The 134,886-nt window shown below is 34.4% G+C and overlaps 1 protein-coding gene and 1 non-coding gene across 4 annotated transcripts; both read right to left on the reverse strand.

Annotated features, from left to right (window-relative positions):
- Positions 1 to 4,164: 4,164 nt before the first annotated feature.
- Positions 4,165 to 102,536, reverse strand: LOC149065512 (cytoplasmic dynein 2 intermediate chain 1-like). Of its 3 annotated transcripts, none has more exons than XM_089253637.1 (25): positions 102,444 to 102,536; positions 97,009 to 97,666; positions 76,561 to 76,589; positions 76,288 to 76,356; positions 70,342 to 70,521; positions 67,852 to 68,033; positions 64,323 to 64,446; positions 60,240 to 60,348; positions 58,379 to 58,485; positions 56,763 to 56,880; positions 48,838 to 48,911; positions 42,105 to 42,184; positions 41,907 to 41,982; positions 41,335 to 41,443; positions 38,322 to 38,379; positions 29,906 to 29,946; positions 29,417 to 29,597; positions 29,153 to 29,240; positions 27,552 to 27,618; positions 26,850 to 26,908; positions 14,210 to 14,255; positions 13,469 to 13,643; positions 11,601 to 11,673; positions 7,477 to 7,642; positions 4,165 to 4,840 (listed from the first exon to the last, which is right to left on the reverse strand). In XM_089253637.1, exons 1-24 carry the CDS (start codon positions 102,456 to 102,458, stop codon positions 7,532 to 7,534), a joined length of 2,829 nt encoding a protein of 942 aa, XP_089109763.1. In that variant the 5' UTR covers positions 102,459 to 102,536; the 3' UTR covers positions 4,165 to 4,840; positions 7,477 to 7,531. The 3 variants fall into 3 exon arrangements, with proteins under 3 accessions (XP_089109763.1, XP_089109765.1, XP_089109764.1); XM_089253639.1 differs by having other exon boundaries at positions 4,169 to 4,840; positions 13,608 to 13,643; XM_089253638.1 differs by lacking the exon at positions 11,601 to 11,673 and having other exon boundaries at positions 4,169 to 4,840.
- On the reverse strand, positions 72,491 to 72,562 carry TRNAG-ACC (transfer RNA glycine (anticodon ACC)). The gene has a single exon. It is a non-coding gene; the product is annotated as a tRNA-Gly (tRNA).
- Positions 102,537 to 134,886: the final 32,350 nt, after the last annotated feature.

Here is a 134,886-nt window from a genome sequence, read left to right on the forward strand (position 1 = left end):
TGATTACGTCATACCCTATCTGGACGATTTGTTGATAGTCAAAAGATGAGGAGCCCCACAAACAGGATATAAAAAATGTCCTGAAAAGGTTAGATGAATTTGAATTGGTTATTAAAATAGAAAAATGTCAGTTCGAAAAGAAGGAGATAGAATTCCTTGGATTTCTAGTAACTGCTAAAGGACTTTCCCGAACTCATAGGAAAATTCAAGCTTTAAAAGAATTTCCATTACCTAAAATAGTTAGCGAACTTCGTCGATTTCTTGCGATGGTTAATTATTACCATAGATTTATCAAGAACGCTGCGGAAATTCAGGCAACATTATACGACTTAGTCGCAGGCAAAAAGAAAAAAGATAAATCCGAAATTCCATGGTCAGAGGAGGAAACCAAAAAAAAAAAAAAGATAAATCCGAAATTCCATTGTCAGAGTAAACCAAATCGGTTTTTGAGAATGCAAAAAACGTATTGGCTGAGAACACACTTCTTGCACACCCGGTTCCTGGTGCTCAATTGAGTTTGGTTACCGACGCTTCGAGTATTTCACTCGGCGCGGTGTTACAACAAAGCGTCGAGGGTTCTATACAACCCCTAGGATTTTTTTCACGAAAAATGACGTCAGCAGAGCGTAACTATGTTTATGATCGAGAACTGTTGGCTATATATTCAGCCATAAGACACTTCAAACACATGCTTGAAGGCCAACAGTTCATTATATTTTGTGATCATAAGCCTATCTCGTTCGCGTTTGTCCAGAAATCAGATAAGTGTTCCCCGCGACAAATTCGCCATTTGGAATACATAGGACAGTTTACTACCGATATCCGGTATATAGCAGGTGAACATAACGTTGTTGCTGACGCATTTTCCAGAGTATCAGAAATTAATGTCCCTACTAACATTTCCTACGATGAGATGGCTCTCGCACAGAAATCTGACGGTGAATTTCAGTCTTTGCTCGAATCGGATTCGGGTTTGAGATTGAAACCCATGACTGGTTTCGCAACGACGCCGTTGTACGTCGATGATTCAACGGAAAACCTGAGACCGTATGTTCCAGAACCTTTCCGTAGACAAGTCTTTGACAGTCTACATAATTTGTGTCATCCTGGCGTCAAAGCTACTACAGAACTCATTAGACGTCGATTCGTTTGGAAATCTTTGAGAAAAGATTGTAGAGAGTGGACTAAAAGCTGCCTTAGCTGCCAACGTTCTAAAGTGCAACGGCATGTGAGAACTCCGTTGGGAAACTTCCTATCTCCAAATGCTCGATTTTCACACGTACATCTGGATGTTGTTGGACCACTTCCGCCTTCGCGAGAACATACGTACGTTCTGACTTGTGTTGGCAGGTTCACAAGGTGGCCGGAGGCTTGGCCTATGAAAGACCAGCGAGCTGAAACCATAGCCTCTTCTTTCTACGCCGGATGGGTATCCAGATTTGGAGTGCCGGAAATTATCACTACGGACAGAGGAACAAATTTTGAGAGCAATCTCATGCAAAACCTCTCAAAGTTCCTTGGATCACAGCGTTCTAGAACTACAGCATATCATCCATGTGCCAATGGTCTAGTTGAGCGCATGCATCGTCAACTCAAGGCCGCTATTATGTGCCACACCAAAGTCAATTGGTATGACGCCCTTCCGACAGTATTGCTTGGAATCCGGTCGTCGTCACTAAAAGAAGACATAGGCGCCTCGTCAGCCGAAATGGTGTATGGTGCAACTCTGGTATTGCCTGGCCAGTTCTTTAGAGATTCATCTAGTTCAACTGTTCCTGCGTCGGATTTCGTCAGTGATTTGAGGGGGAAGATGCGGAGGTTACGACCAGTGTCTACTTCACAACATTGTGTTCCAAAAGTGTTTGTGCATCCCCAAATCAACGTGTGCACGCACGTTTTCGTAAGAAAAGACTCCGTGCGTAAGCCTCTGGAGCAGCCATATCAGGGACCCTTTCCTGTTCTTCACAAGTGATAAGTTTTTCAAGTTGAATTTCAATGGTCGACATGTCAACGTGTCGGTTGACCGGCTCAAGCCGGCATACTTCGTATCTGAAGAACAGCCACTGCCGTCCTCGGTGCATCTTCGGGAGCCTCCGTCAGAGGTCTATACCAGATTTGGTCGACGCGTGCGTTTTCCACGGCGATTACAAGTCGATTGACATCGTTCGGGGAACTGGCGGGGAGTTCTGTGGCGTACCGATCTGAAGAAAGATTGCGATGCGTGAGACTGTTTGTTAGAAAAGGATTATGACGTCATGCAGACTGACTTCATTTTTTTGGATTCGGTTCTTTTGCCAATATGCTAATTTTTACAGTGTGGTTGCAAAGTATATAAGAGAACTAATCCTGTATTTTTCACTCACTTGATTTTTGTTTTTGTACTAGCGCTGGTCGTGTTATTCAACAAATAATTTTTAACGTTTTTAACAATTTACAACTATTTAATTAATTTTTTTATTAATGAAATTTATGTTCTTAGTTTGAATAAAAAAAAAACCTTCTAAATATTAAAAATTATGGAGTCATAGAGTGCTGCATTTTCGCCTCAGCGTCATGGGCATGGTCCCCACATCCTAGGCTGGGATCTTTTGCGGGCCCCTTTATGTTGAATTTATAGCGTGAAAAAGCAAAAAATTCTGAAAATTGTCCCGGGCCCCAGGGCTGGAGCCTTGTCAGTCCACCCCTTGTGGGGGCCATGATCATGGGCCCCCGGGCCAAGTGATTTTTCTGAGTCCCCACCTGGTTAATTCTAGAAAATTTCAACCAGATCTCATTTTTGTGGGGCCCCTCTTCTCTTGAGGCCCACGGGCCGTGCCCGGGTGAGCCCATGCGTTAAGACGACACTGTCACTTACTTCAAGTCTGGGGCTGTGGCTGCTCTTTCTAAATAGTGTATGATCCCAGGGGCTCTATGAGGTTGTTCTCAGCAGGGGCTTAAGTGCGGGAGATGAGGATTTAGTCCTCAGCAGTTTAATTGGGGTTTGGGCTGTGGGTGTTCTCAGCAGTGGCTAGCCATTAAAAAAAAGTCTCCTATCAAATGCGAGCCTGTGATGATAAATTGGTGATACTATATAGAATTGTTTGACACTGGTATCAGTGACATGGCATAGTGAGATTCATCCTTATGTGCCGATATCTGAATGTTAATTCAGGATCTGATTGCAATTCAATCTGTTGTTATTCAAGATATGATCACACTTACGGAATGGTGCATTTGTATTTATTATATGTGTGAAATCAAATTCTTTATTTGTGCTGTGTATTTCTTTCATTTCATTCACAATTTTGTCCACTGATGTATTCTATGCCTTTAACCTAGCAACTGTGTCATGACACAGCCCTAGATAATTCCTGTAATTTTCGTTGTTCCGATATTTATATTACGTTATACATTTATCCCGTTTTTTCAGCAATATTTATTTGAATTTGTGATATCTTATGTAGGAATACAGTGTTTTAATAATACAAATTATATTATGGTAATTATGGCAAAAATTATAAATATTCATCTCTCATATGTCAGGTTTAACATTTTTGTCCACAATTTTTTGGAATTTTAATCACGATTGGGGAACGTACCTACTTGTTTTTGATGACAATGGCACAATGTTCTTATTTTAGATTACTATTTAAGATCCCAGTTAACTGAATTATTCTCAATAATATATATGGTCAGCATATTATTTATTTTTTTCGTGAGAGAAATACATTTTCGTTTAGTGAGATTTGTAGCAACCCTTTATTTCCACACCATTCAGCAATTTTAGTAGTAATTAGCATGCTTGGGATACTATAAATATTATCTAAGTTGGGCTATAATATCTCTTCAAGATGAAAAGTTTAGTGAGATAAAAGAGGAAAGGTCTATATAGAAATATTGTGTCGTTATCTGTGAGCCCACCTTGACTGTTTTTTAGCAGAATAGGAAGATTGCAGTAGTGACTTTTGTAAATGGACTATGATGCCACCACATCCTGAACTACAAAAACAAACGATGAAATTTTTATTTTTCATTGTCCTAGACTCATTAAATCTTATTTTTAACCAATTCAGATTAGTTTTCTTCATTTTGAGGCCCATATTCTCCAACTCTATTTTATATTACCACACAAAAATGATTTTTTTAATGCTTTTTTAGTGAATTTTATGAATTTAAAAAAGAATTATGTGAACGCAAATATTATCTTTATTTCCACATAAAAATAGAATGTATATCTTTCACACAGAAGATAACTACTATATAAAAATATATCACAGCACACTCACAGTAATTTTTCTCAGTTCTGCATTGTTAAACCAAAAAATAAAAACAATCAGAAAACAAGTATAACTTGGTAGAACATTAGTTTTTAACCCTTAAACTGCCTCCATCATAGATATTGAGTGTAAGGGCTTGCTTATTATCTTTATGATGATTAACAATACAGGGATAAAACAGGAAAAAAAAATTCTCCTGCATATACAGAAAGGCATAATTCAGATTATTTCTGCAGCTAAAGGGTTAAAACTAAGTGAATAATTAATAGAACGCTGACTCTAATACAGGAACTTCTATACACAGTGAAACTTCCATAGAACAATATTATTCTTTAGTCCGGGCTATTTCACAGGATAATGTACATTAAACTTTTATTACATCTATAATGATAAGTAATAATTTTTTTGGACTCTTGAAAATTATAATAGTGTATAGAAATTTCACTATATACCAAACATAAAACACATATGCTCTACTGCTTATTCTGTACAATTATAGCTTATCTTACAGCCCAGAGTTTAACTGACACGGTGAAATAATAAAATGTTCTCAGTCATCCCTGTCTGCAACATAAAACAAATTTCTGAAATGAAAGGAAAAATTTACATTCAAGTCACTTTTTTGTTTAATCAAAATTCACAAATAGTAATTATTTTTTGTAAATAGTTCCTGAAAGTCATTTTGAAATTCATATATTTCCTTCTTTCGTTATTTGTTTGTTTATACAATATTCTTGGCCATAGCTTATATCAGAGAATGTGTTTATCTTGGTGATAATACAAATATAAATATTGATACACACATTGCTTAAAAATTCACCAATTGTAGGAGAGTTGACAATAGTGATTGGGAGATTATTCCAATCAACTATGGTTTTATAGGAAAGACTAAATTTAAAACAGTTGGTAGAATAAATATGGGGGGTTTAATTTTTGAGGATGATTAAGTCTGTTAGAAAAATAAGGTTTATTTGTTAACTGGAAACACTTTAAAAATCAATAGCAAACCAACCAATTGACATAAAAATGTGCAGTTTGTTTGCACTGAAATTGCATAATTAATGTTTATGACAATTTCCATTGCATGAAACTACCATATATACTCTTTCACCCATTTAGATGTAGCCTGAGCTAAACAGGACGCTCATATTGAAATATGATAGTTTTATGTAACACAAATTGTCATGAACATTAATTATGCACTGTTTGTGTTTCATTTTATGTGTTAAGTCAAGTTTTTTGTTTTACAGTGACACCTGTGAGTGAAATTCGAACTTTTTATTAAATTTATCAAAATAAACTGTAGGCCATGTGATTTTTAGTGCACACCACCACCAATTTTTCCATTTGTAATTGATTTTTAAAATTTGTCCAGGACTTCTTGTTTACCCTGTTCAACAGAAAAGAATGTTCAGGTTTAGAATGACTGGAAAATATTTGATATTTAAGAAATATTGGCATTTGATCTTACTCAAAAAAAAATTAAGTATTTAAGTAAGTATATGTAAAAAAATTTAAGCAAAGGGGAATCTTAACGCAATAATATATAAAATCAGAAATATCTCTAGTGTGAAGTGAAAAAAATTATGTGGTGGGATAATATGAATTGTAATTCTTACGAGTAATGCCATCAAGCAGCTTTCTATCACAGGTTCTGTGCTGCAGCCTGAATCTCAAAATATTGATTTTGCTTTCCAATTTTTCTTCAATTTTTGAATTCAAATATCTGGAACTTTTTTTTTTGTCTCAGGAGAGACAAGGCAACAACTTTCTGATTAGAAGTTAAAGGACTGGGGATCGTAAAAAAAATTTACATTTTCTATTTTGTTACAAAAAATTCTCGGTCACTGGTCCCCTATATATTCATTAAAATAATCTCATATTTTCATTGTTGATCAGAATCAGCTCAAAGCTACATATCTATTTAATGTATTAGCTACTCAAAGCATCTAAGTTTCTCGGGACACAACCATGATGTGAAAAAATGAAACAAATCAAGCTTATCAATGTTGTTGTTATGTTTCCCTCCATCTATTATGTGTATAAAATGATTGACAAAAACGATGAATGAATGTGTAACAAAAATGATGAATAATGCAGTAAATGAAGAAACACATGTTCTGCAGACATTCAATTACATAAATGTATTTTAATTTTATTTTCTTTCAGGCAACTATTGTATTTCGTATGAAATCTGTCATTTTGCAAGTATTTGTTACTAATAAAAATTCAGACTTACTAAAAAATTTATTTGCTAAAAGTTTGTTTGAATGATAAAAAAAATTATGTTTCAATGATAAAAGTTCCATGGAAAAAAGTTTTATAGTTGATTACTTATAATGCTAAAAAGTAATCCATCTCTGATGACTACTCAATGTCTTTGGCTTACAAATCCTGGCCTTTTCTGAGACTGATTTGCCAGTTATCACTGCTGTTTTTAACTTCTTCTAGGCATGACATTGGCGGCTCATCACAAAAAATTCTGGGAGGGGGGGGGGCAATATTATTTTGCATTTCATTATGGTACAGTTCCCAATATTTCCAGTTTGATAAAATTGGAAAAATTGGGCTTTATAATTTGCATTTAGTTTATATTTCAATACAAAAATTTAAATATAAATCACATTTGTTCATGATTGAATTTCTTTCCAACAGTGAAACATGTTTATTTTCTCTGCACAGGCAATTTTTGATAGACATTTAGGAATTATTTATATTTGTAATAATATGTTGATAATTGATGTAATATCTAATGAGCATAATGACTGATTTAAGTTATCTTGATATACTTTTTCTTTTTTACATATACTGAAGCACGTACAGTAATTCCCACACAACTTGGATATTCTCAATTTACGTCGACCTGTATTTACATCATCATCTCTTCCTATAAATTTTTTTTTCTAATTAGAAACACACTTTGAGCAAGTCTCGAAGGATTTTGACATCACGTTTTTAAAATTAAAATGTTTCCACTCAAGAATAACATAGAAAATTTGAATACATACAAAGAATATTTTACTCCCTGCTCCTCAAGAGGGAGAGACATAACCAGTGAAAAAATTTAACTTGACTTATGTCTTAGAGCACATTGCTGACAAGTAAACCTAGGTATCACTATATTTGAATCTAGACAACCACTTCACACATAAAATCAAGCATGCAATCATGAGACAAAAATTTAGCAACATAAAAATAGTTTCACTTGCTCTTCACTTACTTCATAAAATTTTGTTGCTCTACAGATGAATTAATTTTACAGAATTTCATCATGATCATAATGACTTCAGCATTTCTAATTCTTCATAGTACTCCTGTTCAGATATTTTATCAAAAGTTGAGTTCATTACATGTATTTCAATTTCCCCATTAGTTTTAGCAAAAGCCTGAATAAAATTAACAAAAGCATGACATTCAGAATTATTTAGTACTACACTACCTAGTTAAATAAAGCAAAATATAGAATGTAGTATATATAATTGAAATATAAATTTTTGAAATCCTATTTGTGAATCAAAATTAAATAAATAACATATACAATGATATATGTTATTTTATTTAATAAAATAACATATATCATTGATATATATTGATATAACATATATCATTGATATATATTGATATAACATATATCATTGATATATATTGATATAACATATATCATTGATATATAATGATATAACATATATCATTAATTAACATATAATAAAATAATCAGCTAACAAAGCTAATTCCTCCTGGAATCACATTCGTTAGCTGAAACATGATTTACCATAGGATTCTATGGAAAATTATTTAGTTTGTTCCAGATACTGCTCAAAATTTAAAAATAAATTGTTTTTTAAACACCAAGGAGCAGTATAAAAAAAGGCTAAAAGAATCAGCTTTAAAATTGGATAGATGAGAATTAACAGGAAGATAGGGTATTGAAAAGATCTTTTTATTTCACACTATGTATATAACCTAATCGAGTTTGTGGGTGTCCCCATCCATTTGCGATTTGGTCAGCTCATTTCTGTCCGATACACGTAGTTGGAAAAGATATGGGTTCCTCGGACACCTAGACTATTCAGTTTGATGCTAAGAGTTTTGCACCAAAAGAATGCAGCTCTGAATGCATTTTCTATTAGCTGAATCTTTCATTTTACATGAAACAGTTCAAAAACTTTCAGAAAGAGACGTGAAGGTACATCTAGAAAATGATTACAAGGTGGACATGAGGTAATTAGGCTTGAGTGACAGTAATTCTGATGATGATTGGCATGAAAATTCAGCTCACGATGCAGCTGTTTAATGTTAGCATGTGCATCCACATCAATAAAAATCTTAGTCAGCCGAATCTGTATTCATTAGGAGAGGAAGAAAAATCATGAAAAAAGTCTGTTAGCTGAAAAATTCTTAAACTACTGCATTTATTGGCCGAGGTATCAGCCGCTGTGGTAGCCGAGTGGTCATAGTGACGAACTCGCATCGCGGGGACCCGGGTTCGAGCCCCGCCATCGCCACAGTGGTGGTCGGCTGAAGTTGGTTTTCTGTGGTTCCCAACTTCAAGGAGCAAATGCGAGCCGATCTCCCCGTTGAAAAGTCTCGCCACAGAGAGCAACAGGCCTACAAAAAGTAAAAATATTCATTCACTACATGTCACTCACTTCACTTCTGAGATATAGATGGCAGCACTGAAAAATCATACACAACATTAGATACACACTCAGGCTGTTAGATACACACACTTACAATTCCGGCACAACTCACTAGGTAGTAAATTGCCTATGGCAATAGACCTGAGTTGTGCTCGGTTTGAAAAGAAAAAAAAAAGCCGAGGTATCACTCAATGTACTGAAAAATATGGATTAAAGATGAGACTCAAAAAGAAATACAAAGAGAAAAGACATTATTTGAAGAAAAATTCAATAATCAGCTGTCATGAACACTTAAACTAGGAGGAGTGCTGCAGGTGGGTCTGGTTCTGGCTGCATGATTGAGTCCAGGCTGCAATTTAATAATACAACAGTTTAACGATTATCAAAGAGCGTAGTGGAAAGGAATTTCATGGTTACCATCTGAGAAATTTTTTAAATTTTTTAGTCATAATTATTTGAATTTGAATGTTCAAAATTTGGGACTTTATAAAACTCACAGTTAATGTCAAATGAGCTATAGGCCTTATTTCACTATATATTTCCTTTATTTTAAATTCTTTCATTTTCATTAAGTTTATAGCACTTCCTTCCTAAATAATATAGTAAATAGTAATTCCTTTCTTTGTGTATTCTTCGTTCTCGTGAGTTTTACTTGCATGATTTTTATTTTTGGATCATATTCTGCTGTGTTACTCTCTAGTTTGATTTTGTCACCAGATTTTTTGCACATTATTGGATTTGCGAGATAAGTGGTTTTTTTAATTGCTCTCAATTTTTTTTTTAATGAAATATTCTTAATAGCATCTTTACTGAGAATGCCAAAAACAAGAAAAATCTTTCCCTAGTTCATGGGCACCTGAACTAACATTCCCCCCACTATTGATACATTCTCACATGCATTGTTCTTGAGGGGTTTGCTGGACACCTGTACATCAGTGGATACATGCTCTTCATTCTAGCTCATGCATTATAGCTAAATAAAAAGGAATTACTCCAAATTACTCAAATCCTTGTTTTTAAGCAACCATCTTGCCATTAACTGATCTACATCTCTGGAATTCAGAAAAATCATGATGAAAACGAGAGCTCACTCGGTACTTCACACTAACTGGCAATGTCAATCTATACCACTCCTTTAATTAATTCTCAACTTAAATCAGTAATTAATAAACTTAGAAGATAAGCTAAAAAATATAGTGTGTTCAGTTTATATAATCATGTGAAAAATAATCCTTGTGCATAGCAAAGTTCACTACAGCAGTGTCAGACGGTGGTGGTCAGACTCCCTATGCATATTCTCCAAGGGCATACGCAGGATCAGTCTTTGTAGGGGGCACAAAAGGCTTAGGGGGTAAGTCGCAATCAATCTCTTAAAAAGAAATTTTGAGTTCTTAGCATTCAACTAGTATTGAAATTAACAGAAATTGGTTATAATAACAAGAAAGGTCTCAATATTTTAATTTCTTCTAAATATTTTTTTCATCGCCTAGGGCATAGTTTCCCAAACTTTTTTGTCCCATCGCCCCCTTCAGAAATGTTTTTCTCCCACTGCCTCCAACGCAATCTAACCCATAGGATCCTATGTTAAACCTGTAGCTTCTACCGCCACCGGATCATTCCATCGCCCCCCAAGGGGGTATTAACACCAATGTTGGGAATCACTGGTCTAGGGGGAATAGGTGCTCATGACTCCCTACCTTGCATATGTCTCTGATTCTAATATGGGTTAAGAGGCAGAGCTCACGAAATTTTGCGGACGGGGGGGGGGGGGGTCAGAATTTTGCTGACTTTCTGTTGGGGGGAAGGGGGTAAAAAATGAAAAAAACTGCTGAGGTAATACTTGAATGGCCCCTAAAAGCTCACCATTAAATCTGAATATTCTGATGAAATTGGTGTCACATTAAAGAATTTTTTTTCTGCTCTTTAATATGAGCTAAGTTTGCACGTAGGTCTTGCAGAAACTTTAAAAAAACTTTGAAAAAACTCAAAGTTGGAAACTTTACAACTTTGAGTTTTTTTAGTCATGACACATTTTTCTTCCATAATCAAATATCCCCCCCCCCCACAACTCAAAAATAGTTCAAGATAAGACAGGGTTGGTAGGGTGTTTCATGTTCCACTTGGGCTCGTCTATCACGCCCTCTTGCTTGCAGAATAGGTCACGTTTACTGACTGCTTCGCTCAGGTCTGTGAGTTTGATCCCAAGTATTGGCGGAGAAAAAGTTTTCCCCATCAAACTTGAGGCAACCACTGATAGATGAAGCCTTCTCAATATACATACACCATAAGTCCCCTCCCTCTCCTCACTTCACAAAGAATTTCACTTTTATCCAAAAAACATGCAATGAATATGGGAATTTTTATAAAAAACATTTATATCTTTGTGAATATGCATGCTGTTCTCACAAAAATGCATCAAGTATTGCACAGGGACTAGTAAAATATTTTGTGAATATTACAAGTCTATAGAATTGTTCAAAAACATTTTTTTCTTAATTTTTTGATGGTCCCCCCAAATACACTTGACAAAATTTTCGCTGGAAATTGTGAGTACTAACAGCGGGTTTTTACGCGACCATAATTTCAGAATGATTTGTCTAATGTTTTTTTAGCAATTCAAGAAAATGTCTAAACTTCAAAATTGACACAGACTTTTGGTTAGATAGTGTAACTAATACTATTAACAATAGAATTACATGAATACCATGTGAGAAGGAACATAATATCTTGATTTGCTCTTTTGTGTTTGTATACTGTAAACATCAAACCATACCACCCTGTAAGCATAAGATATAGTTTAAAAATAATTAAAAATATAATTTAACTGTTTTATAATCAAAATTCTTAACTTATAAAAATAGCTATAAAAATTATAAAGCATATGAATCTTAAAAAATGTTATTCTTTGTATATTCTTTGATTCTTTCATCTTAATCTTTGAATTAAAGAATATTAATTCAATATGCAAATTTAGGGATTTAAATAATTGAAATGTCTTCACAAAGAACAAAATATTCATACTTGACTCAACCACAATTTTGTTATATAATACATACTCTATCAGCTCTTCCAAATGGTAAGGATTTTCAAGGTAAAGAAAACTATAGTGATTTCTGGTAAATAAGCGACACAGAAAAAAGAAGCAGAGTAAAACAAAATTTTCATACAGACACAACAGATATTTACAGGCTGCAACCTCATGTAAACTGCATATAATTTTTATTCAAGAATTTAAAAAAACACTAACACTTAAATAAAATGAAATGTTGCTAACATCAGGAGAATTCTGATTTTGACTTTCTATGCTCACATGTACACTATCAGTTTAAAACTTGGCATATAACTTTTTCCATTGATACACAGATTGAAAGCCTGACAATATAGAGATTTAGATGTTTACAGTATGGAGATAAAAAAAAATAAAAAGTGATACAACATACAACACAAATTGCTGGAGGATATGAGCTTTCATTTATGATCACATGGGGTTTGAAGGTCTTCAACCATTAACAAACAATCCTATTCTTACACATTTCATTTTGTTATTTTTGAAAGAAGTTACTGACAATTTGCATTTGTAAGAGCTTCAACATTCATATATTTTTTCACACTGGCTCATACCAAGTATGCTCGTCTCATTTTCTTTCTTACTCTTGTATAATGATAATTATTATTAATCTTTGAATTAAATGCCATGTCTTAAAAATATGTCAATTTAATCTTGAAGTCAGATGTGTCACCCCCAATAGCATATACCATTCATCAAAGTAATCCCCAAGGCTTCTTTTGCCCCCATGTCCATCTATGTGTGAGTGTATATATGCTCCCTATGAGCTTTGGCCAACATTTGTCAAATAAAACTCAATGTAACTAATACTAAGCTCCAAGTAGTAAGTAATACTACTCTCCAAGCAGGAAAATTGACATCCTTCCTCTTAAAACAGCAATACCCCAAAGTTATGCAATACGTGGGACAGTCAATAACCACTTGAGTCAGGATACAATTTTCTCTTAAAGGGTTCAAAAAGTCTGTATATTTTTTTAAATCTGTACAAATGTTTGAATGCTGAACAACACCTTGGTCCATCAAAATAAATAAGCTGCTTTTGTTTGGAGGCAGAACAAAAATTGTAGGGGAACAATAAAAAGACTTACACCTGGCCAAATTTTCCTAAATATTTTTTTACTACTAACATTCTAAATAAATTAAATACTCTGCTCCTTATGTTAACCTTCTATATTAGTAGTCACTTCTGTGTGTGTGAACCACTAATCTATTCCAGCATCTCTTTAGAAAAACATCTATGAATTTCAGAAACATTGCCTTAGGGGTAAATATTAAAATAGTTGTTAAAACGCCCTGACTAATAACTCATTCATGCTCAAAAAATGAACAATGAAAAATTTTTGGGGAAAGTCAGCAAAAAAAGAATATGCATTCTTCAACTTAAAAGTCGAACCCTGCAGATTTGAATTAGCCACCACAGTAAAAAAAATTAACTTTTAATGCAAAAATTAATATTATTAATGTTTTTCTGTAACAGTAACAAAGACACCAAAATTATTATATACTTTGGTTCTGAAAAACTGTAGCTATATTGAGATTTCAATGTATCTTTGTTCAAATCCCAGATATGAAAACTGGAATAACCCAAAACATAAAACACTGACGGATGAGTACAAGACCATTTCAGGCATATCACTGGTTCACCTTTTGCAGCTTCAAATATTGTCTTCAGAGGAGAAGCTGAATAAAAACAGAAATTTTGATAATAAATTATAAGATTAATAAATGGTAATTTATCATCAAATTTTTAGTTTATTGCAATGATGAATCTGATTTTTTTAACATCTTTACTGATGGATTTTTTGGCAACAAATTTGGATGATGTACAGTTTATGTCCAAGAAATGAATCTTTAACACTAGTATCTTTGTTAACATGCAGGAAAGAGGAGAAAAGAGATGAGTGGTGTTTATTGTTCATTTGCAAAGTTTAAAAAAAATTGAAAAATAAAAAACCATATTACAACACTAATAATTTTCTTTTATTAGAATAAATTTTATCTTTCATGGAAATTAGTTTTAAACACCACTTCTGGTTTGTTTTTTCTAAATCTATCTTTTCACATAGCTGTCCAATCATTCAGAAAGATGAAGCTGTCAAACTTACACTGACAAAGTTATCTCTCTTTGATAAATACAAAAATAACTTTTGCTCTTAGCACTTGACTTTTCACAAATATGTAATATGATTGAATCAGTTGACTTTGTTAATTTGATTAGATGATAATTAATGTGAAAAAAAACATACATCTTTGAAACTCAAACAGCATAACATTGCCATTTCGTCCACCAACCTACAAAAGTTAAAAGATAAGAAATATGTATCTTTGGATATACAAATGTGTGATAAATATGTTCAAAAAGTAAAACCCTTCTCAACCAAAATAAGTTACCATGATATAAATATTGTTACACAGTTGACATATGTTATACACAGTCTTTGAAATCATTTTGAGTTCTATACATTTGCAGAAATTTTTTCCATTATCTAAAATCCTAGTTTTCTTATCCTCCTATGCCATAACAACATTAAAGATGAAGGTAGACTTGATGCTGTATCAATGTAAATCTTTTAACACAATGACTCTTTTAATGTCTTTTAAACCATTTTTGGCTTCTAATACTACCATTGCAACTTAACTCTAATGCAATCATTGCAATGTTAACTTTTTAATTACTATCTTGATTTCAACTGTGTTATTGTTTTAAAAAAACATAATAATTGTGATATACTTCGCATACCATCTATTTAGGATTTACTTAATGGATTAAAATTTATTCACACTGATTGTGACAATTTTTCTCCAATTCTTTTCACACATTTTGAGCTAGCTATACGTACACACAAAATACAGCAGTATCCCAAAGTTATGCCATAGGTGGGACCTACTTACCAGATCATGGCCCGCCATTCTGTTTCAAGGAAGAGATATAAGAGGGGGAACCAGTGATAGAACTGCTTAAGTTGGGGTCCAATGTCTTATGCAAATACTTATAAATATTATGTGGTTGAGGCAAAAATTTGGGGGAAAACCTGTCATTTGTAAAAATTACAATCACAGTTGCAGTTACTGTTGAGATACGATGGGGTGAGTGGACCGGATATATCGATTATAAGTGAAAGACACTCTTCATACAAGGAAATGCACATCCTTCAACATCACAGTTTTATTTACAGGAGCCATCCTATCAAACATGTTGTCAGGCAGTCAACTACGAAAATACTCATGCTTTTGGAATAACCAGCCATTATAAAACCTTCACTTTAAAATCGTAACACTCCTCTTTGCCAAAACATGATGAAAAAAAAAAAAAAAAATATATATATATATATAATATTGATGCGTTTCATACAAAACAAAAAAGTTTGATAACCGTTAAAAGGACAATGATATTATAGGAGTTGGACACCTATATGCTTCCTCAAGTTAAATAGCACTTTCTTTGAAATATTTTTAGTTAAAATATCATCAACATTGCCCTTTGAAACTGCATGCTCAAAAAATATGAATATCTTTTCATTCTATATTCATGTACCTTGTATCAATATGCTTATACTGTACTCTGTTGTTGTTTGGTTTTTGCAATACACGTGGCTGCTTGGTTATCAACACTAACTGATCTACATTGATTAGCTTGTAATGTTTCATGCTCGGGTACAAAGGAGTTGATGCTCCTTTAACATGGGTTGCTTCAAAAGTGTCTGAAATTTCTTTGGTGTAGGCCATTTGATCAAGTTTTATTGAACCATCTTCTTGTCTCTGAACCCTCATGGGCAAAATCGCATTTACTTCACCAAGATCCTTAGCTTCAAATCTTTCCTTGACCATAGTTTAAAAGGGGTTATGGTATTGGAGGTTCCTACAATAAGCATGTCATCAACGTAGATGCCAGTGTACAATGATTTGTCTTGATGATAGTAAATACAATGTCCAATTTTACAGCAAAGGCTTATCCTTAAAGATTTTACTTTTACAACTGGAGAGAAAAGGTCTCTGTAAAGTCTCTGCCTAAAACTTATGAGTATTTGTTTGTGACCAGACGAGCCTTGAACTTTGTCACTTCTCTTTCTGCATTCAACTTCCTTTTAAACACCCACTTGCATCCTATAGGTTCGATATTAGCTGATTTAGGGACCAGTTCCCATGTTTGGTTGTGGTATAAACTGTTCAGCTCTTCCTTCATAGCTGCTTTCCACATTTCTGCATCAGATGATTTCATCACTTCTTCGACGGTGGTGGGATTTTTAATCCAAATATCAGCATTAGACTGCTCTACATTGACAGCTTTGTATGATACTGGATTCCCATAAAAACTTGCAGGTCTTCTTAGTCTCTTGCTTCATCTAACATCAGAAGGTTGATTTGCAGTGATTGTAGATTGCTTTGAATTTCCAACCATTTGCTCTGTATGCTTCAAGTCGTGTAACACATCCCTTAGAGAGGTTTCAGGTGTCACTTGTACTTCTTGGTCATTTAGATTGTCAATTAAAAAGAAGTGAATTAATAGTCAATCTCTTTGGCTCCTCCAGAATGGAAAAGCAGTCTCATCAAACCTCACATTCCTACTGACAAAAAATGTCTTTGTCTGCATTCCACAACTTGTATCCCTTGACCCCTTCAGAAGTATCCAATGAAAATGCATTCTCTTGTGAGCACTTTCCGAACTTCCCTTCACTTGAATTTTATCAATTTGAGCACACATTTGCTTTGCAACCAAAAATTTTAAGAGGACTAGTTTTGACAGACCTTTTGGTCCAAAGGTCTTCGGGTATACTTCCCCGGATAGCTTAAGATAGACATTTATTCTGCAAATAACAGGCGGTAGTGACGACATCTGTCCACAAGTTGTTTGGGATTTTTGAGTGTAGAAGAAGGCATCTAGTCATGTCAAACAAGATTTGATTCATTTTCTCAGCTACCCCATTTTGCTCTGGAGTTCTATGGAGCGTGAGCCAGGGCCGCCACTAGGGGAGAGCAGGCGGGTCTGGTGCCCGGGTGCTGAACAAGAAGGGGGCGCCAAATTCACCCATTAACTGCTTCTTCTACATTACAAGGGGCGGGTCACTCTTGGAGCATAATAGTCCACACTACTTCCAAAAGGTGTTTTTTTATTTAATAAATAAAGCATTTATTCCATTCTCTTCCTGATTGTCTCAAACCATACAAACTTTTTTTTAAATGGTAAATGAGATGTTCTTTTCCATGCTCTTGGAATCCTTCAGGTTGTGACATGTAAACATCTTCTTTCAGATTGCCATTTAGATAAGCTGCTGTTGTCCATCTGGCAAATTTCCGCCAAAATGCCGGCTTGCCCCAGGTGACAAAATATCTAGTTGCGGACCTGCAGTGAGCTGCCTTGATAATCCATTGTGGACTTGACTGTGAAAAACTCTCGCTTCCTTAAATTTAAATCTACGGCCCTCTTGCCAACAGTGGGCTGCAATGGTTGATTTTTCATATCCCTGATTCTTAACACAGTGAGCATGTTCATTTAATCAAGTTTTTATGTCTCCTTATTTCCTGGTATTTGCTCATTCGTTGGTGATGTTTTGAGTATTATTAGGCAAAGTACGTCAAATGCAGTGGCAAGAATGAAGTGAAGCACCTGTGTGTACATCATTTGCAACAATCTTATTGGCTGCTTGCTAACTGGAGCTATCCGATTGGTATATTCGAATTTTCTTTAAATTCCTGCTCGTAATAAATTTAAGCCATGGTATTGCAATCAGTAGTGTTGATTATATTATCATTTACCAATTTATTTTTGAAGACCCTTTCTTTTCTTTCAAGTCGAGCACACAACTCAGGTCTATCGCCATGAGCAATTTACTACCTAGTGAGTTGTGCCGGAAGTGTAAGTATGTGTACCTAACAGTCTGAGTGCGTATCTAGAGTTGTGCATGATTTTTCAGTGCTGCCATCTATATCTCAGAAGGGAAGTGAGTGAAGTGTAATGCCTGAATATTTGTACTGTTTGTAGGTCTGTTGCTCTCTGCGACGAGACTTTTTAATGGGAAAATCGGCTCGCATTTCTGCCTTGAAGTTGGGAACCACAGAAAACCAACTTCAGCCGACCAACACTGTGGCAATGATGGGGCTTGAACCTGGGTCCCCACAATGCGAGTCTGTCACAATGACCACTTTACCACCACAGCACCATTTTCGAATGTATGTACCTTCGTAGAAATCTGAATTCGCTGTGGACTTTACTTTGTGAAAAACTCTTGCTTCCTGAAATTTAAATCTATGGCTCTCTTGCCAGCAGTGAGCGGTGATGGCAAATTTTTCGCATTCTTGCTTTTATCACAGTGTGTGAGCATGTTCATTTAATCTATTTTTTATGGGTCTCCTTGTTTTAGTATTTCCTGGTATTTGCCTCATTCGTTGGTGATGCTTCGATGATTATCAGGCAAAGTAATATACTCTTCCATATATGTATACAGGGTGGGCAAAAAGTCTGTAGAAACTTTAGAAATTAATAAAAACTGGAAAAGTAACTGAAATAAAAAACGGTTGCAGGGTTAGCATCGCTAGGTCACTGGTATTTTTTTAAGGCAACTGGCTACGTGCGGGACATTTTTTTTGAAAACACAGTGATTTTCACAAAACAAGTGGGGTTTGAATAAAAGTACTGTATGAAAAAAATAAATGTTTCTTATAAAATAAAGAAATCCAGTGAAATATCTCTAAAACTTTTTGAGATATTCTAAATCAGTGGTTCTCAACCGGGGGCCATACGGCCCCCTTGTGGTACTGGGATACTTCAAGGGGGCCACGGAAGAAAATGGAGAAAGGGGCCATGACAGATGGTTTGGAGAGCTGAGAAGAAAAATTAAGGTGTGGAGAAATAAAGATTTTATATTAGTGACTAACACTTGCAGTGAGAGAGAGAATCCAACAAAACCACCCATAAAACTAGGGCCTTCTTTAGGGCATGGACCCACCCAGGCATCACCCCCTACATTTTGCAACAAGTTCCTTAGGATGGGGTTTTTTTCAAGTCCCCGGCTAAATTTTTCAGACCTCCCCCTTGTCTATATGAAATTTATTGTATGAAAAAAAAAAAAAAAAAGATGTAAACCATATTAGGCCCCGGGCTGTAGCTCTGTCAGTTCCACTCTTATGAGGGGTCATGTCCTTGTTTTGTGAAAATCACTGTGTTTTCAAAAAAAGTGTCCCCCACATAGTCAGTTGCCTTAAAAAAATACCAGTGACCTAGCGATGCTAACCCTGCAACCGTTTTTTATTTCAGTTACTTTTCCAGTTTTTATTAATTTCTAAAGTTTCTACAGACTTTTTGCCCACCCTGTATACATATAATGGAAGAGTATATTACTTTGCCTGATAATCATCGAAGCATCACCAACGAATGAGGCAAATACCAGGAAATACTAAAACAAGGAGACCCATAAAAAATAGATTAAATGAACATGCTCACACACTGTGATAAAAGCAAGAACTTTGGTGGAAATATGCAAATGAGATGGTTATAAAAACTTGCGCTCCTAATCCACCACCACTTCACCTATGTAAACTGTGCATGTGGACCCGCTGCACTCTGGCGTTGCTGGATTTGTGACTCTCCTGCAATGTGTTATCTCCTATGGTGGTGGTCATGTGAAACACATACTGCTGTAATAAACAATTTGGAGGCATTCTGTTCATTATTTGCGCATCTTTTCTTTGACCTGTGTACGTCCGCACCACCTATCGGCTGTTTTTGAGTTTTTTTTCCTGTCTTAAGAAACTTTCCGTGACCTAGCGATGCTAACCCTGCAAACTTTTTTATTTCGGTTAATTTCCGGTTTTTATGAATTTTTAAAGTTTCTACAGACTTTTGCCCACCCTGTGTGTATATATATATGTCATATGAATTAAATTCTCATTTCATCAGCTGTATGAAGCTGATATGAAATTAGGTATCTGAGACATACAGGGTGTTCTAAAATTGGCACGACAAACTCAGAGGGTTGTTAGTAGACACCCAAGAGGAACGAAAATTGCAATGAAACATGGTGTCGCAAACCACATTGAGAGGATGAAAATTGCGAGAAACACATGCAGGTTTTGATATCACACTGGAAGGAACAAAGTACAATAAAAACTACAAAAATATTTATTTGAATAATTGCAAGTTCCCCCCCAAAGATGCTATACCACAGAATAAACAATGGGGGGGGGGCATCTATTTCATCACATGTGGTGATTGCCCTTTTGGTTATATAGGGTAGACAAGAAGACCCATAAAAGCACAATCAAATGACACCCTCACTGTGTTAAGAATAAGGAATGTGAAAAATCGACCATCGCCGCTCACTGTTGGCAAGATTTAAATTTCAGGAAGTGAGTTTTTCACAAATTCAAGTTCACAGTTGATTTAGATTTCTACGAAGGCTCATATATTCGGGCCTTCAAAAATATACTAGTAAATGATAATAAATCTACACCACCGATTGCAACGTCAATGGCTTAAATTCATTTCGAGCAGGAATTCTAAGAAAATTCGAATAGACAAATCGGGTGGCACCATTCTGCAAACGTCTAGTCAGGATGCTGCATTAGTATCACAGCAGGCTCACAGTTTCATTCTGACCACGACGTTTGAAGTAAACAGACATACTTTTCCGCTGAGCAACTGAGCGTTAAGATTTGGTATTCAACCCAAGTGGGAAACTCGGTCAGCATGATTAGTGGTCAAATATTTTTCCTCTGAAGACGACACCCATTGGTGTCGAAATGCATTAGAACTTTTTGTTTTTTGTGTATTTGCCTTATTCGTTGGTGTGTGTCTTCTTAATATTCTTGGGCAAAGTTGATCAACTATTCCAATATACCTTGACCCTCCTTCAGATGTAGGTATAATAGGTCCTGTGACATCACTATGAATGAGCTGAAATGGCCTTCATGCACATTTGGTTCCTCTTTTAGGGAATTTTTCTCATCTTTCAAAGGACACAAGTATAGCAAATACTTCCATCTTCCATTGCTTCTGTACAACTATTGACAGTGTCATCTTCCCTCATCACTGCATTCAAATGAAAATAACCCAAGTGTTTGTAGATAAGTTCCTCATGCTTTGAGATATGCACTTATGAATACTCGCTTCATCAACCTTATAAAGTTTCCCACTTCTATATGCAGCAAGGATTACTCTGTTCTTTTTATTAGGGTCCTTAACGGTGACCTTGCCTCTTTGAAATGAAATAGTTATTCCCATCTCCTCGATTTTTCCCATTGGAAGGAGGTTACCCCGTCAAGTTCTGATATATACAGAACATCGACTAGATACAATATTTCTCGACCACAGGATTTAACAGGTTCCAAAATAACAACCACCTTTTCCACCCACTTCCATTTTCTTGGAGAATTATTAGTTTCTACTTCAGACTTTATAGTTGTCAAGCTGAGAAAGATATTTTTGTGAACACATGTTCTCCATTGCACCTGATTGGTATCTGTCTAGATACCAAATGCAACTAGGCTTCTCGTTACCAGCGTTGACAATCAGTGCTCAATTCACATTCTATGAAACCACCTCGGCCTGATGGGACGTGTTCTTCGAAGGGCAGTTTCTGGCTATATGTCTCTAAGCACCACAGAAAAACATCAAATTCTTCTCTCATTGTTTCTGAAGTATCTCCCTGATTGTACACAAGTTTTTTCTACATCATCAGTGTTAAGAGCTCTCTCGTCTACAGCTACGCAATTCGTTTGTGTATATTCATACAGTAACTTCTTCTCTTCCGCAATCTCGGACGTGATTTTACAATATTTGTGGACAGTTCGTTCTCATCACTGTTAGGGGAAAAGGTTTCTTCATGCCTTATGCAAATGACGGATTATGCTCACATCTCTTGACAACTGGTCAACTTCCATGAGGGGAAAGAATTTCCCAGTCTATAAAAGGATCCTATATCCCTGTGAAGGCAGGGATATAGGATCAAATTCAGATTTCAAGATCAGATGACGAATTGCAAATTTGAGTTTCAAAACCGGCGGGTGGATCGCAAATTCAAACTCCAGCTGCATCTAACATTACCCCTTATAGTGATGTTAATTGGATACATAAAGCTGTCCCTTGACCTGACAGATCATGTGTGACATTTATTACGGAATATCCAGAACGAATATAAGATTACGGTCACATCAGGATATCAAGAAATATTGTGAAAGAAACAAGATTAATTATGATAAGAATATTTTTGTTTCAGTGGTAAAAACAAATTTTCAGGGAAAGTAAGTTCACAAAATTCGAAGCTAATCACATTGATGTAAAAATTCCACAAAACTTTCACTTTTTAGCCATAAAATCTCCTGATTCATCTGAATGGCAGAAGGCAATGGATGCTGAAATAGATGTTATGAAGTGTGGACTTTGGTTCCTCAATCAGAGAATGCCAAAATCTTGGAAAATAGATGGGTTTACACAGTGAAAAGAAATGAAAAAGGGAACATTGAAAGCTATAAAGCTAGACTTGTAGCTAAAGGCTACAATTCAGGGTTGGTAAAAAAACCAAAAAAATGGATTTTTTGGTTTAACCCTGTTTTTTGTTTTAAATAGTATATTAACATTAAAAACAATAAAATTTCTGAAAAATCATTCAAACTTCTAATATATATTTAATTAAAATAAACTGTTTATTAATATAATTAACACACTATTCCCATATTAATTAATCAATAAATATTTCTTACATTTTAACAAAAACCAACTTTTGCAATTTAATCATTTTTTGCTTAATCAATGGATTACTTTGTGTGTGTTTGAAAATTCTTTTAATGTTATTATTAATCATATAATATAAAGATGTTTTTCCCAGTTACTTTCAGTATGCTTAATTAGGAAGCTATTTTACAAAAACTATAGTAAAAATTAGGTGAATATAACATATTTAATGAAGCATAAACAATGCAGATTAATTAGCAATGATTTACGATATACAGGGTGATTATAACCAAGGTTCTGTTTTCAAAACACTGTAAAAAAAAGAACGATTGTCAAAATGACTTAAAAATGGATATGAATATTCCTAAAAAAATGCAATTTTATTCGGTAAAGGGGAAAAAATACTCAAAAATATAAAATTAATGACATCATCCAGTTCATTAGGTTCGAGATAAGACAGGGTTGGTAGGGTGTTTCACGTTCACTTGGGCTTGTTTATTACCCCCTTTTGTTTGGCAGAACACGCTACGTTCATCTTGTATATATGGCATTGATTTGAACAGATTTCATACACAGATTCTATTAAAAAATAGATTGCAGCCATGGGGCAAAGAATAAAAAGAATCAATATCTTCCTACAAAGAAACTTTGAACAAAACTTTTGCGAAGAAAAAAAACATTGTGAATATCAGATGAATCTGTAAAAAATTTTATGAATCCATTAAAATTGAAATAACTTATTGTTCTATGTTTTAATATAAAATTGAGGATGATTTCCAATGCTGGTAAATTTTTATGCTTCAAGAATTTTTGTCAATTTTTAGTCGTAACTATCTAATATATATATTAGGGTGGCCCTTATTATAATGGTGAAAAATTTACTCAACATTTTTTAAACGCCCACCCCTCAATTTTTTTCCTTTTACCATAATGTGAAAGTATACCAAATATTTCTTCAATATATCAAGATTAACCCGTGCCTCATCGAGCTTGATTGAATGAAGATGTAGGAGAAAAAATTTGCTAAAAATTAAGCATTTGAAAGTGTTTATTTATTACTCATATTAAGAAATTGTATGATTTTTTGCTGTAAAATTATGGAATGGCATCTTTAAAAGGGCATATGAAACAACAAATTCACTTTTTAATAATATATTTAAATAAATTTTCGTTTAAGAGTAGACTTTTTGCAGTAAGAGTACTGCTTTCTGTGGCCTTCGGCACACTGGAGAAGAAATTGTATCTGCTCTTCATCCACAGTTAAGAGCCCATTAAAATCTTGTATCAATTTCACCCTTCTTTCGGCTGTGTCATTAACAACACTGAGATTCCGGAATGTTTCTTGTGACTTTAAATAAGAACCGTCCCTATCCCAAAGATCTGTTTGGCCCTCTGTTCCCGGCTCTCTTTGACTCAGTAAAAATTTTCTGTCTTCTTCAATTTCTATAATTTCCAAAGCATTAGCGTGAGTAATGCCAAATAAGTTATTCTAATTGATATAAACTTACTTTCATGTTCTTTCTGCATGTCTGACGTACGGCGGGCATTTTTTTTGAAGATTGCGCTAATATAAGAGTACATATTCATAATTTTTTCTAGACAATGAGGTATCGTTCTTATAGGAATCCTTGCCTTCTCCCAAAAAATGAGGCATTCGCGCACTACTACATTAGCACTTTCCCTTAGGGACAGTTTAATCTCCCGTAAACTATAAAATAGCACCGATAGTATTTGCTTGCTTAATGGAAGTTTGCTTCCAGTAATTTGGTGACACTCACTGCCAATTAAAAAAATATATCTATCACCACTTCTCAAATTAGAAGCCATAATTACACTCGTAGTTGGCTCGTACAGCAACTAGAGCAGACTGAGGGCGAGAGGCCGGCTGAAGGTGGAGCACCACATGAACGAACAATTCACTGCCTGCACCCACCGAAGTGCTTGAAGAATAAACTGCCTCAATATGCATTGGAATCCAGATGAAATAAATGAGAAAGAATAAGCATAAACTCGAAAAAAATATCGTAAGTAAAAGATAATGTCATGTAATTTAGCCTTGAGAAGGGCCTCTTGACAAATTAATTTTAAAAAAAAGGTAAAACTTTTTGAAGATGAAATGAAACGGGAAAAAGCAACCACGTGGGAAGGGTAAAATAAAGTAATGGATGCCACAAGAGAGGAAAAAAAAAGGCAGTTGCATAAGTGCAGTAAATACAAATACAACGCCACAACAGGCAAAATGCCCAATGAGGTGGCTGAGAAAAAGATGCCCATAAAAATATGGATGCCATATATTTCAAAAATACAGCAACCCAATTAAAAATGCAATTAACAAAAATTATAAACAATATATACACATGATAAAATATTATACAATGCCCATAAAGAATACTTATGGTTGTCTAAATCTTTAGTATGTCTTCAGTTAGTAATTAGTTAGCAGTAAATCTTTAGTTAGAGCTCGGAAGTTCAGGCAAAATGCCATAAATGCCTATTCTTGCCTATTTTCAAACTTCTTTGGTGAAAATGCAGTTTTTGAAATTTCCGTGCCATAAATGCCTATTTTAACATACTTTAAAGTTTATTAGTGAATTTTAGAGGCCATAATCTATAAAACTTGGATATTTTGAGCATTGAGTACTTCAAAAGTATTGCACTGTTTAAAATTTTCTAACTCTCAGTATTAGTTATCATCAGGAAGCTCCCTCCCCTTTAAAGCCCCATTTAGATGCAAATAAGTGGTCTGTGATTGTAGTGTTGCCATACATTAGCTGTGCTCTGACCGGATGGCGTTAGACGTGAATGATTTTGCTTTAGATCAACAAAGTCTGTGTTACGAAAGCAGAGGAAAATTAGAAATTTTTGTTTCTTCACATGCTTCCTATGTCTAGCTCAGGTATTGAACTGTGTTGTATATGTATAGCTGACTGATGACTGCCCCAAGAGGTTACCAATTGATGTCATGGCTTACACAAAGCAGAGTAAGAGCATATAGGGCTCTGTGGCCCATGTTGTTTTAATTTTACCATAAATGTACTGCAAATCCCCATGGCTATTTATTAAACATACATATTTTGTATTCGATTGAATTGACCAACACTAGATACACACTCAGACTATTGGGTACACACACTTACACTTCCGGTGTGACTCACTAGGTAGTAAATTGCCCATGGCAATATAGCTCGGTTTGAAGAAGAAGATTGAATTGACCAGAATCTCTCTCTCGCTTTAGCGGTGTGTGACAGATGCGGCAACACAGGGCCCTATGCTTGAAGGAGTCCCGCATATGTGATAATATAAAAATTACTTTTTTTTTCACAAAAATAGAACAAAATACGTCGTAGCCATGTTTCAACTATAGAAATGACAAAGATTATTCATAGTAATACAACAAATGAACGAGGATTATTCGTAACTCTTATATAGCAGCCCCACAGATAATTTTCTCTACCGGCTCTGCGTCTGGTAATGGTGGCCGTGGAATTGGCCTAATCCTGAGGGTCTACTATCATTTTATTTTGGGCTTGAAATCAATTTCACTTGGATAATATAACACAGTTTTTATAAACCATAATTAAAGCAATAGACGGACTAAGTGCAACCAATTTTTCAGCTATATATAGTTTTTGGACCCCCTAATACTTTTGTTTTTAGTTATTTTTTCTTCCTTCAACAAATTATAAATGTCTTTTTATAGTGCCTATTTTAAGCATTTTTAGTGCCTTTTGACTGCCTATTTCGACCATTTTTAGTGCCTAAACTTTCGGGCTCTAGTTGTAGAAGTTTTAGTGAGTTATAGTAGTTTTCATCCCTCCAGCTTTGGTGCAAGCTTACGACCTGCTTCGCCATTGAAGTGACAATGCTTTACCTTCAAGTGCTTTGGCACTCACTGGCTTCCCACTTCTACCGCGATGAGACACGGTTTCCCAACCTATGATTTGAAGAAATGAGGTCTCTAATTGTTTCTTGGAATAAAAGGAAAAAAATGGGGGGGGGGGCAAACTGAAATTAAAACTTAAAAAAATAAGGGCCACCCTAATATATATATATATTCATTCGTTTGCAAAATTATTTCTTAAATTATCCTAATCTAACCTACACAATTATTATTGATCTCACCTATAGCATAACTTTGGGGTACAGTTGTTGTCAATTTTTCAAGATCATTTTCAAAAATCACATGCAGAAATTTAGTATATAAATTGAAACACATTTACCAAAAAATACCCATTTTTATGTGGAGAACAGGAAATACATTGCAGTTCAGTAGGAAATTCTGAAATTGAAAGTTTTGCCAATAAATAAGACACAGGTTTTGTGTTGAAAATTCAAATTTTTTCTAAGGAAAACATGTGCATGCATCATGACAACTTACAAAAGCAGATAACACAATATGATAATGATAAATATGTTACCACTCCCTCTCTCTTTTTTTTTACACTTCTAACCAGTGCTGTCTTAACGCATGGGCCCGGGGGTCTCAAGAAAAGAGAGGCCTTACAAAAACGAGAACTGGTTCAAATTTTTGAGAATTCGCCAAGTAGGGTGTCTCAGAAAAATCACTTGACCTGGGGGCCCATGATGTTCTTAAGACGGCCCTGCTTCTAACCATAGAAAATGCAACACCATGAAGAAGACATTTGTCATGCATACATTCAGATGAGCCTTGAAACTTGCACCATGAGGCATAGCTCATGAAAGAGTATGTGAATGATTTGCAGCACAGCATATATGTAAACCATTTTTGCAAGATAAATGGGATCATTGTTTTGATCATTTCATTTTTTTATTCTTTGGACAATAAATATTGTCATTCACTGTGTTGCATTTCAATGGCTAGTGGAATATTTGAATGAACAACATTCAACATAACATAGTTTTGCAATTCAACTAGATATTTTTGCAAATTTGAAACATACCAGACTTGCAATCATAAAATCTGGGAGTATTTTTATGGCCACTTTGATTCAAATGTAGTATTTTGTCCTTGAAAGAAAAAAAAATCTAAATTAAAGTTATTTTTAATTCTTTAATATGCAGGAGTGACATGCAGGAGTTCCGTAACATGAGTGTAAATGAAAGAAATACACACATTTTTGCTCTCTCTTCCTTCTTTCAATACTCTTATTTGGTAACCCTGTATTTTGAAAATTGTTTCTTTTTCTTTTCTTTTATCTCAGCATTATCTTTTTTTCTTTTTTCCCTCACTATGGTTTGACGAGTAAAGAAAATATAGTATTACATGCATAGGGAAAGGGTGACTGTGGGAGGAGGTAGAAGGAATGGAAAATATGCTCTCTTATCTTCTTTTCCCTCTATTTCCTATATGTTAACAATAATTCCAATTTCTGAGATTTATCTCTGCTAGTTCAACTGCCTAAATTTGTTGCTAAAAGCCTTATGTAAAGGGGTTAAATACAAATCATAACAGTATTTAATTAAAAATGTATTTCGTGACTGTGGCTTCACAACCAATAGTTTTTTTTGGAAATCACTATTTGACCACTTAATGATTTATCTTGAGTAATTCTCAGGTAATGTGTTTCTGGCCCTCTTGATTTGCCTTTGTGTCCCACAATGTAGTAATCATTTTATATTTCTATACAAATACTTAAATTTTAGCAAACTGAAAGCTCATTCACACATATTTTTTATGGGTTTTTCTATGAATTTCTGAATTAAAAAAAATATATCTTCTTGTCAGAAAACTATTTTTTGAAAATAATTTAACTGTTAAGTGGTTCACCCACTGAAGAAAAAAGTCATTAAAATTTTTACAATGTGTAATATTCATTGCTATAGAGTTCATTCAGTAAATTTCACCAGAGTATGAATTTATAGAAATCCTGTAATAATAACTAATTGTAATAATAACTGATTGAAAAAAATCATTTGAAATATTGTCTTAGGCTTTCATGGCTGGTGTCAGATGACTGTTTGCAGCTTACTTGACCATCAGACTATGGGCTAAGAAATTCACTCCTTAATGATCCCCCAACTGTGAGATGTAGTAATGCAGAGATGTAGTAAAGTTTTTACAGCAAGTGAGAAAAGAATTACATGTCTGTGATTGTGCCAAGTTGTCTGAGGTTTGAATTGATTCAGTAGCATTGTATTTGCTGCTATGACTAAATCTCTTGGGCTCTGATTGGCTGCCAGTAAAGTTGGACGATGATTGGCTGATCGGATTATTTCCACTCACTGTGGTCACATATTATGTTTCTGCTCAAATGGTGTAATGGTATCCAAGTAGAATTCAAAAATCTTTTGGTCAAATGTTTATTTTCAATAGAGTTACAAATATTTTTTTTATCAATAACTGAAACCCTTTTGAGTCATTGTCAGTGACAGTTACAAAAAAAAAATTGCCAAGAAGAAAAATATATGTTATTTTTAAAATATTAAAAATAATATCCATCAATTTTAATAAAAATTTATATAAAATGTTGCTAAATACTAAAAGCAATTGAGGTTTTTTAACAGATTTTCCCAGAAAGTTAAATGCATATCTTCAACTTACAAAATCAGTTGCTATCAAAACATGGTCAACGTCTGAAGTTAGAATGCTTAAATCGAATACCCTCATGTTCTTTCTCAAATTTTCTGACCTATAAAAAGAAAAAATTATGAAACTGAACGTTTTGTACAACAAAGAAAGTGTGCACATCAGAAAATGTTAACAATGAAACAAAAAATATATAAATACAATTGTATTTCAAAAATTAAAAAAAAACAATTTTAAATTTATATTGGTGAAATATTGAAAGGAATACCAAAAACTCACAAATAATTTATACTTCCAAGCAATACAGCTGAGCGCAAAATGAGCTTCATTCTGCCACCAGGAGCTAAGCCCATATCAGGCTCTACATCATTTGTGTTGACAACAGGAAGTTCTACTGCTGTCCAGACATTTATAACACCCATTTCTTCTAAGCTTATTACATTGAAACATTCTCTGAAATCTAAAAATCACAGTCATAGTTGTTTTAAATCATTTTGAAGATTTGATTTCAATAGAATCCATACAAACAAATAACAAAGTACTGAAATATACAAAAATACCTAACAGTAATTATGCACTTGGACTTTTTCATTCAAAACAATAGATTAATTTTTGTATATCTGGTTATTTTCAAATCAAAATGAATTTATTTTATATTTGTGGCTCATTAGACATATCATTTAAAGCACTTAAAAAAATTTGTCAAGCACCAACTAGCATATTTTTATAGTTACGTTTCTTCAAAATGCAGTTGAAAAAATCTCTCACCCATTTTCCATATCCTGTTGTTTGATCTTTTGCTTAGATGCCTTTATAGAGTAGGAAAACAGAAAATTTTTCACATAAACATGTTACATACAACATACACATAAGCAAAGCACAGAAACAATATGAAACACAACACTTTCTTTGACTAACGTCTGTCATGTTTTTTAGAATAGTAACTTGTGCCTGTCTCTTGAATTTTCTCTCATTCGTCAGCAATCTAGATGTTGTACCCCATCTGTCTTTAGCAATTGTTTTGATGGTATCAAGTTTATGTGCTCTAATGTGCTCCAATGATCTAATGTACCCCAATCTTCAAATATGCATCAATTTAAAGGTTCAGTATCATATACAGGTGATTCTGAATTCATGGGACAAAATTTAAGGAATGATAGAACATGACTAAACAAGCATTTTTTATCATGGAATGTGCAGTCAAATATTAAAGATTGAAGTGCAAAACTCTGAAATAAAACATATTGGTGACACATTAATAACACTAATTTTTGGTGAATCCCTAAAGGTTTCGATGAGAATCGTATATACAATACCCAGGAGATGGGCCAACAATAAGAAATTGAGATAGAAGATATTATGAGAGATGGGTGACATGTGATGGGCTTGCTGTATTCAATCTATTGGAGTAGAAATGTAATGTTTGAGTAATTTCAAGGTTCCCTGCCAAAATGGACCTATTTTATTATGTTGGAACCAAATCTACCATCGGATATATTGTATTTTTGTTTTTATTGGCACAAGGACCATCAAGCTTATGCTGCATCAAACAATGACAACAGTGCAATGAATTGTGGTGGATTTTGCATTACTTATAGTCGTTTATGGTTAAGTTTGCGGTGAAGGGAAAGGTAGAGAATGTATTCTCACACTGCAGACTATAGTTTCTACATATCAGAGGTTGATTTTTTATTTCTCAAATTAAAAAATTAAAAAGCAATGACACAGTCTTCTACTTACTTTCACATAACTTGTTAGTCAAGTCACTTATTTTTAAATGACTAGCATTACAGTTACAGATGAACATTTCTAGTACACTTTTTGGAATTACAAATGCACATATAACATGCAAGGTATTACTGAAAAGTCCAAGTTTAAGAAAATAACTTCTAGAAAATCAGTAAAAAAGAGCTACATAAAATCTTTTTTTTAATCACAATGCTACAAATATTATAACTTTAGTTTTTTCTGAATTCACCCTTGATCACCTTGAATTATCCTTCAATAAAGAAAGTAAGAAAGTCAAGTGAAATATTCCGACAAAAGTCATGAGATCACATCACTACTTATCACTAGATATGCTAATCAGAAAATTCTTGAACTTGAATAATCATTACTCTTGCCAATTTTGCTATATGCTGCACTATAGCAAAGGTGTGTCCAATTTTAGAACACCCTATATACAGGGTGTTCTAAAATTGGACTGACAAACTCAGAGGGTTGTTAGTAGACATCAAGAGGAACAAAAATTGTAATGGAACATGGTGCCGCAAACCACGCTGAGAGGGTAAAAATCATGAAAAACGCATGCAGGTTTTGACGTCATGCTGGCACGACAAAAAGTACAATAATAACTACAAAAAGATTTATTTGATTAATTATTACAAGAGTTGTTGGAAGTGGGGGCCGCTGATGTCATTGCACAGTCTACAACGACATAAAAACAATTCCCGGACACTGTCAAAGATACCAGATAGGTTTTTTATACAGATGATACTCATTGAAACAGACAACTAATGGCTACATGAGTATCATCAGTATAAAAGCATACCTGGTATCTTCGAGCATGTCCAGGGATGGATTTTACGTCATTGTAGACTGTGCAATTATTCAAATAAATATTTTTGTAGTTTTTATTGTACTTTGTTCTTTCCAGTGTGACATCAAAACCTGCATGTGTTTCTCGCGATTTTCACCCTCTCAATGTGGTTTGCGACACCATGTTTCATTGTAATTTTCGTTCCTCTTGGATGTCTACTAACAACCCTCTGAGTTTGTCGGGCCAATTTTAGAACACCCTGTATGTCTCAGATACGTAATTTCATATCAGCTTCATACAGCTGATGAAATGAGAATTTCATTCATATGACATATATATATACACACAGGGTGGGCAAAAGTCTGTAGAAACTTTAAAAATTCATAAAAACCGGAAATTAACCGAAATAAAAAAGTTTGCAGGGTTAGCATCGCTAGGTCACGGAAAGTTTCTTAAGACAGGAAAAAAAACTCAAAAACAGCCGATAGGTGGCGCGGACGTACACAGGTCAAAGAAAAGATGCACAAATAACGAACAGAATGCCTCCAAATTGTTTATTACAGCAGTATGTGTTTCACATGACCACCACCATAGGGAATAACACATTGCAGGAGAGTCACAAATCCAGCAACGCCAGAGTGCAGCGGGTCCACATACACAGCTTACAACGGTGAAGTGGTTGTTTATTAGGAGCGCAAGTTTTTATAACCATCTCATTTGCATATTTCCACCAAAGTCGCTCGTACCAGCGCCACCTATCATGGTATGCCACATTCAAGGATTTCTTAAACTTTTTTTTTGTAATTTTTTACTTCATTGCCGTGGAATGACCCTTCGTTCAAATGACGATTTTTTTGAAAATTGTCGAAAATGGTTTTATAAATTCATTTGGAAGAATGTTTTACACAGAATCTTGCACATTCAATAAGTAGCAACAAAGTTATGGTTGATTCAAATCATCTGGAAAAATGGTTTCAAAGGCAACATAAAATTTTCAAACGCGTTTTTTGAGGGGGGGGTATTCATTTTTTCTTTACTTTATTTCACGCGAAACATAATTTCTCAAACACTATGCAAGATATTCTCATAAAAATATTCAACAGTGTTCCAGATAACGTTAGTTGTGCAATGAACTACGATCTTGGCCATATGTTTAGAATTCAATATTTTAAAGCTGTTCGAATGAAAAAAATTGAATTTTTTTGTGAAAATTCACGCATCGTTTCATGAAAACTGCCATATCTCAGAGAATATCTTACGTATCTTAAAACTTTTAGTTCATTGCACAGACAACAGTCACAGAAACATACATGATCAAAATTATTCAAGTAACTTGTGTAGCTTTTAGTGTACAATGTTTGGCGTAAGTACTGAAAATGAGCTAATTTTGAGGACATAATTTAGAACAATGGTTCTTAACCTTTTTTGCCCGTGGGGCCCCCTTGAACCATATTTTTTTCTCATGCCTCCCCTGTCTTACCGAGAGTTCTCAACTCTCTTCTAGAAGCAAGACACTTTATACGTATTGAAATGATTTTTTTCAGTGAATTTATACTGAACGAAAATTTTGCAAAGAAAATTGGCCTCCAGACCACTAGCCTGGAATTTATTGATCTCTCTGCTAGTCCGAGTTCTATGAGGACCGTCTCAATATCATGGGGCCTCCACCTTAGGCAAAGTGATGCTATGGTAGTCCCATACTTTATATTATATATTTCCTACTTATTTTAATTAATATTGTACTATACAAAATATCATAAGGTGGGGTCACTTATGGGCATAGGGTCCCTGGACATGACCCCTCATAAGAGTGGAACTGACAGAGCTACAGCCCGGGGCCTAATATGGTTTACATCTTTTTTTTTTTGTTTTTCATACAATAAATTTCATATAGACAAGGGGGGTCTGAAAAATTTAGCCGGGGACTTGAGAAAAACCCCATCCTAAGGAACTTGTTGCAAAATGTAGGGGGTGATGCCTGGGTGGGTCCATGCCCTAAAGAAGGCCCTAGTTTTATGGGTGGTTTTGTTGGATTCTCTCTCTCACTGCAAGTGTTAGTCACTAATATAAAATCTTTATTTCTCCACACCTTAATTTTTCTTCTCAGCTCTCCAAACCATCTGTCATGGCCCCTTTCTCCATTTTCTTCCGTGGCCCCCTTGAAGTATCCAAGTACCACAAGGGGGCCGTATGGCCCCCAGTTGAGAACCACTGATTTAGAATATCTCAAAAAGTTTTAGAGATATTTCACTGGATTTCTTTATTTTATAAGAAACATTTATTTTTTTCATACAGTACTTTTATTCAAACCCCACTTGTTTTGTGAAAATCACTGTGTTTTCAAAAAAAGTGTCCCGCACGTAGCCAGTTGCCTTAAAAAAATACCAGTGACCTAGCGATGCTAACCCTGCAACTGTTTTTTATTTCAGTTACTTTTCCAGTTTTTATTAATTTCTAAAGTTTCTACAGACTTTTTGCCCACCCTGTATACATATATGGAAGAGTATATTACTTTGCCTGATAATCATCGAAGCATCACCAACGAATGAGGCAAATACCAGGAAATACTAAAACAAGGAGACCCATAAAAAATAGATTAAATGAACATGCTCACACACTGTGATAAAAGCAAGAATGCGAAAAATTTGCCATCGCCGCTCACTGCTGGCAAGAGAGCCATAGATTTAAATTTCAGGAAGCAAGAGTTTTTCACAAAGTAAAGTCCACAGCGAATTCAGATTTCTACGAAGGTACATACATTCGGACCTTCAAAAATGGTGCTGTGGTGGTAAAGTGGTCATTGTGACAGACTCGCATTGTGGGGACCCAGGTTCAAGCCCCATCATTGCCACAGTGTTGGTCGGCTGAAGTTGGTTTTCTGTGGTTCCCAACTTCAAGGCAGAAATGCGAGCCGATTTTCCCATTAAAAAGTCTCGTCGCAGAGAGCAACAGACCTACAAACAGTACAAATATTCAGTCATTACACTTCACTCACTTCCCTTCTGAGATATAGATGGCAGCACTGAAAAATCATGCACAACTCCAGATACGCACTCAGACTGTTAGGTACACATACTTACACTTCCGGCACAACTCACTAGGTAGTAAATTGCTCATGGCGATAGACCTGAGTTGTGTGCTCGACTTGAAAGAAAAGAAAGGGTCTTCAAAAATAAATTGGTAAATGATAATATAATCAACACTACTGATTGCAATACCATGGCTTAAATTTATTACGAGCAGGAATTTAAAGAAAATTCGAATATACCAATCGGATAGCTCCAGTTAGCAAGCAGCCAATAAGATTGTTGCAAATGATGTACACACAGGTGCTTCACTTCATTCTTGCCACAACGTTTGACTTGGACAAACGTATAGTTTTTCGCTCCACTGAGTAACCGAGACTGAAGATTTGGTAATGAATCCAAGTGGGATACTAGGTCAGTGTGATATTCTTATCTTCTGAAGACCACACCCACTGCGGGTCGAAATGCATAAGGAATTTTTTAGTATTTCCTGGTATTTACTTTATTCGTTGGTGATATTTTAAGTAATATATACAGGGTGTTCTGTTAATAGACAGACAAACTCAGAGGGTTGTTAGTAGGCATCAAGAGGAACAAAAATTGCAATGGAACATGGTGACTCATACCATGTTGAGAGGGTGAAAATCGCTAAAAACGCATGCAGGCTCTGAGTCCAGAGGAGACAAAAGATGGAAGTCAGTTGATCGCTGTATGTGTTCCTGAGTTTGCTCACCATATCTGATGTAAGCAGCATCACAAAATGCATGCACTGGGGTAGGATCACGCATGGAGGACAACAGACGAGAGGACATTCATCCCTGATGAAAAGCCGCCTCCATCGCAAAGAGCAAGATACTGCAGGGCACGGTCTACAGAGGAGGAGTCCTCGGACTTTGAAAACGAACAGAATACATAATGAAGACACCGTGCCTCACGGGGGCAACTGTCGCGTGGACGGATTTTGCCACGTGTAAATAGATGATTGTGTATTGTATATATTGTATATTTTTTCTGTCATTAAAATCCAGGGGTTTTTGCGGTTGAGTCTTGGGCGTTTGTGTGGGGGTGCTCCGGGCTGTTGCTCGGGCTTGTGGGCCCCTCCTGGTGGCTGGGTGGCTGCCTGGAGGGGGGCTGCTTATTGTGAGGAACCCTGAGGGCCGGGCCTTGTGCTTGCAGCTGTAGTCTTGGATAGAGGGTTGGGGGTGCCCCGTCCCGGCGCCCCTGATTATCGCCCAGCGCGACCCAACCTGCTTGGGTAAAAGGCTTATATCCCGGGAGGGACAGAGCTTGGGTCGTGTCTGGTTTGTCGGGGTAGGATCACACGCTGCAGACAACGTAAATTAGCACTATTGCAGTAGTAAGCACGTGTAGAAGTTAGCTGTCTATTTCAATGAGTATCATGATGGCTGACTACACAAACCAGGAATACGCTGATATTGCCGGATCTCAATCCGTGTGACTTTTTCCTATGGGGTCACCTTAAATCACTCGTTTATGCCATGCCTGTGGACGCACTAGAGGATCACAGTGCAGATTGTCGGCACTGTGGCAGACATCAAAAGCATACCTGGTATCTCTGAGCATGTCCGGGAATCGCTTTTACGTCGTTGTAGACTGTGCAATGACGTCAGTGGCCGCCACTTCCAACAACTCTTGTAATAATTAATCAAATAAATCTTTTTGTAGTTATTGAACTTTTTATCGTTCCAGCGTGACGTGAAAACCTGCATGCATTTTTTGCGATTTTTACCCTTTCAACATGGTTTGCGACACCATGTTCGATCGCAATTTTTGTTCCTCTTGATGTATAACAACCCTCTGAGTTTGTCAGTCCATTAATAGAACACCCTGTATATATATATAATATAAGTAAATAAATAAGTATATATAATAAAAAGTAATTATTTCTTCATTAAATAAAGTATTTTTCTGTTGCTTTAGAATACAAATATGATGGAATAACACATAAATATAAATATCGCACTAAACACTAAATGCAGATTGCTCTTTTGTACTTGAATATTTTGATCTTAATTATCACACACACATTTATGAGTTTGTTTAATAATTTTTTTCAATCATTTTCATGACTAATCTAATTACTCCCAATGTCACCAATGTCTTTGTAGATCTGCAGCTAATGCTGATCACTCATATGGATGACATGTTTTACTCTGAGTCTTTAAGAAGTATTGGCAAAAAATTTAATATTATCAGGGAGGTGAAAAAGAAAAAGGAGCTGAGAGTTGTGGTAATATTAGGCTGACCATATTTCCTCGAGAAAAATACAAGAAATTCTGTTTGTAAATACGGAAAATACAGGACATCACCAATTATTGCCAAACAGCGCCCAATTATGGCGTAAATATTTCAAACACACTCCAAATAATTTTTCGGATCTCCTCCGTTTTAAGTGTTTGAAAGGATAATCAAAATAAGTTTGTGGTGATTCAAGTATTCCAAATATTTTTATTCTCAAAAATCGGTTCAGCTTTCTTTCTTTTTTTGTGCCATCTAGTTTAATGAAATCAATGATTAAGCACCTCCTTATTAAAGGAATATATACTTTTTTGGCATTTTTGGACACTTCGCACACATTTTTGGACGCTTGAAAAATTTCTGGAACACAATCTCAATCTTAAAAAAACTACTAGGGCAACCAAGGGCTCTTTCCCTACAACAGTGTTTCTCAAAGTGTGTGTCATGTCTAATGGAGGCATTGTCATCCTTTGTCAGGACATCATGGCAATCTGAAGATATTCATTTGTGTGCCTATTTATGCTTTGAATATTTTTTTATAAGTGAAAACATCCACTTAACTATCATGGGGAGCCACAGATGAACCATGAACTAGGCAGTTGAGCCACGGGTGACAAAAGTTTAATAACCACTGCCCTATGATATTTAGATAAAGGTGGAGATAATAGGTGGCCTCCCTTGTGCCAGCAGAACTAAAACTCAGTTTCTGGAACTCGAACTGGTGTGTTAGGTTAGTAAGATACTCAAAATGTTATACAAAACATAATATTCAAAGAAAATACCAATATGTATCACGAAAAATAATGCCCACTCATCAAGCACATACTTAATGACAGAACCACCCTAATTATGGGTTAAATATCATTACATCTTCAGTGGCAGTTTAATTCTTGACAAACAGCCAAGAATATCGTGACTCTACAGCTAACTCTTCAGCTGTAAATGAAACATATGAAATAAAAGTTTTGTTTTCACCATGGCATTTTGTGGTGAAGATTGTGAAAGCATACAACAGTTTTCAAAGTGTAAGCTGTAGCTCCTAAAAATGACACTAAGCTATCTCAAGAGTGATATGAAGCAAAGAATATATGCCATCTCAATGATTAGAAAAATTGATCAGGTATTTATCCCCATCTGTACAATTGTTAGCGCTATGAAAGCATCACATGTATATGATCACTAAGACAAAGGAGACACAGGTATGAAAAGTGTGAGAACTACTGGCAGAGACATAATTTCATCTTATCATTGTGTTATTGACACCCAAATGGAACTTCTCTTCATTTCTGGCATGATAATTATTAAAAAACACATTGAAATTCAATTTAGAGTAACAAAAAAAAGTTGTTATCTTAGGTACCCTTTTAAATGATGAACAGCAATAACACAGCTTTTATGACATTCTTCTGCACTGGAAGCTGTAAAACAGAAAAAAAAAATGTTTTAATACTTCTGAAAATGCAAAAAAAGACAAAAACATTATAAGGAAAGAATGTAGGTCTTATCAAATTTATGAGCTAACCATGAGTCAAATATTGATCTAACCTTTATAGTTCATACACATGCATAATGTGTAAGAAACAAACACAGTAATATTCCCATAAAAACATTGTAATCACCCCCAGAAAAGAACATTTTTTAAGCAGGGCCATGACAATACTGGAGTAAAAGCCCAGAGTAAGATAATCAGATGCATAAGGATTAGCTTTATTTCAAAACTACTGTAATTTCTGGCCTATAATCTGCACATACAAGTTTTGCTACTTTGAGAAGAAAAATTGTTCTGTATTATAACCTGTTGCAGCATATAATCGCCATATGCAAATACTATTCAACAATTTAAAAATCTTAAGAAATGGAAGGGGTTGTTGGTCATATTTATTTACAAAAAAGCTGATTCTTCAACTCATATTTATATGTCATCCATCATCTTTGAAAAAATTACATTTTCTAATATTTATTTTCATTATAACCTCTCGGGGGGGGGGAACTGCAGATATCAATAATTGGCACTAATTAATCCAGATTTTTTTTTTAATGTATAATCTGGAGATTACATGTAGGAAGTAATGATAATTTCATTTTGTTTCTCAAGTTTAAATTGTAATTTATGCTGAGGAAAGCCCTAATAAAAGTCAAGGATATCAGATAAAACTTTGACAAACTAGTGATTGAAGCATCTAAATTAAATGTGAAGTGGGAACTTACAGGTGAGTTCAGGAAAAAATAAGGAAATTAAAAACACTGGAAATTTGAGTCACAGATTCATAGTAATTCTTAAATTTGCATTGAACTTTTTTTACTATAATTAGTTGCATATTATTCCTTGCTTTCTCTGTAACACAAAATGCTGTTTATATTATGTTTTTTCACTCCACTGTAATTGGGCCTGTTATGTGAGAATATCAATAAATATTTTTCTTTCAGAATCTAATGAGTTGGCTGATTTGAGCTTTGTTTGTTATCTGAATTTTAAGATCCTTGTTTTTTGAAAAAGCAGAGTTTCAAGCTTTATCTTTGCTTTCGCTTCTACAAATCTTAATTTATTTAAAAATGTCAAATACTACATATTCATCTGTATAGATAAGATGAGTTAAATGGAAACTTAAGTATATTGCAAAGTATTTTTGCAGTCCTTGACCATGTGTGTGTAAGATTAGAATCAGCAGAGTGAAAAATTAAAGAATCACATGGCAAAATATGATGTTGTAACACAAAGGTGACAGCATATTTCTTCAAGTTTTGAACATGCAAAAAAAAAGTGTGAAATATCCTGAAGTGGGAAACATTCTTAACTCATTTGCATCCTCCATGACATGGAACATTACTTGTCCAATATCGTTATGGATTTCTATACACTGTGCAGGTGGTTCATTCTGCTCTTGGTGATAAGGAGTACTCAAAATTTCCTAGATTGAATAACAACTTCCGGATACAGATGGGTTAGCTGGGTAAGGAAAGAAAAAAGATGGTCGCTTATTTTTACTTCATACCTAATGATAATTCAACACCTACAGGATACTTTTGATTGCATCACGTGATGTTCATGATGATTTTCCAGGCATGCCCAAAAAGGACCAGACTCAAACACTCAAAAAGCTGATGTCCTTCAAGTTTTACCACATGCCAGTTAATGTGGGGAATTATGTTCTGTATTCAACCTAACAAGACATAGGAACAAGCACCACAAAAACAAAACAAAAAACCTATAGAGAATGTTAGAAATTTTCTTCTAATTCCAAAAAAGACAGCATAAAACATAGGAAAAGTAAAGGAATAAAGTGTGGAAAATAGGCGGGTGTCTCTTACATTGCTCAGAGCTACCACAAAGTTTGCCAAAACTGGCATGTCAGAGTTTCCTAATTGCATTTTGGCAAGAATTTTGTAGTAACTGTGAGTGATGTAGTAACTGTGAGTGATGTAGTAACTGTGAGTGATATAGTAACCTTGCTGTGATAACCCTGTTATTTTCTGTTCCTTATAACTCAACATTTTCTGTAGTTTTATGCAGTCTCTTTTGGACATGAGGAAAAATTTTCAACATTCTCTATTGTTATTTAGAATACTTGTTCCGATTTTGCAATAAGACTTGGGTTTTGCCATCGTTTGGTTCAGCACTTGCAAATACAAATACAAGGCCACAACAGGCAAAATGCCCAATGAGGTGATTGAGAAAAAGATGCCCATAAAAATATGGATGTCATATATTTCAAAAATATAGCTACCCAATTAAAAATGCAAATAACAAAAATTATAAACAATATATACATAAGATAAAATATTATACAATGCCCATAAAGAATACTTATGGTTGTCTTATTTTAAGAATGGATAGCTTCTCGATTTACCCCAACAAGTTTCTTTGTTTTTTGCGAATTGTCGAAATTTGTATATTCTTCTTTCCATACATATTCTAATTCACAACATGTATTGTATTCTAAAACAATGAAGGTATTTAAGATATAAATATATATTATTTTAATTACATTCTAATTTATTAGAATAGATTGAAAAGATAGAAGAAAGATGGCAGTATATCAGTATCTATGGCACTTTTTTCCACATGGCCAGATAAAAAATATAATTATTTCAAGGATGGGAAGAGGAGCAGTTTACATTTCTATGTCATACACGATTACGTGTCGATAGGGAGGTATACGTCAATCTGCCCAGAGGCTTCTGCAGCTTTCTTTATGGTCCTGTTGTTAAGAAAAATGTTGTATGAAATTGTGAGTGTTTAATCAAAATTACGCAATTTTTTAAACTTTAAAAGAAAATGTGTTTGTATTATTGTTTTAAATTAAGCTCCAAAGAAAAGACCTGATAAAAAAGCAACACATGACTGGTAAATAATAGCTGAATTAGATGCTCACCTGTATTAAAAGTTGCGTACCTTAAAGGGACTTCATGATTCCTGAATACATATATTTGATGCAATGCTACTGCTTCCGCCAAGTCCCACAACATTAGAGAGCCATCAACCTAGAATAAAAATCACTATTCCTCAAGATGAAAAAAGAAATTACATTTGAGTTTATTCAGAACATGAAACATAAATGCAAATTAACAGGCAAAAATTCTAGCAAGGTGGAACTGTCAGTTTCTGATAGTCCTGGCTGAAGAATAAGAAAATTAATGATGTACCTAATCTTTGACATAACCTAAACACTCAATGAATTATAAATGAAACTCACAAGAAGTGAGTGAGTAAGATTTTTATTTTCATAATTTAGAACAGTTGCATGTTGAGGGGTGCTCCTCCCATGACCCCTTGCACCCATGTCTATGGTGTGTGAAACATAACAAAAGGTTAATTTCCCTCATGAAAGAAATCCAAGGTTGAATTACGAGTTGAAAATTTTATCAAAAGTGAAGCAAAGTTAAAAATAATTTTTTCTCCTAAACTTGGAAAAAAATTCAAATAGATTTAAAAATATAAAATCACCATTCCAGCTATTATTGTATCAGAACCATCTGGACCAAAGCAAGCACAAGATGCTTGACTATTTGATGTTAGTATACTGTAAAGAAAATATAATTTGATCAGGTTTTACAGTGAATAAAGTTCATAATCATGTCTCAAATTAAAATAATAATCATTAACAGAAAAAAGGTAACTTATTCGAGGCAAACTCTAACTTACTGTTCAGGTTTATGAGGTTTAAAAACATTCCACACAGATATTATTCCTCTACCATCATCCATTATAGCTGTATTTTGTCCCTAATTGAAAAAAAAAATTGTAAAGAGCATGACACACCACATCCTTTGTAATTGTGGGGAAAAATTCTTTCAAATTTTCTATTTTGTTCACTACATTAGTTTAAAAATAAACCAATTAGAAATAAAATTTACTATGTAGCACTTCAAAATTTGGCTCTTCCAAGCTTAATCAAAAGAATAACGTTGCCCAAATGTGGTCAGCCCACATTTTTCCGTTGGGACAGAACATGTTTTTCCACCTTGATAATGGCACCCATGAGTGCCGAAACATATGTCGGTGTGTTATAAAATGTCATTTGTCCTCATCACGTTGTTAATATTTCCTTGCAAGCTCACTCATCACTAAAGTATAGTAGAACCTCTTTATACCAAAACACATTTGAACTGTCAGTTTCTGATAGTCCTGGTTGAAGAATAAGAAAATTAATGTTAACATCACCCTAATATGCCATCACTGATTTTATGTTTTATCCTAATATAACAGTGACTTTTGTTTCGAAAGTAATTCTTTTCAAATCATTAAACCACAGAACAATGAATCCTGTTTGACCAAAATATTTTTATATTTTGACTCTTGTAGAAAGAAAGCCAGTCTCATCATCCATTTTAAAGCTGGATAAAAATTGGTTTATATTTTGTCTCCTCTGCCAAGAGGATACAAACACATCAATGACACACATCCCAGTGTCACCATATGACATAAGTGTAATATATTCAATGCCTAATACCCTTAATAGATGGCAACATCCTCCTGCCTTGTATCAAGCTATCACAACAATAATAATAAAGAACAGCAGTCATGTTCTGGGCACCATGCTAACTGGCTGTAGTATTCTATGACTCTGCAATCGATGTCCATTGTGGTACTTAGTGGACCAAACAGTAAATAATCAAGTAACACATACGTATCATGGTGTCAGAAAAATACTCATACATTTTGGAATTTACGCTTAAAAGAGGTCTTAAAAATATAGCGAACAGCCTGCCAATCATCCAGCCATTCGATGCCGGTGCAAATCCGTTGGAAGTATGGAGGTATTGGAAGGATTTCTTGGACTACCTAGAAGTGCCAAGATACAGCTTGTAGCCAGAAACTATGAAAACTGCTCTGTGTGTGGAGAGGAATTGAAAAAGCAGTTGTGATCCTTCGGTATCGTGCCCGTAGCGGCAAGCATACCGATCTCGCTCGAACAAATACGTGGTGAGTTCAACAAATATTTCTCAGACTATCAGAATAAGATACACGCATCTTTCAAGTTCCAACTATTATTCACAACTACGAAGCACGGTCATTGAGTGCCATTATGGTGAGTCAATAGAATGAATGCTTCATGATAAGATCGATGGATTGAGTGATAAAGCGCTACAAGAAAAACTCGTCCGGGTAGTATGAGTAGATCGACAAAAACACTGCAGGACATCATTAGCGAGTGCAAAACGTGCAAACATAGTAAGGCACAGGAAACGGAGATGGGTGAAAGCAAAATAACGGTAGACATCATAAAGAGAAATAAACACCAAAACACCATACAGCAGGGTCACAGCCAACAATGAAAACGCCAAGCAGAGAGACGGTAAATAGTGTGGAAAAAACACAGTCTGAAAGAGTGTCTGGCCTTCAGAAGGAAGTGCCGCGAATATGGTGGAAAAAATCACTCGGCCAAGGCATGTAAAAAAAACTTTCTATAAAAAACAAATACTCACCAAGTTAACACAGTAAATTGCGCCAGTGATAACAGTGGCTCAGATACTGTTTATTTGGGTGAATTAAAATCAATTGATGCCTTGGATAATGAAAAACCCAACTGTGTGGCTTCCGAAGATCCTAGTTAATGGGAACGAAGTCAGATTCAAGCTGGATAAAGGAGCAAAAGTGGGCATTATACCTAAAGAGTGAGCTGCTAAAATGGGAGATAAACCCAACTGTAAAGAAAAGTAAACAACCAGTATATTCACTTCATCAGTGATAATGAAGTTCCAATATTGGTTGAGTGTTCAATAACTTGTGAGGTCAAGAATCAGAAGAAAAGTTTAAAATTTCTTGTAACAACCTTGAATTTCTGTCTTATAGTAGGCCTAGTTGCTTGTCATTTGATGAATTAGGACTAATTGAAAGATTGAATGACTTTATGGAAATAAACAGAAATTTGTATAAGAATGATACACCAGACGAAGTTATGAGGGAATTCTCAGATGTTTTTACTGGCGTGGGATGACTCAAACGCACTGTAAAAATTAAATTGAAAGAAAATTATACACCAAATGTGGCAGCACCACAAAAAGTACAATTGGATCTTCATGGCAAAGTGAAAGAGGAACTTAAACGCATGAGTGATAATGGAATAATTGCAAAAGTAGAGGAACCAACTGAGTGGGTCAGCAATATAATTGTAGTAAATACACCAAAAAAACTGCATCTGTAAAAACCAGTGGTTCTCAACAGGGCTCCGTGTGCACTTCCCAGAGGCTCCACGGTGACTCAAGCAAAATTAAATAAATAACTAAATTTGATAGATAAATTAAAAAAAGAGGCCTACAGAGTTCAAAATTATATACAAAAAGGGCTCCGTGAGTCAAACAGGGCTCCGATATAAAAACTATGTACTTAGGCTCCGTGAGTCAAAAAAGGTTGAGAACCGCTGGTATAGACCAAAGGCCATTAAATGATGCCATACAAAGGCCTCATATTATCAAATACCAGCAGCCGATAATCTGATAACGAAGCTGCAAGGATGTAAAGTATTCATAATCTTAGATGCAAAAAAAGGATTCTGGCAGCTACTACTTGATGAAGAATCATAATTTTTAACAACTTTCACTGCACCTTGGAAAAGATATTGATTTTTTTAGTTTTATCATTCGGACTAAACAATGCCCCTGAAGAGTTCCAGAGGGCCAATGATTGAAATTTTTGAGGATGATCCAGAAATAAATCCATACCTTGATGACATAGCCCTTGGATCTTCATCCATACAAAAACATTGCCAGTTACTCCGCTGAACTCTGACATGAGCTAGAGAAGCTAATCTTAAGTTCAATATTGAAAAGACACAATTAGTCTTAACATCAGTTAATTATTTGGGACATGTAATGTTTAATACTGGAATACCTCCAGATCTCAAAAAAGTTAAAGCCATTAACGAGTTTGCTGTTCCCAAATGTCGTGAGGATCTACAAAGATTTCTTGGAATGATAGCTTATCTAGACAAGTTCACTCCTCATTTGTCCAGCTTAACTCACTCGCTACTTCAGCTATTAAAACAAGATACTGAGTGGCTGTGGGATGAAAATACCCAATGTGATTTTGATAAGTTAAAGCAAATGATGAAGCATGTCTGCAATATTTTGACGTGAAAAAGTCACAGTGACTGTATCTGTGGATTCCAGTCAGCATGAATTAGGAGCAGTTCTCCTACAAGATAACAAAACAGCTGCATATGGATCTGCTACCCTTACAGCAGCTCAAACATGCTATGCACAAATCGAGAAAGAACTGTTAGTTGTGATCTATGGACTTGAACATTTCAATTACTACACCTATAGAAAACCAGTAGTTGTTCAAGCTGATTACAAGCTCCTGCTTGGTTTGAGTAAAAAGCAATATGATACAATCTCTTCCAGACTTCAGTGCATACCGTTGAGATTGAAAAAATATGATGTCAAACTTATGTTCATACCTGGTAAAGATGTAAAGATTGCAGATGCCTTGTCAAGAGCTCAATCGCCAAATGATAAATTTGAAGAAGATTATGAACAAGAAGCAGCTGTCTCGATTAATCTCCTTGCATATGCTACACCCATGCAATAAATGGCATGAATATGCTTCAATGACAGCGAGTGATGCAGAGCTGCAAGATGTGATTCATCATGTTCAAAGGGGGGGGGGGCAGAGAAGAGTAGAACCAGAGCAGCAGCTCAGCCTTACTGGCACTGTTGAGATGAGCTACATTGTTCTAAAGAACGAATAATCTGCAGAGATCAGAGACTTGTGCCACAAGATACAAAACCAGAAGTTTTGGAAAAACTACATGTCTCTCATCAAGGTATTGTTGCTTGCAAATCGAAAGCTAGAGAATATTTCTACTGGCTGAAAATAAATGATATGGAAAACTGCATCAATAGATGTAAAATCTGTCAGCAAAATCAGAGGGCAAATCCTAAAAAAGTCCCATTCAAACAAAATCTGCCTGGAAGACCATGGGAAAAAGTGGCATGTGACTTTTTCTACTTGAGAGGTCAACAGTACCTTTTGATGATTGATTATTTTTCAGACTACATACAAGTTAAAAACACGAGGAGTACTAATGCAAAGGCAGTAATAGAGGTGATGAAAAGCATCTTTGCAAGGCATGGAATACCAGAAGAATTGGTGAGTGACGGAGGGCCACCATTTAATTCAGAAAATCTTCGAAGATTTTTCAAAGAGTGGAACATGATACAGTCATCAGATATTGCAAGGGGTCTCTTGGCCCCTTAGCTGATTTTGTTTCTCATCTTACAGAAGAAATGAAGTGAATAAAGTGAAAGTGAATAATATTGTTAAAAAAATATATAATAAAATATAAACAAATTAATTAATAAATTAAAAGAATTACAGGAATTCATAGCAAAGTCTAGGAATTCATGGATTCCAAGTTTGATTAATGAAATTTGCTATCCATGACTGTTAAGAGAAAGAATTGAAGAAAAAGTTTTTGGATGGTGAACTGAAAACCTGCAAGGAGAAATTAATAGAAAGAACTCTTTTTGAATAGTTCAAAAATAAGGGACAAAAATTTCAGTAACCAGACTTTTGGTAAAACAAAAACCATTATATTTTTTGCATGTTTATTAGGCAAAAGTGATTTTGAAGCAAAACGCTGAGTATCCACAATCATATTATGAAGAAGAAAACAAATATATTTTAATTTATTTATTTAGTTACATAAGATTTTAATTAACATTTTGACCTCTTTTAATTAGTTTAATCTCTATTTATTTTAACCTCTTGCGCTGGAAATTAATTGGCAGAAGCCTGTGACTAACTCGTCCAAAGCGAGCTTTTACTTGTAATAATTTCTATTAAAGTGGTAAGCAGATTGTGCATAAAAAATGCATATAGTGGCACTATTTAGATAAATATAAATAAGATTTACAATGTTTTTTAAAGCATTTTATTAATAATTCTGCACAGTATGATAAACTTCAAAACAATGAGGAATATGCAATGCAACGATCCATTTTTGGATCTAAATAAATTATAATACACTGAAGAGCCAAAAAAACTGGTTCACCTGCCTAATATCGTTTAGGGCCCCTCGCGAGCACGCAGAAGTGCCGCAACACGACGTGACATGGACTCGACTAATGTCTGAAGTAGTGCTGGAGGTAATTGACACCATGAATCCTGCAGGGCTGTCCATATATCCGTAGGAGTAAGAGGGGGTGGAAATCTCTTCTGAACAGCACGTTCACTGGGTTGCAAGGCAACCCAGATATGTTCAATAATGTTCATGTCTGGGGATTTAGGTGGCCAGCGGAAGTGTCTAAAGTCAGAAGAGTGTTCCTGGAGCCACTTTGTAGCAATTCTGGACGTGTGGGGTGTCGCATTGTCCTTCTGAAATTGTCCAAGTCCGTCGGAATGCACAGAGTCGTATCTAGACGTATCAGGGGTCCCGTATCACGCCAACTGCACACGCCCCATACCATCACAGAGCCTCCACCAGCTTGAACAGTCCCCTATTGACATCTAGGGTCCATGGATTCATGAGGTTGTCTCCATACCCGTACACGTCCATCAGCTCGAAGAAATTGGAGCTGAGACTCGTCAGACCAGGCAACGTGTTTCCAGTCCTCAACAGTCCAATGTCGGTGTTGTCGGGCCCAGGCGAGGCGTAAAGCTTTGTGTCGTGCAGTCATCAAGGGTACACGAGTGGGCCTTCGGCTCCGAAAGCCCATATCGATGATGTTTCGTTGAATGGTTCCATATCTCTTTATTTGCATACGCATGCCTGTACCAGTTTTTTTGGCTCTTCAGTTTAGATAAAAAATAACGCTTATAATAAAAATAAATGTACTATTACTGACGTGGTTGTTATTCATTGTACCGCAATAAAACAAATAAAATTTGACAATAATTGCAGTTCTCTGCAATAGCGCTACTGATTGCATGCTTGAATATTGTGTTGCTGTAATACCAACATATTATAAACAGTAAATTCAGTAGACATGCATAGCATGTCATTGCCACTTTAGAAGCAGATAACAAGCAATGTGCATAGCACATCTTTCCAGCGCAAGAGGTTAAGAATGCTCAGGAAAAATGTGTATTGAAAATTTAAATTATGTATCATTTTGCTCAATGCATAATTTCTTAAGCTGATACGGACATAACAAAGTTCCTGTGCTGTCTTAATGCATGGCATGTGGGCCTCACAAAAATGAGATATAGTTGAAATTTTCAAGGAGCATAAACATGTAAATTTGCCTGGTATAGGGTCTCAGAAAAATCACTTGGCCCAGAACACATGGTGGGCTTAAGACGGCCCTGCAAAGTTCATGTATAAGGAATAGTTTCCCTGTTTTTCCTGACTTCATTATAAGAGGGTCCAACTGTACTAAATAAAATTGAAAATCAGAAAATGTAGTACTGAATAAAAACAAAATAAAATTACCTGTGAATATCTGCCGTGAATGGAGAGCATCAATTCCATTTCACTGCAGTAAGAAATATATAACACCGGCAAACCTATAAATATTCACAAAATCACATACCCTTCATTGCAAATATGTTATTATAAATAAAATAACAATCATTCAATAATACATTATTGAAAAAGCAAAATATTATGCACAAAACACAGTTTTGACACACCCAAAAAAAAATTTGTGCAGTTTGGGATGCAGCAACATGATCTGAAAGTGAAATAATAAGAAGCCAAAAGTTTGTTACATTTATCTAGATCCAAGCATACTGCATTCCACTTAGTAGCTGTAAGAAAACGAGTGACAAAAAAGATCTGTAAAAGGAACGTCGAAGTGATGAGTCGATTTGATGATATATATCATTATTTATTTTTAAAATGTCATATATTTTTGATATTTTCAGTCTTTGATATTTTCATGGGTAAATGAGTTTTTCAATCATAAATTAGTTCATATGTAAATAAATAAACAGATTTTTTCAAACATAAAAATATTCAGTTGAAAATGGGTTGGTACTTGCAGTCAAGAATGGTTTGATATTTTCAGCCATGAATAGTTTTATATTTTCAATCATGGATGGTTTGATCTTTTCAATCATGGATGGTTTGATATTTTCAGCCATGAATGGTTTGATATTTCCATTTGTATGGGTATTATTATTTATGGTATGTTGTATTACAGTTCTTGAAGATCCCGTGCACTCCAGGAAATGCAATAAACATTCACTGAAGCATATTATCACTAAGGATAGATTCATAGCTGTGTAATGAAACCACAAGCCATACATTCTGACCCAGGTATTGCTTTAGACTAGAGCCTTTCAATGTCCAGCTATCTAAGAAAAATCATGATAAAAAAGCTACTCTGTTCCTTATATGATAAAAAAGGTGCTACTTGAAGTGTGATAGAGCAACACTAATGTGTACTTTCAATACTTTTGTTCACCAATTCTCAAGCATATATCGCCAGTGTGAAACTCTCATTTGACTGGTGACATTGAAATAATTGAAGCAACTCAAAATCATTTCATGCCATGTGATTTTGAAAATCATTTCAAAATCATGTCTGCCAAAAGTCTCCAGGATCTTTCATATGATCCTGGAGAACTGAATGAATGTAACTCTTGGGGCAACATTCATAGAATGACGTAGACTGATCAATGACTTGAGACTGCTGTATAAAATTATATAAATATATATATATATATATATACACATATATGATCTAACCTACACATAAACTCTTTCATAAAATGTAAAATTCATAAACTCATGCCAGAAGTCACCAGTTGCGTATACGCATTCCTTCTTGCAAATGGAATGCGTATACGCAACTGGTGACTTCTGGCATGAGTTTGTGAATTTTACAACCATACCACTCACAGCATTTATTTTTATGTTGGGCTGGCAGAGTTTGGAATAGCCTTCCATCCAACCTGGTTGGTATACTGACATACATGTTATTTTGACATTTTGAGTTTCTTGCATTTTGCCCATTCCAGTATTCTGCCCCCTCCCATGTATGTACGGTATGTTATTATTTGCTTTCTTTCTTTTGCTTTTATTGTGGTTTTGTTTCTTCCCCGCAAGGTAAGCACACCAGTCTCTTTTCAACATAAATAAGTCAGGGTTGTTAGATTTAGTGCTTGGGTGGATATCCCTTTCCTCTCCCACCAGGCTGGGTTTTTTAGCCTAAAAACCCCAGATTTTTTTGGTAAAATAGGTTTTTTTTAATAAAAATTAAATTTGAGGTTCAGTTAATCAAAAAATAATAATAAATAAAAATAGCAGTATATCATATTGCTTAAGTGAAAGATTTCAAATAAATTTTTGAAGGCAAAAATGAAATAACAAAACATTTGCTTATACAGTAAGTATAAAGTTTGAGTTTACACAATTGCAACTATATTTTTAAATGTCAAAATTTAGATATGAGGTTAGATCACTAATTTTTAGGTAGCCTAAATTTAAATACATTATTGAAAAATATTAGCAGCTAATTAGGTTATTGCAGATGTCATTCAATTAATAAGATTCTTTTAGGTTAAGAGGCTATCGTGAGTTTGAGGTATTAGTATCTCTTGATAATGCCAACCGCTTGCATTGGAGAAACATAAGTTGATACTCAAACTCAGAATGTCCCTTTGGTCTAAGAGAATCTTATTAATTATAACGAGCCTTAGTTTTGATACATAATGTGATTGATTTAAAAGATCAAATCCACTGGAATTGTCAATAATATATGATACAGATAGAAGTAATTTGTACATAGTAATTAAATTTTATTGATCAAAACACTTCTGGATAACATATTTCATGTTATGAATGAGTATTGTATTTTTTTTATATGTAAAAATAATTTCGTAGCTAAATTTTAGAAAATTTTCTTTATGTTCATCCTCATTAAAGTGATATTTTTAGGTTTTGGCTGAATAGAGATTAGCGTTAACTGGCATATATATAGAGGGGGAAACACATGGAGTGTATTCCTACTAAATGGAAAAAAAAATGACAAAATTAAATTAAAACCATTTTTTTAAATCTAAACAAAGATGATGTTCACCTTTTCCAAAGTATTTTTTTTTTAGTGTTTGTAATGAAGTTTTTTGAAATTTAAAACAAAATAAAACGTTATAACCATTTTGTAGCAGGGCTAGACAAATCTCCAAAAATTTACATGCCCGGTCTGGTATGTGACTGAAAATAATACATGCCTGAATCAATATCTTACATGCCCAAAAAGTATTGCTAAATGTTTTTACTAGATTTACTTATTGTAAAACTCATTTCTCATTGTTAAAAAGAATGCACAAAAAATGTTATTCACATATAATACTTTTTAAAAAAATATCATAATGAATACACAAATTTTTAATACAAATTATCATCTGAATCTGCCTTTTCACTACTGTGACTGTTGATATGATGAAAACTAGTGTGAAGTTTCCCAATCTTATTTGTATTATCATTCCTTGTTAGAAATTTTTTCCTATTCCCCCCTCCAAGAGATCCCATTACATTCAGGGTCGAATTTATCAATTTTAGGACTATTATGCTGATTGACTAATTGATGCTGATTTTCATAAAATAATTACAGTCACTAATTGAAAATTTAATCCTTTCAGCGGCAATCCTGAGATATCTTATCAAACTTGATCTACTTTATTTCAGTCACCATGAAATATCTCATCAAACTTGATCAACTTTATTTCAGCCACCCCTAAATATCTTGGCTTCTAAAAGCACATTGAAGTTGTTTTTACAGTAAAACATGTTTTCCATTTCCCCCTCCAATCAATCAACTGCCGTTGGGCAGAGTCAGCTCTTGTTCAAGGTTAGATAAGAAAAGGAGTGAGAAAACGAGACTGTATTTTTCCCCTTTCTTTCAGCGCAAATTTCCAAAAAAAGTATTTCTCTTCCTAGAAAGCCACACGTCATGGCAGGTGTTTTATATCATAGTGAGAGAAATAAAAGTGATGGGCAAAGAAAATTTTCTTGTTTGAGGGGGGGGGGGGAGCAGTTATCAGCTTGTAATCTGAAAAAAAATATATCTTCTTGAAAATAGGTAGCAATTTGTGAAGGTTTTGCAATTTCAAATGTGGCTGTTATAATGCGGATCAGGAAAAAATTTAAAAACGGTTAAAAGGGTTAAGATCAGTTGAGAATAATTTTCCATGCTGCCTGGAAAGAAGTCTGTATCTTAATTACTGTTCCTTCGCTCATGGAATCATAGCCAATTTACATTCCAGGACCAGATTCAGGAAGGCGTGATGATTGCAGCAGCAGCATCAGGTGCAAAATATTAAGGACAGTAAAAATAAAATAAAATACTGTAGATCCCAATAAATTGACAACACAATCATTCATAACTGCCAAAAGAAGTCTTAGGGGGAAATTAAATGATAATAACTAGTACAGCTCCTAAATAACAATCATTTAAAAACACCCAAATACATGCCCACATTTTACATTTCATTTATTTTACTTTCAGTGCCCCTATTAAGTTTCCTGGACATGCTGTATATATGCCATAAAAACCATTATTTGCCTTCTTACGCACCCATACAGTTATTGTGGTGAGTCACAAAATGCTTGATCCTGGCATTGTAATTTCAGAAACACAAAAATTAGTCTTCTGAAGACTATTTTAAATGTCCCAAGGAAGTGCTGCTGGAGAAACAACCATGTCATCGTCTATAATCAAAATATAAGGTGTTTTAATTTTTTGGTTTGTTTTATGTGCCTGTTTCGGGTATGTGGTTGAAAAAAATATATGCCGGTAAGAATTTTTATATATGCCCAGGCATGTCAGTCAATAGATTCGGTCCAGCCCAGTTGTGTAGTATATTCAAGATTCTCTATTATGAGAGGGGCTATTTTAGTTAGCATTCCAAGAGCAGATGAAATTTCATTTCTGTTTCATACTTTTTGATTTTTAAACTAAGTAAAATCACAATAAAAACCATTTTAATTAAAATTAGATGTCTAAAGCAAAACTAAAATAAATTCTAATTGTTTTTTTAATCAACAGTAGTTAAATAGAAGAAGAATTGCTTTTGTTTTTTAACAAGGAAATCTTTCAACCTGTCTTTTGTTTTTCATGCACATTATGATAATAAAATGTAATAATTTTGCTTATTTATTAAATGAGTTTATACTAGAGGAAACTATTATATTAATCAAATTAATTAGTATTAAATGTGTGTGTTCTGCTTTTTCATTTCATACACTTGAAGCTCAAATAGAATAACTTACTGGTGGGTATGCATGTAAATGAAAATATATCATTGATCATTTTTGTTGCACCACAATCATTTTCTGCACACGAGGGCTAATTAGACCGGGACCTACAATTTATTGCCAATTCCAAACAGCGGGCTTGTTTTTTATACTCATCGAGAGGTTCGTGCGCTAACCCCTTGATGGGGGACTCCCTGCAGTAGCAATGTTTTCTGTGGTCATGTTGCCGTTGTTGTTGTACCCCTGTGTCAGGAAAGTTTTCTAACGAGGACAAACCGGGTATCAAACTTGCGACACCTCTAAACATCATTTAGTACTTTAGGTGAGTATCTTATAGACCTGGGCTACCACGCCCTAAATGAAAATACTTCACATCAAACAGTATATTCAATTTTATTGATCAAATATTATTTTAATGCAAGCTAGACTGTTCATATTCAGACATAATAAAGAATGTAATAAACATATGCACGCTTATGTCAGATAACTTTCAACTAAAGAATGAAGAAATTTAATTTTCCCCATTTTATCCCAAAAAACACACCCAGGCTAGGTTTTTTACAACCCTGAAATAAATTATCATAAAAATTGAAAATGGCTTCCAGAAGTTTCAGCAAGCCTAAAAAATGAAACAATAACATTTCTTAGACAATAATATTGCTATGTTTCATGCTCAGAATTGAAACTGAACTAAACAATACACATGAAAAAAAGAGTAAGATTAAATTATTTTTTTTTTAATTTAATGTAAAATGAACATGAATATTTAAACACATCACAATATTTATCATAATAATGCTTCATAAATTATATATATTCCACACACACACTCATGTATTTATGAAAAAAGAGCAGTTAAAAACTAATCTAGTATTTTTTGTCTTTGTTGTGTGAGGAGTAAAATGTTATAGAAGTTTTGTAACTGGTAGTGGGCCTGGAAATTAAAGTTATAATAAAACTTCAATAAAGGATTATGATTAATTTTTAAACATAGGTACATACTATAAATCAATTAAAAAAATCTTTTGAATGAGGAACTTCTGGTAAATTAAAAGAAACTGGCGAAGAAATAAAAGTAATTTTTTTTTAAAAACTTTCATTGTTTCAAACTTTCAACTGAAAGAAGTCCATTTCAAACACAACATCACATCTACATTGATCACAGCGACTACTACAGTATGCATGGTCCGATGATGAAAACCTGAATGGAGTGTGGAAATGTTTGTCAACGGGAGAGGGAGCAAACCTTCTTACCTCCTACATAGTTTGCAGGCTGATAAAAATAACTTATAGGGGAAAAAGTTTGGTATACAACTTAAGCTTCAAAATGCACAACAAACCAAAGAAAAAGAAACTTGGAATAGAAAAAAAAATAATAAATCTTTTTCCATGCTATGTTATGTCTGTTACATACTTTACAAAATTGACAACAATACAGGAATGATAACATTATCTATTATTCTAATATAAACAGCATATACTGTACCTACACTCAAAATCACTGCAGCGGTTTTAGCAAAACCTTTGACTTTTGTTAAATCATGGTTCGTCTGACCAGAATTTTTTTCTGCGCCTTCAGCAAACCATAGTTGACCATACCACTCATTAATCAATATCAGTATGTGATTAGGCTTCCAGACTTTTATCACTCTTTTGACGTTATTGTCATACATGTTTTAGATGGTTTCTCTGGTTCTGATTATTTTTGAAAGGGTACCACACAGTATACCAAACTTTGGTGTCACTTCACTTTTCTTCATAAGAGAATAATTTACTCTGAAAATGTTTGAAAAATCTCTACGTTTTTTATTGAAAGTACCTCAAGTTGTGCTTCACAGCCATTTATTTAGTATTTCTTGACCTGAAAATGAACTGCATTTACTCATGACCACAAGTGGCACATGATTCTGATTTATTTTTTGCGTTCACGTGAGCTCAAAGTTTTTCAGCTTTTCCTGTGTCCCACCCTCATAGCTCTATTCAATATTGATCCCCCTTTCGCTTAGTATCTCCTAGATTTTATCAGCATCACATATGTATGAGCAATGTTCCCACTGAGCTGTGTGGATGTACATCTATGCAAGGTTAAAAACACTTCCAGACACCCAAAGTTTTTTTCAAGCGTAGAAAAAATTCACTAAATTGTGTGTGGTAGCATGTTGTTTTGCCATTTTGTGCACATGTCACAATTCTTCTCAGAGAAGCAACAGGTCTGCACAAGTTAAAAAAATTTACAGGGCACATTGCCCATGAATGACAATATCTACCTTATGTAATTTAAATTATATTCCTTCCAATAAAAATAGCAATCTTTTATTTCTTGCTGGAAACGAGAGAATCAGCTTTTAGTGTCACCTGTAAATTTGTTTTAAAAGCAATGACAGATTTCCTAAACTAATCAATTCAAAATGCTTGTTTGGATTATCATAAATGCTATTAAGATCTTTTAGATTAAATAAATAAATGAGTGAAAATTCAGAAGCCAATTGACAGCAGGAATTTCAGTGATCATTGATAATTTTTTGTTGCATTCATTTTCTGCACACGACGGCAGAGGTCTACAGTTTATTACTAATACCAAACCACAACATTATATTATATATTGTTTTATATAGTTGTCTTGCAAAGAGATGTGTGCTAACCACTTGTTAGGGGATATTTCTACAGTAGCAATGTATTTATTCTGTTTTTGTTGTACCTCTGTGTAAGGAAAGACATTGACAAGGACAAATAGGGAATCAAATTTGTGATGCCAAAACGGTGGTGTAGACTTGACAGCAAAACATATTTTCATTCAAAAATTGAAAAATATTTATACTTGCATAAAAAAAATTAGAATGATGTGAAAAATTTTTTTGTGAAACTTCATTTTCAATATTTTGTGAAAAAGGTAATCTTACAAATTCAAAAGAACATGAAAAAGTTAAATTTATTTTCCAGGATAAATTTATATAGATAATTTCGTCTCATACAATTTTTTTTAGATCACAAATGTGATAAATTTTTTTCACGTCCTATCTGATGCATATTGAAAAGTGCATAAAAGCATATAAAAAAATCGAATTAAGTAACTGTATGTTAATTATTTGCACCAGAGTCTAAAACTTTTGTTTTATTACACGTAAGAGAATCTTGAAATTTCCCCCACATCTTACCATCACAAATAGGCACTGGTAGAAACTTGAAGCTTCCAGCACTGAAATTATTATCTTTCACTTCAGAGTAATTCATTTTTGCATGAGGAACGTGTTCATTCAGCAAAGAGAATATCACCTAAATATGTAAAAAGTTTATACTTAACAATATCAAAACAAAAGAGCAGATAATAATTAAAAATAAAATCATTTTGCATGAAAAAGGAACTGCATATCAAAATTAAAAGAAATTAATTGCATTTTAGAAGATTAAAAAAAAAATTAAAGTGTCAGAGGCCAAAAGTTTTGACATTAGACAACCTGGTTTGATACATCTTTATTTGCATACATAAATTGTTGAGCCCTAAGTATTCAAAAGAAAATTTTTATAACATAATATAAAGAAGAAAACTGGTATTTTCTGAATTTTATGCTGAGGTAAACTCGGAAAGAAAAGTCATCTGGTCTCCGCCATAACTTGAACCCAGCCCTCTTGCATTCCGGGAAAGCATGCTACCATTTACACCATTGGATATCCGACCCTGACTTCCTTATTTCATGCACTGTGGCGTGAGGCACTTAAGTAGAGGTATTAGTAGCATCTCTCTTAACTTCAGCAAATGGCCATCAGGTAGGACGGTAGAGTGAGAGAGCGATACAGTTTTTTCTCAGCCCAATATATCAGCATGCTTGCCCAGAATGCAAGAGTTTCTGGGTTGAAGTCCCGGCAGAGACCAGATGACTTTTCTTTCCGAGTTCACCTCAGCATAAAATCCAGAAAATATCTGTTTCCTTGATATATTGGGCAGAGAAAAAGCTGTCAATAATATAAAGACTTAACATTAATTTCTCAATCTCTGGCCCATGGGAAAATTGTTGTACCCTCTCCTCCTCCTAGTCATGATCAAAACTATGTCAACAGAAGTTGGAAAAATTCAATTAAGATTGGTTCCACAGAAGATTATGATACCAGTTTTTATTTTGAAATCTTATTACACTATTTATGAAAAAAAAAATTATGAACCATTTCCTTTTATTATGGCCCATAATTCATTATGAAACCCTTCACAGGGCCCCACAAGAAGTTATCAAATCCCTTTGGTGGCCTGTGCTCTTCTGCTTTATACCAATAAAACCTTATTTTGAATAAAGTCTATGAATAAATAGTAAGTTTGTCTCTTTTATGTAAATGATTAAATGATCATAACGTGTCCAAAATATGTTATAAATTTCAAAGTAAACGCCCTTCAAAATTTTAGTTGTTTTTTTTATATTTTTAGATCTGATGCTTAACTCTTTAAATTTCTTTAGGACAGTTATTCAGGTAAATAGTGAAAAATAACTATTTTGCTGTCAGATGGCAATAAAATATTTAACTGAGTTTGCTCTGTTATAATAATGACTTCCACTCATGAATTTGCATGAAATCAATGATCTTCATAAAATTTCTACATTATCATATCTAACATGCCTTTGAACATATATCAGTTTAAAAAAATTGATTCATATCAGTGCCTCAGTCTTTTGTCTTATAAGGGGTGAAAATATTAAAATAAGCTAATCTAAGCAAAAAACCAGTAGTAAATAGAACTTGATTTGAAAAAAAAAACAATAAAAAAAGCTATACAAACACTTACTGGGGAAACATTTTGAAGATATTTCTGTAATTTTGCTGCATATGATTTTAGATATGACTGTCCATCCAAATTATGTTTTATGTGTGTGCTTACAAAGCACCCTTCCCCTGAATTAATACAAAAAGTCAAATGTTAAAAATTTGTAAATTGTATAACTTGCTTTCAAAGTATTTACAAAAATTACAGGCAATCAATCTACATATACTAATGCCAAACAAGATTCCAGATGGACATTTTCCATGGAACTGGTTTTTACCATTTGCCACAAATTCACTGCAAAGCAAAATGGTCCTAATTTTTCATTCATCAGGTGGGGCCAAATCAAAAGACAACAGGGCAACAGAAAAAATATGCAGAACATTATGCAAAAAGCCTAATAAGGTGGCAATATGAATATTATTATATGTGTTATCAGTATGACGTTATGTAGCACAAATGAGTTGGCAGTCCAGTTTACTCTTTCAGCTTCATATTAACTATCTTCTTCTTCTTAAAAAAATTGATGCTGATTGGAGTTTCTAGAAAACTGAGCCACCATCAGTATTCAGATATATTATAAGATATTGCACCATCTACATCGTGCCATAAAAAAGCAAACATCTTGGAATGTTATACATGGATGTTTAGTTTTTACACAATAATGTCCACACACATGTCCCGGCATACAACTGATCTTCTTGTCAAATATTGCTGGGAAGCACCAGAACACCCACCACCACAAGATATCACTTTAAGACACACTTGTTTTTCCCCTCTCTCAAAAACCAAAGAGAGAAAGAAAAAGCAGAAAGTATGGAAATTATTCTTAGACCATGAAGAAAAGGATAATGTGAGGGGGAAACAATAGGATCTGCAAATTCAAGCTGAAAGCAGTTGCTTGTAATTGATACACGTATTTTATTATCAGAGCTCACTTCATCTTTTCATTTGATCAACCTTTTAAAGTGTAATAACCATAAAATTTTCACTGTTTGAATATTCATCTCATTTTTGAGAGAATCAGTAATTAATAAGGTGCAATTTCAAGGCCATAGAGGTTAATTAGAAAAGGTTGACAATTGCTTTCAAATGGTCAGTTAATGTCTAACTCCCAAACTAGAGGGAGAATGCAGGCACATCTGGTGTCCTGAGTGCCGGACCAGAGAGGCGAGGAAGTACTAAATTCATTCATTAACAACTCGTTCAACATAACAGAGGAGAAGCAAAATGTGTGCTTGCCTCAGCTGACTGAATATCCAATTTTGGATGGGGTAATGGCCTACATCAGAGGCACAACCAATGCTTGCATGTGTAAGTTTACCACAACTCTATCATCTCATCTTATAACATAAGAAAGTCTAAACATACCAAAAAAAAAACAACCTGTCAAGTTTTTAGCTTCCAAATCCAGAAGCCAGATGGCAGCACTGCTTGACCATATAACAAGCATTCTGAAGACACAAACTTCACGTAAGGGTTCACAACACATACACACACATATCCCAACATGTTCCAATTCATTATACATTCCATAGAAGGATATGGACAAGGTACATGTGTGATTTAGTAGTAGTAGTCTTTTGAAGTTTTCTTTACTTTTGATTTCTCATTGTTAATGACTGTAACTGAGAGTTATAGAACTGAGGCAGTCCTAGTTTTTAAATACTAATAAAATATGTGTTTAAGGACCACAATCTTTAAAGTTTACAGGAAAGCATTACAAAATGTTCTGGCTAAAAAAATGTGCTGGCTGTGAGGCAAATTCAGATCTGTTAAATGAAAGCTTGTTGTACTAGCTATGTAGCTATCAGGCAGTAAGCAGATCTGTACTCAATATTGAGTTTAACATGATTTTTATTTTATTAGTTGTTTCTAAATTTACCTCCGACCCCCAAATTGTCAGAAGAAGGATGTTGAGTCCATTTTTCTAAGATTTCCACTCTGTCTGTTTGAACCTCTTCTTCTTCTGTGTTTTTAGTTTCGACATACACCTATAACACAGGATGAATGACCATAAGAATTACGATTTTCTATTAATATTTCAATAAATTCTTAAATTATCAGAACTATCTAGCCAATATGGGTTTCAAAAAAGTAAAAATACAGAAATGGCCATTTTAGAACTAAGTAATTATTTGAACACTGGGTTCAATGGTAATAAATATTCAATAACCGTTTTTCTGGATTTAAAAAGAGCTTTTAACTATGTGGATCTAATGATACTAACAGAGAAACTGTCATTAGCTGGTATACGAGGTAATACATTGAACTGATTTAAAACATATTACTTTAATAGAAAACAAACAGTAAAAATAGGTAAAGAAATCAGTACATTTCTAGAAGTAAAAAAAGGAGTACCCCAGGGATTGGTTTGTGGGCCGATTTTGTTTCTTGTTAACATAAATGATATATTCAAACTAAATATAAATGGTAAATTTATTTCTTTTGCAGACGACACAATACTGTATGTTGAAGATACCAAAATTACAAATTTACTAAAAAACTTGAAAAGAACCTATTCAAAATCAACACCTGGCTTAAAAAAAATAAACAAACTAAATATACAAAAAAAAAATACATATGCTTAAATTAAAAACAAGAACTATAAATAATTTAACTAACATAAAAATCAAACTCCACAATCATTGCCCATGCCAATATATTTCACAATGTAACTGCCATGAAATTGAAAGAGTTCATGAGTACAACTACCTAGGAATAATAATACAAGATGACCCAAAATGGAACTCACAATGTGGAAAAATAATAAAGAAATTAAGAACATATGCCGCCATTTTATATAGATTAAAAAACACAATCAACAATAACTTTCTAAAAGATTTATTTTATGCTTGGATATACTCAATAGTAATATATGGAATCACTGCTTGGGGAGGTGCTTATCAAATAAATATACAAAAACTAGATAATATATATAATAAAATAAGATCCCAGAATAACAAACACCACAGCAAACAATTATGCACCAGTATGTCACAAACTAACTATAAGACAAAACTATATTTATAGACAAATAAAATTTTCATCCTTAAACAATAAATGGCTAGAAACAAATAAAATGTTATTCTGAAAGAGTTATAGATATACCGCCAAAAAATAATAAACCTACACCATGCAATTAATCATACAAACAATAACATACGATCCAATCACAATATATTTATATTCTCAATAAACACTAGTCTAGAAACCATACTACAACAATAATAGATCATAAAACAACAAAAAATAAATCATTCTAAAAAAAATTCAAAAATTTAACCATTCCTGTTAAATCAACTGAAAAATACATGTGATTATATGATTATATGACCATATGTGAATTCGATGTATGACAACTGAGAAATTTTTTATGTTTGTATTTACATATATACATTGTATATTTTCTTTGTTCAGCTAAAATATATATATATATATATATATATATATATATATATATATATATATATATATATATATATATATATATATATAATATGACTTATAAAATATTTAACCAATTAGTACATTAACAAGGCTGTTGCATAATCCAATTAACTCTTTAATCTAATTTATACTGACCCACAGGAAGGACTTTTTAGTCTCTTGGGGTCACAGAGTGTCTGTGTCATTGCAATGTCATTTTTTTGTTTTTTTGTGTCTTTCTTGGTTGTTTTGATTGTATATTTTATGAATTGTGCTCAGTCCAATAAAAAAATAAATAAATAAGAGATTGGTTTGAGAGAAGTCAAATGATGCTTAATAAATTAACAGTCTCTTATCTTTTTACTTCTTCTAAGTTAGGTGTCAAGAGGGATAAATGAAATGTAATTTCAAATAGCCCTTTTTGCATATTTTTTTTCAAATACTGCCACAATAAAAAAAAATTCACTGAACTTAGTCATAAAAAAATACCCTTGTTTCGAACCTATCTTTTATTTAATTTCATTATTTATCCAAGTATCAGTGAAACAACTACATCACAACAGTACCATACCCTATAAACTTTTTTTCATGACTGACAGTACTAAAAGAAACTAAAAAACTGCTAAAAAATCACCTATCTCAAAAAGGATAAATATTGTGAAAATGGAATTTTCTAGGTTTAAAATGGGTGAAAACATAAAGAAAAAATTTGAAGAGTATTTTATTTTTTACTGAACTTTCTTAGTGCAGATGCACTAAATATTACATAATTAGCATCGTACACTTTCTTCCTTTCTTTCAAATCTAGAACAACTCTGGTCCATTGCCATGGACAATTTACCTCAAAATGAGTAATGCCAGAAATGTGCATATGTACCCAAAAGGTCACAAAGTGTATGTTTATTTTATTTATTTCTATTATTTGTGTGGTCTATATTGTATTGCTTTTGTATTATGTCAATCACTGTATTTGTATGAGTGTTATGTCTTTGAAATAAAAAAAATTGTCTGCCTGTAGCTAGAGTTGTGTGAATTTTTAGTTTGTCTGCCATCTATCCATCCCATCTATTTTTTATTCTATGAGTGAAGTGTGATGATTGAATATTTGTACCATAGGTCTGTTGCTCTCTGATTAAACTCTAAAATTACAATGCTCCCGGGACCAGCAAAAGTATCATTATACAGAATTTATCATTATAAAGTCACCACTTGATTTTAAGCACTTCCAATTTACAATCCAACTTGTTTTTATGAACTAGTTCCCTGGTTCGAAACAATATGTCATTTCTTCGCATGTCTTTCCCATTTGCAAACAAATTTTTCCAGTCTGTTTGAGTTTGTAAAAATGAGACTCTACTGTAGATTTAATACAGTTGAACTTGGTTGATTTGAAGTTCAGCATCACTGAAACAATTGCTCTAATGATCTAAAATTCAAATTTCTCAATTCATTAATACTAATTCAATAAATTGACTTACAAATTACAATTTTATGATCAAAATTTACTCAGAATTCATAAGTGATATTAGCTGCTATTATTTTTATTATTTCACTGTTCCGGAATCAAAAACACTGCAGAATGTCATAACTATACTTAAAGCCTGATTTATATACAAAAACAGTTCATGATTATCTGTTATGCAACTGATTCCCAATTTTTGGTATTCATTCGAGAAATATCAAAGATGTCTACTTTCATATACATATTGTAATATATTCTTTTTGATATTTTTTTTTCCATAACTTGGCAATGATAAAATTGACTTGGTGGAGTCGACTGATCTAATGTATATATGTATATATGAATTGACATCATCATCATTATCATCTTGCCCCTCTGCAATAATGACAATGCCCTCCCAGATTTCCAAGTCTATCTCCGCCTAGGATTACACCTTGATCTAGAGGTCAAACAACTGAATGCGTATACAGTTGTACACAATCTGAATGCACTCTGGCTGGAAAATGTTAAAATGGCATTCAATTATTATCAATAAACACTGAAAATTTTCAAATTAGCAGTGGGAATTTTTTACACAGACGAGTCCTTTTTGAAATATCTCCCGAGCCATCAAACCTCTTTTGTTGGAATCATATAGCAAAGATATTTTGTTTTTCAAATCGTTATGTTTGGTATTTTGATCATGGTTTTCATGCACACAAAAGCTTTATTTCTCAAAAAACTCCATCTCAAAATTCTTTCCCTCCCATCTGTTTTCAGATAGAGATGGTCTACTGTATATAGTTTGTTTGTGACAATATAACTCTATTGAAATAAGTTGCTAAGTCAAAGACTGCCTGAATTTTGAACTCAATACGACAGTGAAATTTCACAAACTCAATACGACAAGAAAACTTATACAGTCCACGCTTGATTTTACAAACCTCTAATTCAAGAACAAACAGGTTTCTTATGAATTAGTCCTCAGGTACCAAACAGTATTAAATTTTTTTTAAACGTCTTTCCCATTTATAAACTAATTGTTCAAGGTCCTACAAATTCATAAAAACGAGTGTAAATGGCATGATGACAATTTACCTGTTTTGAGTCAAGTTTTCCAAACGACTTAATAAACACCTCATACTTCATTGGTGGCATTTCAAATATCTCATATTTCATTTCATCTAGCTTAACTAGGTCCAACAGTTCTCTTCCTCGTTTCCTGTTCAAAACAATGTTTAGATATAATGATAAATATCATTTTCTGAAAACTGATAAATTTTCAGTCATAAATTTTCAGTTACTGACAATACATTAGTCAATTTCAGTTACTATTTTTTGTTCTGAAATCATTATTATTTTGTAAATCTGCTTTAACAGGCACAAATAATTAGAAAACAAAAATATATATGAGAATCTTGTGTGGTAGAAGAAAAACTTCTAGGTTGTTAAATCTGATTTGACGATTTGACATGACCCGATTCATGTCACCCTATATCTAACTTTTACAAGATTTCGAAGCATATGGGTCTATCAGATAAATGTAACTACTAAACTACAGTAGTTGGTTTGCACTAGCTGAAATTGGACGCACATAAAAACTTTTGATTCAAATTTATATAGCGAATATGGGTTGAATGGGTGTCTGATGTGCTTGGAAATCTCATGAAGTAGGGAAATGATGGAAGTATAACCATCAAACTGATGTTATTGATCAGGACTAAGGGGATTTAAATTTTTAAGTAAATTCTGGGGATTGCTCTGAACCATGTTGCAAAATATCATGGGTGTTTGAGCACCCATTGCACTGTCTTTGGGCCATGAATCAAACAGGATGGAGGGGGCATAATTTCTCTTAAATATTGAATTTTCAATAAATTTCAAATTATCACTTTCAATCAGTCAAATTATTATTATTTTATTATTTTCCAGTTTTTCATTAATTTTGAAAAAGTCTGAAAGTATGTTTTTAGTGAGATGTTGTGTTTAGATATTCAGCATTTTCCTGTGAATGAAACAAACATGCTATCTGATGACATGTGATTTTATCATATTGCCACTAGCTATAGCCCCTGAAAACTCCAAGCTGACTTATCCGCCATGTTTGTGCAACGTATGACGTCAATATTATCGCTACAGTCAATGGCTGTTCTCCCTGCTGTCTTTTTATAACAACCCCATGTCACTTTGAACCTAAAACTGGTTTTGCCACTTTAAGATGGAGGACGATGAGTCTGCTCGATATATTCAAGGCACGTTACTACAGGTCAATCTCTCGCACCCTTCCCCCATTAAACACAGAGAACGTTGGCACCCTTATGGCAGAAACATATTCGTCAAGAAAATTGCCACTTGGGTAAATGTCAAGCAAGATATTGAGGGATTTTAAATAATGTACTGCACTATGACAATAATAAACTGTATAATATTTTTTTCGCATATGTCAAAATTTATGCATTGTTATTTCAAACATTCTAAATATTGCATGAAGGTGCTGAACATGCATTTAAAGAGTGTGGGAATCTCAAAAATTTATTCGTCAGCTTTTGAATTCTGTCCATTTTGTTGTTAAAACATAATTTTGATATCACTGATCAGATCAAATATGAGGCCCTGGGTCGAATACAGGATGTTCGAAATTATTGAAAGTTTTTAATATTTTTGAAATTATGTTTCACATAAATTATAATTTTCATTTATTCTTAAGCTTTTTCTCTCACTAATTTTCAATTATATTATATGCAATAAATAATTATATTAAATTTACTTATTCATTGACTTCAGAATATACAGTAATTCAAGTCTCATGAAAGAATTAATAAATCAGATAATATTACTTTCAATCAGTCAAAATTTTCATTAGTTATAAATTTATTTCTTAAATTAATTTTAAATTTTCATAAATTTTTGTTTCATCATCTTTTTTTTGTAGATGCAGTATTCCACATATAGTGTTTGCGATAATGAATAGAACCTTAACAGCAACCGAAATGGCTTTTCGCTTCCAACTGTACACAACTCGAGCAACATACAAATGTTCTTCCTTTTCATCACCACCAACCTAATGTAATTTTGTCTGTAGAACTACTACTTTACTACACACTAACTCCAGCCATATTGCTATACTGCAATTTACAGTCATTAATGAGTTTGGTTGGAAATGAAGGTGCCATCTATCAGTGGTTGCCTCAAGCTTGTTAGGGAAAATATTTTGTTCTGTATTCTTCTCTCAGTTCGAACCTGGGACCCGACGGCAACCTACGCGGTGATAGACGAGCGTCTTACAACCATGGCACTTGGGCATGCTGGTAAGAACTGGTCTGTAGAACTATTTTTGAGGGGATAGGAAAGCTTACTTCTTTCTACTCTTAGCTTAAAGCTTACTCTTAAAGGAAAGCTCATTTCTGTTTCACTTTAGCTTACATCAATTCTTTTCACTTTAGCTTACATCAATTCTTTTCACTTTAGCTTACATCAATTCTTTTCACTTTAGCTTACATCAATTCTTTTCACTTCAGCTTACATCAATTCTTTTCACTTCAGCTTACATCAATTCTTTTCACTTCAGCTTACATCAATTCTTTTCACTTTAGCTCATGTCATTTCTGTTAAACTTTTTATGGAGGATTTGAAAATTTACTCCCCAGCTAAAGAAGTTTCACTTCAGAAATCGATGTCAAATTGTAAAAAGTAAATGTTACACAATGAAGAAATGGTGTGTAAAAATTTTGCAAGCTTAAAAGAATCACTTTGGCTAACAGAAACATAACCAACTGCTCAAGTTGAGGCATTGTTAAGTTGTTGAAACACTCACATTTAACAAAGATTTTACCTTCATTCTATGTGATAAATATACAGGCACAACTAGCGTGTAGCAGGCATCAGTTAAACCAGAAGGGGCACATTGAATTTATCTTCTAATAGTTTTAGAACTATAGTTTTTGTTCTATAGTTTAGAAAAAAATTACACAGGGGAGTCAAAATGTGTGTGCTCACCTAGGCTTACCAAGAATTCAGCTGAGGTAATATAAATGTACCTTGAACATCTGTAATGCTGTACAATCTTGGTTACAAATAATTACTGCAAGGAAACAAACCCCTTTGCAACTTCTTTGCACATGATTGCCTATTAGTTGCAGCACTACGATTACATCTCAAAGTCATGTTGCAGCAACCAATAGGTTGTTCAAACACACTAATAAATTTATAATAGGCGATAAAATGGAAGGAATTCCTTAAAAAGGTGAGAGGTGACTTATTTTTTTATTGCCAAATTCAGCAAAATCTGAGAATTTTTCTGCAACTGCATTATTTACAAGAATTTTTTATATACTTATTTGCATGCTGTTTTAAATGACTCATATTTCATTTAATGGATGACTGCCTTACTGTAGCACACTTATTTGTTCATCACATCCTGAAGAAGCGATGGTATAAGCAGAGCAACAGCCCAAAAACATGAGTTATGGAAAAAAAAACAACAGGCACAAAAATACCTTATTTTTTTAGTGCTACTGTACATCTGGGAGAGTTAACTATATGATAAAAGCATGAAAATGGGAAAATTTGGAGGAAAAATCCTGCAATTTGAATGAAAATAGTTTATGATCATGATACTTATACTCACAACACTCTACTTTGATGTTTCTTTTTTTCCTGCTGCTCAATGGCTGCAGCAAAATTTATGAAAGAATTGGAAACACGTAAAGAGCTAGAACTCTCTGGTGGCATGCTGGAGTCTTCAAGGATAAGAAAAGTTGAAGATCGTGAACTCATTTTCAAAAATTCAGTTCGTGCATTCTTTTGAGCCTAGATATGTCACATTCGATACATGTATTTATACACTGTATTTAACAATGGGTACTACATAGTACTGAAATCACAAAAGAAAATTAAACGATTAAAAAAAATTAAATAATATTTTCCCCCCACTCTCCCCATCATATTTTAAGAGATGCAGACAGTCTTTCATAGTTTATGAATACCACTCCCGTAGTCTAAACAAATGGGTCTAAATCAATCAGGGGTCCTACACATATGCATACAATATATTTTTCAATTTGGTCGTTTATTATATTAATAGAACAAGAGCTAGAAGAAATTGCTTGAGCCTGGTCCCTTAACGTGTTAAGATGAACTTGCCTACAATGAGAGAAAGCAAACTGTCTGCTTTTTAGTTGTGATCATGTGACCCTTGACAGACAAGGTGAATACATAAAGCCTCATGAGGACTAGTGCTTATCTTGGTAAGCTTATTATGGCTTATTGGCTTAGTTGGCTTATCTTTTTTAAGACACTCATAATCCAAAGTTTTACTGTAATTCCAAAGTCTTGAAAATATTTTTTAAACCTTAACAGAATGATGTTGTGCATGAAAAATATCATATAAAGAAAGTGAACTACAGTGGCACTTCAGTTAAGGAGCGATGATTTGCATTATGAGCAAAAATTGTGCTTAGTTTAATTATTTTCATGTTATCACAATTGTGAAGATTGTTTTTCACTTTCTTTTACACATGCACACTGTGGAATTGTGGGCAATATTCTCCTCTACAGTCTCTGGTCAGCGCACCTCACTCGAAAAATGTGAGCATGATTATTTATGATATAAAATTAGGTGTAGCTTTGTAACCATGCGCGTATGTACTCTTATGCGTTTTTTATTCTGATTGAAGAAAACTGTGGCATTATTCAACATGACTTACAGGGACTAGCTCATGAACAAGAGCTAACATTTGTCGAAGAGATTGTGTCCTTGGAGACATGGTCCCTACAAGGGTGGGGTTAACAGGGCCCGGGATGATTCTCATCATTTTTTTGTTTTTTCACACTATAAATTCATCATTAAGGGGCCTGTGAAAGTCTGGTCTCAGGGCCAGCAAAAGATCACAATCTAGGGGCCATTTTCCAGGATGTGGGGCTATGTTTGGGGAAGACCATGGGAATCGAGGTGCATGAGGTTGACATTCAAGAATTAGTGGAAGAACATGGCCAGTAGTTGACCGTAGATGAATCACCTTTACACACAACAGCAAGAGTCTATGGACTGTATCTCGTCTCAGGAAGAGAGAAGTGAGAAGTTCCTCTCACTTCAAATGAGATTAGAGATGTAGTGAATGTGGGAATCTGAAAATTTTGTAGAAAAAAATGAGTCAAATAAAGCTGTAGCAAACCGAGCAATGAAATCTTTCCAACGACAATGCAATTTCTCATTTCCGAGAAATCCTAAAAAGGAGGCAAAAGCAAGTGTCACTGGATAGGTTCCTTTTCAAAGTCACACAAAAAGAATAAGTTTACAAACAACAGAGAGTTTTTAAATTGTCAAAAACGATAGTCCTCTTCTTTATCGTTGTTTAGAGTAAGTTAATTTGTAAACAGTATCGTATTGTATTTTTATTTATGGGGAGTTATTATATTTTACATATCATATTGTATAATTTGTTATATTATTATTGTGTTGTAACATTGATTGAATGTCATTTTTATGTGAATGAATAATTATGGAACAAATTTTAACGAAGTTTCCATCATTTCCTATGGGGAATTTTGATTGGATATATGAGTGATGCAGATAACGAGCACATTCAAGATGAATTAAGCTTGATAACTAAAATTACACTGTAATTAGAAATTTTAGTTATCCATGACTGTACATGAAACCTGTCTAAGATGGACACTGTATGAGACTGAAAACCTGTCTGGATCAAAAGATGGTTTATTCAATAATTGGTGCTTTAATCTGCACCTTTATAAAATGGAAATCTGTCTAAAACAGAATAATATTTCAGTCACTTGATGTTGCATTTCATACAGGTTTCACTGCATTTTTAACAGAAAAGTTATTGGAAAGTTATTATTGGACGTTAAATATGAAAATATTATATGAAGAAAGTGAACTAATTAGAAATTTTAGCTTTGTTTTAGTTATCCTTTACTTTAGAAAAGTTATTAGAAAATGTTCTTTTTGTATTCAAAGGTTTCAAAAAAAGTCTTTTCCACACATGCTAAAATATAAGCAATAAAATTCTCTTAAGTCTATTTTTGAAATCAAAATGTGTATTAATTTTTGTTGAAGTAATAAAATTCCTCAAAACTCTGCCATCAAATTAGAACTTACAATTTTTGAAGGTTTTAAAGACTGTTGTTTTACAATTGTTGGCTGAACTATACCAGGAAATGAGCTTAATGCCATTTCATTATCTCCTGCTTCACTTCCACTTGATTTTTCTATAGAATCTTCATTTTCACTGTTAACAACAGATCCAGAATCATTTTCCTCAAAATCGGATTCATATTCCTGCAAATAGAGAATTTGAAAGCAATCAACTTTTTTTAAAAGTTGGTGACAGAACAAACCCAACAAAACTTCAAAATTAGAGCAATATATTTTTGAATATTTTTCCTATTTTCTGAATTAAAAATTGGAATACAGTCTAATGCACAAAGTGTGTATGACAGAGAATATATTAGCATATATACTACTGGTCAAAACAATTAAGGAATAAAGTAGTTGTTGTAGTAGTAGTAGTTCTTAATCTTCATGTAAATTTTGATTTTAAGGATATTTTAATTACTGAAATATTTACTATAGATGTTCAGAGATGCCGCCATACTCTAATTTACCTGGGTCCCGGGACCCAGGTAATTCGAAAAATCTTGGTCTTTTTTGAGTGAAAGTGGTTTCCTATCAAAAAAAAATTTATCTTGAAAAAAATTATGCCCCCTCCCCCATAATTCACTGGTATCTCTATGAATTTTCTTCCAGCATGTCCCAGGTCTTTGATCACCTGCTTATATTTCTGCGTTAAGACTAAGCTGTGGGTCATGCTCTGGTAGGAGAACGCGTATCTGTGTGAATCAAGTATAATTCATTTCTAAAAACATGTTCTATCCAAAGGTTCATTTACTTTCATTGTCTACTAGTAGGAAAAACTTGTAAAGAAGCTCATTAGCACTTATAATTTAACATATGGAATTCCGCACATGTGATAAATCTAAAAAAATATATACAGTTGATCCTGCTTATAACGTTTCTCCCATTTAGAATGTTTTTCCATTTAGTACAACTTATTTTCGTGGTCCTAACAATAAGTAATTCTCATTAAGATTTCCCGTTTAAAGTGTTTTCCTATTTACAATGTTTTTAAAAAAAACGTTATAAGTAGGAACCACATTAATCATTTGATCATTTTTGTCACACTATTGTCATTTTCTGCACATGAGGGCTAATTAGACCGGGACCTACAATTTATTGGCGGTTCTGAATGGCAGGCTTGTTTTTATACTCATCGAGAGGTTGGTGCGCTAACCCCTCGATGGGGGACTCCCTGCGGTAGCATTTTTTGCTGCGGTCATGTTGCCGTTTCTGTTGTAGCCCTGTGTCAGGAAAGTTTTCTGACAAGGACGAACTGAGTATCTAACTCGCGACACCTCTAAACATCCTTTGGTACTTTAGGCGAGTATCTTATCGACATGGGCTACAGCCACACATTTTAATCACCAGTTGGAGGCACACATTCATATATTTACTAATAAATCAATCTATAAATTCCCTTCTGAACATGGGCGGAGATCAGGGCTGTCTTAAGAGCATCATGGGCCCCCGGGCCAAATGGTTTTTCTGAGGCCCTACCTTGGATATTATAGAAAATTTCAACCGTATCTCATTTTTTGTGAGGCCCCTCTTCTCCTGAGGCTCCCAGGCCGTGCCCGGGTGGGCCCATGCGTTAAGACGGCACTGGCGGAGATACGGGGGGGGGACAAAGGTGGAGTCAACTGATCTAATGTATATATGTATATAAGAATTGACATAATCATCATCGTGCCCCCCCCCCCTAGACTTCCAAGTCTATCTCCGCCTATGCTTCCGAATGACTTTACATTTCGTTAAAAAAATATTGGCAATTTTAATATCTTCTGATCAAATTTAAAGCAAATTTGATTGTCTCTCTCTCCTCTCTCAAACACTTATCTTCTGATTCGATATTCATACTTTGGTTTTCCTGGTAAAATGATTTTATTTTCCCTTTCTGATGGTTCACCACTCTGATCTGTCGCCATTTAACTGCCATATATTTTCACATCTGAATATAGGAGCTATGTTGGATTTGTGTTGGTAAAATTTAACAGTTTGCTTATGTGTGTGCCCAGCATTTGACGTATTTTGTGTTCAGTAGGTGGTGCCATCGAAAAAGTATACATTACAAGATTCATTGAAAGACTGGTTATTTGTGGAGATGAAGATTACAAGGAAGAAAATTCATTACTGCCCCCACGGGGACTCGAACCCCGGTCTCCCGCTTGGTGGACGAGTGCTCTACCATCTAAGCTATGGAAGCAGATAGAATATTTCAACCCTGGAGCATATATATACGGCAAGCAAGAGACCGGGGTTTGAGTCCCAGTGGGGGCAGTGATGAATTTTCTTCCTTGTAATCTCCACAAATAACCAGTCTTTCAATGAATCTTGTAATGTATACTTTTTCCCGGGTACTCTCAGTAATTTTTGTTTTTTTTTTATTTTGGGTCCTATTGTTTTAGTGTTAACAATAGATAGTTAGCTAATACTAATAAGTGTAAATTGTACTTTGTATCTTAATACTTTTTTAGGGGTGTGTTGCATTCTTTACATACATATATATTTTTTCTTCATGATATGGTGTTGAGCAGGGGCGTAGCCAGAAATTTCGTTCGGGGGGGGGGGGACCAAAGTGACAGAACAATGGATTTGGCCATCTTTTCCCCTTTTTTCGGTCATTTTCTCACATTTCGGGGGGGGGGCAGACCCCCAAGTCCCCCCCCCCTCGCTACGCCCTTGGTGTTGAGCATTTTATTTTATTTCATTTTTTTGTACAATCGTTTACGTATATTTTCCATTGTAATGTTAATTTACGCTATTTTAACTTACTGTAAACATTTCTCATTTTCTTATTTTTTAAGTGTTATTATCTAGTTTTTAGCAATAGTGTTAGTGTGCCTTGACCTTGATTATTGGCCAAAGGGGGGTTTTGAGGTTATAACCTGCCTTGAGCCAAGTTTATAGTGTTATTTTTTGCACAAAAAAATTTAAACCTTCCAGAAGGGAAAAAATCTGAACACCCCTCGAGAAAATTCTGCATATGCCTATGACCTTGATTAGTGTTGTGTAGGGCTTGCAATGGGAGGTTTCCCTGATCTAGGAGGATAGTAGCTGATAGTTTCAACTGTAATGGGTGTTTGGATAGGGCAGGGTTGGAACTCAAGCTCGAAGCATTATGAGAGAGAGTTAGAATTTTAGAGGCACTGGTTATTACAGAGCCACCAGTTGATGAAGAAGCAATCTCCACAAACAAAGACAGTTTATAGGGTGAATGGGTGGTCGTGGATGAAGTAGATATATGGGGGATAGTGATAGGGGTTTAATCATCGGCGATTCTATGGTAAGGGAACTACGGAACAGAGTTAGTATGGATTTTCAGAATTTCGAGCGCTGTTGTCTTCCTGGGGGAAGATCAGCAATGTTTGAGATGTTTGTCATAGAAGGTTGAACTTGCAGGCTATGGGTGGGAATGAATCAGGTAGGAGCGGATATAGTGAGTCTCTGTCAGAATGTGTACCAGGACTTACTATTATCCACTAGGGAAGGGAGGTTCAGTTGTGACAGTGATTCCAGTACTGCCAAGGGGTAGTAGGGGTATAGGAGTAGGATCCACCAATTCAATTTAGGCCTGAAGGACATTTGCTCCTCACTTAGGGTCACGTTCTTGGAGCTTCCCGCATTTACCGATAGGTGACTTCGTTGGGATGGGATTCATCTGTATAGGAGGGAGGTCTGGGTGGTTTACGATAGCCTTAGGTCAGGTTTTTACTCCCAGACCACGTAGACGGGAATGTGGGTTAGTTATTGTTAATAACAACTACATTGATGTGGAATTACCCACCTCTGACTTAGATGGCTTCTCGATTGACACTAAATCATGGAGCAACTTAAAATCTGTGCTAATAAATGTCAGGAGCTTGGGTAATAAGAAAGATTTTTTAGAAATTTTGATAACTGTGGATAGCCTGGATCTTATAGTCATTATAGAATCTTGGACAAACGATAGAGAGATAAATCTTTCTTACACATCTCAAGATACGATACTTTTTTAAGAAATTGATCGCATAGGAAAGAGGGTGAAGCATTGATATATGTGAAATCATGTTTGAAGGCTATGGAGTGTAACATGCAGAGAAGTGATATTGAAACTATATGGGTTGAGCTTGAAAACAAAAGACATCATAAACCAATCGCAAGGAATCGGAAGCTTGCTAATGTTGTTCCGATAGTTAAAAAGGGTAGTAGAGAGGCTGTGTCCAATTGTTGTCCAGTAGGTTTGACAAACTCCCTCTCAAAAATGTTGGATATTATTGTCAAAAAGCAATTGATGAAGTGGCTAGATGAGAATAGTGTATTGTCAGATAATCAGCATGGGTTCAAGAAGGGAAAGTCATGTGTGACTAACCTCCTTTGTTTCTATGATCACGTGACTAAGGCTTCAGGTAAGGGCAAAAATGTAGATGTTGTTTACCTTGATTTCCAAAAGGTATTTGATCGGCTTCAACATGGTAAACACTTGAAGCGATTACACAAGATTGGGATTAGGGGCAACATGCTGAATTGGACGGAATCGTGGTGGTTGAGAGATAGGAATTCTCGTTGATGAGCAGCTTATGTTTTCGGAACATTGTTTGGTGGTGTTAAAAAAAGCTGATAGAATGTGCGGTTTTATTTTCAAAAAGGTGTCTTTGCGTTCTCCTAAAGTAATTCTGCTTTTGCAAGGCTTAGTTCGTCCTGCACTGGAGTATGCTGTAAGGCAGTGGTTCTCAACCTTTCTTGACCCACGGAGCCCTTTCCGGTACATTATTTCTATGGCGGAGCCCAGTAGGCCTATTTTTTATTTATTCCTCAAAGTTACTGACTTATTTTTATTATTCAAAAATATTAATAATTATTTTTTTCAAACATTTACTGTTTTATTTTTATTTTCCCCGAGTGACGCGGAGCCCCTGGGATTTCACATGGAGCCCTTAGGGCTCTGTGGAGCACCAGTTGAGAACTGCTGTTGTAAGGTTTTGGAGACAATAATTACGGAGGACATAGACTTGGTTGAAAGGGTGCAGAGAAGAGCTACGCATGTACTCATTGGCACACTCGGCTTGAGTTATGAAGAGAGACTTCATTTTTTGAATATGTTTACATTGGATGAACACAGGTGTTGGGGAGATATGATTGAAGTGTTCTAAATTTTCAACGGCATGGATAGGATGGACCATGATTTATTAATTTGGCATCAATCAACTTCTTTTACAAGGGGACAACAGTATTGTTTGGGACAATGCGAGGTTATAGTGTCACAGGGAATTTTTCTCTAATAGGGTTGTTAATAAATGGAATAGCTCATCCCTGGGGGTAGTAAATTCTAACACAATTGACAAGTTTAAAAAGAAATATGATAAAGATGTTGGGGTAAATCGAGAAGCTATACATACTTAGAATAATATAACCATAAATACATTTTATGAACATTGTATAATATTTTATCATGTATATATATATTGTTTATAGTTTTTGTAATTGAATTTTTAATTGGGTAGTTGTATTCTAGTAATATATGATATCCATATTTGTTATGGGCATCTTTTTCTCAGTCACCTCATTGGGCATTTTGCCTGTTGTGGCCTTGTATTTGTATTTGCAGTATTATGTCCATTCTCCCTTGGACCTAAATAAACCTATATGGAGAGATGCACCACTGAAAATCAGTGCTCCCCCAGCCCGTTTTGGAAGGAGAGAGGTTCTGCCCTAAAAATAGGTTTTCTCTGCAGGTGAGAATAAAACTGTTTTCCTTAATTTCTGCAATGACCAGTGAAAAATGATTTGACCATTTTTTGATAAATATCAGTAGATTATCCTTTCATCCATGTATTGTTCAGTTTTTATATGCAAAATTTTATGAAGACTAGTAGAAAATTCCAGATTTGTAGTTTTTACAAGGTGGCTCAAGTATCCTTTCTTATCCCTACATATGGAACACAAACTTACTTCAAAATCCTCTTCATAGCTGTATGCACCATCATCACTGGCAGATGATGCAAAAGAAAATTCTTTGCGCTAAAAAACAAATAAAAGCTTCAAAGAAACATAATTTAAAGGTGAAAAAATATATATTTTGTAAGAGTAAAAATTACTTAATTTTCATTTAAAATCATAATTTAGAAAATAACTTTTATAAGTAATAAATATAACATGTAATTCTTATGAAACAATAACTTATGAGAAAGAAAGCATTGATATTTAAATTATGGAAATGCAAACCTTTGTTTCTTCAGTGTATGATGGTGAACCTAATGAGAGAAAAAACATTACCATTTTATTCATCCTGTTTTTTAAATTCATAATAATAATAATATAATTAATAAATATATAATAATATATATAATATATAAAAGAACAGAATTAAATGTGGGTAAAATGGTTTGCCCCTATTTATGCTGTTTTTTCTCTAACTTTCCTTGCCTTTTCAAATTAAAATATATCAGCAAATATAACTTAGAAACATGGAAGTTTTTTTGTTGGCATCATGAGAGACAGGACAACAACTTTCTAATTCAGTTTTTGGGTACCGGGTGTCTGTATAAAAAGTTAATTTTTTTATTTTAATAACTCTGTAACACCCAACTCCTTGCAACATGAATGATGCATCTGAGTTCCACACATTATTTGGATACTTTTATAATCGAAAATATGCACTAGGATCAATGGTATGTCCATAAAATGTTGTGTGTGCTATACAGTAAAACCTCGTTAAGTCGTCATTTTTCTTCAGACCCTTCCAGCTCTCATAGACCACAATGTTATTAAACATTTGTTTACTCGTCGCTAATTTCAGTTAAGTCGTCACTATGAAAAAGTATGAGAAAGAGGAAGACTATTTTTATGGCTACCATTAAAAAAAATAGCTTGTTAACAGCATTGCCATATGCTTAAAAGTCACCATAAAACCCTATATACCCAAACGGGACAGTTTAAGTAATGAAAGTTATGCTGGGGAAGTTCATTTGCCGACTAAGGTTTTTGGAACATTGAGGACTGTTCAAGCAAGATCTCATTTCTGCCTGGGCTCCATTAGAGAAACTAGACAAACCGCGAGACACCCAAGTTCTGTCGCAAGAAGCAACGTAAGAACTTTGCCACCCCTTGCCCCCCCCCCCCGCCCGGCGTGGCAGGGCATCTCCGGCAAAACCAAAATTTATTGATATGTCAAAGATTACATATGGTGCAAGGAAATCAAAATTTATGTAAATCAAAGAATCAAATTAATCAACTTTAAGTCAAAGTGCAATGCTGGCACGGATAATAAATAACCATAGAAAGCGTGGGCTCTACTAATTTAGGGCTTGAAATTTAAACAAAATATCTTTGTTGAAAAAAATTAGACATTCTTTCCCAAGTTGAGGTCTTCTGTTTCCTTTTTCCTGCCCAGGGTCCCTCCACCAAGTCAAAAGTGTTCGAGATTACTTTGTAGTTGCATCATGAACTACTGATGAAGAATTCAAACACCAAAATTAAATTTGATGTATATGTAAAATGAATGTGCAATAAAGAGTTCTGTTATGAAGAAAAGCTACTTATTCTAACAGTTGCTCTGTTAGTCTATAAATTAAAAATTACTAGTTTAAATCAAAGTGTACAGTACATTTCACCACAATAATTTAAGTAATAAGAGATAAAAAAGATAAAAAATTGCTATTATTCTTTTGCAATCTATAAATTCTATTAATATTGTTATTTTGATTCATACTTTAATAAATGTCATATTACTTTATATTTATACGATTTTCATAACATTGCACATTAAATCTGATGGAACTCTGCTTAAGTCGTCACTCCGCTTAAGCTGTCATAATTTTTCAATAACTTGAGGTGACAAGAGTTCAAATTATCCAAAAAATTTGAACTCTTTCAAACACTCCTTGAGATTTCGATCTTATTTAATGTTAATGTAATACTTTGGATAATTTGAAGTTGGAGGGAGAAAATCACGATTTTTGCATGAAAATATATCAGGGTGAGTTTGTGTATATATTATTATTATTATTATTCTATTATTTGAAAAATAAGCAGTGCTTCAGCTGAATCTGATAAAGATAGACAAGTAAAGGTTATGTAAAATTTAAAGAATTCTATCACATATGAATTTTTTTTCTGACAATTTCCTTAATTGGTATTTTAATTTTTGAGAATTTTTTTGCCAAGGCATATCAAATGTTGATTCACAATTCAAAGTATGAAATGAAATATTTTATAGTGGTATAAATTTTCATGATGATAAATGAATGCTTTATTCGGTTCCCAAGAACAACTAGATACAGTCTTGAAGCTGGTGCACCTGAATGTGTGAAAATTGCTAGAACAGCAAAACATCTTTTTCGTTGCACCCTTATGAATTTAAAATTGTCACAAATTTTTCTGCAATTTTTTTTCCATACTCTTGATTTGGGTCTTCTTCTGTGGCAGGGCTCCATTGGTCTGCACCAAACTAAGCTGCCCTGCCTCTTGCACATTGTATAATATAATTCATTTTGATTAATTCCTTTCCCCCCTACACCGAATTCTAAAAAAAATTATAATGTGCTCTGGCATGAATAAATATTAATTCAATTAGTTTATCATTACGCATTGTGTTTGATTACGAAACGACCTATCAATGCATTCCTGTAGTAGTAAAAAAAACATAAGCATAGTCGTAAATTTGTATTGAGCTCAAAAAACCCCTCCGAATATCTGTAATACTCATGGAAACATTGGGTTTGAGGCTCCTACCAAAAGTTTTGAGCGATACCAATATTTTCAATAACTTTACGCCTATGAAAATTAGTATAATAAAATAACTTCTTTCTGAACATTATTTTCCCTTCAATATCCGGATTTTGTACTTCATCAAACTTTTCGTGCGGTGCAATTTTTGTTACATGCTTTATTACCAAGACTGTCAAAATATTTCTATTCATACCTCAGAAAGTAATCGTATAAATTATTTTAGGAGGGCTGCAAAATTTATTTGCACATTGCTGTAAAATTCTTAATCCTGGGCCCTGCTTTTCCATAACCTCCGTCGCTTAGTAACTTTTCATTTAAAACCTTTCCTGCAATTTTGTATGATCATGGGTCTATTGTCTTTCAATTAAGTGTCATTCATCCATTAAGAAGTTCCTCTCTTTTTCTCACAATGTGCACCAACGAGGGGCAGTAATATAATGATCTTTCATTGCTCAAAGTTTGTGTTCTTGGGAAGGAAAAAAATATATATGGTTGAACTTGGTTAATTTGATGTCCAAAGCATGGGATTAGATACGAGGGGGTGTGGGGGGGGGCCCAGTGTCAAAGGCGGAGTCAACTGATTTAATGTATATATGTATATGTTACGGTAAAAGCCCGAAGAGTGGTAAAAGCTGACATTTAGTAACTTTCATGAAAATTAGTAAAAATGCAAATTTTCTAATTTTTATAAATTTGAAAGCTTGCCATTTATTAATCACAATGATCCGGATTGCTAATTAAAATCTAAATTAATTAACTAATTAGTCATTCAAATTCGTGAAAATTGGTAAAATTGAAAATTTTCTGATTTTCATACATTTGAAAGCTTGCCTTTGATCGCTTGATTTATTAATCACAACGATCCCGATGTTAATTAAAATCTTAATTAATTAAACTAATTAGTCGCTCGAATTCGTGAAAAATGGTAAAATTGCGAATTTTCTTATTTTCATAAATTTGAAAGCTTACAATTTATTAATCACAACGATCCCGATGCTAATTAAAATCTTAATTAACTAATTAGGCCATTCAAATTCATGAAAATTAGTAAAATTGCAAATTTTCTGATTTTCATGAATTTGAAAGCTTGCCATTTATTAATCACATTGTTCCTGATGCTAATTAAGACCATAATTAATTAACTAATCAGTCATTCAAATTCGTGAAAATCAGTAAAATTGCGAATTTTCTGATTTTTATAAATTTGAAAGCTAGTCATTTATTAATCACAACGATCCCAATGTTAATTAAAATCTTAATTAATTAAACTAATTAGTCGATCGAATTCGTGAAAATTAGTAAAATTGTGAATTTTCTGATTTTTATCAATTTGAAAGCTTGCCATTTATTAATCACAACAATCCCGATGCTAATTAAAATCTTAACTAATTAACTAATTAGTCGTTCATATCCATGAAAATTAGTAAAATTGCGAATTCCTGATTTTTATAAATTTGAAAGTTTGCCATTTATTAATCACAACGATCCTGGCGCTATTTAAGACCATAATTAATTAACCAATTAGTCATTCAAATTCTTGAAAATTAGTAAAAATGCAAATTTTCTCATTTTCATAAATTTGAAAATATTGTATAGCTAGTCCTGGGAGGGTTTACCAGTTTCAATCTGTAAAACCGTGGTGGCCATGGTTCCATATGCTCGCGTGATATAAATAAGAGTTAAATAAGAGTATATAAATGGGAGCCCCAAGGGCAATCTGTCGATACAGTACAGTTCTGTAGAGGGTGTTCTTTAGATTATGATGGTATCCCCACCCTGCACCCAATAATCGTCTGAAATGATCCAACGTATTGATCATTTTTCTAATTAATTTATGTGAGTGTGCTAAAAAAATTAGCTTATTGGCGAACCATATTCCTAAATTTTTGAGACTTTTTTCGGTAAACTTAATTCTTTCCCCGTTAGTTTTCATAGTGGGACTCTTTTTCCTCTTGTTTTGCGAGAGAAATGATGATTTGGATGGTTCCACTTGCAGATAATTTTGTTGTAACCATTCGGAGATCTGTTTCAACACAGCGTTGACAGAGGCTGTAATTTCAGTGGGTTCCTTAGCAGACACCAAGAGAAGGAAGTCATCGGCAAAGGCTTATGCTGTGATGCCCGGGGCCCACTAGAGTCAAAGTAATGAATCGAATATAGTATTCCAAAAAGCTGGTCCACTACATGAGCCCTGGGGGCAACCTCAGACCAACGTTTCGGATGCTAGTGCTGTACTTATGTTAAGAGTGATGGTGCGTCCCGAAAAAATGTCCTCCAAAATTTTTCTTAGCTGAAGAGGAATAGACATATTTCGAATGTTATTAGCTATTACCTGTGACGCACACAATTGAAAGCTCTCTTAATGTCGAGGGAGATAACAGCTGTGAGTGGATGTTCCTTCCTCCTATTGTCAATTTGTTCTATTAGATGAGAAAGGGCATCATCTGTTAAGCGACCATACAAAAACCAAATTTAAAAGATGAAGGAGGCCGTTCTGCTCAACATAGTAGGCGAATCTTTGTATAAGAAATTTTTTGAGCACCTTTCTCAAATTGGAAGTCAGCATAATGGGCGAATCGAGTTGGCTACATCAATTCCCCTCGTGGAAAGAAGAACCAGCCTTCCAGGTTTGAACGCTGGGGGGAAAGTACAGAGTTGTAAGCAGTGACTGAAGAAATTTTCGAAATAGTTAATATTGGCACGTAAAATGACTTGTATTATGCGATTGGTAAGATTGTCTGGTCCTGCTGCTTTTTTTGGGTTAAGTCCATCTACAGGGTGATTCAGAAATGATGGGGGAAAACTTTAAGAGGTGATAGTACACACCAATACAAACAATTGTCATCAAAGAATGCATGGTGTAGAGTTTTCGTTTCATGTCAGACCATGCAAACGGCCGCTTCACAAACATTAAAACAGCATTCCTGTTGAAATTTATCTGGGGAAAAAGAACACCATGCATGCAAATGTAACCTGGGGAAGAAGAAACAGTACACAAATCTGCATCACAGTGAATAAAAGGCGCGGACTCCAGCCTTGCAAATTTATGTCAGCGTGCAACAGTTCTAACAGTTGTAATGTACGGGATAATGGCACACTTTAGTAATACTGAGTCCGCGCCTTTTATTCAGTGTGACGCAGATTTCTATACGGTTTCTTCTTCCCCAGGTTACATTTGCATGCATGCATGAGGTTATTTTTATTGCGATAAATTTCAACAGGAATGCAGTTTTAACGTTTGCGAAGCGGCCGTTTCGAAAAGCATTAGCATGTTTTCTTTTCATGTCAGATCATGCATTCTTTGATGGCAATTGTTTGTATTGGTGTGAACTACCACTTCTTAAAGTTTTTCCCATCTTTCCTGCATCACCCTGTATTATTCGTAAGACCTCATGTTCCTCAAATGGTGGCTATGCAAGAGGGCTGTCCAGATGGTCGTTTTGGATCGGTATCGATGTACACACCTCTGGGAAAAAGGCTTGCATGATGTTTCTCTGTTATATCTTTTGGTGTGGAGCTGAACTGCACTGGAAGTTGCATCTGCGTTCGCCTGGGCCAAAATACTGCCTTATAGGGCATACCATATGCCGTAGCAACTTGCGTGCAGAGCTTATTCCAGGAGCTGGATGTAGTTTGCATTATTGCTCCTTTGAAATGTGTTCGAGCCCTTTGAAAGGAGGCCATAGTGTCATGGATATCCTGTCTACGCTCTTCATACGGTTTAGATTTCTCTCGATGGCCCGTACTTGCCTTTTTTCGTCGTTTCAGTTCCTCCGTCCACCATTTGATACACTTAGGGTGTGAGAGAGAGAGTGGGTTGTTTTTTACAACCTAAGACAGTCTTGCAGTTGATGCTTATTACTTTCATCAGTCTTGTAGGTTTGATCGGTAATCTGTATCAGCTCCTCCTGAAATCTCTGAAGTGTCGCATGCATACTCCCTAGAAAACTACTTAATCTTCTTTGTGTGGTGTGAAACTTTACTGTTGGTAGAGAATAAAGCGAATCCTTTCTAATATTGAGACAGATCTGAATAATACTTGTGCGTGCTCGCTTATTCTTCCCTTTTTTTTTTAAACCGAGCACAATTCAGGTCTATCGCCATGGGAAATTTACTACCTAGTGAGTTGTGCTGGAAGCCGATCGTCGCCAAATTTTGCACATATACCAAACAGGACCGGGATTGAACCATAGGCTACTTTAAAAGTTCATCAGAGTTGGGCAAATGTCCGAAATGAGCAAAAAAATCGTCGGGCAACAATGGTTCCTGGGCCTCAACAGTCACTTTTGAAATGTTTACACTCACTTCATTCATTCATTCAAACCGAGCACAACTCTGGTATACTCACTTATACTATCCACTCGTTCATTTTTTTCTTTCACGTGTTCTTCGGAGGCTTTAGTCAAGGAGCTTTCAACACATGGCCCACTGGCCACATGTGGCCTTCGAAGGTTTTTGCTGTGGTCTGCCATGAAAAATACTACAGAATTTATGGAAATGCTTGAAAAAACCCCTTGATGAAGGAGGGAGGATATTCGAGAGTATTTTGTAGATATTCGGTAATTCTAATTCGAGATATTCGGTAATTCTAATTCGAGATATTCGGTAATTCTAATTCGAGATATTTGGTAATTCTAATTCGAGATATTCTGTAATTCTAATTCGAGATATTTGGTAATTCTAATTCGAAATATTCGGTAATTCTAATTCGAGATATTCGGTAATTCTAATTCGAGATATTTGGTAATTCTAATTCGAGATATTTGGTAATTCTAATTCGAGATATTCTGTAATTCTAATTCGAGATATTTGGTAATTCTAATTCGAAATATTCGGTAATTCTAATTCGAGATATTCGGTAATTCTAATTCGAGATATTCAGTAATTCTACCCTGTGATCAGTTTTTATTTTTTATATTGTTCGTTATGGAAAAATTAGATTTGCACGAATGTGGAGTTAAGAAAGAAAGAAGAAGTATTGTGCTTGTTTGGTATTATTTCAAATCCGTAGACAAGCTATCATAATGGAAGCAGTTATCGATGAAATCGAAAAATCTTGTTATATGTTTGAGTGGTTTACCAAATTAAAACTGTGACATCTTTGCAAACTCTTTTACAGAATGCTAAAAATTTTGATAAAATGATGACAAATATGTGAGATGAATTTTCTTATTTATAGTCATTATTATCATTGGCGTCATAAATTGGTTTCATTGAGAATACGTGAAAAAACCAGAACATTTTTATGAAAAAGTCGGCATGGCCAAAATTACGTGAAAATTCAGGAATGTCCCGGAAAATACAGGACGTATGGTCGCCCTACTCATACCTCCCAGTTCTGCTGCAAAAATGTCCCAAACAGAATCCCGTCCATTTGAGATTGGTATATTCTAGGAGGGAAAGAGGAGATCAAAAAGACAGCATGTAGCTGAGCGTGTGTAGGGGCCTTAACAGGGCCAGATTAAGATGTTTGCATATTTCACTCTATATTGAGAATCTATAAATAAATAAATGAAATTTTATATTTCCGAAGTAATTAATCTAAGGCTCTAAGGCAGAATTATAGTGTGAATATTTCTAAGCACGGGCATTGAAGGTCTCTTCCCCCCCCTCCAGCTAACGCGTTTCTTTTCCTACTTGCAAAGTCTGATAATATCTGAAGATGATGTCTCTTGCCGATATTACTACGAAGGTTTTTGACAGCTGGAAGATAAATCCAGGAAAGAAAATTCAAGTTCCCTTGTGGGGACCCACGTCCTCTCATTTACCGGGTGAGCGTACTAGACCACAGAATCAACAAATTCTCTTTGCTTGGAGCTTGTGTGTGCTGAATGGAGCCGTACATGTACAGCCAGACCTAACTCAGGCCGAAGCTCACACTTTCTGACATTGCGACCAGATGGCAATTTATTCCAAAATGATGTCACTCTCTGCTACAAAAGTTTTGACAACAGTCCATGTTAGGTCTGGCTGTACATGTACGGTCCCGTTCAGAGCACACTAGCTGCAAGGAAAGAGGATTCGTTAGCTTTGTAGTCTAGAGTGCTCACCCGGCAAGTGAGAGGAAGTGGGTTCAATTCCCCGCAAGGCCAGTTGAATTTTCTTTCCTGGATTTATCTTTGCATCAGCCAGCTGTTAAAAAAACCTTCGTATGGATAGTGGAGAGTGATATCATCCTTGGAGAAAACTAAACTGTCTCACGACGGTCCCGGGCGGTGGATAAGCTCGAGCCACCCCTGGGAGGGGGACAGTGCTAATAAGATGATGCCTCACGTGAGGCCTTTCAAAATATCTATAGTAAAGCACACTTTAAAAGAGCTTCAAAACTTCCCGTAGAGTAGATAACTGTCAGACAAAATTTATCAATTTTTTTGTGAAAAAAAGAGAAAAGTTATTCATACAGGATAGTTCAGACAACTGGGTTTGAATCTGGCTGGCTTTTCTTTTCACACAGGATTTCTAGCAGTTCCAAAATTTGCAGAAAATAAAATGGAACAACTACTTACTGCGCTTCGAACCCATGCTGCTTACGCAGTGACAATGATTTAGTGAATAATTCTTTGAACCAACTTTTTGATTTGGAAATTCATTTAAAGATAATTAATAGAAATAAGATTTTTGGCTATTTGAAAAACATTAGCTGGCAAAATTACTATAAATTAAATTCAATAAATTTGCCAAGACAATCGTAATCAAACATTTTCAGAATTTGTAAATTACAGTTATTACGATTGATATCACAACTATATAGTCAGCCCCCCATATTCCGGGAGTGACCGCGAATAACAGAAACCATGGGTTTTTTTTATTGTATATCTGGTTTATTGAACATCATGAGAAAGAGCAGGGTGACGCAGAGGTAGAACGGAAAGTAAAAGAGGGTGCAGCGATTGTTGGCGATGTTTTCTGAAAGAATGTTATTATTTTTATGTTTGCCATATCTTCTTCATATCATCAAGTATGTTGGAGTATGTTGACAAGGCTTCCTCTACTAATTTTTCTACATGTGAAGAACGTAAAATGTAGGGATCTATGTTATGAAAATAGTCTATTGCTAATTTGAGCTTGCGATTCAATTCCGCTATGTTATTTGTGATGAACTTCTACTTCTTTATCTCGATCTTCTTCATCTGGTGCTGCTTCACTTTCAGGATCAGTCAACTGCATTAACTCCTCCTCGGTCAACCCAATACCAAAAGAACTTTGAGAATAGCATGTATTCACTATCAAGGTACTGTACCTCCTGACTTCCGGAACAAAAAGCAGTTCAAACCAATCCAGGAAAAGTGTTTTCATAGTCCATTGTTCGTCCAAAATACTGGGAGCTTTGGCTTATCCTTCCCTTCAATGCTCACGGATTCGAAGATTTGAAAATGATGGTGGGCTTTATCATGTACCCATTCGCATTTGCGCAAAACAACATAGTAAGTCTATTTCTACTTGCCTTAAAACCAGGAGCTCACATTTTTTTCTCTTGCTTAACTTCTTTGCTGCATTTTCTTCCAAAATAGTGTAGTTTCGTCTGCGTTAAACACCTGCTGATGTGTGCATAACCCTTCTCTTCAATAATTTTCTATAAAGTCTTTGGAAATTTTCTAGCTGCCTCCTGATCGTCAGAGGCTTGATCGCCAGTGCTTTTTACGTTGCGTAATCCGAATCGTTTCTTAAACCTATGAAACAACCTTTACTTGCATAAAATTCTGATGAAATAGACATTTCACCAGCCCTTCCCTTATGGAAGAATAAAAATTTTCCCCTTTTCTGTTATAATATTACAATCAATTGGAATACATTTTTCTGTCAGTCTTGTACCCAAAAAAAAAAACCATTTTCTGTACGTGAGACACATGGATCCCATAGGCGCTACAAAGTTTTGACTGTTACGGGTGCAGCTACGGCTATGGCTGAACGAATTTCAGATTCCTTTTTCCTGATATATCTCACCGTAGATTTGTTAATTCCGTAATGGCAGATAGCAGGTATTCACTTTGCCAAGCATAGTCAATATATCCAATTTTTCTTGTCAAGTTTTCACTTTTATTTATCTTTTCAAAGCATCATCAGTAGCATTTAGAAGAATGAACCATCCTAAACAAGCCCAACTCAAATTTTGTAAACAAAACATGTGAACGACAATTGCTGAGTGTTGTCAAAAAAATTTTCCAATAAAGAAAAAAAAACCCAAGAATATGGTTACACTAAACGTCAGCTTTTACTGAAATGCTTGGTAAAAGCCTGAAATGTATACGTTTTCAAGCGTATTTCGGGCTTTTACCAACTCGACTTGGTAAAACGGGCTTTTACTGTAACATATATATCAATTGAAATCATCATCGTGGCCCCCAGCAATAATGAACGCGTCCCCCCCCCCCCAGACTTTCAAGTCCATCTCTGCCAATGGTCCAAAGTCACTGGAAAAAGTTTGAATTATTCAATTAATCTATCCTTAATCCATAAAAGACTACAAATTGCAACTTAAGGTGTGCCGCTGTGGTGGTCGAGTGGTTATAGTGACGGACTCGCGATGCGAGGATCCGGGTTCGAACCCCACAGTGGTGGTCAGCTGAAGTTGGTTTTCTGTGGTTCCCAACTTCAAGGCGCAAATGCGAGCCGATCTCCCCGTTAAAAAGTCTCGCCACAGAGAGCAACAGTCCTACAACGAAAAATCATTCAATCATAACACTTCACTCATAGTTTGAAAAAAACTGGTGGCAGATGGCAGCACTACACATAACAAGCATTACAGAGAAACAAAAAAAACTTCACGTCAGGTTTCACTACACGTACACGCACATTCCCGCATGTACCGATTCGTTGGGGGTTCCGCGGGGGTTGTGGGTGGGGTGCATGTGTGGTGTAGCAGTAGTAGGTAGGGCTCGTAGGTAGGGTAAAAAAGGGTTCGGGGATCCATGATGTTCTTAAGTCAGCCACCTTGTTGGGCAATTTGCCTGTTGTGGCGTTGTATTTGTATTTGTATTAATCATCAACATTAACATAGGATAATAATTATCAGTTTCTAAAATTTTATGATCAGTTACAAAACTGTTTTCCAATTTTAATAATTAGTAATTATAATAATTGGTCTAAGATGCTATATTATTCCACTGTTCTGGAATGATCATCACTGCAAAACTTTTTTCAGCAAGCTCAAAGCCCGATGTTCTGAAACAGTTCATAATTATCTCATTATGAAACTATTTCTCAAATTTTGCTTATCATTCTTATGCTATCAATAAAATATACTGTCATTAACATATTAAAATTTTGTACTTCCTATACTTTTCATACTCTTAATGAAAAAATGATAAAAATATTCAGATTTTGAATGATACACCTTGATCCATAGGTTGAACAACATAATTGGTATCAAGTGGTACATATTTTCGATGCACTCCAGATGTACAAAGTTAAAATTAACATTAATTTATCAAAGAAAGAATGAAGAAAAACTGAAATTTTTTTCTAAACTTTTACTTGCGTTTGAAGATTTAATTTTTAACAACTTGGTTGAGAAAAGCAAAGTCTGTGTGACTTCCTGTAGAATTTTTCAAACTAAATTTGTTCATCAAAGAGAAACTTTTCTTACAAGCTTGAGCATTAAACAAGTAGTTTCATCTGTAAATCTGTCGATTCAAGTTTAGTAAATAAGAGAAAGAATACTGCAGTAAAGTATATTGGAACAAGATCCAATGAGTAATATTTTAAGTACAAAAAATCTACAACTGCTGATAAAACTTTGGTTCAACAATGAATAACACAAATCTTATCACTATCTACTGTATTTGCCTGTTAAGAAATCCAAATATGAAATGTCTAACTCTTTGATAGTTAGAGAAATTATATTTATACTTTTGTTGTTAATTTAGTAGGCCCCAATAGTAATTCACTTAATCTTGTGTACCCATCAGAGTGTGTAGTATGTTACATATGTGTGGCAACGTCTTTTTGTTTACCTTTTTGTATTCTCTTGGTCTTTTCCCTATCTTAATGAAATGTTTGAAGTTCCTGTAGGTTATGGGGACCAGTGCTCACTTAGAGCAAGTTAGTGAGTCTGAATGAATATATTAAAATGGAAAAACCACCAGAGTTTCAAATTGTATACAGCTACTATCCAAAGAAAACTATGACACCTGGAAAGTCCAGGCACAAGCTTTACTTATTAAAAGTAAACTGGGATTATGTGAATGGGAAAATCAAAGAACCAGCTGAAGATGTGGAGGAGAGACAAAAGTGGCTTGACAAAGATCCGGAGGCAAGATCTGATTTGTTGCTTATTATCAGTCCTTCAGAACTGAAACAAGTGAAAAATTGTGCTACATCCAAAGATGTATGGGATACACTAAAAGGTATCTACCAAAGTTCTGGTCCTGCAAGAAAAGCAACTTCGTTAAAGAAATTGATACTATTCAAGATGCAAGAGAAAGCTGGTACAAGAGAGCATCTTAATGCATTTAATGGCCCTGTAGGCAAATTGATAGATATGGATGCTACAATCTATAATATGACCTGCTGTGTATAATGGTGTTATATAGTCTTCCAGAATCATTAAGAACTTCTGGATTGCAATAGAATCCAGAGATGAATTGCCACGACCAGAAGACCTGAAAATCAAGATAATAGAAGAAAGTGAAGCAAGGAAGTCTCATTCCAAGGCTGAAAGGCAACCTGAAGATGCATTTTATGGAAAAGGGAAACCACACCACAGGTTTCGACATACAAACGCATTATCAAGTGAAAAAGAAACACTATTTTGACGCCACAAGTGCCAAAAGCCTGTAAATTTTGACAGACAGCTGGTCAAAGAATGTGAAAAAATATAACTCTTCTTTCAAAGCAGAAGAGAAGTGTCTGTCATCACTTGTAGACAAACCACAATCTAAATCATCCTGGTGTTTGGATAGTGGAAGCACATCTCACATGTGTTGTGATGACTCCAGTTTCAAAAGTCTCATCAAGGACTCTGATATTGGAATGATAAATCTAGCAGCTGTGGGTCAAAACACCAAAATCCAAGGATAGGGAACCTTAGAACTGAAATCCAACAGAGACTCTGCAGTTACATTGAAGAAAACGCTGTATGTTCCTGAACTGAAGACAAATTTATTATCTGTGAATAAAATCACTGAATATGGAGGAACTGTCATTTTCAAGAGGAATGAAGCTCTTGTTAAAAACTAAAACAGAGAAATAGCTTTGATTGTACCCAAGAAAAATGGTCGGTACATATATGAAGCTAGTAATCGACCTGAAAATTCAAGATATACAGCAGAATCCAAGATCATGACCTGGCACAAGAAATTAGGTCATATCAATAAAGTCGATCTGAAATCTGCACAAAGAAACAATGCGGTCCAAGGAGTGTATTTTAATCTGAATGAAAAACTGAATGACTGTGAAGCGTGCATTCAAGAAAAGATGACAAAAGTCCCATTTGAGATGAGAAAAGATCCAAAAGAACTGGACTTGTTGGAGATAGTGCATTCAGATGTTTGTGGGCCAATGCGAGTAGCATCTCCTGGCGGATCAAAATATTTTGTAACTTTTATTGATAAAAGTTCCAAATATTGCAAAGTGCGCTTCCTGAAGCACAAAAATGAAGTGATGAAATTCTTCAAATATAAAAATAAATTTGAAAATCACACTGGCAAAAAGATCAAACATTTGCAGAGTGGCAATAAGAATACTCTGTAGTACTGAATTCACTGATGTCCTGAAAACATGTGGAATCAAGAGAAGATTATCTGCACCACACATGCCAGAACAAAATGGTCTAGCTGAAAGGAAAAACAGAGCTCTTCCAGATAATGCAAGATGCATGCTAATTGAATCTAAAGCTCCACCTGCACTTTGGGCCGAAGCCATCAATACTGCAAATTATTTATATAACAGAACACCTTAAAGAGTGATTAAGCATAAAAGACCTTTTGAAAGATGAACTGGAAGAATTCCATCTTCAAGTTTTTGGATGAAAGACTTATGTCCTATACAAAAAAAGGAAGGAGGAGAAATTTGATCCAAGAGGTAATGTTGGCATGTTTTAGGTTATGCTGAATATCCAAAAGCTCATAGAATATGGATAAATAACAAAAACCAGATAAAAATAGCCAGAGATGTGAAAGTACTTTCTACAATGACAAAAACTCAAACAATGTTAATGACCTTCTAGAAAGAGAAGAAAAAGTGCCCAACGAAACAGAATTTCAAGTTCGCATCCCAAATGAAAATATAGGTGAAATTCTTGATGTTATGTTAAACTCTGATCAAGACGAATCATCAGAATCTGATGGAAGTCTACATACAGACAGAGATGATAAAGATCAACCTGATGGAATTGAAGATAAGGATGAAACTAGACTCCAAAGAACAAAAAGACCACCGATTTGGTTCAATGACTATGAAATGTCAGCTTATTGTGAATTGAAAGACGCAATCAAAAGTCCTGATGCTCAGTCATGGATTGATGCTATGAAAAAAGAAATTATTTCACATTTAAAAAATGATACTTTTGAAATTGTTCAAAAGCAAAATTAAATGAACATTATTGGATGTAAGATGGTTCTGAAGAACAAGTACAAGTCTAATGGAGATCTCGAGAGAAGGAACGTTCACTTAGTCGCAAAAGGCTATGACCAACGCCTAGAACTCAATTACAATGAAACTGTAGTGACCGGGTGGTAAGGCAGCATTCGACAACAGTGTATGCAGGAAAACACATCAGAGGTTTAATTCATTAATGTGTACTTATTAGTACATTAGAAACTAATCACAGTGCAGTTAAAACGTACAGCATGCGGACACACATAAGCATCACCGCGGAAGACATGATGAAGAACAAGCAAACAGCGTGCGAGAGAGTAAGCCCCACAAAACGATTACACAGGATATATATACATACAAAAATTCCAGTGGCGCCACCTAAGGGTTTAAACACAAATATGCAACAGAAATGTATGCTGCTGTAGCAAAGTTGAGTTCAATTAGGCTATTACTGGCATTAGCTGTTGAAGAAAATTTGGATCTGCATCAACTAGATGTTTCTACAGCATTCCTAAATGAAGAAATTGATGAGGACATTTTCATGGTAAAACCAGAGATGCTTGAAAAACTTGTCTTTGAAATAATGCTAGAACACAGCTCAGACACTGATCACAGTCTTCATGAAAGCCAGAAAGATGCTTTCTGATCTGAAGAATAATGAAATGCACAAAGTCTGTCGTTTAAAATTATATGGACTGAAACAAGCAAGTCATCAATTGTTCATAAAACTTGACAAAAATCTCAAGGAACTTGGGTTTCAATCACTGAATGCTGATCCATGTCTATACTCTTCATTAAAAGGGGGAAATAAAGCTATTTTTGCAATATATGTGGATGATCTCATTATAGCCACGAATAAAGTCCAACAATTTGAAAAATTGAAAATTGAACTTATGAAATCCTTCGAAATGCATGATCTAGAAGAACTCCAGTATTGTCTTGGAATCGAATTCAAATGTAAAGATAGAAAGATAATAATGTCTCAACAAAAGAATGTCAGAATGTAAGCCAGTATCTACTCTGATGGAATCATCTCTCAAACTGTCAAAAGGAAAAAATATAACATCTGAATATCCATATTAAACATATTAAAGCCTTATTGGTTTACTTATGTATTTATCTATGCTGAGATCAGGTATTCGACATGACATCACATATGCTGTTAGCTATTTGAGCCAATACAATAATTGCCACGAAAACCACATTGGATGGCAGCAAAAAGAATCCTTAGGCATTTACAAGGTACCAAGTATCTGTCATTAGTATACCAAAAGACTGGGAAGGTGATAGTTGGATATGCTGATGCAACATGGGCTTCATGTAGTGAGAATTATAAGTCCTACACTAGTTACTGTTTCAAGTTTGAAGGTTCTCCTATATCATGGGAATCAAGGAAACAGAGAACCAAGGCTCTGTCATCATGTGAAGCTGAATATATGTCCCTTACAGAAGCTACCAGAGAAGCAATTCATCTGAAAGAACTGATAAATGAATTGGGGCTATATCAAAACCAGATAGTTATATATTATGACAATAAGTCAGCAAACATGTAGATGAATCCAATTGTTTAGTTCAAAATCAAAACATATCAACATCAAAGAACATTTTATTCAAGAAAAGGTGGCATCTGGTGATTGTATCTGTGAAATACCAGCCCAGTGAAGAAACGGAAGCAGACATTTTGACAAAAATTTTAACACCTTAAAAATTGTTCAAGTTTCGAAAAATGTTAGGACTCAGGTCCCCAATAGTATTTCACTTAATCTAGTAGACCCCACTTAATCTTGTGCACCCCTCAGAGTGTGTATCATGTTATATATGTGTGGCAACGTCTTTTTTGTTTACCTTTTTGTATTCTCTTTGTCTTTTCCGTCTTAATAAAATGTTTAAGTTCCTTTAGCTTCCTTACTGTATATATACACCAGCAGTTCTCAAAGTGTGAATCGTGGCTCTTAGGGGCATCACTGTGAGCTATCGATATTAATGTGTGCCAGTTCCAGTTAGGTAACGCAAATTCTACCACAAGTCCTTGTACCACTTGATCATTGTTTGGCACAAAATAAAGCTTAATAATCCTTGCACGAATAAAAAACAAACTTCAATATAATCCGAAGGTGCATATGCATCCTTGAATGGTTGATAGCACATATTGCAGTAAATCTGTTGGGAAAATGTGATATTTGTTTTTGGCGAAGTGCTGTTGTGTACTATCTAAAAACACCCCCTCTACCGCTTTTGCTATTGTGATTCATTTTATGATAAAAAATGCTTGTTTAGGTGTCTGATATCCTCTCTTAAAGTTTGTCCAATGACTTTAGAATCACCCTGTATTATCATAATTTGACTCCTTACTGTAGAAGCTTTGGGGGGGGGGGCAACGATTTGTAACTGAAATACAGGTTGACATTCAAAAATCCAGCCATAAATAATTCAGTCCCTTCAGATTTATATATATTTCTATCAGCATAGATAGATGGGGTTGAACTAAAATTCTGTAAATGGGCTTTGTTGAAAATATGGGAAAAAGGGACTTTTTTTTTTTTTAAAAGAAAGTCAGGATGGTTAAAATTATGGGAAAATACAGGAATGTCCTGGAAATACAGATCATATGGCCACCCTGTGCATAAGGTATAAGAGAAGAAATTATTCCAACACTACCAGCATTTGATAAGCTTTCACTATTTATCTGAGTAGTCTGATTATTGCATAAATTTTGTAAATCATACGGAAACAGACGTAATTAATTTTTTAGCACAGAAAATTATCACCAAAAATCCTAAGTTCTTAAACTGATGAAAATAAACATGTTAATGAAGGCAAAGAGATTTTGCAAGGCTAAAGAAACAACAATGAATGCTTTTGAGCAGTGGTCTTCAACCTGAGACAATTGGTACCATAGCACCCATCACATTTTTTCTTGGCACTCAGCATAAGCATATACAGCTTTTTCGAACATTGGGAGGAATCACTGAGGGTGTGTTTAGCTTCCTTCATGGTGGTAGCCTCGAGTTTTATCATTGAACCACATGTGCTCACTTCCAGTGACTGACAGACCATGGTCATCTTTCACTGCCAGGGCTTATTTGACAGGAACTTAGTCTCAAGTTTTTTTCAAACGACTGGTGAAATCATGCTGAAAAAAACCTTCTAACGTTAATAAAGCTATGGTGCTCAGTTCTTAAAGCCATAAGGCTAAGCAGTGAGATGATAATTGAGAATTTCAATTGTTCGGTTGGTTTTGCTGAATCATTTAAACCCTTTAAGCAGCATTGATGAAATATTGCCCCTCCTTAAAACCCTCTAATTTTAGCATTGACAAGCCCAGATATTTTGTAAAGTTGATTTCTCCATGGAACACTTTTTCCTACATTTCTTAGTTTCCACCTGCCGAAAATCAGAAGAAAGCCTACTTCATTAACCCTAGAGCTGCAGGCAGTTTTTAAATTATTCTGTACAAAATCGTGGGGAATATTTTTATCCACTATGTATATACAGGGTGTCTTGTAAGTGCTAGCACATGGCCTTTATCTTTTCTCTCATCAACCGTCCATTGTAAAGGTATGATTCTGATTTAAAAAATGCTCAACAGGCATTCAAAAATTACCCTGTACCAGTTTTGAGAGTGAAAATACAGTGCGTAGCAAAATAAAAAATATAAATTGTCGTATGGTCCTCCTGTGCTCTAACTTCCAATTAGAAAGTTGTTGCCCTGTCTTTCCTGATGCCAATAAAAAAATTTCATGTTTCTAAGTGCAATATTCACAGAGATATTCAAATTTTAAAAACTGAGAAAATTTGGGAAAGAACAGCATTAATGTAAAAAAACTGTTTTACCCGCATTTAATTCTGTTCTTTCTCAAATTTCCTTCATTTTCAGAATTTGAATATCTCTGTGAATATGGCACTTAGAAATGTGGAATGGTTTTGTTGGCATTAGGAGAGACAGGGCAACAACTTTTTAACTGGAAGTTAGAGCACGAGGGACTGTATAAAAATTTAGATTTTTATTTTGTTACACACTGTATTTTCGCTCTCAAAACTAGTACAAGGTAATTTTTGAATGCCTTTTGAGCACTTTTTAAATTTAAATCATACCTCTACGACGGTCGGTCCATAAGATAAAGGCAGTGCTAGTAGCACTTACAGGACACCCTGTAGAACATGATATTAGCATACCCAGATACCCAGCAACCAAATTTTACAGAATACGTGAAACACAATATTCACGTTGGCTGTGGCTAGAGGGTTAAAATAGATATGGTATTTTGAAGTAATTTTTGGTTTAGTAATTTCTGCTTTGCCACTTGAAGGGTTAAGAATACAAAATTCAATGCAAAAAGTGATTTAGAGAATAATTTGCTGTGATCCTTTAACCAATTTCACAGTTGGTATCCTGTTCATTCCTTAACCAGTTCACAATCAAGGACGTAATATTGTGTCCAAATGACAGTGGAATAAATTCAAACAAGTTTTCTCTGTTTTCTTTCCTCTCTCCTCATCACCACAAAGTTTTGTTGCAACCCTATGAAAAAAAAAATTCCTTTTTACCTTCGGTTATTTCTATACTCCTGTTAGTGATTTTTCCCCCACATATGATATCCTTCTACTATATAGCCTACATATAAGACCAGAAGAAAACAGGTAGAGTGAGAGTGAAAAGAGAGAAATCTACTTTGTACTTACTCTCTCATCTACTTATCTATTATACTATTTCCTTTCATTTGTTTTTTCTTCCTTTTATTCTATTTTTTCCCCTTCCCCTTCTTTTCCTTTTTCTAATGTGCAGTTAGGTTAGGACAAGGTTACCATAATTATCGCCAATTTGTCAAATAGAGACCATCCCAATTTCTTGCCAATAGCTTATAAGCAAAGGGGTTACTAACAAAATGGTACAATATTCCTTAAAGACTATCATAATGCAAATAAATCACGAATGCTCTGCAATTCATTTCCTGACAAAGCAGAAAAACTGAAATTCACTCATAAAAGCAGTCTTTTATACTGACAATTTTTCTTCTGATTGTGACCTCTTGCATAGTATAATCTTCCAATACATGAATGAAATACAATAATTTTTTAACATTTACTTCTTCCAAATACTTTCAGGTGACTATATTTCTACAATTTCTGTTAGTATAGTTGATCTTTTTTATAAGTACAATTTTTTTTCGGCAAAAATAATATTTCTTGTAGAAGAAAGAATTTCTACACGTAAATTTGAACTGATTTTGAAAATTTTCATGAAGGTCCTAATGTGACTAAAATTATAAACTGAACATTAATAAATTGTTCCAAATCTGAATACTGTTTTAAAGACCATTCATGTGACATCTAGTTAGTTTTGTTTGATTATTCTCTTGAAAATCTTTATGAAGTGGAAAGAAAGAGAGAAGTTTTATTACTCACCTGAAGTTTTCATAGCATCTCTTACAACATCAACCTTTAGAAAAGTTGATTTCTTAATAGTGCTTGTTCTTGGTCTTTCCAATATTTCATCATGTGCTAATGAATCAATAATGTGCTCTCTCTCAGCACCATGTTTTCCAGTTTTTAATGCAGTGTAATTATCTAATTGTGGATGCTTGTTTTTATCATATTTCACTGATGATGACAAATTCTTATGGGGCGAGGGCTTCATTTTTTTTCGCTGAGTTCCTGAAATTTTTTTTACAACAGACTGTTTGAGTTTTTCATGATCAATTTTATCAACTTGAACACTGGTAAAATTTGCTCCACTAGAAATTGAAATTTTTTTTCTTACACTTGCTGAATCATGTTTTGGAGACTGTTTGAAATCACTTTCAGTTTTTTTTTTGATAGAATTTTTTATAATTTTCTTTTTAGTTTCACCATTGTTTTTCATAGCGCGATCAACACTGACAGTTCTCTTTGAATGTTGGTCTTTAGAGCTGTTGATGATTTTCCGCCCCAAACTTTCACTACGATGTTGCTCAGACTTTTGGATTTTTTTCAATGGTTTATTTGAATCAGAAGATTGTTTGCCTTTAGTTGAAGTATTGGCTGACTCTTCTTTTATGACTTTTTGCCTCTGTGCAGGAGTGGTCTACACAAAATTTATATAAATTATGGTTACAGTATAATCTTAATAACACTAAGCAAATAAGACAAAAATGAAGTTGTTCCATAACCATAGTTGAATTGCAATAGAAAAAATCCAAAAATTAAATTAGAATTTGTTGTAGAATATATAACAAATACAAACTATCTGTGTCTTTCATTGCAAAGACAGGCACTAGACAAAAAAATGAAATGAAGAAAATAAAAAGTCTGCTAAACAGTAGTAAGCATAAGGGGGAAAAATCTGTGCTCAGATGGCAAAATGTAATAAGTCACTTTATCAAAATTTCATGAGGGCAAATTTGTAAACAATATTTTGCAAAAATATGATACTGTGGCCTGGCCTTTTGACTTATTGCAATTTGCCTCTGTTGGTTCATCATAAACCGAAAGAGATGGACGAAATTTTGTCACCTTCCAAAATTTTGACGAACGAGACACCAGAATACGAACAACTCACTTTTTTGGGAAAGTGACTTGTGACATTTTGCCATCTGACCACAGAAATTATCATAGGCTTACTATAGATGAACCTATATTGGGAAGCAGCCTTAATGTGATCAGGGCCACCCTCTCTGTGAAATTAAAAATAGAGCCAGGCATCTTAATAATTTCAGGACCTTGTAGCACCAAATTTATGGGGGGGAGGGGGATCAGCATCCAAAATTTCATACATTATTACAGAATGCTGAAAAATATCCATACAAAAAAATATAGACACATTTAAATGTAAATTAAAACAAAAATATTAATGAAAATCTTGAAATGAAAAAACTTTAAATTGATGAAAGAAATAATTTCAAAACTATAAAAAAATAGGATCTAATGAGAAAAATTGTCTGAGACATTGGCGTATGCAAAGGGGGGGGGGTTGGGGTTCAAACCCCCTTGAGCCAAGGTTATAGTGTTATTTTGCAGGGAAAAAAGGAAATCCCCCCCCCTCAGAAGGGAAAATAATCGGAAAATACTCCCCCTCGAGAAAATTCTGCGTACGCCTATGGTCTGAGAACTAATGAAAATACGCAAAATCAATGAATCAAAAATAAGGAAATTGACTGGAGTATATCCAGCACTCATGAAAATTAGGAAAAAAATGAAAAATTATTTCAGAATTGATGAAAATTCAAAATAAATGAAAGAACAAATTACAAAATTCATTAAGGAAACAATTCTATAATTGGTGGAAATTCAGAATTTACAGAAGAAATAAAAAATTCAGAATTATTTCTTTCTATAGATGAAAATGCGGATTTAAAGAATTGATGAAAATTTGGAATTTATGGAAGAAATAATTCCAGAGTTTTTATGAAAGAAATTATTCTTACCATAAGCATGGGGCCCCTGAAAACATGAAACCTGCTGCAACCATACCTGTTGCACAACCCTAAGGTCATCTCTGCTTTTGTTCTGGCATCATGTGTAGCATCATAAATATATTTGCATACTCACAAACCTTTTTTTTCTTAAGCACATACATCATGGGCTTACAAGTTTGCTTAGCCCATAAATGTTTTGTAACTATGTTTAAAAAATTTTAAATAAAGGAAATATCTATCTAAAAAAACATTCGATCCAAAAAAGTAGGAAAAACTAACATTAATGAAATGACAGCACAGTGGATTGATCTATAAGACTATTTAGTAAAGATGATTTTTCAGTGTTTTGCCAATCTTTCCATGGTACCGTTCAAAGGTTTTGTAGAATTTGGTGTGTTTTTGTTTTCTTTGCACCAAAAATCTATTATTATTATTCTCTATCGCTTCAATCACATTCAACGAGACTAAAGTCTGAAGAATATGCAGGCTATGCAATATGGTTGCCACCTTCATTATCAGCCTGCTTTGACCCAACAAGCATTGTTGTCAACAAAGAAAGTCTGCAACCCCTTGCATTGCAAAACAAGATAACTTGACACACCAAACTATTGTTTTTATTGAAAAAATTTGTTTTATTGTATTATTGTAATTATTGTATTAATTAAAAATTGTATTATTATCCATCATATTTTCCTCAAATGTGAGCGCCGTTTGGGAATTTTTCACCAGGGTTTTTCTAATGAAGAATTTAGGCGGTTACTAATGAAGAACAAATATGCTTTCTCTTGGGAATAAAAAAAGAACATTGATTTTTTTTTATTGCCCTTATAGTTAAATACTAATGCGATTTCATTAAATTTTTTAATACTAATTTCATAAACGCATACTTTCAAACCATTTTATAGCAAAATATGTACCAACCAAAGCTAAATATTTTTTTCAGTTTAGATAGTGCAGATCAATGTTTTTTAGGTGGCTCAGTGCAGAAGGCATCATGCCAAAAGTCTTGGAAGCAACTGCGATGTAGGAGAGAAAAAAAGGAAAAATAAGAAAAATTACAACAGACAAAGCCTGTTCAAACCAATATAATGTTCAAACTCAGCTCTGCCACATATTTTTTTGCAAAGAAATGCCCAAAATCTGTTCTTAAGAGGATTTTAATTGCTTTTGATATTTCAGAATTTGGTATAATCTGCTTGTAATGGCGAGAGACAAAATGAGATATCTGATAAATACAGTAGCCTACTTGTGTGAGACTGTTTTGCATGATAAACCCATCTATTTATCAAGGTCAGGATTTCTTGGATCCAATTGAAGATGAACAGTATAAAAGGTTCTGACCACGACATAAGAATGTGCCATCCAATAGGCAATCATACTCAGAAGCGTAAACTTGTATCCGGCCCATGGGGCCCTCCTAACATTTGTCACCAGTAGCTTATGGAAATATTAGGTTTTAGTCCCTCTAACAATTCTGAGCACTCCTGACATTTCCATAATAACTTTACGCCTATGATCATACTGAATACATTTTCTTCAGATAAGGGTAGAATATATATAATCAGACAAGTAGTAGACTTATATTTTCATGCTGAAAATCAGGACCTTCTATTTTCCCTTAACTCATTATTGTTGTCTGGAATAAGCATCAACATGATATCCCTTGGGGCCTTAAATTATAAGTGCAAAGTATATATAAGTAATCAGTAATTAAAATGTTATTATTTTCTAACCTCATTAATTTTTATTGTAACTGCTCACATTGTAACAAAATGAACTACATATTTATTTCAGATCACATACAGAATTCTCTAAAAAGCTGATTTTTTTTTAAATTTTGGTATATAGCCTATAATGATCTTTCAATATACCTAACGTCCATTTTCTATGGGACAATGAGGGTTCTTAGAACCTGGGTTGTCTGTACTAAATTGTAATAAACTGGTAGGGTGATCAACTCACTCACCTTTCCTCGGAAATCTTCCATTTTACTAAATTTGTAGAGCTATTTCATCTTTAAAATATACACAAATTTAAAATTTATAATTAAAATCATATTAATTATGATGTGGCTGTGATCTAAGTTGTGATTTGTAAATTCCAAATACTAATATATAAACTTGGCAGATAAAGCAATATGGCTGGAGCTGACAAGGCGATTCTTGTTATTTTTGGTTTTTCCATGATATAAATTCACCATACAGGGGACCATGAAAAGTTTGGGCAGGGAGCCTGTCAAAGGCCCTGCTCCAGAATGTGGGGACCATGTCAGAGACATAGATTATTTCTGAAAAGCATGTTTTCTACATGCTTAGTTTTTTATCAGTGTTGCAAAACATGTAAAAATATCTTTTTCCTGGCCTTAGATAACCCGAAGGAAGGTTTGATCATAAGTTAGGGGGGAAATAAATAAAAATAACTCATATTCCATGGTTGCAACATCAAGCTGCAGTAATGTTTCATCTAAAGACTTTGCTTTGAGATTTGTTCAAGTGCATCTTGTGCTCTAGCAAAACAACAACACATTAGAAATCTGTTGTATCGAATAATCTTGAGGAAAAAGGAGAAAAAAACAAGAGCGAGAAACACAAATAAAAAATAAATAAAAATGCAAGTGACCAAAAAAATTGTTCAGAGTATCTGTGCTTGTCCAAGTTGAAAATGAGTGACCAAAATAGATGAAATATGTTGCAATTGTCATACATAAATATCAAATTAAGTGCTGAAACAGGCAAAATATCTCGTCAGATTTGTCTATCTCTTAACATTGTTATGCTTCTGATGCACCCCTATCCTGCCCCTAAGGGCATCTGGGTAAAAATCTGTAGATTCAACGCCACCATCCTGCTCAGTACAGATCCGGCAGGACGAGACGGAAATAAATCCTGAATCAAGTGCCGGCAGAGATGAAGTTTGAAGGGAGTGCCCCCCCTCTTGATGTCTGTTATCTGGTTTCTTGCTATAGATACAAATCTATAACCAGTGCTAGACTAAAACTAACCTATCTCACAATGGTCTCTTAACACGGTTAAATTAATTTTTTTTTTGCCATGAATTTTTAACATACTTTGTGTTGCTGACTATATTTCAGATATTTTAGTTTATTAGCAGGAAAAGAAGTGTCCCCAATAATTTTTTTTTGGTTGGCATTATTATTATTTTTTGATAACTTTTTTCATTTTTGATTTTTTGTTGAATTTCGTGAGAATTACCCTCATAAGTGATATCATTTTAATGAGATTCTATTAGTTCTTATTAAATTCTTTAAAAATGTCCGAAATGTTGAACATACGTGAGTTATACAATAACTAAACTGTAATCAAAGAATGCAGGTGAAAAGAGTATGAAAAATGTTATTTTAGTGGAAAATAGAGGTGCTTGATTATTTACACTAATTTTACAAACGAAGTTCAAAAACGTTTTTTAACAAATGATAATACGCCATACCGATTTGGAAGACATGGCTTGCACAGAATTTCAATTTTTGTTCTTACTAAAACGTGTTTACTAACTTTGGAACATCCTTGTTGTCATAGTAACCTATAGTCATGATAAGTATTTCACTTGACCATATGTCCCGTAATGTATGGGATAGACATTGTGTTATCATATGAGGCTTTTCCGTAGGGTGACCATACGTCCCGTATTTCCCGGGACAGTCCCGGTATTTTCTGTATTTTTGGTCGTCCCGACTTTTTCGCAAAAGTGTCCCGGTTTTTCCCGTATTTTACACGACGCTTACTTGAATTTTTATTCTTTATCGAAGTCAAAGATTGAAATTATTTTTCAACTAATAAACTATATTATGATAATTACAACTATAAATGAGAATATTTATCTCCCACATTTGTCTTGGTGAACGTTTTTTTCGTGAAATTCATTTTAATCCACACAACTTGCAGTAACGTTTCATTTCCCGCCATTGTGATTTTACCGTAATTTTAACAATATTTGGCAACTTTGCTCGGTTTTGGCGTCATTTTTGGCGATAATTGGCGATGTCCCGTATTTTCCCGTAATTGGAATCTCAATGTCCCGTATTTCTCTCGAGGAAATATGGTCAGCCTACTTTTCCGGGACTAACGAGAAAATTCAAAGAGGAAGGAGAAATGGTTCTACTTATGTTTTTTCCATTTTTCACGACTTCTGGCGGAGTGAGGGAGAATTTGCGAAGAAAAAAAAATACATAAATGACTTCAAATAAAAAGAAAAGATACACAACATTTTAATTATCACCAGGAAACCTCTCCGCTACTCAGGGCTGTCTTAAGAGCATCATGGGCCCCGGGCCAAGTCACTTTTTTGAGGCCCTAGCAGACAAATTTTCGAAAATTTCGACCGGTTCTAATTTCTCCGAGGCTCCCGGGCCGTGCCCGGGTGGGCCCATGCGTTAAGACGGCACTGCCGCTACTACTTCCAGAAAAATTTATTCATTTCCAGAGATTTAGATTAGTTCAAAAAAACATATTTATCATCCAGAGGCTGTGATGCCTGTACGGATGATTGAAAATTTACATGATAATTAATGAATAAAATATATAAAACATACGACATGAACAGAAACATAAAAAAAAGACACATATACAACATAAAAGAGACTTAATTATTTTTAAAAAAAATTTCAGCATTCTATATTTACAGATATGCATGAAAGAAAAGATGATTCGATAAACGAAATCAAACACTGATTGCGTGCACCATGAAAATTGAGACAAAAATGTCTCGCGCATCTCGTTTCTGGACATACGCGCATACACAAAAAATTATACATCATAATTGTACAATGGAAATGTGAAGGAAATTTTTTTCAAGTATGACTAAAAAAGTATTTTAAATCACTATATTTATTTTAACTCAAGTAACACAAAGATATAGATCTATATCGTGAAATTTCAGTTTCGAATATAGATCTATATCGTAAAATTTCAGTTCCGAATATAGATCTATATCGGGCCACGATATCGTTCTGGCTAAAAAATTTTTTATTTCTCTCTCTCTATTATCTATCTACAGATCTATTTATCTCTAAATAGATCTGTAGATAAATAGATCTCTATATCGTGAATGTCAGTGTGTGATATATACAAATGCTTCAAATTTAGGATGATAGATGCCGCCTTTTCAGAATAAAAAAAAAGTTTAATTTTCTGTAGGTGGGTGGTTCGAAGCACTCTTCTAGCTTTAACTCAGTGATGGTAACTCGTGGGAAATTTCCCATAGTCATGGGAAAAATTGGCCAAAATTTGCCTAAGTGGGAAATTTCTTAGCATTTGTGGGAAATTTTGAGAGTTCATCAAACAAAAGAATTTTTTGCAAAAAAAAAGAAATTAATGCAGTGCAATACTTTTCTATTGTAAAATACTTGATTATGTATTGTTCCCGCTAGATGGCAGCACATTTTTTGGAAATGCGTGGGAAAAATTTAGTCAAAAGATAAATTTTTGAGGGAAATTTCGCTGGAAGAGGTTACCATCACTGCTCTAACTCCGTATCTTACCAACCCACCACTACAGCCCTGCCTACACGTTGTAATTATAACATTAATTCACAAGTAATGTTTTTTTTACTTGTATTTTCAATCAAATTTATTCATTTCTATGTATGCACAAAAATTAAAAAATAGAAATTGTGAGACATATTTATAATTTTGAGGCAGATAATTGAAAAAATTATAATTAAGGAAATTATATATAATACAAAAAACACAAGAAACAAATTAATGTATTGTGTAGTATAATAATTATTTATTTAAAATTATTAATTATTCTAATGAAACAAAAAATACAAAATAAAAGTTATGCAATTCTCAAAGTATGGTAAAAAATGAAAACATCAAAGTAAAAAAATAAATAATTTTAAGAAAAACACACACATATACAACAAAAACAAGAGCAAATTTTTCTAAATTAAAAAATATGTGCAATTATAAAGTGGCAATTAAAGTTACGGTTCAAGTTCTTGCTCCTCCTAAAATTCCAACATCCCAAGTTGTCGCCTGATGTCAATAAAAACGTTTTTTGGAAGTCATGAAATGTTTCAAACATGACGTGATAAAATGCTCATTTTGGGAACGTCAAAAATGACGTCAAAAAATTATCATTTGCTCATCTATTTCTTTTACATAGTTCGACTTTCGGAAGATAGATGGCGATATTCGAAGAGACGGGGGTGGGGGGGATCACTGGCGCAGGTCGGATTCAAACCCAGTACGTTCGAGAATTGCCCCTATAGCCCCGTTCACATGTGCAAGATTGGGGGTCGCTTTGGTGGTAATTACCGGCATGACAACTTTTTTCCCCTCGTAGGGAAGAAAAAGGTGGGAGAGAAGCTCATCAAAAAAAGCCCATCTTTCTTGGGGTGGATTGGAGGTCGACACCGACCTTGTCTCCCATAATCCTTTGCGCCGCGAAAACTGCTATAAGCTCCTTCGTCAACCATCTTGAATCAATTACTTCCGTTCAACCTACGTAACCAGTGACGACTTCCGGAAAGAAGAGGGGGGGGGGATTACCGGCATAAACTTAACGTCATGTGAACGGTTTGTAGCGAAAATCCCCGTTACCGGGAACTTCCCGGGATGTTTTATTGTGCTTGCTTTATTTCTCCTCTAAGGCTTCTACCGATCGCGCTATCGTAGCAGCAACCGATTTGTGTTATTCTATGAGGACTTTAAAAGTATTGATTAGTTATATTACAATCACCGTTAAGGAATCTCTTGCTGAGTTTAGCCGATGGCAGTTATTTTTTCGTTTTCTTTTATTGTTTTATCCTTGAAAAATATAGTAATATAATTATTTGCGTTATTTATAATTATCGAAAAAAAAAGATTTTAAAAAATTCATTTTTTTAGTTCAATGCACACGTCAAAGAATTCGTTGCATATCTTTTTCAATTGTTGACAGATTTCACAAATTCTCTGATCTTCCGTAAAAAACATGATATGGATGCAATTATAATTTATATAACGTGTTGATAAATTTATATGAACAATTATACTCATTGAAAAGTTTTACATTTCCATTCAAAACAAAATCGCAATCAAAAGTACTTCATTTATCTTTGTGACAACCAGTAACGAATATATAGGCCTAGAGTAATTTTGAAACACCCTCTGAAGGTTCATTAACAAACATTTTGGATAATTTTGATATTTCCATCCGGAACAGAATTTTTCAGTTCGAAAGAAATTCGTGATTTTTTATGACGCAAAATCATTTACGCCATTTAATATCACGTCATTTCTTGACCTTCATGGCTAATAAAGGTCATGAAATGACCTGATATTTCATTAAGGTCATCAAGTATCACGTTATTTCCTGACCTTTATTGTTCGTGGTCATTAAATGACTTTGAATTGACGCGATTTTTTTTTCGACTGACGTCATTCAGAAAAAAATGACCAATTTTCACGTCATATTTGACGTCAGCCCACTACTTGGGATCTACGATGTAAAACATACACAGTAAGGATCAATTATAACTGATGATTATATGGATGATGATTATATGGATTATATGGATGATGATTATATGGATTATATGGATGATGATTATATGGATTATATGGATGATGATTATATGGATTATATGGATGATGATTATATGGATTATATGGATGATGATTATATGGATTATATGGATGATGATTATATGGATTATATGGATGATGATTATATGGATTATATGGATGATGATTATATGGATTATATGGATGATGATTATATGGATTATATGGATGATGATTATATGGATTATATGGATGATGATTATATGGATTATATGGATGATGATTATATGGATTATATGGATGATGATTATATGGATTATATGGATGATGATTATATGGATGATGATTATATGGATGATGATTATATGGATTATATGGATGATGATTATATGGATTATATGGATGATGATTATATGGATTATATGGATGATGATTATATGGATTATATGGATGATGATTATATGGATTATATGGATGATGATTATATGGATTATATGGATGATGATTATATGGATTATATGGATGATGATTGTATGGATTATATGGATGATGATTATATGGATTATATGGATGATGATTATATGGATTATATGGATGATGATTATATGGATTATATGGATGATGATTATATGGATGATGATTATATGGATTATATGGATGATGATTATATGGATTATATGGATGATGATTATATGGATTATATGGATGATGATTATATGGATTATATGGATGATGATTATATGGATGATGATTATATGGATGATGATTATATGGATGATGATTATATGGATGATGATTATATGGATTAAATGATTTTGATACATCAACATAATTAATCCTATTAAAATCAAAATTTCATATGAAAAATTATTCAACATTATTATTAAACATTATTATTAATGTTCGAATTGAAATTAATAACGTTATTAATTTCCATTTGAACAAAAAATTGTACGTTCGACTTTAAATTTTCTCCAAATTTTTATTTGAAGGCAATATTTTTATTTAAAGGTGCACGATATGTTGATGTATCAGCATATTGTGTATCTGATATATGTATATATATATATATCTGTCAGGTTCACGATATAGATGTATGTCATGTTCAGGATATAGAGCTATGTCTTCTTTGATAGATCTATATCAGGCCTATATCGAGAATCTGATATAGATCTTTGTCAGGGTCACGATATAGATCTATGTTTTTCAAACTATATTAAAATAATTTATTATCCCAAGTTGTTGTCTTTCAAAGTAGAGATTATTCACATGGAATCAAATACATATTCGACTGGAAAATTAAAGACTTGATCAATTAATATCATAAATAATTTGCACCATATAGGACAATATCATTCTATATCATAGTTATGAGACATCTGATATTCCTCTGACATTTCGATATATAACAATATGGTCCAGATATTGTACAATATCGTTGTGCTACTGGAGAATTTGCATGCTTTTTTCATTACTTTTCCGCACTGCCAACGGTAAAAGCCAACCCCCCACCCACGAAGAACCTATGAATTCATGTGTTTGAGAAGTTTGCACACAGGGACGCCGGAACATATTTGCGGTGATGCTAAAGCAATACCAATCATTAGAGCCCGGAAGTTCAGGCAAAATGCCATATATGCCCTTTGTTTTTGCCTATTTTCAAACTTTATTGGTAAAAATTCATTTTTTGAAATTTTCGTGCCATAAATGCCTATTCCAACATTTTAATTCAAGTTTATTAGTGAATTAAAGGCCATGATCTGTAAAACTTGGGTATTTTGGGCATGGCCCCCACATGGGGGGGGGGGGGCTGACAGGGCTCCAGCCCTGGGGCCCGTGGAAAGATCTTTCGATTTTTTTTCCCTTTGATATATATATGTCCCATAGGAAAATAGACAGGACTCTTTAATATAAATCACATCAATTTGTACTCGTATGGACGGATATCTTGAACTACGTACCTTAGATCTCATTGAAATTTTTTTTAACTATACACATGTACAAGTAAACGAAAAAAAAAACCCGGAAACGAAGAAAAGAACATTGTACAAGGCTCCCCGGCTCTCATGGCAGTCGTTCTCCTAGGAAGGAAGAAAAGTGTCCTCAGGGCTATAGCCACTAGAATAAGGGAGGCCACTAGAATAATCCTTATCTAGTCGTCGAGCGTGTGTAGGGACCTACAGGGCTACCGCGCGACCCCTGCTGTTTCAGTTCGTAGAAGGCCATAATGTCTCGATAGAATGAAAATTGGAGTAAACAGACGTCGTATTCCACAGTGAAATTGCCTCTGGGTGCCGATAAAGCACATGAACCCCCCCCCCCAACATCCTGGAACAGGGGCCCGTAGGCTGCGCTCTTCAGCGGACCCCCTCTACAGTGAACTAATATTGTGGAAAAAAGACAAAAAATGAGAAGAATGGTCCAGGCCCCACTCTCGTGCTCGTGGGCGGGTTACGATACTGAGACAGCTTTGCTGCAAGCTTTTGTATACAATGGATCCCGCATTACTTTTTCCTCCTTGGGTTCTGCGACTCTCTGGTGCCAACTCTTATTACTGATACTCATCGAGATTTCTCGTTTAAAGCGTTTTCCCGCTTAAAAAGTATTGTACGAAATAGCTGTAATGACGTGTGTACTGAATCACGTGATTTCGCTCACGGCCCCTCTAGTAACCCCCTCCTTCTCCCAGTCCGAACAAATCAAGGGGTTTTTCATTGCTTCTGAAAAAAAAAGAGGCTACATTCCGCATTGGCATTTTTTATTCGCTGTACTGTCTTGAGGACACATCGCCCCTCAAAACTTCTATTCACAGACGATATTGTTGAACAGAAAAATATTTACGGTTCGCGTCTGCAAAAATACAGTTGTTCGAAATCTTTTAGTAAAATAGTTGAACGAGTTTGCGTACATAAAGGATTAATTTTTTCTCCACGTGGATGAATCCTACGGTTCTAGCCCAAAAGAACGGTAAACAAAACTAAAAACTTTTTATTATAAAATTTTTTATTTTGAGCATTAAGAGTTAACTATAATGAATCTATGTCAGAAGAGTTTGGCCCTGCATCGAGGCCAGTTGCGATGTTTGTTGAATTGTGTTTCATAAACTTTAAAAACGATTATTTTTAATAGGGCATATCTACAAATTACAGAGTAACCTCGTTCATACGTCACTCAGTTATACAACTTTCATGTTTATACGACGTTTAACTTGGGTAGCAATTGGTAACAATACATTTTAAACAACAATACAACAAATACATTTTAATGTTAAAATATTTCATTCATTTATTTAACGTAAAACCTCAATTATTCGACGTTTTCACTTCGACTAAAACTCGGAAACTTTCGAAAAAAGAAAAACGTGATTTATATCCATCAAATGCGCACAAAATTTTTGTATGCAGTGAAAAAGCGTTGCTGCAACAGTTCTAGCATATTGTCACCGCAAAAGACATAAACGGCCCCCGGGCCGTGCTCGGGTGGGTCCATGCGTTCAGACGGCACTGCTTGCTAACTGTGTCAAATTCGTCGTTCGTAATGTCGGAAAAACAAAAAACGCTCTCTCTAAAAAAACTGGAAATTTTGGAAGAATTCAACAAGAATTTTAACTTGATAACGAAAGTTCATCTTGCAAACAGGCCCGTCATTTAGGGGGGCGGGGGAAGGCCCAAGTCTAAGATGGGGAAATTTTTGCAAGTCGAGAAGATTTTGTTGCAATTTTGTAGCCAATGTCGTGTCCCAAAGGTAATGTTGTACCAAATTTTATTTCTTTAAATGATTTGAAATGTGATTTAATTTCCTCTCAAGTATGAAATATTTTTTTAGAACAGAATTGGAATGCAATTAAACACAAAATTTTATAACATTTTATACGTATGAGGGGGGGGGGGGGATAATTTTTTAGAAAGACTGTTATATTCACTTCGACTTATACATAAAACGTTTTGACTCGGCCTCTTGAACGTCGTATAAACGACTGTAACAGAATTGTAAAGTTGCTCAGTTGAATAGATGAAGTGAACATAAATATTTGTATTATTTCAGTTCTCACACACAATTTTTCAGGACGGCGCTTCAACCAAGGCCAATGAAAATAGTTTTCAGTATTATTACTTTAACTCTTTAATTCACTAAATTTATTTATTCTTTTTGCACGCCTGTAGTGAATCGCCTGGCATAACGGAATCGCTTCGTTTTATCAAAAAAATCATTGCATGGAATAACTTCACGTTAGAGCAGGGCGTCTCAAACTTTTTCCACCTGAGGCGCCCTTTTCCCCCTATTCAATGCTTATCCGCGAGCTCCGCCGGCTCTCCAGAGCTGTTTAACAAAGAATATTTTCGAAAACCTCACACCATGACAAAGGTTGGAGACGCACAGTTTGAGAACCCGTGCGTTATAGGAATAATTTTTGATGTTCTAAATTGAAGTTAAACGTTTGGATAGAAATTTTGTTTTGTGTAAAACACGTTTCAAACTGGTTCGTCATGTGTAGAGATTCTACAGTAGTTTCATTTGGTGTAGTATGAGTATACTTGCTTGCTTGGTGAACAACGAAACTATAGAGATGCGGTGGGTATCTTATCTGAGAGAAACTAAGGATAAATTTGATACTGTGCATATATATCTATATATAATTGATTTTCGGTCTGTGTGTATGTTCTCTATACAAATCCACAATTTTAGATCGATCGTCGCCAAAATTTGGATATATACCAAACAGGGCCCGGATTGAACGATAGGCTACTTCAAAAGTTCGTCAGAGAAGGGCAGATACCCGAAATGGATGAAAAATCGTCGGGCAACAATGGTTTCTGTGCCTCAATAATCACTTTCGAAATGTTTACTTTGATTACCGTGGTTCCCTAGTAATGCGTTTTACACATGCCTTTACAATGGCTTGTCACTTCTTTAATCCTGCCAGTATTATATATTTATTCCTTTGTAATGGTTTATCACTTTTCCAATCCTCTCAATAAATGAAGAAAACACGGGCAGCGCTGGGTATTGTAGCTAGTATTATGCATGATAAAATTGCAGTGAAATCTCGATATAACGATATACTGCGGACGAAGAAAAATACCATAATAGAGGTATTATCGTTAATCGAGAGACTTTGACATTGAACACTAGCCATCAGGGCCGCAACTAAATGCTTGATCAGCTGAGGTAAGCACATATTTTGACATTCCCCCCCCCCCCCATCTAATTTTGAAGAAGAGGCTATGAAAGGTGAATTTTGCGCACTCTGCTGGTCCTGGGCAAGATACCAGCTTGTCCCCCCCCCAGTTGCGGCCCTGCCGACCATGGATCGCGATCACCATTGGCGTAAGCAAAGGGGGTTTAGGGTTCTAACCCCCCCCCCCCCAGAGCCGAGATTATAGGGAAATTAATATAAAATTATTGCAGGAAAAAAGAACGTAACTCCCCACCCTCGTGAAAATGGCAATCACAAGTTTCTATGAGAAAACCATATCGCCTAACCAATTCGTTCTTTTAACTGGCCCATAGGGGAGCTCTATTTTATTGCGTAAAATTATATACAAATCACATAATCATATCTCGAAATGTGATCATATTTATCACACACACAATTATATTTTATTATTTAGTTTAAATAGACAGTGAAACCTCGATATAACAATATTCTACGGACCAAAAATAAAAATATTGTGGTAGAGAGATTAAAGAGGTAACATTATCCTCACGTGTGATCAAATTTATGCTATTGTCATTTTTTCTATATGGGCATTGTTAATATTATCGGAAAATACGCTTTTATGTATTTATTCATTACAAAAAATTGTAATTGATTAATTTATAAAATTCATTTAGATGTGTATTGTCCCTGTACAGAAGCTTACCGCATAGTGCTTTTGTGTGTCGTACACATAGTTCAGCAATACAAATAACGTTAGCTTTCGGTGATCATTTAGTGCAAAATATTGTGGTAGCGATTTAAAAATTCTCCTAAGAATATCGGGTTATAGAGGCGTTTATCATAGATGATGTCGTTGTACTAAGAGTTTAACATTAAGCCAGGCAATTCCAAACAAGATTTGAAAAAAATATCATTGTAGATGTATTTATTATCGATTATCGTTGTAGCGATGTTTTGCTGCATATACAAATGCCGTATCGTGTGCAGGATTTCTCATGGGGGGGGGGGGGGAAGGGCATTCAAAATTTTTTCTTCCCGAAAGGGGTTTCTTTTTTTTTTTCCTGAAAAAATACACCATAATCTTTTCTCAAGGGAGGTGCACAAAATTTTTCGGAGGGGGGGGGGGCCGCGAAAAATCCGGGCCTGGAGGCCCGGCACTAGCATGTGGGGCCATGATTTTGGGCATTAAAAACTTCAAAAAAATCGTCATTTTTAAAATTTTCCAACTTTGCTTTGACCAGATGGTGTTAGATGTGAATGATTTTGTTTCAGATGAACGCAGCCCGTGCTAGAAAAGCAGAGGAAAACTAAAAGTTTTTGTTTCTCTCCCGCACGCTTTACATAATGTCTCGGCCAGGCATTGGACTGCGCTTATGGGGGCCCGCCAAAGATTCCAGTTTAAGAGGGCCCCTGCTTCAGGATGTGGGAACCATATAAATACTTACCAAAAAGTTAGACTAGAAGCTATGGTGTGGCAAATTTTTCAACTCGTCCTTGATTGTAACCCAGCTGCATATAGCATGGACCTTTTATTGCTGTTCTTGTTCAATTCATTTTGTATCATAGATAGATAAATTATGAAATTAATGAATTATGAAGCAGTCACAAATTTGCACTGTTCGAATAACGAAACCATGGCCTCTACGAGGGTCGGGTTGAGAGACTCCAGCCTGGGGACACAGGACAATTCTTAATTATTTTTTTGTTTAATTTAAATGCTTTTTGAAAGTTAGTAATTCGGATTTTTTTTGGAAGGAATTCCTTGCGCTCCTTTTCTGCCCCCTCCAAATGTCGATTCGAGTGGGGGAGGGGGGGGGTGTGTTTAATCCCCCACTATTGAGCAGACATTAATGGATTTTTTTTGCAAGTTATTTTTGGAGTTATAAAAAACACTTTTGGGAATTTAAAAAAATTAGACGAACCTAACAAATAATAAGGTAAATTGAAAAGTTTTTGAGAGAGATCAACTTTACAAAATGTCTGGTCTTGTAAACGCTAAAATTAGAGGCGAGAGATTGACGAGATATTTTAATTCCGCTTAAAGGGTTGAATATGCGGCGTGTATTTCATTAATTTAATAATTCATCTATTAATACTATTAATTGTATTCAAAATTTATTGATTAGTCATAGGCGTATGCACAATTTTTTCGAGGGGGGGGGGGAGGTTTCGGGTTTACTTTTTTCCCTGCAAAATAACACTATAATCATGGCTCAAGGGGGGAGGGGTTAGAACCCCAAACCCCTCCCTTTGCATACGCGAATGGTTACAGTTTATAAAATGCATGCTTCTATAGTGATCAAAATTTCTTAGACATGTCAAATTCAGTACAGAAATGTGATGTGCTACGATCTTATTCTACTTCCGGGAAATGAGTTCAGATTCCATGGAAATTCCCGGTTGAATTCTAGGTGCGGGATCGCGGAAAAACTGGATCCCCGGAGAGAAAACCTAGTAGGGACTTGGGATCCACCTTTCCCTGCAATATAAGAAAATGACTGATATGTACGGGATGACAGTTAATTCTATTCTGTCGCTATGGTCGTCCCCTCACGAAAGGAATTTCTGGCTACGGCACCTGATAGTATATGGCATAAAAGAGTGATATATTTTTTTTTCTTGTCAGTTTCTAAATCCTTAATTTTAGGTTTTGATTTTTTTCCTTTATTTATAAATGATTCTTTCTTTTGATGCCTATTTTAATATTTTTGCTTGCCTATATTACTTTAATCATAAAATTTTATAGGTTTAAGGAATTACATTTTAATTTCTTAAACAAGTGAACAAATTTTCTGAACAAATGTATTCAATTCGAAGGAGCTTATCAGAGCCATTGTCAGAAACTCTTTCGGTGGAGGTTTGAAGTGACAGAACAATAGATTTTTCTTTGCCTTTTTATATGTTGGGGGCGAAACCGGACCTCCCAGTTCCCCTCTCGCCACGGCCTTGCAGCTGCTGTCCGTGATTGTCTTTTGCCGACGGCTATCCATGCACCCAAACTCCAATTGGTGACAAGTGTCTTTCTTGCACAGCAGGTGACACACTCGTCCCTAGGTCGGCGTCATGGAATATTTGAACTCAGTAATTGTATTGCAATGCCCTTTTTTACAAAGTAAAAAGAGTGCCGCTGATCAGTATGGGATTGGTGACTGTTGCTCATATATCCTGCCTATTTATCTTGGAAATATTTGGTGACTGTATAGCAAAAAAAAAACCTACATTGCTGCTGTTGTTGAAAACATGTTCCTTTATTTTGTTTGCACTTTTCCTGCCCAGTAGCGTGCATTATTTGTAACATGAAACGTTCTCGCACAGAGCTGAAAGAAAAATTTACAATTTTTCCCTCAAAGAAATTTCATATCGGCCTTTATCAGGAAGCGGGTCGCACCTCATGAGTAAGTTCACTTTTATACAAGTTAATCAGAACCAGGGACGCCGGAACATATTTACTTGTGTTGCTAAAGCAATACCAATCATTTGAATGGTATTGCTAATCACAGATGATGTTATTATGCGGTGTTATCTCTTTCGCCAAGCATGGAATGGAACTACATCATAACATGGGAAAAATTCTGTTAGAAGTCAGGACCACAACTAGATGCTTGGTCAACCGGGGCAAGCACGCATTTTAGCCACTATCCCTGTAATGGCGAATAAAATTTGCACCCCTCTTGGTCCAGTACCCCAGACTCCCCTGCTCCTTTCTAGTTGTGCCTGTTTGTAGTTATCAGGATTTTGGTTCACGATATCATTTTGAAGATAAGATTGAACTAGAATTATTCCCTTCATGTTATAGTTATTTATCTGCAAGACTGTAGGAAGTGCACCTCTCTTTATTTCCATGCTCAATATCCTGATCGGGCGGTAGTAGCTGTTATGATCCAAAAACGTGTGCAGCTGTTTCTGCAATGGCCTCCCTTCAAGTAAAGGCATATGTAAATAAAAAAAAAAGTCCTTTGTTTAATTCTTGGTCAGTTGACCAGATTAATAGTTTTCGGCCAATGTGGCATAAATGATATATTAGTATTATGCAAAAATTATACAACTTTCTGAGCGACTTATAAACAAGGTTCCGCTGTGTCAACAATCACAACAAAGTTAATGATTTTTGCAGTAACAATGCGCAAGAACTAATTCAGCAATGCACGTTTCCACTGTCTGCAGAGAGCATGCATTTGATAGCTATAGCTTATATATAGATGATGATTTTATAAAAAAAAAAAAAAAAAAAAGATTAGGAGTTTGAGTCAAAGTGAAAACATTGAACAATTAAGGTTTTGTCGAATAACTGAATTATTTTAACATTAAAATGTATAGGAATCAATTGCAACCAAAGCTAAATGTCATATAAATATTCAAGTCCATAAACAAGGCTCCACTGTAATAGTTCCCTATTGTTGGACTATTTTTGGTTGTTAAAAATGAACTTTAGCAGTGAATCAAAAATAAGTACTTCTCAAGAGTGAAGAAAATTTCATTAAAAAAAATACTCCAGGCATACTTTAAAACATGCTACTTTTTATTATCAGAATATAAACAAATATCAGATTACGAAAATTTTAAAATGACAGTTTGGTTCATTTTATATTTGCTGGCTTTCCATTCGACATTATGAAAATGATTGTAACAATTATACAAAAAAAGAAAAAAAAGGTTTCTAAAGCAGTGACATGAGAGAGTCTGAAACCATTATCACAGTAACTTTCAATGCTGCCCAAAGAATTACAGAAAAAAACATTTGTTCAAAAGTCAGTATGTAATTTTTTAAAATTCTTACTCATTGAAAAAAAAAAAAAAAAAAAAAAAACAATCACTACAAATTAAAACACAAACATTTAAGGTAACATATTTACAAATTGAAATAAATTAGTAACAATCAAAAATTAACAGGAAATCCACATATTTTGCAAAAACTTGCAACAAAAATTTTTCATAAGTACTCGAAAAATATTCCATTTAACCTGAAATTCAAATTTTTAAAAGTGAGTTTATAATGTTGTTTTGAATTTTGTTTCACACCATTACTTTAGCTGTTTAGGTATGTGCTTCTTGTTGGTTATTCAAAAAATAAAGGGAATCTGAAGTACAATCTGCGGATACATATACAGATAAAAAGTGGATGCTTACATCTTAATTAAACATTACATGTAAAATGTTTTACCTATGCACATAGAAACTTTATTGCCATAGCAATATACAATCTGGGTGAGTACTGTTCCATTCTTCCATTACATTTTCAAATTACAAAATTAGACAACGTTGTCAAATTTTAAGCAAAACATAAAAAAATTTAACACAAACTGATATAAAAAATCATTCAGAAAACAAGATCCCATTGAATAATTGCAACTGCATTTAAATTGCATTTTTATGGAGCAGAAGCATGTAAATTTTAAAATTTTGTTCAAGCAACTTAAACTAGGTTGAATTGAATAATAAAGAAATTAATAATTTGATGAAAAAATATGAAGTTCATTTGATGTAGGATAAAACTGCATATTATTTGTGGAGGGGGGGGGGGAGACTCCTTCCCCTCAAATAAATTGGGGAAACAAAAAGATCCAGTTCCATATACTATGTGATTTGAGTATTAGTGATACATTTACCTGTGAGATATTACTTATGCTAACTAAACTATTGCAGATTTTACAATTGCTTTCTTTTGATATAATTGCTAAATGAAAAATTATACACCTAAAATCTAGCAGAAAAATTAATTAGGTATCATATGACAACAATTGCCACAAATAGGACATTTAGATCATGGCTACAAATGCTGTGTCAAAACTTAAATATATGGATGTTTATAATTAATTGTAATTTACTTCTTAGCCACTATACAGGGGAACCAACTCTTATCATTACCAACTATAGCTCATTACCTTTAGAAGAAACCTTTAGTATTGGAACTTCCATCAACAAAAAAATTTCAAATATTTACGATCATTATCACAGAAGTTTCACGTCAAAAAAAAATTCTGAAAAAGGTTACGAAATTTAATTTTAGAAATGCTTCTTGGGTCTTATAGTGATATTAACAAAAAAAATTCATTGTATGGAGATGTTAAATACATACATAAAAGAATCATTGTTACGACCAAAATTGACTAATTTACTACACAAATTTTATGCATATTCCCTATAAGGAAATGAAACATTTTTGCCAAGAATTTAAGGGGCCATATAAAAATTTATATCTAATAACCAATATGATTTCATTTCAATGACATAACATAAGTTGTCAGCTCTGTCTTGGGGAATATGAAAATTCCAGACAGAAGTTTTCAATGACTACACTACTTGTTGAACCCTCAAACTAAGCAAATGAAAAATTAATAAACCAAATGGGCCACATACATCCCCTCAAATAACCTTAAAAATGATACAATTTCTGCTTTGGCAGAATCATTAATTGCAATTTAAAACATTTGTAATATTTGGCACAATATATGCTTCCCTCCTCAATTGAAATCAATTATACAAATTTTGATAGAATCTAGTGGAAAAGTAGGAAAAAACTAGAAAGTACTACAAAACTAAGAAAGTAGGACGAGTGGAACCCTGCATCCTATAAATACAAGATATCACTGATTGTAGAAAAAACATAAAATTAATGACAAATTTGATAATTACTGCTGAAATTGCTGAAAGGCGAGAAAATAAATGACTGCTACAAATCACAGTAACCGGGAAATATTTTCACAAAAAAAAAAAAAAAAAAAAAAAAAAAAAAAACCATTCAAATAAACAGTCAACCATATTCCATAGAGGAATATATGGGACATTGACAATTGTCACCAAAAACATTGTCATACATCAGCAAAATCACTAATTATTGTTGTTGAAATTGATGAAATGGAAGGGGAAATAGAGGGTTACTGAAATCACAGTAAACTGAAAAGTAGTGTAGAGAAAAAACATTGAACTTTCATTACCTGACAAATATGTGTGATGAATATTTATAGTGATGGAAATTATCTTCATTAGCAATTTTACTAAATATGAATTCAAATAAGGATCAAAGAAAAAACAGGACAAATGAATAATAAAGTCGGGAAAACAAAAAATACAGGAATACCCAGTAATATGCGACACAAGTGGTCTGTTGAATTGTTTCAGACATCTTACACGTGACACAAGTGGTCTGTTGAATTGGTTCAGAAAGGTTGAGAAATGCTAGACTACAGCAAGTTGACTTGTCATTGTGAAGTAAGTGGTTAAAGTCTAATCACGTGAATAATTGAACGTCAAAAATCACATTTTTGCAAAAAAAAATTATCCTTTTCAAGAGGAAAATATAAAGTTAGTAATGATGAATGGATACAACAAAGTATGATGGTTAGAACTTTTTTGTGTTTCACAGAGAAGCAGATCCTCAACAAATTTGAACTTCATATTTAAATGGTAATAAATTGATAATACTTCCCAGTATAAATTTCTATTTTTGGTAATGTAAGTATGAATTTACATAATTAGAAAATTAATTTCTTAAGAACAAAAGAGAACTCCCAAAAATGATTCAATTACATTTTTTTGACAATGTGTGTGTATGATAATGAAGTTGCAGTTACTTTCTGCATTATTTTTCAACATAATTTAAGAAAAGTAAATACAAACTTTTGTTTATGTTGAATATCAGTAAATATCATATACAGTAGACTTGCGATAATCCGGCCCGTCCATCCAGTACTCTGGCGTTTCTAATCAGGTTTTTTTTTTAGAGCATAGAGGAGAAAAACACGTCACTGCGTGCCTGTGCACAGAAGTTCCTATTATTTAAATGGACCTTTTCAATTAATTTCAAGTAATCTAGTGATTTCAGTAATTTGCCACACAGTGGGCTGATACGTGCTAGATTAGTGAGAGTCTACTGTATACATATATTTAAATAAGATAATATTAGTTTTTGAATCAGAATGATTTATGTTGAAATGAATTCAAATTAGAATATTTTAGAAACAAAAATCAAGTTAAAAAAACCAACTGTAAAGTGAAAATTTGTTAAAACACATTATGCAATATGAAAAATGCCTTCAATTTATTATTAAACTTTCATGAAAAGCTGAAATTTTTTTATACATAGCATAAACAGTTTCCATTATTTTAGGATGAGTGAGGGGAAAAACTATTATTAAAGCAAATAACACAACAAAAAAATAAATGACGTATACAAAGTAAACAGCTTAATAAATAAATTAGAGACAGATGTTTTTTGAATGTACTAAAAACTGTTCTACTGACAATAAAATTCTTATTTTATCAAAATATTGTCACATCATTTTTCGAGAGCTCACTCTAAAGAAAAAAAATCAAATGATGAGTTATATAGAACCGATACAGTAGTTAAAAGAAAAATGTATAAGACAAATTGGTAACACTCTCCAGAACAAAAACCACTTAGGTCATATAAGAATGAGCTGTGAACATTCTGGAAATTTTGTTAACTAATACAAAATAATGTGTAGCACTCCTCTAAAGAGGTCAAACTCTGAAATGCAGATCATGCAAAGAGAGTCAGTTTTATTATGAATAGAAATGGAGGACAATTCTCAATGTTTGCTAATATACTCAGATGTGCCAACGTTCAGAAGGTTAACTAGGTTAACTAAAGTTAACTAGGTTAACTTTCTCAAGAAAATCCTGCTATTTACTTAAAAATCAGCCAAACATGTTTTTGCATTTCTAATTTTTTTATGGCCATAATAAGAAACAACATAAGTTGTCATACATCATGGTGACCATATTACCCATATTTCAGGCGACATTGATATATTTTTTGGCATCATTCAGTGTCTGACTATTTTAAAGGAATGTCCTTTTTTTCAAAGATACTTCCCTGAATGATATTTACTGGATATTTTCATTATGATGAACATTTACTTTTCATGAAATCATTTTAATTAACAGATTTATAGAAGCCATCAATTTTCTTCTCATCGGCAATAAGGAATTTTGCCCTCAACTAGTGATGTCCTGTACTTTCTGGTATGTAGATCCTGATTTTCCAGAAATTTTGCCAGAAAATATGGCCGGTATAGTAATACCACGGATGACTTAATTGTGTTGAGTCAGTCAGCCATGGTAATACTATTGATTACTATTGAATTATCTACCAGCTGTCTTAAGATTGAACACAGATAAAAAAAATACTTTCAACATGAATGGGCCGCCATGTTTGTTTACGTTCATAGATTTGGACGGCTTCTTTGATCACCATTCATATAGAGTACCGTTCAGATGATACGACGTGACAAGAGCTTCTTCATGTAAATGGGGGATAGGGTAACTTTCTAAAGAAAAGAGGCAGTGGTAGTGGGAAACTGCAAACTCAAAAAAAATTTCTTTTCTTAATTTTTCAAGTTTTTATTTTTTTCATGTTGATGACAATAATTAAAACCAAGCAATATGAATTCATAATCTATCCAGAAGACCTGTAAATGTTGCAAAAACTGGCATTGCTGGGCCAAATCCAGAAAGTTGGCAAGTCTATGCTATGCAATGTATTTTGCTCTGTGAATTAGTTTCTTTTTAAATAATTTTCTTATGGATACTTTAATGCCTATAGAAGAAAAGTCAATTGCATAACATGCCAAAATACAGTAGTCTTAAAAATCCAAGGTGAACAAGAACGAGACAACCTCAGATTATTATAAAAACAATAGAAAAGGCAGATGATGTTTTACTTGGGCCATATTACAGAAAATACTTGAGTCAGCACTCTCAGACTAAGATTTTTGATGGAAATTCAGGCAAGGATTTACAGTGGGTCCCCCATATAGCTTTTAGAGTAAATATATACAGGGTATCCACTTTTATAGCTGACTTTCAATTATATAAAATGTTTCAAATGTTGTCACCCATCATTCTGTAAGTCGTTTAAGTCAAAAAATATATTTATGAAAGGTTATAAAAATTTAATTTTACATACAGACCATGTGTACTTATGGTCTTCATATTGTGAACTTCACATCGCACACAGACAAGAATGACGTCACAACTAAAAAATTCACGAATTTGAGTTAATCCTGAATTTTTAAATATAATCTGTATCTTTTGGGCGCTTATGTTGCATTTGAAGCTTCTAAGAAGCAGGCGTTTCATTCACTACTGTGGCGGACATCTTCAGTGCAGTTGATAAAAAGCAAAGAGACAAAATGACTTCCTTGGAAGACCTTTATCCACTGACGCTTTGGCTGAAGATGTGGAAAAATCAACCTCATCGTTGTGACATCGAGCAAGTTACTTCGCAACAAGCAAAGAGACAAAACAAGCTTCTTGGAACACCATTATCCACTGACACTTTGGTTGAAGATAGGGAAAAATCAACCTCGTTGTTGTGATGTTGAGCAAGTGACGTTTGTGTTGGTGTGATGTGAAGGCTTCTGATTGGTGGGTGGGGATTGCAGTCTTCAAATTTTAATGGGAGATCAAATTTTGAAAGGGTTTGTTTCCCAACCTTCCTGGTCTTGGTCTTTAAAATTGCCTGGTGCCAAACAATGGCCTACCAAGGAGGTTATTTTGTCTCTTTGCTTGTCGCCAACTGCACTGAAGATGTTCATCACATTAGTGAATGAAACGCCTGCTTCTAAGAAGTCTCGAACACAGCATAACAGCCCAAAAGGTATAGATTATATCAACTCTGGCCATAAAAGCCTACCTTCTCTTTTCAACAATTTTTTTCTCTACAAGTCAGTAATATTAACATTACTGTAGATACAAATTTGGCCGTTAAGCAGCAAAAGTTTTGTTCTAATAGACAATCTTTTATATTGAGAAAGTGAATTTTATTTTCGTTATTCTGCAATTTCAGGTTTTTTGAGTTGCGACATTATTCTTGCCGGTGTGCGATATATTAAAAATAACCAATTTTCTATATGACCACAGCAGTATTATCCGGAAAATATTGAAGAATATTTCACTGCTCTCCAAACTTCGAAGGGATGTTTTTGTAAAAAGAGGGGTACCTTTATTTTAATCAGTGAGAAATCTCTTTTAAGAAAAAAATTCAGGGGTGATTTTACCCCTCAAAGAAATTTTGAGGAGCAAAATTGCATTTTTATGCGTATTGACAAATACACACTTCACCAAACACCAACTCTGGCCATATCACTATTTTGCAATTTACTGCCAATAATGAGATGGGTTGGAAATGAAAGCGCTGTCTATAGGTGGTTACCTCAAGTTCGCTAGAGAAAACATCTATCCACTCCTCCCTTGGATTTGAACCCGGGACCATGACAGCAACCTTTACAGTGGCAGACAAGAATCTTACCACCATGCCACTCGGCAATTGACAAACACTGGACCACAGCTTAGAGAGCTAATAGTAGCGAAAACATATTTTTCGCTGAGAAATATGGATTTATTGTTTGGGAATATATTATATGGGAATATTGTTTGACCAAGGCCTATACAAGAGGGTGCTGTGATGGAATTTGACATGGGCAATGATGCTACATACAAAATCAGAGGTTGAAGTAGTCTACAGAATTTGATGGAAGGTTGTTCCAATCAATCATTGTATGGGGGGAAAACTAAATTTGAAGCAATCTGTGGATGCAAAAAAAAGGGTTTAAATTTTTGGGAGTGATTGAGTCTATCGGAAAAATGTGAAGATTTGATTAGAATGTGCTTAGTGTCAATGTTAAAATAGCCATGAATAATTTTGAAAAGTAATGATAGGTGAGCAATATATCTACAGAAGGTAAGCGGGAGGGATATTAAGTTCGCGTTTTGAGTTGTGTGATGGAAACAGGAAGATCAGCAGTTAAAAAAAAACCGGGTGGATTTATTTTGGATAGATTCCAGCTTATCTATATTGCTTTGTGTATAGGGATCCCAAATTTTACAGACACAGGAGAGGACAGGAAGGATATAAGTTTGGAAGCATAGATGTCGGAGGTGGCGGGTGAAATATTTGAGGTTATGACAGAGGAAAAAGAGTTTTTGAAGGCATTTTTGAAATATATAATCTACGCAGAGGTTCCAAGGAAGGTCGGCAGAAATTATCACACCCAGGTATTTGTAATGGGAAACCTCTGTGATTAAAGAATTATTAATTGAATAAGGGAATTCGATGGGAGATCTTTTACGGGTAAGTTTAATGAAGACTGTTTTGCAGATGTTTAGGGGTAGTTGCCAAGACAAGCACCATTTGGATAAAGTGTTAAAGTTGTGCTGGAAAGAATCTTGGTCAGATTTGCTGTAAATTATTCGATAAATAACGCAATCATCAGCGAAAAGTCTGATGCAACACAATTGATTGATAATGGTAGGTCATTAATAAATAATAGGGGGGGGGGGAAAGGACCGATCCCTGAGGCATGCCAGACTTGACCCAGAGATACGAGGGGAGTTTTGGCCCTTGAAACAGACAAACTGACTGTGATCAACAAGGAAGGCCTCCACCCATTTCAGTAACTTATTACATAAGCCAAGGTTTCGGAGTTTAAGAAGAACTTTACTATGGGGCGCCCCGTCAAATGCTTTGGAAAAATCCAAGTATACAATATCAGTTTGTACGTTGTTGTCAATACTATTAGATAAGTCATGAATGAAAAGGGCTAATTGGGTGGAAACAAATAATGACAATCTAAAGCTGTGTTGGTTAGGAAAAAAGAAGTTAATTGAGACAAGGTGTGAACAGATTCCTGGTCGAAAAGTTTTCAGCAGGTAGAGGTGATGGCAATTGGTCTAAAATTCAGGGGATTAGAGGGAGGATCTGATTTGTGAATAGGTATTATTTTATTAATTAAATAAAATAAGGGCAAGCGGGAGGTATTCAATAAGATGTTGAAGATAATTAAAAGATAGTTGGAAATTTCACCTGCACAGAATTTGAGAATATGGTTTAGGATCCCATCTGGGATCCAGTAGATCATCCAGTAGAGTATGTGGCCAAAAAAAATTATTTCAGAGATGCTGCTGTAGGGACCCATGGGGTATTGGAAAAATCTGGGTCCTTTTTGAATGAAAGTGGGGCCCCCCCCCTCTCAAAAAAAATTAAAGTATGCCCCCCATTCACTGGTATCCCTGTGAGTCAAATAAATAATCAATTTCTAAAAACTAACTAACTATATATATATATCTCTCTCTCTCACACACACAAAATCCAAAGGTTCATTAAAAAAATATTAATTTACCAGCATATAACTAGGTTGTTTTACTTTCATTGTCTACTAGTAGAGAAAGCTTGCAAAGACTCATTAACACTTGGGAATTTAACACAAGTAATAAATCTAAAATATAACTAAGGCCATTTATACATTTACTCATAAATCTATAAATTTTGTTCTGATTGATTTTCTATTTCAGAAAACCAATAATATCTTCTGATTCCCTCTATTCATATAACTCCTTGCAAAGCGATTTCCTGGTGGAATGATTTTCTTTTCCCTCCATTATGTGGTTTCCAACTCTGATCTATACCATTTAACTGCCACATATTTTCACACTTGAATATATGAACTATGTCAAATTTGTGTTGGCAAAACTTAACAGTGTGCTTGTGTGTGTCTCCAGCATTTGGTGTGTTTTGTGTTCAGTAGGTGGTGCCATCTATCCTCCAAATTGCTAGTGTGTGAATTTGAAATTGAATGTATACATATTTATGTTGTAGGTCTGTGCGATTGTCTTGGTAACAGAGCTTTTTTTTTCGAAGGGACAGCCAACCCAAAATTATAAAATTGTATTTAGGGGCCATTCAAGTATCACGTAAGCATATTTTCAGCCATTTTTGACCCCCCCCCCCCGTCAGCAAAATTTTGTCAGCAGCTTAGAATATTTCATATCTTCAAAAAGGGGTGGTTGATGACGTAAGCAACCTTCAAATCCCCCTACCCCCTTGTCATCCAAAAGTCAGCAAATCCGAAATCCCCTCCTCGTTGCTGACCTAATACTTGAATAACCCCCTAGCTGATTACCACTGTGCAATTGCAGGTTCCAAACCCAGACTTTTGCCAAAGGCAAAACCTGGGAAGGGCATGAGGACACGTGCCCACTCCCTCCCAAAGATCAAAAATGAAAAATATTTTTGTAGAAAAGAAACATTCTTATACTATCTGTTAAATTTAAATTCTTTTTTAGTATTAGTGACCCAAAATTTATGTGGAAGAAATCCTTGTACCTACTCAAAGGTAGATTCTACATACACACCCCCGATTTTTACAAAATGGTGACAACTGCATAGTGACAAGATGACAAAACTATGAATATTCAAGGTATTTTTTTTAAAGATTTGTCTTTCTCCTCCTCCAAACGATCTCAGAAATTGTTTTTACAAATGGAATAGGTATTCAAATCCTTTAAGATTTTTCAAAAAAAGTGTATTTGCAACTTTGTAGGAACAAAACAAATTTACACCGTATAGACCAGTGTTTCTCAACCAGTCAAGTGGTTACGTGAGCGTTTGCCATCGCTGCCATGCGTAATGTTGGGGGCTATGACGGCATTTGCAGACGCGCAGACTTTTTTCTGTCTTTTTCACCAGTCAAGTGGTTAAGACGGCATTTGCCATCGTTGATATACGTAATGGTGTTGCCCACAACAGCATTTGCTGACACGCTGACTTTTCGGTCTTTTTCACATAGATATGAGGAAATAATTTGTCATTCATGTGCTGCCATCTCTGTACAGCCATCCTTCTACTTTATTATCTCATCACTAGATGGAGTTGACAATTATATTTCAAGGTCTGAGATTATTATTACTATTATCTTTGTCATGTTTTGCAAAGATGCATCCCCATCGCTTTTGTTTCAATTTCCAACTCCTTTGCGAAGATGCATCTGTTTTATTACTCATATATCTTTTAGCAAAGGTTCAACTACTATGGTTCCACATAAATCCATCAACAGCAATTCTTTTAGTCACAGGACATTATGACTGCCCCTCCCCACTTTTGGGGTGTCATATTATGTCTCGACACATTCGAGCTATAAAAAAATTATTTTAATATTTCAAACCTCCAAGAAAAGGAAAAAAAAAGGGAAAAAGCGTGTGCATCTTCAAAAAAAAAAAAAAGTGGGCACTGCGGGTAACGCTCGGAGAAATTAATTGGACAGTTGACTGGTTAACCGCTGGGCCCTGCCATCAGTTAAACCGGACTGCAAGTGATCCACTGTTTCATTTATTTTACATTAGTCGTGTGTATGACTGGGCCTTCTACTCATGAATAAGAAATTAAGCCTCAGGCTTCCATAAAGCTTGAGAACCATTGGTATAGACATTGTCTTTGAATGCCAGTAGATAGCCACAAAAGTACAGTAATTTCCGATATGTAACCTGCAAGGGGGGGGGGGGGACTCGGCAAAATTGGGAAATTTGGTATAGGGGAACCCCTTTCAGGGATGCAACTATATACTTGTCATCTTATTCTTTAAAAACCCATGGAGTATATTATATACGCAGTGCCTCTACTGATCGCGCTATCTTATAGCAGTATTAACACAATTCAGTATACTTTGAAGTACAAATGCTTCATTAGTACTTCAAAGTAGTAAAATTACTTTTCAAGGTTACGCAATCATAATAGATGGTAGAAAGAGGGAGGGTTTTCCCTCTGTACTTTTTTTCTCCTTGGAATTATGAGAGAATGCATCCTGTGGGACACATGAACTAAATTTTTATACGACATTTTCTGAAATTCTGGGTATGTGACGTGCTATCTCCTGTCAGCGCCATCTCTATAATTTTTTCATCTCAGGTTCCCCTAACAACTCCTTATGATTCTGTACCTGAATAAGAAAACCATCTTGGTTATTAAATGCAAATTTTTATACAGCCTTTTAAAGCTTGGCTGGAATGAAAAACTTCATGAAAAAATATCCCTTTGAGATTCATAAAATTTAACATTTCATTTCTGTCAATTGTAGTTGTAGAGTTAGGATATATTTTTTAATACATCAGTGCATACAGATTTTTCACCAAGTATGACAACGGACACAGTGGCTGTGTATATAAATCAAAATTTTTTCCATTAAGATGTTTTTCCTCACTGAAACAGCTTATAGTTTAGGTGACAACATTTGAAACATTTTCGCAACAAACGTTATTGCAATTTTTGGAGTTCAAGGATAATGTGTGTGTTATAGTTGAAGTCAAGGCTGAATGAACTCCCTGAGGTAAGAAAAAATATCTACAGAGAGAAAAACGAAATCCTCATGTTTGTTAGTACTGGGTCTGAAAAAGATAACAAACATTTCAAGGATCAGCTATTGGATAATAGTAAGAATGAACACACTGCATAAAAAAAAATTAAGAACATTAAGGGAATATGAAATAATAAAAGAATTAAATAAAATTTATGAAAAAGAAAATCCCAGGGCTCTATCAGGACCATAATGTAAATGGAGGAGACAGCCATTCAAATTGAAGTTGACATTGAAAATTAAACCTATTTTTATTTGATGAAATGATTGTTAAGGTGTTTACTTTGAACTTATACATGACCCAGCCTCCCAGGAGGTGGAGAGGAAGTTGTCTTCCACAACAGCTCTGGGCGTGAGCGGTCAATCAATCAATCATTTGAACTCTCTCTCCTAAGCATTTTCATAGTTTTACTAATTCTGTTTCTAATTCAATTGCTCAAATTGCTATGGACTGATGCTGCAAAAATTTCTTTAAATTGAAATCAGTCACATTCATGGAATGAATAAAATAAAATGCATTCTTAGAGAAAAATAAAAGAGGTTTTGAGAAGAAATTTAGAAAACTTTCAGCACCTGGGATGATTTTCAAAACCTCAACTTTTGACACTACTGTAGTGCAAAAGATGCAAAACAAAAACTCCATGATCCAAAATTCCCTGAAATGGTTTTTTGAATCAATTTTCATGAAACAAACAGAATTGTCCAATCTCGTTTGAAAACTATATATCAAATGATCATATTTTGGTACTACATGATTATTTTAAGCCTTGAGAATTTTTATATTTTTAAATATGTAATCATCATTTATGATAAAAAATAAAGGTATCTAGTTCCACTAAGACTGGAAGTTGCATATTGCAAGGAAAAAAGGTAAGAGCAATGGATTACGGTAAATGAGTGAATGCACACACACAAGCATAAAAATAATCTTGAAAGTTTGTCACACAAACATTGATTCATATAAGTTCAATTGGAGAATTAAATTTCAGAACAAATAAACTAATTCACTTAATAGGCTTATGCAATATCATTTATCAATTTGTTTTTTTTTAATCATCTATAATTATGACCTTTTACATATAGTAGTGCTCAAAAGTTTTCTGACAAATGCAATAATGTTTGTAGCACCAACTCACTTGTATGCACTGCTCTGACAAATTTGTTTGTTTGGGGGGGGGGGGGTTAGTGAGCTTTTATTGTCTAATTTTTGTATTTTTCAAAACACTTGATCCACTGAAAAATAGTTAAATCAAATATGGAAGAAATTAATTCTTATTTAATATGAATTTATAGCAGGATTATGAAGAACACATAATGAAAACTGCAAAAGGTAAAAGTATTCAGTGGATTTTTTCGGGAAAGTGTAATTAAGATTTCAAGGAAGCGGTGAAGTCAAACTCAAGTAGCACAAGTGATTTTTGTACTTCAAAACAGTTCATAACTTTATGAAAACATGTTTAACAATCTTAGGAACATGTCAAAAGTAATCTTCTCTCCATACAAAGAAGAAAACAAAGAGGCTATATAGAATAAGCAAAGAGGGATCTTAGAAATGTCCACTAGACAAAAAACCTGATGAATTTAATTCAAAACACAGACTGATTGTGAGTTTATCACTTCACAAGTTGTTAGAAATTACTTGAAAGGGAACAAAACAATAGTTTTTTGGTGGTGAAGCCCTGACTTGAATACCATCAAGCATTTATGGCTAATTATTATTATCATAAGCATTTATGGTTTTAGTTCGACAGACAAGTCGTAGCCAGAAATTATATGAATACTATGTATAGTTTTTTCAATTGTGTGAAAAAAAATGAAAAAAATATCCACTGACCATGGGACGAACTCATTGAGTCTATACCAAAACGTGGCAAGTAGTTTTACAATCTAAACTACTTCCAACCAAGTGTTTACTTATTCTATTTTGCTCAGGTAAATGCATGACTTATTTGATGATTTAGGAGTTTTTGCTTTGCAAAAAAAGCAAATTTATTTTCTTCTGAATTTAAAAAGTTTAGATACATAATATTTTGTTCATAGTAGTTTGTAATGAGACTCAGTGTTTGTTTCATAGGATAGATTTTATTTAAAAATTGGAATACAAATTTTGCAGACAACATTTACAGTTGATAAAAGACTTTTGAGCACTACTGTATTTTTTAAAAATATTAATTTGATATATATATATATATATATATCGATTAATAATGGTAACTGATAACACACTGGTTTCTTGATACAACTGATCCAAAACAGAAAACTAAAATAGAAAATGTGTAAATAACACCAAATTTCTCCAAAACATTTAGTATATAGAGTACCAAATCTGATGCTATTTTTACTAAAGGCAGGGCTCCCACAAATGAGAAAAAGTAGGAAAACGCAGGACTAAAAAGTAGGATGGGGAGGGTAACCCCCTTAGACAACATAATCATAGCATAATGGAAAAAAATCCTTAAAAAATTTTTTTTTTGCAAAAAAAAAGTTCAAATAATGAAAAATTTTTTTTTTAAATTTTGAATTTACTTTTTCTTCCCCTAGCACTATTTCAGTCAAGCCAAAACAAAATGACAAATGACTTGGTTACAAAACCAATTTTTGGCCAAAACAGTGCACTAGCAACCACTGATAATTCTTTGCTGTCTCTCCTCATATATATTATATTATTTTTTGGAGTCTTCCAAAGTGCAGAGCTTGTCAACTCTCTTCGACAAGGCACAGCAAACTTTGAAGACGTACGTCTTTTAAGAATGACACGCCTTCGAGACCACTTTCAAAAGCACAATGCAAAATGTGTAAATTACAAGATCCGACGTAAATAAGGCAAGGTGAACCAGATAGTTTTACTGCTTTGTTCATCATTTTTCAAATTTTACTGTTTTGTTCACATTTTACTGTTCAATGCTAGTGTAATCATTTTTGACAAATGAAGCACTTCCATTTCTAGGCCTTGCTGAACATTGTAAATATGGTTTATGTCTCTTCATGCCTTAAAAATACAGAAGACAACTGAATGCTATTGGGTAGCATCAGAATAACCAAACCTAGAATAGGCCTATGTATCCAACTGCTTTTAAATGCAAACTGTTGTTTCACCTATTTGCACCATAATTTTTAATGATGAAAGTTACTGTCCAAGACCATGAAGTAATAAATACAAAATTATTTTTCCATCCAGACAAAAGTTTTTAATGACTACTATACTTGTTGAACCCTCAAACTATGCAAAGGAAAAATTAATCAATCAAATGGTCCACATACACCCTCCTCCTCCAAGTTACCTTAAAAATTATACAATTTCTGCTTTGGCAGAATCATTAATTGCATTCTCCAACCTCCAACATTTGTACAATTTGGCAATATATCAATAATTTCCTGCTCAATTAAAATCAATTACACAAATTTTGTCGATAGCATTTGGTAAAAAAGTAGGACAAAAACTAGAAAGTGGGACAAAACCGAGAAAGTAGGACAGAAGTAGGACATTTTACCAAAAAGTAGGAAAAGTAGTACAAGTGGGAGCCCTGCTAAAAGGAGATTGAAAAAATTAATTTACTTTTAAAATACATTTTCTAAAATTATGTTATATTACTGATTTTCCTTTTCTGAACATGAGAAAAAATTACATCCAGAAACAACAAAATAAAAAAATGTAATCCAAAAAAATATTGTGAGTGAAATATAAATTATCTGGCTTTAAAAATACAAGAAGGTTTGGTCTTTTAAAAGAGCTCTCAAAAAACCCTGTAAACTAAACACAGCTGGTATGAAATTTTATTTTTAATCATTGTGTATTGATCGTCATAAGTGACTGCAAAACACAAAATGGACAATCAACAAATTTATCTTTAATAAACTATCTGAAATTACTAGATGTGAAAAACATTTTTTTTAAATAAAATTAGGGGGAATCCATGGTCAATGTAGATAAAAGACAGGAGAACCCACAGATAATATTATATATAACAGATAAGAAGAAAAGAGACAAAGCTCTAAGAGAAAAGACTAAAAGAACAAAATTCTCTTTGTCGCATCTATTTATACATATAATAAGATTAACACAGTCAAATCAAACTGAATATTCAGTCAAATCAATTAACTGAACTAGTGAAACTGAAATGTGAAATATAGAGCATTGCTGATAAATTTACACTGAAATTTGTGTTTCACTTCCTGAATTGAGAATTTTTTGTAGAAGTGTAAAAGCAACATTAACTTTTTTTTTTCACTTTCATATTTTGAGGTTTAACTCAACTTTTACTCTTCCCAAAATTGCTTGAGATTCTAAAGGTATGAATAGCTTTTACTTAAAACATTGTGATACTATAGCATAAAAAAATGTTCAGTTGCGAAATAAAACCAAGAATGAAATTTACCAATATATGTTTTGAGTGTAGCATAAAAATCGAAATCAGAAATGCAGTGAGAAAGAAAAGTCATATAGATGTTGCATCACTATAAAGTATAAATTCCACAATTAAAATTAAAAAACAAAACAAAATGCAGAACATACACTATTTTGTTCCTGTTGAAAAAAAAATCATGTATCATAAATAAATTCTCAGGTATTTGAAAAATTTAAAAGACGATAATGACTATTACATTTTGTAAGACATATCATGTAAATATTATAAATAAATGTAAAATTAAGCAGAGGTGTACACAGGGAGAGGCATAGGGTGCCTATTTCCTCTATCCAAGAAGATTAAAAATACACTCATTGCCATAAAAATTTGCGCACCAAGAAATAATTGTGGGATCGAAACGAAAGTTGGCCTGAAGGTACATGTCGGGCAGATATGCAAATGATTAGAAATGTAGCGTGATTGCGCATTGCATAATGCCACTAGAGGGCGTTGAACTTCGTTCTCCTTGGAGTATAAAACAGGTAAGCAGAGCTTGCTGGAGTGTATTTAATCGTTTGCAAAGGAAATGCTGAGGTAGACATGCCGTTACGCCGCCGTCGAAGACCATATGAGCAGTTGTCAGAGTTCGATAGGGGAAGAATCATCGGGATGATGGAAGCTGGGTGGTCAGCTCGGCGAGTAGCTCGTCAACTAGGCCGTTCTGATTTTACTGTGAGGTGGTGTTGGGACCAGTGGAACAGAAGAGACGGCATTTACACGGCGACCAGGTTCAGGATGCCCTCGACAGACCAGTTGTCGAGAAGACCATCACATCATCCGAAACGCACACGTAGAGCCAACTGCCTCATTGGCCGCTATCCAGACACAGGCAGCAGCTTCACTACGAGCCCCTGTGTCTTCCCGAACCATCGCAAGGCGCCTGGCTGAAGGACATCTGGTATCGCGGCGCCCATTACGTGTGCTGCCAATGACACCCACCCACCAACGCCTCAGTTTGGAGTGGTGTCGAGCACGACGGGATTGGACTGCAACGGAATGGAACCAGGTCGTCTTCAGCGATGAATCAAGATTCAACTTGAGCAGTGATGACAATCGTGTTTGTGTGTGGAGGCCCCGTGCTGAACGCTTCAATCCTGCCTTCGCTTTACAGCGACACACCGCTCCCACAACTGGTGTCATGGTACGGGGTGCCATTGCTTACGATACATGGTCACCCCTAATATTGATCCATGGCACAATGACAGACCAGCAGTACGTCCATAACATCCTTCAGCCACATGTGTTGCCACTCATGGTAGGGCTCCCAGGAGCCATTTTTCAACAAGACAATGCTAGGCCACACACAGCAAGGGTGTCACAAGACTGCCTCCGCCACATTACCACCCTTCCCTGGCCTGCTCTATCCCCAGATTTGTCACCAATCGAGCATATCTGGGGACATTTGGGACGGCAAGTTGGACACCCTACGAGGTTGGTCAAACTAGAGGCGCATTTACAGCAATTGTGGAACGAGATGTCTCAGGACATCATACGGAACTTGTATGCCTCAATGCCCGCTCGTATTGCATCGTGCATTCGCGCTAGAGGGGGTCCAACAGAGTACTAAAACTTCTGTTCATCTGTACTTTTTTCTGCAATAAATGATCCTTTTTCTTGGATTTTCTAATCACTTACTTATATCAACGTAGTACTTACATGTGTAAAATTTCGTTTCATTTTGACGACTACTTCTGGGTGCGCAAATTTTTATGGCAATGAGTGTATAAAAATATTTAGTACATTTGAAAAAACTTTATATGTCGTTTTAATCAATTTCTGTTAATTTAAAATGATTTTTGAGAAGTGATTACATTAGTAATTCAAAATTTACATTGAAAATATTCTCAGTGTCCCCCCCCCCCCAAAAGTAGGTTATACATACTCCTTGCATTTTTAAGCACCATTTTTCACCAAAAACACATATCAAGCATTATACTAAGAGAATATACCATGTCTTTTATGTTAACTTACTGACAATTGTTATTGCTCTGCTTCAACTACAAAAGTTATGAGAAAATATGGAAATAATTAAATTATAATCAAAATTTACACAAAATGAAAACAAACTAATTTGCACATATCATACATAACTAGCGAAAAATGATCAGAATTTCTGATTTAGATAATAACTCAACAAATAATATAACATATATTCCAGAAAGTTTATTTAATATCAGGCTTTGAAACAATGTGTAAAACATTGTATGGAATGTTGAAGATGTAGATCAGGGGTGGCCAATCTGTGGCACATGAGGGGTTTAGATCGAAGATATTTAAAAATAGAAAAATTTTTGTGTACCACTGAATTACTCTGTAATGAAGTATTTTTAGTTTTGAATGGAGTGATCTTATGATGCCAATCCATGGTAGAGTAGCCTACATGGTGTTGGCAAATTTTGAGCTTATAATACGAATACAAAATTATGTTAGAAGTATCAAAATATACGTTCAAAAAAACAAAGCTATTTAAAAATTTTAAATTTAATTAAAAGATTCTGGACACTAGACATTTCCTTCAAATACTCAATGTCTTATCACCCTAACTAAGAGCAATGATTTATGGGTGTCACGTGTAAAAAGTAGTGTTTGAAAGTGGCATGCATAAGATTTTGGTCACCATATTGCTGTGAATAGGAAAGAGGTTGGCCAAAACCACTGATGTGGATCT

Source organism: Pholcus phalangioides, unplaced genomic scaffold, assembly GCF_987345545.1.
Source record: "Pholcus phalangioides strain wild (caught in Gottingen) unplaced genomic scaffold, Ppha-v1.0 ptg000039l_1, whole genome shotgun sequence".
Lineage (NCBI taxonomy): Eukaryota > Metazoa > Arthropoda > Arachnida > Araneae > Pholcidae > Pholcus > Pholcus phalangioides.

Bases quoted from the DNA above. Each gene is read 5' to 3' on its own strand.
- LOC149065512 (XM_089253637.1), bottom strand. The intron at 76,590-97,008 runs GTGAGTAATAAA...TTCTCTCATTAG, and splicing joins AGATGCTATGAAAACTTCAG to GTTCACCATCATACACTGAA. The intron at 26,909-27,551 runs GTATGTTTCAAA...TTTCAATTTCAG, and splicing joins ATTTTATGATTGCAAGTCTG to AATTTCCTACTGAACTGCAA.